At 45.7% G+C, this 144,179-nt stretch overlaps 1 protein-coding gene across 2 annotated transcripts; it reads right to left on the bottom strand.

The window, feature by feature from the left end:
• Positions 1-83,635: 83,635 nt before the first annotated feature.
• On the bottom strand, positions 83,636-143,787 carry LOC114641476 (ICOS ligand-like). Of its 2 annotated transcripts, XM_028790505.2 has the most exons (6): positions 143,415-143,787; positions 95,168-95,512; positions 92,105-92,398; positions 90,632-90,757; positions 86,983-87,039; positions 83,638-85,003 (listed from the first exon to the last, which is right to left on the bottom strand). In XM_028790505.2, exons 1-6 carry the CDS (start codon positions 143,497-143,499, stop codon positions 84,933-84,935), a joined length of 978 nt encoding a protein of 325 aa, XP_028646338.2. In that variant the 5' UTR covers positions 143,500-143,787; the 3' UTR covers positions 83,638-84,932. The 2 variants fall into 2 exon arrangements, with proteins under 2 accessions (XP_028646339.2, XP_028646338.2); XM_028790506.2 differs by lacking the exon at positions 86,983-87,039 and having other exon boundaries at positions 83,636-85,003.
• Positions 143,788-144,179: the final 392 nt, after the last annotated feature.

Genomic DNA, 144,179 nt, shown 5'->3' with positions numbered 1-144,179 from the left:
AGGATGAAAATCCTGATGGGGACACACAGACCTGGGAGAGAGAGAGATGCAAAGGGGTGGAGCCTGAAAGGTAGAGCGGCTGTCAAAGGGGGTGGAGACTAAGAAAGAGACACACACTTTATTAAGGAAAAGAACTTGATTGACACAGAGGAAGACAGAGAGAGAGAGATGGGTGACACTGTTAGGAGGGCCGGAGTCTGAGACAGACATACACTGTTCAAAGGGGCGGAGCCTCTGAGGGAGACACTGTAAAAAGGGGTGGAGCCTGAAGGAGTAAGAAAAAGAAAAAAGGGGTGGAATCTATTAAGATAGGGAGTGGCAAAGATGGAGAGACGAGAGATGCTGTCAGAATGGGCGGAGCCAGAGAAGGAAGAGAGGTGGGGCCATCCTGAGAAACTATACAGAGGGTCTGTATGTGATGAAGATGATGATGAACTCCTTTAAGAGCAGCACTTATGAGACCCGGTCCTCTGTTTAAATCCACTGACCCAGTCATGTGGTTACCAATGATCTCAAGATGTTGGTCTGTCCCCTAAGGGAGACCCCTGACTGCCCAGTGGGTGTGTGCACGAGTCACTTGGCAGGCTGGATGGGTGATGTTCTTCAGGGCCAGTTAAAAGGGAATTTGGCTCCTAATCCTTTTTTAACTGATAATGAAGCTCACTGGTGTTCCCATGTGTTGCTTTTTTAGGTGTTTTAATATAACTGGCTAAATGGTATCCAAAAGTGGATAAAATGCATTTCTTTGCACACATCAGAACCAAACATCTACTGCCAGGTGTAATTCATTGAAATGTGTTAAGGTGCAATTCAGCATTAGAATGAAACAGATTGTCAGTACACGCCAATTCATTTCATTTAAGCTCAGCTATTTCAGTGTACAGTATACCTCGTAATATATATATATATATATATATATATATATATATATATATATATATACACTTTGTGGAATAAGGCGCTATATAGGTGCCCGACCCGGCCCTGATTCACGCTGAGGCACGTGTACAAATAAAACTTTTTTATTTTTCTCTTCAGCCGTGGGGCACGTCTTCCCCATGTCCCACAGGCCCAACACAGTCCCAAAGCACCTCAATAACAACACACAATCCTCCACCTTGGCACCACCACTCCTCTCAGGCATCCTTGTCCTCTTCCTCCCTTGGTGACTGCTGGCCCTTTTTATAACTCACCTGTTGCTAATTGCACTTCCGGGCAGGACTGTAGAGGTGTCCAGGTGGGCTCCAGGATCCATGCAGCACCCCCTGGTGGCCATCCCAGATCCCTACATCTAACATGAGACCCTGCAGGAAACTGAGGCACCATCGTCAGCCAGGGAGGCTGCCACCAAGCGTCCTGGGGTAGGTAGTGAGACGCCTCATGGTTGCTCCCCTGGAACATATGTGGAAGGGGCGTCCCGGCCAGGCATGGGACCCGGCCACCCGCCACAACATATATTTGTGCTAAGATTAGTTTTTTTTTGTTCTGTCCCAGTTTTCCCATCAATTCCATGACTTCATATCATGGACATATCATCCGGTTTTGTGACTCCATCTTAAAAACACAACCAAACTACAATAAAAAACAATTAACAAATAAACACTTTAAAAAGAAGCAAAAACGGATTTTTCCCGTGGGGTGGTCCCTCATTTTTCCTTTTAGACTGTTGATTCACGTCCTTGTATCTTGTCCATGGCCATCTGTTAAACACTCTTTCTTTATATATAATGGCCTCCTTCCCCAAATTGCTTCTTTAATTGTAGTTGATTCTTACCTAATAATATGTCAGGAACTTGTGGACACAAGGGGACGCTGTAACACATGCGCATTGGAGGACATCTTCACAGACTCGGACGTGTTAGCCCACCACAGCAGCAGGGGGTGCTGCTGCTGACTTCCTCGTCTCCTTCTTTCCCTGAAGCCCACTGAGCGCACCTCACCACTCACCAGCACAACGGTGCCACCAACCAGGCTGAGGCTACCATCATGCAGACACCCGGGGGGACGTTTTATGCAAATGAAGACCCAAGTGGAAGGCTCAACAAAGTTCTTGATCTTCTTGGGGTCACGCAGTACTCCATCTTTTCCTCTTACTCCTCACGATGCGGTGTGAGAGACACACAAATGGACCGTTGAGTGCGCTTATGTCCATACACTTTGAACAACAGGGATGGGAATGAACGACATGACAAAGAGTTCAAGGTGCTGACTTGGCCTCCACTTTACCCAGATCTCAATCCCAATGAGCATCTGTGAGACGGGCTGGAAATGCAAATCCAATCCATGGAGGCCAAACCTGACAACTTTACAGGACTTGAAGGTTCTGCTGATATCACCTTGGTGCCTGCAGAGGCCTTGATGGAGTCCATGCCTCGACGGGTTGGCACGCCGTATTAGACAGGTGGTCTGAGTGTTGTCTGGAGTGCGTTCAAGAGCGACTCGAGTAACATCAACCTCTGGTGACACTGAACTAGAAATGTCGAATACAGGAAGGCGCTCAGGTAGCTCCATAGCACTTCTGATCACCTGAAGACTCCATCAACGAGGCCCAGACAAGTGTCTGGCATTTAACTAGAATGGCTTTGGGACCAGTAGAGGTACATTAATGACCTGATAGCGCGACACCTTTAACTTACGTTTAATTACGTGTTAAGAACGTATCAGGGAAGTGCATAAGGATCACTCCATTAATATTAATAAAGGGACTCTTTAACGTTATTTTTGTCTTTAATTGCCATAAACAGTAACTTTGGTGAAAATGAACAGATGGCATCACAGGCAGGATGAAGACACAGAGACCCCGCTCAGCCATTTAGTTGTTTTAGTGGGTTATCATCCTATGTGGAGCCCCCCAGTATGGCATGAGAAGAGCAAACGCTTAGCTGTTGTCAAGTCGTCTCTTTCAGTGATGTTGGTCCAATCTGTGTATTTGTGCGGTGGCCACAGTCCATCTTGATTGGGTGCAGCTTGTTGTTGGTGTTGTTGTGATGGCACCTGGCCTGGCAGTGCCCATGGCAGGTTTGTGTGAAGGAGCTCGTCGTCCATCATCAGCCTCACCCTTCTGTCTGGAACTGCCGAATAAAATAGTTACGGCATTTAGAGTGTCACCAAATAACAGATGATATTCGCAGATCGCCACCACATAAAACTGGAAAAAAGAACGGCAGAGACGGTCGGGCTTAGTATGGAGTGCAGTGCCTCGATGAAAAGGATAATTCAATGGATATACAGAATATCAGGGTCCCACTAAAATGAAGCTATGAGAGAGCCGTGTTAAAGTAATGAGTTTTCAGCAGTGATTTAAAGTGCTCCACCGTATCAGCCTGATGAATTTCTATCAGTAAACTCGTATTCCTGATCTGAGGTGCCTAACAGCAGAAGGCCTCACCACTTCTTTTAAGTTTAGCTCTTGGAATTCTAAGCAGACCCTCATTTGAAGATCTAAGGTTACGATTTGGAGTGTAAGTGTAGAAGATGGAGCAGATGATTGAAGGCTTTGTAAACCATCAGCAGTATTTGAAAGTCAATTCTAAGTGACACCGGTAACCAGTGCAGTGACGCTCAGACTGGGGTGATGTGCTCGGATTTTCTTTTCCTAGTTAAGATTCTGGCAGCTCCATTCTGCACTCGTTGTAACTGATTGATGTCTTTTTTGGGTGGTCCTGAGCGGAGTGTGTTACAGTAATCTAGCTGACTGAAAACAAAAGCAGGAACTCATTTCTCAGCGTCTTGCAAAGTTATAAGGGATCTAACTGCTGATAAATTTCTTAATTGAAAAAAATGGCACTACAAAATGTCAAAAATATACAAAATATTAATATAATATAATATCCTTCCAACCCGCTATATCCTAACTACAGGGTCACGGGGGTCCGCTGAAGCCAATCCCAGACAACACAGAGCGCAAGGCAGGAAACAAACTCCGGGCAGGGTGCCAACCCACCACAGATAATATAATATAATATAATATAATATAATATAATATAATATAATATAATATAATATAATATAATATAATATAATATAATATAATATAATATCTGTTGGCAAGGTGGAGTGTGGCCATCTTACATTGGACTCTCTGTGTGGATTTCCTCCCACAGTCCAAAGATGTGCAGGTTGGGTGGATTGGCCTGTGTGTGTGTCTGATTGTGTGTGCGTGTGTTTAATTATAATAATAATAATTCATTACATTTATATAGCGCTTTTCTCAGAACTCAAAGCGCTATCCACACAGGAAGCAAACCCACAATCTCCTTACTGCAAAGCAGCAGCACTACCACTGTGCCACCTGTGAGGACCCGTGTGAAAATGGCGCCCCCTCCAGGTGTTTTTCCTGCCTTGCGCCCAATGATTACTGGGATTGGCTCCAGATGGCCCATAACCCTGTTCAGGATTTGGTGCTCTCATAACATGGTACAGTATCATTTCATATAATATCATTTATGATTTTGCACAGTGGTGCAGTGGAGTGCTGCTGCCTCACAGGAAGGAAACCCTCGGGTTCACATCCCCACCTGAGTGTCCTCTCATTTCCTCCCACTGTCCAAAAACAGGCAGGTTTGGTGGGCCAGCAATACTAAATTGTCCTGTGTGTGTGTTTGTGTTCATCATGCAATGGACTGTCATCTTGGCCAAGTGTTGTTCTTGCCTTGTGGCCAGTGATTAATGGGATTTGCCACAGTTACATTGCCACCTTCCTCAGGATAAAACTGGTTTGGAAAATGGATGGATGGATGGATGGATGGATGGATGGATGGATGGATGGATGGATGGATGGATGGATAATATCAGATCTGTTGGCACAGTGGAGCACTGCAGCCTCACAGTAAGGAGACGGCCATTTGCGTCCTCCATGTGTGGACTTTACATGTTCTCCCTTTGTTGCTGAGGATTTCCTCCCACAGTCCAAAGAAAACGTTCAGGTTGGGTGGATTCGGGTTGTTAAACTACCTCATGTGTGTGTGACTGTGTTTGCCCCATGGCACCCTGTCCAGGTATTGTTCCTGCTTTGTGCCCAGTGATTGCTGGGATCGGCTCCAGCTGCCCCACAACCCTGTTCAGGATTTGGTGGATTGGTGTTTAATGTAATGTAATACGCGCCATCACAGTGGAGCACAGCGGCCTCACAGTAAGGAGCCTGGCATCTCTTGTGGTCCTTGTGTGGAGTTTGCTTGTCCCCCAGGGTCTGTTTGGGCTTCTTTGCACAATCCAAGGGCACGCAGGTTTGGTAAGCTGGCATAGCTAAATTAGCCCATGCGAAGGGCTGGCACCCTATGCACGTACTGTGTTCCTGCCTTGTGCCCTATGAGAGGGGCTCCAGCTACACCGCAACCTAAGCGCCAGAGTAAGACGGGCATGGAAATAAATAAAATAAAAATACGCTCAGGTCAGGGCGCCTCATGAATGCCATGAGACGATCGCAGCTCCCTTCATCTTTACACACAATCCTCTCAAGTAAGTCGCTTTGGCTTCTGGTCCTGCTCAGAAACACTGAAGGAGGAAGGCAGAGAAGACGTCTCAGAACATCCTGCCAGGTCTCTGACCGCCAGACAGGACAGCCTGCCACGTTGGGCGGTAGACGTCCTCTGGTGGTCCCTCTTCAGGTGCCAGCCGCTTTGTTCATCTTTCTTTCTTTCTTTCTTTCTTTCTTTCTTTCTTTCTTTCTTTCTTTCTTTCTTTCTTTCTTTCTTTCTTTCTTTCTCCCTTTTCTGCCCTGACTGACGGCTGTAAAGCAACAGGCTCCCTTATTAGTGATGTCGGTCAGCCCTGACATTTCACTTGGCGCGCTGTGCCCCCCCCCTGCCCGCTCGTTGGCTCTGACATCACATTGTTATAGAGGCGCGCTGTTCAGGCCCTGCCTGGCTCCTTCGTTAGCCCGTGTTTAATGAGCAGTTTAATTGAGCTGTCTGCCTGGCCACCTGTCACCCTCGGCCTTATTAACATACTAATGGGCTGACATTGTACTCAGTTGACAGGCAACAGGGAGGGGGCGGGCAGCATGTCTGGAATCAGCGATTGGAGCTTTTGAAGAACCAAAGGATAGGTGATGGGGGGGGGGGGGGGGGACGAGTTTGGTGTGCAGAATTAACCCTTGAGGCAGAAGGGCCGAGCGGATTAGGGCGATGTGTGACGGGACACACCTCAAGAAGGGAGCCACGAAGGCCGTGTGACGTCACCTCTGCTCTGTGCCATCTCGTCTGGCCTCCTCTGGGGCCCGGCACAGTCGAGTGGGACTTACAAACCGGGGCTGTGCTGGAATGAAACACGAAGAAGAGTGGAAAGTGGAAGGTTCAGCCCACCATCCATTATGCCACGTGGGAGACAGGAACTGAACCTGGGTGGAACAGCACTGGGCACAAGGGGAACCACCAAACTGGGATGAGATACCAGGCTGTGTTAGATTAGATTAGGTTAGATGTGCTGGCCCAGTCCAGGACAAATCATGGCTACTATGCAGGACCTTCATGACAATGAGACAAATTCATCAGGGTGGACCTGCAGTCGGCCATACTTACCACGTCACTTGTGCGAAACCCATGGACATGATTTGATGACGCTGAATTGAGTGTGCAGCATTGTGTCTGCCCATCTGTAACACTGCACTGTCATTACAGCCTGACAGACGGCTTGTCATCAAGGGCTCAAAATGTCCTGGACCAGGGGGCTGCAGGGTCTGCCGCTTGAAGACAGTGGCCAGCGACACTCTCGGGGCAGCATATTGATGGCATTCATGAAGGTGTGGCCATCTTTATGAGGGAATAAAGGCGTCACCCACTTAGCCTTACCCTCCATTACTGCACCAGGTTTGCAAATCTGCAATTCATGGCAGGTCCAATACTCAACCAGAGGGGGCGCTGTTTGTGCCCAAATCAAAAACACGGATGCAAAAATGTAAAAAAAGACTGTGGGGGTCCCCCTTGGACTGTTTCTCCATGTCAGAGCGGGCCAGGGTGGGGGCATTGGCAATTATTTCCATAATGCCCATAATGCCTGACATACCATTGGAGAACCACTCAACCTTGGCACTGATGTTGCAGGCGCACCTGGTGTTTGTTAAGAATTATATGGTAGGTAACACTTGAAAAATGGGAGGTGAGTTGGGGGGCTGCAATTTGAAAAACTCGGAGAAACTGACAAGTTTTGTAAAACCCAAAACAGACCCTAAAAACGGGGCATCTCCAGGGGCGTAGTTGAACCCTGTGTATCCTTACATTAGTTACCTGCTGCAGCTCTCACCTTTATTATCATTTTATTGCTGTTTTTCAATCATTAGTTAACATATTTTCCACTCCATTTCTATTTATGCCTTTATAGGTGTGGTACTGAGGTGTCACCCGCTGCATGGCCGCACTCAGGTCCTAATATGGCATCCTCAGTTGGTTTGTCATGTGGTGGGTGTGGCAATGCGCTCTGTCAGCATGTGCTCCTCCTTTAAAGGGGTGACTCCATTCTGTGCACTCTGTGGGCGGAGTGTCTGAGAGGCGGGCCGTTCTGATGTCACTGCTCGTGGCTCCGCCCTCAGCCTTTACCTGGAGCCCCAGTCAGTGGAGCAGCGCCAGTGGATTGTTTGAGTCAGGGTCAGCCATTAAATGTCTCTGTAAAGTTATTGTCTGTTTTCACCTGCATTATTATCACTCTTTAATTTAATATTGTTTTTTGTACCAGTATGCTGCTGCTGGAGTATGTGAATTTCCCCTTGGGATTAATAAAGTATCTATCTATCTATCTATCTATCTATCTATCTATCTATCTATCTATCTATCTATCTATCTATCTATCTATCTATCTATCTATCTATCTATCTATCTATCTATCTATCTATCTATCTATTATATAGTGCCTTTCTATCTATCTATCTATCTATCTATCTATCTATCTATCTATCTATCTATCTATCTATCTATCTATCTATTATATAGTGCCTTTCTATCTATCTATCTATCTATCTATCTATCTATCTATCTATCTATCTATCTATCTATCTATCTATCTATCTATCTATCTATCTATCTATCTATCTATCTATCTATCTATCTATCTATCTATCTATCTATCTATATAATTCACTAAGCAGCTGACCAGGGCAGCTGACCAGGGCAGGCAAAACAACCATAGGATACACACGATTATAGCCATGCCCGCCAACTCACAGAGCCATGCCCACCAACTCTAAGAGCATGGGACAAGAACGCCTGCCCGCCTGTTACCAGCATTCACCACAATGTACTGGAGTGTAAAACTATCGCAGCTGCTAAGCTTTCAGCCACGTGAGATTGAGCAATAACAGGTCTGTGATGCCCTTAGATGCCCGGGGCTGCACGCGCGCTACACTGAATGGATCAACATGTGTCTACCCGGCGCCGAGAAGCGTGGGTAAGCCGTTGGACCCCATTCGTGATGGAGACCGGGGCTTGCAATTGTTCCCCACAAATGAGGAATTCCCAGTAAGTGTGGGTCATAAGCTCGCACTGATTAAGTCCCTGCCCTTTGTACACACACCCCCCCCCCCTTGCTACTACCGATTGGATGGTTTAGTGAGGTCCTCGGATCGGTCCTGCCACAGTCGCTCGTGGCCTCTGGTGAAGCGCTGAGAAGACGATCGAACTTGACTATCTAGAGGAAGTAAAAGTCGTAATTCCATAGGTGAACCTGTGGAAGGATCATTACTGGTTGTGCTGACCCGTCATTGGACGGTTAGGACCCAAAACCTCTCGGGCCCGCTTCCCCACCCTCTCTCCGGAGAGGCGGAGGGGGCGGAAAGGGCATCCTCCCTAGGGCGTCCTTCCCCTCTCCCCCCGTTCCTCCCTCCGCGCCCGACCGCCGTCCTGGGAGGTGGGGGCGCAGTGGCGGTCCTCCAGTTTTCAGTCACAGACAATTGTATGTTTCTCTCTCCAGAGTTCCATCTTTTCATTCACTTACAGTCGTATCCTCAAACCCACCCCATTTGGACAACTGTGTCTTTCAGGAAGGTTCACCCACGTTCACCCATCAATACATAATTATGCAGCGTATGCTACGCCGTGGGTTAGCTAGTATATTGTAAAAGTCCAGCCCGGCTACAGACAGACACTGAGGCACCACGATGTCCAGAAGCACACACTTTGAATTACTTTCTGCAGAAAGCGCACAAACCCCACAAATGCTCAGTGTCCTTTTCCTCTCTTTTCTGACCTTTTCTTCTGCCGCCTCCATTCCTCTCTTCTTCCTCCCAACTCCGGCTCTCCTAATGGAGTGAGGTGGCCCCTTTTATAACAACCCGGATGTGCTCCAGGTGCTTCACAGTGATTTTCTGGTCAGTCCAGAGCTCCATAATCCTCTGGAGCCTCCAAGCTTCGATCTCGTGGGCCCCAATGCAGACCAGGGCGGCTGCCCTCTCATGGTCCAGGGGAGGTATTGTATTATACAGTGGAACTTCAGGTCACGAACGTCTCGGACCACGTACAAATTGGCTTACGACCAAGAAGTTCGCCAAACTTTTGCATCTGTTCATGAACACACACTCGGGTGGCGAACAAGCCAGTTTCCATTTCCGGTTCGCATGCGTCGATGATTTCTGCACGTGCTCAGTCTCTCCCTGTGCAGCAAGCGAGTGAGTGAGAGAGAGAGAGTGAGAGCGCGAGCGAGCGAGCGTATATATATTTACATTCAGCTCATACAGTCCAGAACGGATTAATTGTATTTACATACAATCCTATGGGGGAGATGACTTCGGGTCATGACCAAATCGGGTTGTGACCAGAGTTTTGGAACAAATTACAGTCATGACCTGAGGTTCCATTGTATATATTGTGGTGGACAGCTGGGAAGACCTGGAAGAGGAGAAGACCAGGAGAGCAGCCAGACCTCCCCCGGGACACGAGAGGGCGCCTGGACGATTCCGGAGCCCCGGACTGCAGCACTTCCACCACACCAGGAAGTGCTGCCAGAAGATCATCAGGGAGCACATAAGGGGTACGATATTAAAGGGGCCGCGTCACTTCATTGGGAGCGCTGGAGTCGGGAGGTGGAGGACAGAGCTTGTGAAGGGAGGAGTAGAGACGGCAGAAGAAGAGAGAAAGAAAATAGACAAGAAGAAAAGGACTGCGATATTGTGGTGATTGGAGTACGGAGTAAGGCGCTGTGCTAGGAAATTACAGATCAAGAGATAAAAAGTGTGCCTCTTGTGTCTGTCTGGGTCGGGTCGGGTCAGGAGGCTGGCACATTGTGATGGAATGGGGGCCGTCAGCAAACCCACTCTGCGTCACGGTTCAAATAGTGAACGGTTTTTAATACAAATACCTCCAAAAGTAACAAAAAGCACAGGCGCAGGTTTCCTTTCTCTCTCCACTAATTCAATCCCTCTCACCACCGCACTGCCCTCCTCCAGTCGAGTGTTGCCCCCCACGTCCTCCCAGCTCTGACTCTCCTGGACAAGTTAGCTACAGACCCTTTTATTAAGGACCCAGGAGAACTACCGGTGCCCAAAGGAAGCACTTCTGGGTCATATGGAAGGCCCACTTATAGCACCCCCTTGTGGCACCCCATCATCCCCAGCAGGGCTGTGTTGCCAGACTACATCTCCCAGCATTCCCTGGTGGTTCCCAAATATGCGCCGGTACAGAGGGCTGCTGCCGTCTCATGTCCTATGGGAATAACATCCTTTATTTCTGGTGGGCTGTCTGTCCATCCCCTCCAGTCTGGCTCCTTCCTCTCCTCTGGTTGGGATGACCATCCAAACCATGCAGCATTTACAATATATACTGTATATATAAATATATATCGTCATGGATGGCTGGGGCTTTTGCCTAGCTGGGACGCCTCTTCCTTAGGAGGATCAGGATGAACAAGTGTGGACAGAGCATTACTGTACCCCTAACCCCCCCACCCGGAACACTAGATGGCACCCCACTGGGTGGCGGCGGTGCCTCAGACTCCCACAGGGCTTCATGAGAGATGGAGTTAGACACAGCCCTGTTGGGATCTGGGGGCACCGCCAGAGGGCACTGCCAATGTTCCTGAGTCAGTGTGGGCAGTTCTTCCGCCACACCCAGAAGTGGGGCAACAGGCACCTAAAGCACTTATATAAGGGGCCAGTGGGCATTACTCAGTGAGCCAGAGTTGGGCGTAAGGTGGATGAAGCTTGCTGAGGAGGAGTGGGGGAGAAAAGAGAGAAAGAAAAGAGGAATATCATGATGGTGATTGTGCATTGGGACTGTGTTGTGGGAAGAGTGAAGAAAAATAAAAGCACTCGTGTTTTATAAGAGTGCCTCCTGTGTGTATCTGTGTCAGGATGGGTGGCTGGCACGCCCTCTACATTCGTCACTATATATACTGTATATATACAGTACTGTGCAAAAGTTTTAGGCAGGTGTGAAAAAATGCTGTAAACAAAGAATGCTTTCAGAAATATAAATAATGATCGTTTATTGTTATCAATTTACAAAATGCAGAGTGAGCAAACAAAAGACAAATCTAAATCAAATCAATATTTGGTGTTCCTACCTTTTGCCTTCACACCAGCATCAATTCTCATCGGTCCACTTGCACAAAGTCAGGGATTTTGTAGGATTCTAGTCAGGTGTTTGATCAACCAATTCTACCAAACAGGTGCTAATGATCATCAATGTCACACGGAGGTTGGAACACAGTCATTAACTGAAACAGAAACAGCTTCAAACTGGGTGAGGAACAGCCAAACTCTGCTACCAAGGTGAGGTTGTGAAGACAGTTTCATGTCATGGCAAGATGGAGCACAGCAACAACACACAAGGTAGGTCTACTGTATCAGCAAGGTCTCTCCCAGACAAAGATTTCAAAGCAGACTGGGGTTTCAAGATGTGCTGCTCAAGCTCTTTTGAAGAAGCACAAAGAAACGGGCAACGTTGAGGATCGTAGACGCAGTGGTTGGCCAAGGAAACTTAGTGCAGCAGATGAAAGACACATCAAGCTTATTACCCTTCGAAATCAGAAGATGTCCAGCAGTACCAGAACTGGCAGAAACCAGTGGGACCCAGGTACACCCATCTACTGTCCGGAGAAGTCTGGCCAGAAGTGGTCTTCATGGAAGAGTTGCAGCCAAAAAGCCATACCTCCGATGTGGAAACAAGGCCAAGCGACTCAAGTATGTACGAAAACATAGGAACTGGGGTGCAGAAAAATGGCAGCAGGTGCTCTGGACTGATGAGTCAAAATTTGAAATATTTGTCTGTAGCAGAAGGCAGTTTGTTCATCGAAGGGCTGGAGAGCAGTACAATAATGAGTGTCTGCAGACAACAGTGAAGCATGGTGGAGGTTCCTTGAACGTCTGGGGCTGCATTTCTGCAAATGGAGTTGGAGATTTGGTCAGGACTAATAGTGTTCTCAATGCTGAGAAATACAGGCAGATACTTATCCATCATGCAACACCATCAGGGAGGCGTATGATTGGCCCCAAATTTATTCTGCAGCAGGACTACGACCCCAAACATACAGCCAAAGTCATTAAGAACTATCTTCAGCGTAAAGAAGAACAAGAAGTCCTGGAAGTGATGGTATGGCCCCCACAGAGCCCTGATCTCAACATCATCGAGTGTGTCTGGGATTACATGAAGAGACAGAAGGATGTGAGGAAGCCTACATCCACAGAAGATCTGGGGTTAGTTCTCCAAGATGTTTGGAACAACCTACCAGTCGAGTTCCTTCAAAAACTGTGTGCAAGTGTACCTAGAAGAATTGATGGTGCTTTGAAGGAAAAGGGTGGTCACACCAAATAGATTTAGATTTCTCTTTTGTTCATTCACTGCATAAAATAAATGATTAACACGTCCATTTTTGAAAGCATTCTTTGTTTACAGCATTTTTTCACACCTGCCTAAAACTTTTGCACAGTACTGTATATGTGTATATATATATATATATATTTTGTGGCGGGTGGCTGGGGGCGATGCCCAGCCGGGATGCCTGGAATGACCAAGAGAGGGACTACGCCTCCTCTGGACCATGAGAGGGCAGCCGCCTTGGTTTGTATGGCAGCCACGTGAACGGAGCTTGGAAGCTCAACCCTAAAGGGGCCTGTGGTCACCTGTGATGCCCTGGACGTCAGCACTTCAGGAATACCAGGGACACCCTGAGTGCTTCCGGGTGCTCGTGCGGCACTTCCGCCACACCAGGAAGTGCACTCGTCGGAAGGCACCTGGAGCACATCTGGGTGGACTTAAAAGGGACCGCCTCCCTCCAGTCGTGAGGAAGAGGACAGAGCTCGGTGGAGAGGAGTGGAGGTGGTGACGAGGGTGATTAGTGCAGGGGCTCTGTGTGCTGTGAACTGTAATATGACTTTTATAGACGTCCCGGTGTCTGTCTGTCTGTCTGTGTCCGGGGCCGTGTTCCACAATATATACTTATATATACTGTGTGTGTGTGTGTGTGTATAAAATCTGATATCTGTCTGTCCCATAGAGCTATTTCATTTTTTTATGGGCGCCGCCATTTTGCGATTGTTTTTATTTTTGCTGTTGCTATGATGTTGCTAGGCTTGATGACCGGAAGTGTGTGACATGTGACACCACAAAGGCATAAAGGACAGCCTGTTACTTCACTTCACTTCCTGTAAGATTCGGCTTCACAGATGAGTAACGGTTAACGTCTTCCTTCTTGTTAGTTGTACGTCGTCCAGTCGAGACCACTCTGACTTTGCATTACGTCTCACTTGTCTTTTGGGTTCTGGTTACGTGGACCCTCTCTGTCTTATGACTTGCCACTCTGTTTTGTGACCACCCTTCTCGCTACGTGTCCCAGTCTTTGGTTATTGAAGTTTAGTCCTCTCAGTTACGGCCCCTGCGTCATTCCAGACCAAAGTCTGATTACATCTTCTCTCTCAAAGCTGCTGTTGCCCTGCGTATCCAACACTCTGTTAACAAAAGCCCACCTAAATGACCCAGCAGAGCAACAACAAACTGCTAACAATCACAAACAGATGACGTTGATAGTAAGTGTCACAGCACTTTGGGAAAACGACGTGAATGTCCAATGCAGGTCTGTGGTGGAAGGAGGATCCAAAGGAACAGACGAGCAACGGAAAAGAAATCCTGAAAAGAACCTCAGGGCAGCGGTGAGCGTGCAAGTCAAGAAGAGAGAAGGCAATGGAGTAGTGACATCCAAATGGGAAAAAACGGGAGTCCTGGGACAAGCCACAATGCGGAATCAGCGGAATCTTTACAGAGGCTCATGCAGAAATGCAGACGACGGAATACAACGGGAGTAAATGGAAAGAATTACACACAAAGCGTCCACGTGTGGAGACAGTCGAGGTTTAAAAAGATCTTACAGGTGATGCAGGACTGGCACAGACCTACGATTGGAATTAATAGGACATTAAAGAAACTCCACAGTGGGTTAATAAAGAGTTAAAAAAGAAGCTGCAAAGGAAAAAACAGAAGAATAAGACGTATGAGAATAATAACTGCAAAGTGAATTGTAGAGCGTATGAGAACACGAGGGCCACCATTAAGAAGGACATCAGGGAGACTGAAAGAGAGAGGAGTAGAGCAGATAAGGCGACAGACGACCCCAAGAGAGTCTTTAAATAGTAAGAGAACCGTCAAGGAGGAGGTGAAGTGCATCAGAAATAGTAAAGGGGACTAAAAGATATGGACAGTGAAATAGCAGACGCTCTAAAGTCACGTTTGTCTGAGGTCTTCACAACTGAGAAAGTGCATAACCTCAGAGCAGTAACAGGGACTACTAAGGAGGTACTGAAGGATTTGGAAATTGTAGAGAGAGAAGAGCTGTGATGATTAAATAAACTGAAATCACACAAATCACCAGGACCAGATCATATTCATCACAGAGTTCTTAAGGAGGCCAGCGAGTGCAGATAGAGACCCTTGACACATATTTAGGAAGTCACTGCACACTGGAGAGATTCTGAAGGACATTATATGTACGAGGGGAGTGTGACTGTGGTGAGGTCTGTGGTAGGAGTGATGGAGGTGGGATTACATCAGGGATCGGCTCTGAGCCCTTTCTTATTTGCAATGGTGATGGACAGACGAGATTAGACAGGAGTCCCTGTGGACTGTGATGTTTGCTGATGACATTGTGATCTGCAGGTTGAGGAGACCCTGGAGAGGTGGAGATCTCAGAGGAGAGGAATGAAGGTCAGTAGGACCACCAAGACAGAATACATTTGTGTGAATGAGAGGGAGGTCAGTGGAATGGTGAGGATGAAGGGAGTAGAGTTGGTGAAGGTGAGTGAGTTTAAATACTTGGGATCAACAGTACAGAGGAATGGGGAGTGTGGAAGAGAAGTGAAGAAGAGAGTGCTGGCAGAGTGGAGTGGGTGGAGAAGAGTGTCAGGAGTGATTTGTGACAGATGGGTATCAGCAAGAGTGAAAGGGAAGGTCTACAGGATGGTAGTGAGACCAGCTGTGTTATATGGGCTGGAGACGGTGGCACAGGTAACACAGCTGGAGGTGGCAGAGTTAAAGATGTTAAGATTTGCATTGAGTGTGACAAGGATGGACAGACAGATTAGAAATGCGGACATTAGAGGGTCAGCTCAAGTGGGACGGTTTGGAGACAAAGTCAGAGAGGCGAGATTGTGTTGGGTTGGACATGTGCAGAGAAGAGATACTGGGTATAATGAGAGAATGGTGCTAAGGATAGAGCTGCCAGGGAAGAGGAGAAGAGGAAGGTCTAAGAGAAGGTTTATGGATGTGGTGAGAGAGGACATGCAGGTGATGGGGGTGACAGAACAAGATGACGAGGACAGGAAGATATGGAAGAAGATGATCTGCTGTGGCAACCCCTAACGGGAGCAGCCGAAAGAAGAAGAAGAAGCTATAAAAAGGGTGACCAGGCAGATCCAAGCAACTACAGGCCAGTAAGCTTAACGTGCATCACAGGAAAATTAATGGAAGGAATTATTAAGGATAAGATTGAGCAACACCTGGCAAGGACCGGACAGTCAGTGTGGGGTCAGAAGAGGGGGTCCACTGAGCCTTTTCCTCCATTATGTGCTGCAGTATTTGCAGACTTCCCTCCCCCTGCCTAATTTTACTGGCTCCACTGAATCTTCCACGTTCCACCTGAGTTGTGTCCCCAGGAGAGGGCACTGCTGTACCTATGGTCACATCCTCAGGAGGAGACACAAAGACCTCACCACCTGAGAGCCCCCCAAAGCTCAAGAGGTGAACACAATCCTAACTCACTCGCCTCTTAGCTTGCTGTTGTGGCCCAGTCATCCCCACCTAGAAGTGGTCTTCTTGCCATCCAGTTAATGGGTGGTCTTCTTGTCTTGTTCCCCCCTCCCAGAGCTACATTGTCTCACCCCATCATAGCTGCTTTACCAGAGTCTCCATCTTAACAGCAATCTTCCTCTGTATGGACCGTGTGGGTGCCGTCCCTTAAAGGGGGGGGCCGTGTTACCTGACAGCCATGGCTTGTCTCCCACCCTGTGCTCATTTGACTCTTTTGTGTTTTCTTTGTTTCTTCTAACTTGTTTATAATAATAATAATTCTTTACATTTATTTAGCGCTTTCCTCACCACTCAAAGCGCCCTCCATGCAGAGAGGACCCCTGACGTGACCCCACGATCTCCATATTGCGAAGCAGCAGCATTTCCACCTTACTGGAGTTCTGAAGGTTTTGTTACCACTGATAGCTCCTCTGCATTTATCATCATGGTGGATCTTCTTATGTTCCTTGTGTTTTAAGAGCAGAGCCACCCAAGGGGCGTGGCCATGCTGACATCACGGCTGAAGGTCCGCCCTCTGCCTTTTTATTGTGACGCTGTCAGCGGGTCGTCATGGTTACTCGAGAGCTTTACAGGAACTCCGTACTGTCAGGTCATCTTCTTCTGGCTTTTGAAGTTTTGCTTCTTTCTTGGGTTTGCGTTTCCCGGATGTTGGGTTACACTTTGGCTGTTAGGAGTTGCCTTTTTCTTTCTGGTCTTTTGCCATTTTTGTTCTGATTTGATTATAATTAAATCGTTCCTTTATATTTATCTTTAATGAAGTTTCTCTGTGGATGTGTTCCTCAATGTTTTGGGACATTCCCAGGATTCTGAACTTAAAAAGCCTAATTCCTCAGGTTTTGGGCCTGGAGAGGCCGAAGCCTTGGCAGTAGGGAGTGCCAGCGGTTCATAAAGAAGTCATGGGGTCTCGGTTGGGGCACATCAGCATAGTTGTAATGAAAGTCCAGTGGCTGGTCACCCAGGGTGCTTCTCTCTGTCACTCTACAGGTGACAATTTGTAGGAATCTAATCCACAAAATAGCCGAGGGGTGAGGCCTCCAAAAAGTCATACACACACGTAGCACATACACACTCACACATGTGAGTGCTCACAAACACATCAGCATACAAGCACACACACAAAAATACACAAGTGTGCTACACACATATACATACTAGGACATAGAAACACACACACACACACGCCTCAGGTTCTTTTCACTCTGCCCGTATCAGTTGTTTATGTGGGGACCTGAGTGCCACACACAAGTTAAGCCTTTCTTTTCTTTTCTTTTCTTTTCTCCCATCAGCCATTTAGCATTTTTTTATGTCAAAGTCACCGTTGTGTTTGTTGCTGCTAATCGTCTCGTTTCCTGAGGACTCACAGGGCCGGCCAGCCACGGGCACCACACAGACGTCTAAATCCCTCTAATGAGTGAGCGGGCAGCAGGCAGGAGACGACGACACTTTAAACGGGCAAATCCCACCAGATGGCCGTGGCAGCCTCCATCCCGGGCTGTGAGCAGGCAGGCGGCCCTCCTTGGTTTGTTTGTTTTTTTTGTTGCTTTACTCACTCAAACATCTCAGAGGTTTTCTGCTGAACGCGCGTCTCCTTGTGCCCCTCAGGATTAGCGTCTCACTTCTGCAAGGCCCAGTGGCCGTTGGGCATCAGAGGGGTGACGTCATCTGAAATGGGATTTAAAAACTGGGACTGGGCAGGGGGAGTCACAGGTGACACTGGCAGGTGACATAAATAGAGCTAAAGGCTCTGCGCGCCTGTCTGTCTCTGACCCCTCTCTGTCCACCACTGTGTTTATTGTAGACTGCGGGGGGCTGCCCTCAGGTAGTCCCCACACCCTGAGTGACACCAAGGAAGTAAAGATTGGAGAAGAAAAGTAAAGAATAGTGGGGTCAGTGATGAGAGAAAAGGAGCCTTACAAAGAAAATGAATGAGAAAACATCCTGGGACACACGTTACACACAATCACCTGGCAGGAGAAGAGATGGCAGAGAGGTGGGGGACAGAAATGTCATCGTCAAGAGCAGCACTGAGGCCAAACGTAGATAGATAGATAGATAGATAGATAGATAGATAGATAGATAGATAGATAGATAGATAGATAGATAGATAGATAGATAGATAGATAGATAGATAGATAGATAGATAGATAGATAGATAGATAGATAGATAGATAGATAGATAGATAGATAGATGCCTCTTTCATTACCCCCCCCCTTTCCCTCTTCGTCTTTGCTCACACTCTCCCTCTCACACAGCTCTTCCTTTGCATTGACTGCTTGCTGTTCTCTTCACAATGTCACTCCATGTGGTGCTTTGTTATTTCCATGCTGCTCTCCCATGGAGGCTTTCATACTTTTGGCAGATGACCCCTTTCTTCAACTTATGACCTCTTGTCCGCAATTCATTGCAGTGTGCTAATGGAGAACTGGAACCTGGTGGGTCTTTAAACTTATGACATTGCTTAAAATTTGCATTTCTGTGGCATTCATTGTGTGTGTTTTTTTTTGTTTGTTTTTGTTGCCAGAATTCCAGAAATATACGTGTGTCTAAAAAAAAGGAAATTAAAATATCATCATAGAACCATCTCAGCCTATTAAATATCCTGTTGGAGTTGTTTCTCAAATCTAATGAGCCTTCTGATTAAATTCCAAATCTCTCTATCTATCATTATATTAGTGCCTTTCATCTATCTATCTATCTATCTATCTATCTATCTATCTATCTATCTATCTATCTATCTATCTATCTATCTATCTATCTATCTATCTATCTATCTATCTATCTATCTATCTATCTATTATATAGCGCCTTTCACTTCTATCTATCTATCTATCTATCTATCTATCTATCTATCTATCTATCTATCTATCTATCTATCTATCTATCTATCTATCTATCTATCTATCTATCTATCTATCTATCTATCTATCTATCTATCTATTGATGTGTTTCATTCTCTTCCATTTGTTTTTACCTGCAGGCCTCCTTGTTCTCTTCGCTCCTCCGTCTGTTCAGACCCCCTGTCTCCGTTTGGCTCTTGTGCACCCTTGTGGTGTTGGTCGATGACCAGCGGTCGGTCCTTCGCTGCCCAGGTTTCAGTGGTCACTTGCTGTCCACACCACATCAGGTCAGGTCAGGGCTCATCTGACAGAGTATGCAGCACAAGTCCCGGTCCAGGCTTTGGTTTTCTCACATCAGGACTGACTGGTGACACTCTGCTGGCAGGAGGACTGGCATGTGTGACTTAAGTCACTGCAGATGATTCAAAATGCTGCAGCAGGTGTGGTTTCACCCAGCTGAGGTGGGTACGGGTCACTCTTCTTTTCAGATCACTACCTTTGCTCCCTTTAAGTTCCAGTCCTGAATGCCCACCTCCAGAGTAGTCAGTGGGTCTGCACCTTCCTGTATGGAGTCACTTGTGAGGTCCTGTGCTCCTTCTCGACTGCTCAGCTTTGGAGATGCCACCTCTGTGTGGTATCAAGTCTCAGTGCGGCCTCTTTTTGTGTTTGGCTGAGCTGCCCACCTCCATCAGAGTCCCCCAGTGTGTTCCAGAGGTGTTTGAAGACCCCGTGTTTGGTGAATTTCTGTCTAAGTGACTTTAGCTGTTAGGTTTTTATTCCTGGGATTTGTAACTTGCTTGTATTTCACTCTGAGCTCCTCATTTGTGATGTCATTTCTTGTCACCTTGTCCTGTCACACTTGTTCCCAAACAGACGTCTTTGGTAAATCACTTTGGATAAAAGTGCCTGCTTAAGGAAATAAATGTAAATGTGAGCACTGAACCCCGAGACTGGCACTCACCCTGCTATGTTTCTGCCTTTCTGGGGTGGCTGAGTGGCACAGCGGGCATCATTTCCTTTTGTCCTCCTGTCCCCATGTCCTCCAGTTTCCTTCCACAGACCCCTGAAGTGCTGTTGGATTATTTAGTGACTGAGTGGCTGCACTGGACGTTTCAGGTTGTAGTCTTCACAGGTACGCCCCCCCTTATAAGTTGCCATTCTTTGTTTCTGTTTTATTTCAGTGCCCTCTTCATGCCACTCAAGTGCTCAGAAGTCGATCACAAGCTCAAGTGCCTCAGCAGAGGGGCTCGCCACTTGCTTTGCCACAGAGGACTTGAACAGCAGACCGCTGTCCCTTTGCTCTTAAGATCCTAATGGAGTGCACTATATACATTTCTTTGGGGTCGCGCCCTTTGACTTCAGGGGGTCTGCGGCCGAGTGGACTTGGGCCGGGACCTGTCAGCCCTTCTTCCGACAGCTAACGACAGCCCACCCTGACCTTCAGACTGGCCTGAGATCAAGACAGATGGTCATGGGTGACCGTGGGCAGACAGTCTTGAACTTTGTCCTTGCTGACCACTGGTTACACCCTGGGGGGGGATCTGAGTTCAGAGGTCCGCGGCCTCAGGCCATTAACACCGCATCATTGTCAAGAGGCCCCCACATGTCCCTCCTGGAGGACCTTCAGTAAGGCGGACATTTCGGAGGGGCCTTTCTGCTGCTTATTTAGAGTGGATTTGTGAATCCCATTCAAGCCGGGCCTTCATATTTGACTCCTTTTTGTGGAAATTTGGACATTTAAAGTGTGCGGCCTTCTTGGTTTTTATTGTAAAACTCGCATCTGTAGACACATTGTTATCATTTTAATGACCAGTAAGATCACAAGACTTCTTATTTCCAAAGTTGAATGAATGGGGTAAAGTCAGACAGGCGGGGGTGTGTGGCCACTTGAGTCATGTGACTGAGTGCCCCCATGTGTGTAGTGCTGGGGTGTCACACCACGTGTATGTGGACCTCCACGTATGCCAGTCACGCCAGTCAGTCTTTGTCAATGAGGATTTTTGTACCATTACTTCCTCATAATATAATACTAGGGGCTCCGCCCCCTGCCCGCTTTGCTCCGCCCACCCCGTGTTTGATTTACCGGATATACAATTTAAAGACTTTGTTATTTTCATGGGTATTGTTACACATTCATTATTTTCACTTTTCCTTTAAAACTTTAGTAAAAACAATGTTTGGAATTAACTTTTCTTAAAGATCACATTGAATTTTGATTCCATGACAACACAATGTATAACTGCCTGTGAGTGAATAGCATTTCTTTCTCTCTAAAAAAAAAAACAACTTTTTGTTTTAAATGCTTTATCGTTGACGTGTCATCTAGAACGTATAAAATTATTGTCCTGATAAAATTTATAAGAGCTGAGAGCACAGGAACTGTGTCTGCCAAAAGCATTCACACAACTGAGAGGTGAGAGGACCGCGGGTGGGATTGAAAATAGATGTCAGTAGGGCGCGACTTTTTAATAATCTCACATTAAAAGAGTCCGTCTCACAGGACTTTATACCACGCCAACGTTTTTGGAATCTTTTAATTCTAGCTGACCACACAAATTAGTCGCTGTACAAGTCTCTGACTTAAAGTTTACATCTGAACAACATATTTGATCTCTTTTCACTGTTCTGTTATTTCACCGAGTAGTAATTTCCATCTGTTTGTGCTAATGCTATCTTTACTATCATTTTTTGAGACTTTCGCATTTTCGTACTTCCATTATCTCTAACCTGCTCTGCATGTGTATCACGCCAACGTTTTTGAATTCTTTATGACATTCTACTTTGTCATCTACTCTTTGTCTTTTATTTCCAGCGCCGGAAAATACTGAGTGTGGACTCATCTCACGGGACGAATAAGTGTCTCTCCAAGAAAAATCACGTCTCGTTTCCTTCCTTCCAAGATTTTTTTTATAGTAGAGATATACCATAATATAATATAATATAATATAATATAATATAATATAATATAATATAATATAATATAATATAATATAATATACTGCGGTGGGTTGGCACCCTGCCCGGGATTGGTTCTTGCCTTGTGCCCTGTGTTGGCTGGGATTGGCTCCAGCAGACCCCCATGACCCTGTGTTCGGATTCAGTGGGTTGGAAAATGGACGGATGGATGGATAATGTAACAATTTGCTTGAATGTTCCGGTTGATTTTGGGACTTTTGTCATTGTGCTAAGAATCATAATTCACTTGCAGAAGTGATATATTCACACTAATCTGAGGGGAAGGGGAAGTGTGACGTCAGGAGTGGGGAGCTGGGTGGGGCTCTCCTCACTGTCCTGTTTCACTACTATATGGGCGGAGCCACGGGTACAGCTAGTAATATAATATAACTAGCAAAATACCCGCGCTTAGCAGCAAAGAAGTAGTGTGTTAAAGAGGTTATGTAAACATATATATAAATATATACACATATCTACATATATATACACATACATATACACACATACATAAACACACACATATACATATACACATACATACATAGTGCGTTGTAACACAGGCTGTAATTGTTACATGGGAGGGAGATGACAAATCACAGCTTCCCACTTTCTAATCAGGCCTGTGATTGGTGCTTTGACTGATGCCCAGATCCCAAAGTATGTCCCCTTAGGAGAGGCGTTAGGCAAGTGTAATTGAATAGCGGTGCTGCAAGTTTAGCTTTACACCTGTTTTTAAGGCTTATTGACTGAAAGGGGCTTTCATGAAAAAACTTAGGGCTTTGCTACAGGATACACCCTCCACAAGTTAAGGAAGTGAAAATAAAGGTATATATTTCTGTTTTATGTAAACCTTTTAAGTTTGTATGCATAGCCCCATTTGCCCATTTTCGTTTTTTTTTCATTCTTCAGTAATATTTCAGCAAACCCAGAGCTTGTCAGTTCAAATCCTGGTACTGACACCACTGTGTGACCCTGAGGAAGTCACTTCACCTGCCTGTGCTGCAAAAAACAAAAGTAATGTAACAAATTGTACCTCAGATGTTGCAAGTTGGTGGAATAAAGGCATAAGTAAAATAGATAAATATGTATTATACACATAGAAACTATTAATTTATTTTCAGTTAAGTCATCTGCAGCAAACCTTTATAAATGAGGGTTTCTCCTTTTTAGATAGTGCAAACTGTTTCTTCTTCATTGAGGTTTTCTCTTGGAGAGCTTTTTTCATTTCATTGAAAATTAAAGCAGCAGCTGCCAAAATATGTAGCTTTCTTATTAATTTTTCAACATTGTGTAAAATAACTTTATAAAGTAACATAAAAGGTTTAAATACTGGTTATCCTTTTACACTAACATATTACTAAAGAGATACAAAAAAAGTAAAATGCATATGTTGTTTTTCTTTAAGGAGATTAAATATTACTGAAGAAAGAAAAAAAAACCTAAAACAGCCAAATGGGGCTATGCATACGAACTTAAAAGGTTTAAATAAAACAGAAATATATACCTTTTATTTTTACATCCTTAACTTGTGGAGGGTGTATCTTGTAGCAAAGCCCTAAGTTTTTTCATGAAAGCCCGTTTCAGTCAATAAGTCTTAAAAACAGGTGTAAAGATATTGACAATAAGCTACGCAAACCCACCAAGACATGCAATCGTTTAAATCAAGGCGTGAGTCGAAAAACACCATCCGATACTATTAGTTAACGATTAACACATTTCTATATGTATTGTAAGCATACAATACAACGGATAATATGTTGCGCTTATTTATCTGGTGTACCGACATTTTTGCACGTTTAACGGCTGAAATCTAACGTGGTTTGTGCCCTTCAGAATGAAAACAGTTTGCATTTAACTTTTTAATAAAAAGCGAGCTTTTAAGTCTGAGAAATCACTCCGTAAATGCACACGTTTAATTCTTTATCACTTCAAACAACTGAACTATCCAGAACATTTCAGGCATACACCCAGCATTCAAACTATGTATAAAAAGCACAACTGTTAAAGGAATTCAGCATTTCTTAATTGAAAATGTTCCTTTAATCCTCAACATGTCTCAATGAGTCGTTCTGGTGGTTTTACTTGATGTTTTGATATTCTGGTTAATTGTGTTTGCAGTTGAGATGTTCTTTCCTGATTTATACTTGTATTCTCGTTAATATTTGTTTCGCTGGTGTTACTGTTCTGATTAGAGGTTATTGGTCCTTTGATGTCTTGACGGTTTCTTCTTAGAACAGCTCCTATTACGCAATTCCGTCACATACTGGTCTATTGTTTCTCCGCTTTTCTGGAAACATGTAAAAAAACTTGTGCCGCTCAAACGTCACATTGCGCTTTGGGTTGCAATACGTTTCGAATTTTTTAACTATTTTGTTCAATTTCATATTGTCTCCATCTTCTTCAAACTGAAAATTGTTATACACCTCTAGTGCCTCTTCGCCAATTACATGTAGAAGCATAGACGCTTTCATTTTTTCACTTTTCCTATCTGCTTCAATCGCAGCAAGATACAACTCGAATCTCTGTTTAAATCTTTTCCAATTTTCAGCTACATTTCCCTTTAACTGGAGATTTGGTGGGGGCTGTAATCCTAACATATTTTTTTTTCTCTTTTGCTAGAACGTCTTAGCGCTTTCTGATCACGTTTACGGGTTACTAACAGACACGCGACTCGTTCAAAAGCTGAACCTCTTCTTCACATTCCTCTTCCAATCCGCCACTTCTGACACCATGTAGTGATCTTGTTAGGTTCGTAGTTTAATCAATACACACGATTGAAAGATATAATAACTTTTTAATAGACAGACTTTAGAGACATTTACTGTACATGTTACTACTCATTCTTTAGTTCATACCCATTCTCCTACTTGCATCGGCATTCACAGGCATTACTAATCATTCTGTAAGTATCCCTTAATAGACCTTACTAATCAACTATCATTACAAAATCCAACGTGGTTTGTGCCCTTCAGAATGAAAACAGTTTGCATTTACTTTTTTAATAAAAGGCGAGCTTTTAAGCCTGAGAAATCACCCCGTAAATGCACACATTTAATTGTATGCTTACACAGTATTAAACCCACCAAGACATGGAATAGTTTAAATCAAGGCGCTGCGCTACCTTCTTCCAGATCGGCCCCAAGGCGTTTCACGTGATTACGTAGGAGGCGTGATGACGCGATACGCGACTCCGCCCCCGTCCATTACAGTATATGGACAAAAAAGAGGTTCCAGTTATGACCGTTACACTTTGAATTTCGAAATGAAACCTGCCTAACTTTTGTAAGTAAGCTGTAAGGAATGAGCCTGCCAAATTTCAGCCTTCCACCTACACGGGAAGTTGGAGAATTAGTGATGAGTGAGTGAGTCAGTCAGTCAGTCAGTCAGTGAGGGCTTTGCCTTTTATTAGTATAGATATAATAAGATTCCTAAATCCACTTATTCCAAATCACAGTCATGGAGTGCTAGATCACTGAGCCCAAAGCAAGCAACAGCCATTGACTTGGTGCCAGTCCATCACAGGGCCCACTCGTCAGCACTTCCACCCAAGCAGCATATCTGTGGTGATGTGGAAGGAAAGTCGATGGGGTCACGAGGTGAGGGTGCACACTTGACATGTACAATGAAGAGATTTGAACTCCGCTTGCTGGATTTTATGTTAATGATGTCTTTATGTTCTTAAACTCCCATTCTCTGTGTATTGAGCCTAAGGGGGTGGTGCCACCTGAAACTGTCACAGCTGGCTCCTCCCCCAGTACTATTTAAAGCCTGGCAGACAAGAAGACTGGATCTGTGAAGGAGCAGTGATGACCACTGTGCTACCTGAATATAATATAATATAATATATTGGAATAATTGGGTTTAAGAATATTATGTTGTCTAATGTTATAATATAATACAATATAATACTGTCATGTGTCATTAAATGACGGCATATGGTCCCAACAGTGCGTCGTTAGTCGATTTCGTTGTTTAGCACGTTAATAAGGGCAGAGTGGGGCAGGGTGGGCCTCTGTGTCTGATGTCATTTTTCGCAACACTGACGTTGGATAAAAGGGAGCCACATCTCTGTCACTCCGTTCTGTGTGCAGCACACCATGAGAGCCTAGTGACGTGTCAGCAGCACACTGGGACCTGCCAGGGTGTCATTTTTGCTGATGAGCATGAAGTTTACACCTGACCTGACATAACCTACCCTAAATTAACCTAACATTAACATAATACATACATCACCTAAATTAATCATGACTATTGAAGTACAGTAATAATCCATTAATGGCAATATTCATACCGTAATACGACTGCTTGCAACTACATTTTGATGGAATATGATTTAATTTATTGTATCTCTGTGGAAGCTCCGTTTTTAAAATGTGAAGTTGTTAGTTGGGATGTTGTTTTCCTGACCATAACTGTATACTATAATACAGTATAATAATTCTTCTTCTTCTTTTTCCACTTCTATGTGGGGTCGATGTGCTGATCAGCCTTCTTCAAACAGGTCAGTCCTGCACCTCCTCACCAGTCAAGCCCTTTACCCTCTGATCTTCTTTAACTAATTATATTATACTAGACATTAAGCCCGTTACAATAATGTGCGCTAGAACAGTAGTCCAGGCTATATTAAATGGCAAGGGACCTTTTACCTCATTAAATTTTTTCCGTAAAATGCCTGTAATTTTCTCTGACAGTAATACTGGCTTTGCTGTCCGTAATATGCGTTTAATTTTCTGTCACAACAGTGGGCAATCAGCAGATTCTCCCCAGCAACTGATGTAATGTGCGCGAAAATAAATCTACTTTTAAAAGTCATCGTATTGTAATATCATATCATATCAATGACTGACACTTTATACTTTACCGGGCTAAGCTTCTTAATCGCAAATCTGACATCCTCAGAGTGAACATTTGGACAACAATGGGGAAGCTGGTCTCCGTGTCTCAGCACCTGATTGGATTTTTAATGCCTCATGTTTTAGGTCTTACCTCATTTACCGAAATCTGATTGGATCGGCCGCGCGATATTTTATAGGTCCCACCCTCTCTGTGTTGTGTGACGCGTCAGGCGGCCTTTGAAGCAGTGCACCGTACCCCGCGCATGTGCACTTCACCAGAAGACACACACACACACGAACACTGGACACACACAGGGGTTTTATTAAAGAAGATTATATTATATTATATTATATTATATTATATTATATTATATTATATTATATTATATTATATTATATTATATTATATTATACTAGCCAACCCGCGGCGTAGCATGCGCCGCATAATTATGTATTGATGGGTGAACACTTGCTGAATGGCACAGTTATCCAAATGGGGTGGGTTTGTGGATACCACTGTGAGTGAATGAAAAGATGGACCTCTGGAGAGAGCAACATACAATTGTCCGTGACTGAAAGGGGGATCGTCTGTGACGATGGAGGCCACGCTGGTGAAAGTTACTTCGTCGGTAGGGATAAGTTTCAGCACTTGTTCATTAAGGTGTAGCGAGTCTTCGTTGTTGACACTTAATATAGCTTGTGTACTGAGTTGTTCCGGAGTCACAGTTGAGAAACACTTTTTTAATGTCTTTTAAGCACAGGGAAAAAAATTAACATGTGAAACATCCGTAATGTAATAAGCCACCAAGAAAAGTAACATTGCAACAATGCACGCTACGATCCGATCGCTGTAAACAGAAGTGAAAACAAAATCGAGGCCGGTGCATTCTTTAACTGCCTTGTAGCGCAATGGTAGTGCTGCTGTTTTGCAGTAAGGAGACTGTGGAAGATTTTGGGTTCGCCTCCCGGTTTCTCCCTGTGTGGATAGCGCTTTGAATACTGAAAACACCGCTATATCAATGTAATGAAGTATTATTATTCTTATGCGTCCAGCGCTCTCTCTCTCCTGAATGTGTGTGTGTGTATGCGTGTGTGTGTCGCTCTCTCTCTCTCGCTCGCTGCACGTGTTCCTGCAGGCATACCAGTAAGTGAATGAAAAGATGGAACTCTGGAGAGAGCAACATACAACTGTCCGTGACTGAAAATTGGTTTTGGCAGATACATGCACATCTTTTTGAAAGTTTGGCCCTGTGCCTTATTAATTGTCATCGCAAAGGCAAATCTAACAGGAAATTGTCTTCGTGTTAAAGTAAAAGGCAAATTATCCGTGACAAACAAACTGTTTTACACACTGCATACCAACCCGCTGCGTAGCATACGCCGCTTTTTTAATGTTTTTTAAGCAGAGGGAAAAAATGAACATTTGCAAAATCCGTAACACCACTTTCAGTAAGTACAATGCACACGCGTTTAATTTGTCAGCCACTTTTTGCTAGCCGTCTTTTCTGGTTTGGGCTGCTTTTGCAGTGTTACCACTTGTGCATATTAAATCTTGAAATCCTTCGAGTAACTAATTAACTAACTAACACCCACCCACCCAGCTTGTGAGAAAAAAAATCCGCCCGTTCTTTTATCATTCTGTTGCAGCCTATCAAAGACTTGCTGATCATGTTTTCTAGACTTAATATACAGTGGAACCTCGGTTCACGACCATAATTCATTCCAAACCTCTGGTCGTAAACCAATTTGGTCATGAACCGAAGCAATTTCCCCCATAGGATTGTATATAAATACAATTAATCCGTTCCAGACCGTACGAACTGTATGTAAATATATTTTTTTAAAGATTTTTTAAGCACAAATATAGTTAATTACACCATAGAATGCACAGTGTAATAGTAAAAACATTGAATAACACTGACACAAACACCCAGGCTCCCTGCTCAGCTGCATGCGCAGGCTCTCTCTGTCTCTCAGCAGCACCCACCCCAGCCCCCCATACCCCCCCCCCCCCCCTGTAACATTGCAGCAGTTGTATAAACACTTTTTTTTAAAATGAGTTTTAAGCACAGGGGGGAAAAAAAGGAACATTTGAACAAATACGAACTTTATTTAAAAGCCAACCAAGGTAGTAACATTGCAGGAGTTCACCATTTTTAATCAGGCGACTGACAGTAGTGGAGTCAGGCACAGAGAAGGTCAGCTGCTGAGAAAGCGTCTCGACTGTTGCAGGGCGGTGAAGCAGGTGAGACGCTAATGAAAAAGAGGCACAGGGCTTATTGGTTTTTAAAGACTGCTTCCTGCATTGTATTTTAACTTCAGTTTTAAAGGATTGCACGGCTCTCTTTCTCGCGCTGCCTGTGTGTGCCTCTGTCACTCTCTGGCGCTGCCTCTGTGTGAACCAAGGTTCCACTGAGGTTGACTAATGAAAAGTCAAAGTGGCTCAGAGCTGCATGTGGACTGAGGCGTCGCGTCCGAGTTGGTGGGTGTGGCTGTCCGAGTTTTTGTCGTATCCAATGGTCTTAGAGTTAGTGGGCGTGGCTCCGTCCTGCGTGCTTTCATAGGTGTCTTGCCCGCTCTGGCAGCAGCTTAGAGAATCTATATATGGCTCCTTCCTGCGTGCTTTCCATGGTTGTCTCGCCTTAGTGAATTATATATATAGATTATATTATATTATATTATATCTATACTAATAAAAGGCAAAGCCCTCACTGACTGACTGACTGACTGACTGACTGACTGACTGACTGACTGACTCACTCACTCACTCACTCACTCACTCACTCACTCACTCACTCACTCACTCACTCACTCACTCACTCACTCACTCACTCATCACTAATTCTCCAACTTCCCATGTAGGTGGAAGGCTGAAATTTGGCAGGCTCATTCCTTACAGCTTACTTACAAAAGTTAGACAGGTTTCATTTCGAAATTCTACACGTAACGGTCATAACTGGAACGTCTTTTTTGTCCATATACTGTAATGGAAGGCAGCAAGATGGCCGTAGGAGATCACATGAACTAACAGTGAACTCAGTACGTAGAAAAGAAGGAGGAGACCCAAAGAGCGCTGAAGAAAACATTCATTACACAATTAAAAAGGCAGCGAAACAATAAGAAGCGAGTGAGTGACGCATACAAGCATCTTGATAAGACATGAGGTTTAAATTAAGTTTAGAGAAACGCTCCCGCTGCCGTTTGCAATGCTATATTCGCGAGATACAAGTTTAATGAGAAGACACGAGGTATAAACGACAGTTTGGATCACTTTGTAACAGAGTTAAAATTGCTGGAGCGAGAAACCTTTAACTGCCGGGTCTTAGCTAACATTAAATAAACCCGTGGACATCGCAACATCACACAAGAGAGCAGCTCATGTGAAGTGACTGAACGCAGCAGGAGTGATCACTTCAATGAATCAAACCTGTTCAAAAAAGACATTACACAATTGATAAGGTAGGAAAAGAATATGAAACAAAGCATGGTATAAACCGTAACTTTAAATTAAGTTTATAGAAACGCTCCCGCTGCCGTTTGCAATACCATATTCACCCTTGCAAAGCGCGGGGATTTTGCTATATATATTAAACTATTTCAACCATTCTATGATCTGCTTCTCGCAACTGAAAGAGGGCACCGTGGCAGAAGTTAGCCGACTTGCTGACCAACCACAAGCGTTACCTGGTAGGTAACCACCCATACAATCAGATTGTGAATCAGACTATGAATGCCTGCAATGTAATTACCCCGATCTACATGCTGTCAAATGAATGAAACACACGCCGTGGCACAACGTTAGGGGCTTCGCCTCTAGCGCTGACATCCGAGGTTCGATTCCCGTAAGGGAGTGCAGTGAGTGTGTACGCCTGATGAGCCCACAATTATGGTGAAACATGTGTCGCGTACTATGCATCTTCAAAGCACGGTGTAAACCGTAAGTTTAAATTGAGTTTATAGAAACGCTGCCGCTGTCGTTTGCAATACCATATTCGCGAGATACAAGTTTAATGAGAAGACACGAGGTATAAACGACAGTTTGGATGACTTTGTAACAGAGTTAAAATTGCTGGAGTGAGAAAGTTTTAACTGCCGGGTCATGTTGCGTGTTCTCGGGTAGGTACACCAAAAAATGTATACATTTATGCATGTAATGGGCAAACAAAAAATGTAGTATACCCGAAAGCACTGCAGTAGTACTCAATGTATCTTTACTTCTTAAATGTTAATGTTTTACTGTTTAATAATTTATACGCTTCTTATATGTTGTTCAAATTCTTTTATCAAAATACCAGTAACAGCGCAATGCACGATAACATGGAGTGAATACACTTGACATAAGCATTCATGTCATTTATCCTCTTTCTCTGTACGTTTATCATTCGTTTGCTCAGAGGTTGATGTGCTTGCTGCTTAATGAGCAGCTCTTCACCCTAGCGTCCCGCTGCTTCTCTTCTTTCGTCGGCATCTTTCCCCGTTAAAACTGATTAAGTTAGTTTTTGTGTTGCGATAACTTAGTATGTTTTCTTTAATTTTTCAGTTAAGCTGGCACTTAAGTCTTCAATCTGCCTCAAGAATGATTAGCGAAGGTGGTAGGGAATGAAAACGGCACCCGTATCCATCCGCCACGGCCGCACTGGTGCGTGAAGCTGTGAGTTGATTCTACAATAAAATAAAATAAAGATAAAAAGAGTAATAAAATCATCACCCCGAAAGCGAATAGTAGACGTGACGTAGTATATGTGTACCAAATTTCAAGTCAATAGGTGAAACGGTTTGAGAGCTACAGGTGATTTAAAATCCTGGACAGACAAACGAATAGCCACGGTAGCGTATTATAGAAGAACATTTTACTGTTTAATAATTTATATTTATATGCAATGTGCTTCTTATATATTACTTCATATTCTCATATGATAATGATGTTAATGTTGTTTATATTGATTTCTATGTTATTGTAAGTGCTCTTTATTTGTGGAAAAATAAATTTGACAATTAACAAACTTATTTTATACATACTACATTTTATTTTTTTCTCTTGCACTCAGTGAGCGAATCCACTGGGTAATCAGCTACTATATATATATATATATATATATATATATATATATATATATATATGTAGATATGTATATATATGTGTATATGTATATATGTATATGTGTGTGTGTGTATGTATGTGTGTGTATATATATATATATATATATATATATATATATATATATATATATATATATATATAGATATGTATATATATGTTTATGTGTGTGTGTATTATATATATATAAGACAGCAACACTCATAACAATGACAACACAATTACATTGACAATCATGTTACGTTATTTTTAAAGTGTTTCCTGTTCTTTTTCATAACCTCTGTAACACACTACTTCTCCGCTGCGAAGCGCGGGTATTTTGCTATATATATATATATATATATATATATATATATATATATATATATATATATATATATATATATATATATATAGATAGATAGATAGATAGATAGATGTGTCTGTATGTGTATATATATATATATATATATATATGTATGTGTGTGTCTATGTATGTATATATATATATATATATATATATATATATATATATATATATATATATATATATATATGTATATATATATATGTGTATATGTAGATATGTATATATATGTATATATATGTATATATGTTTATATATATAAATGTTTACATAACCTCTTTAACACACTACTTCTCCGCTGCAAAGCGCGGGTATTTTGCTAGTTATATTATAATCTATGTTCCCCGTTACCCTTCTCCAGATAAAAGCGGGCCTAGAAAATTGATGGATACAATATAATACAATATAATATAATATAGGAATGATTGGGCTTGGGAATATTAGATAATTTAATAATAGAATCAAATATTGCAGAGAAGAGGAGAGAATGGTGGCACGGTGGCAGCTTTGTGGCAGGGTTGACATCCTGGGTGCTCACCCCGTGTGCCTGCAGGTTCCACCCACAGTCCGACATCACCCTGGTTAGGAGGACTGGTGCCACTAAATTGCCCTGTGTGTGTGTGTGTGTGTGTGTTTGTGTTCACCCTGCGATAGGCTGGTGCTGCCCAGGGACCCTTCCTACCCCGTGCCCGATTCTTGCTGGGAGAGGCTCCAGCTTCCCTCCAGACCCTCCTATAGATAAGCAGGTTTAGAAAATAGATGGCTCATCCAGTCTAATGTCTGTCAGTTTCCACGTGCTTTTCCTGCACTGAGCCAGACTGACCGTCCCAGCCCACCCATCTCCTTGTCAGATTCAGACCCCTCAGCATGTCCTGGAGCTGTTGCTGCTGTGTCTTTTCTCAGTTGTTATTTCTGCTGTGCCCTCTACGAGGGGCACACAGAGGCCTGTCGTAACACTCATCTCGATGTCGTGCAGCAGCGGCTCCACTCCTAAGGCCTCGCCCTTAGTCAGCGGTGTCCCAGCTGTGACCTCCTTTTCCTGTCACTACCCTGATCTCATGACATGAGATAAATGAAAAGCTTCCCTGGAGGTCTCAGCTCCCTCTCCACCTCTGCAGACTGGCACAGTGCCCTCACTCATGACTCTCTGTGCATGGCACATTGTGGGTGATAGCTGCCCCTCTCCTGCCATGACCTCACTCTGTGTCACATCCCAAACACGTTCACTGGCCTTCACAGCATGATGAGGCAGAGGATTCCCTCGGCTTTGTTCTCCACCCTGTAATCCGTTTTCTGTTCCTTGGCTGTTCCTTCCAGCTATCCATCAATCCATGATGTGGCCACCTGTTCCTTGATCAACACGTCATAAGAAAAGCAAAGAAAACTGGCCATTCATCCCGACTCGTCCATTCCTGCGCCCCTTATCTGAGTCTCCTGTGACAGAGTTGGGAGGTGATGGCCGCCGCAGTGCTGGACTCAGTCTGCTGCTACACGACTGCCAAATGCTTTTTACAACCACTGCACCACAGACTGCAACAGTATGACCAGTCCAGTGTGGGACATCAGCATTGCCAACAATGCATGTTTGCTGTGCTAATGCCCACCACCAGGGGGCCACACTGCCTATGAACACCTGATAGCCCGGCAGGGAGACAGCAGGTCAACTCTGAGATGCACACAACACAGAATTAATCTCCAGACCCCATGAGGCAGGGTTGGTCACCCTAACACTGTGTGGCACATGGTGACCGTATGACAGGCATGATGTCGGCAGGATGAGGCCCTTCACGGGTCCAGGGAGGACTAACAGCCCATGCGTCACCTACATCAGTGATGACATCATCTGCAGTGTAGAGGTCCAACTCCCACCACAGACCATATCAGGGGGCTCCAGTCCTTATAAAACACCATCTCATCTTTACTGCCAATACCACCGCCATTTTGATACTAAAGGCAAACCCCTCAAATGACACACCAGCCAAGATGCTATGGGGGTGCCATCGCCTGTGCTAGTCGGCCACGTCTGATGCTTGTTAGGGACAGTGTGGCCACGTGATGACATTTCAAGATGACCTTTGGTCACATGGCCTGTCTGCTGTCCTCCAATATGGAGTTTATGTTGCTCATGCCAAGTGTTACTCACAAGGGGTTTCCATTTTGTCCTCCTGTCCATCAAGAAGGGCACTCTCAGTCTGGTTTAATGTTTGCGACCACCAGGTGGCGTGTGTGAGCCCAAATGACATGAGTACAAAGCTGGCCATTGTGTTGGTTTGAATGGCCGCTGGTCAGTTTATTCATTAACTTATTTCATTTTTCAATTTCCCCTGTGACAGATTGGCACCCCATCCAATGCTGACCCCTGCTTTGTGCCCTACAGGCTCAATCGAATTGTGTGGGCTCAGAAATGGCTGCAGTCATTGGCACATTCAAGTAAGAATTCCACTCTACTCTCTATGTGACAATAAGGCTTGTAAAGCATAAGAAGTGGACGTGTCCCAAACTGGCACCAGAATTTTTCTGTTGTCTAGAAATGCTTGACAACCTACTGTAAAGTTTGGAGGGCTGCTATCCTTATCATATCAGACCCTTGTATTCTCCCAGTCCAGCTGACCAACCTCCTTTGCCAGCCTGTCATTTCCAAGGATGTCACAGTGTGGAGCGTCAGCTTCACCCATGTGGCTTTTTGTGACAGAGTGGGTGCAAATGCCTTCAGTTCCTTGGTGTGGGGGTCCTTAAGTCAACTCAGCACAGAAAGGGCACCAGTTAAGTTGACCACTAGCCTGGTGTGCCTCTTCTTGGCATACCCTGACATGGGAGGGCTGCTGCTGTATGCAGACCCTGTGCCCCGGCCCTGTGGTTGTCACCATTGTCCATGTAAGTGACGCTCAGTTTGAACATTGTCATCTTCTCAGGTCAAGATGGGGCAACACAATGGATCAAAGATTAGCAAAATTAAAATGAGGTGCTACATTTAGAGTGGCACGTTGGCATGTGAATTGACTCTTGGAAGCCCCCATGTGTGGTGGCACACTGTAGGGCCTGGCAGTGAGGGGACTCCTTCCATCATTGCTTGATGGATCATCTCAGAATGAAGGGCGCCGAAGTCTCTCGGTGGAGTTTTCATTTCACACGGTGCATGGCGGAGGTGGCACGGTGGTTAAAGCTGTTACAGCACCTCACAGCTCGGAGGGACGGTAACTGTCAGTGCGGACTTTGCCCATTCTGCCCATGTGACATTGCAGAATCCTTCAGGCTTAGATTGACTGGCAGCTCTAGGTGGACCCAAAGAAGCGAGTGTGCCCTGTGATGCCCTGGCATGCTCTCCTTCATGCCTGAGGTCAGCTTCAGCTCTCTGGCATCTTGAATTAGGGTCAAGCTCAGAGTGGCTTGGTACAGGATGAACAGTGAAGTGTGATGGGCACCTAAACCGCGTCAAAGCAGAAACAAAATCCAAAACGTCTGTGCAGAAGCAAACTGATCGATGGAAGATGGCAAAGCAGTAAAACACACGAGAGCCACACTGGCTCCAGAGGCTGGGACCACCATCAGGCTGACACAGTGCCCACCAGACAGCACACCACTCCTGAAGTGTTCCTTCCTCGCCCCCTGCTTACATGTCTTCCTGCCACATTCTACCAACTCAGTTGCCAACTCCAAGCCCAAACCGCATGCCATCCCCAGAATTGCACCCCATATCTGACAGGCAGCAGCAGATTTTTCGCCATCCTAAGTTCCCTGCTCTGTGCCACTGCCCGCTGCCCTCCATTATTTGCACTGAGAGCGCAGTGCTGCCACCTAAAGGTTGTGGTGGGTATCACTGGAGCCTCACCCACCTTGCCTTTGGATTAAGGGAGCTGTGGGCCTACAGTTTGATGTTGTTAGGACACGGCCAGGGGGTCTCCTCCCGTCCTGATTTGCCTTTCCTTTTAAGTTATCATTTTTAATTTAAACTCTCTTATATTTGTTGGGTTTTATGGTTTGTTAATTAGTTCAATGATAATGAAGTCCTTATGTGTTCTTGAATTTACACCGCTGTTCTCTCTATAGTGAGCCTAAGTGGGCGGTGCCACCTGACACGGTCCCTGCAGGCTCCTCCCCCCAGTGCTATTTAAAGCCTGGCAGGCAAGAAGACCTGAAGAACGTCCTTGAGGAAGAAGTGGTGGCAGCACCAGCAGCGTTGATGAAGAGCACGAAAGTAAAGATGGCACCAGGAGTGGACAATAAAACAGCAGAAATGCTGCAGGCTGGTGGTCAATATTCAAATGATGTCCACACTGTGTAATACAATCGATAAAGAAAAACAGTGCCCAGCAGACTGGGGTGACGCCATCGTTGACCCTTACCGTGAGATCACCTTCTTCTTCTTCTTCTTCATCAATCACCACATGTCCATGCCAGCCACCCGCACAAGTGCAGCTGCCCTTTGTAGCTGCTCCAGGTCACCTCAGGGTTGTCTGGTCAAGCCATGTGTGGTTGTCTGAGGCCATCTTGGAGGATGATCTGTGTGTCCATCTGGTAAACTTTCAGTCTGTTGAGCACATGGCGGGCACACATTCTGTTGTGTCCAGTTCTGAGTCTGTATGGCATCACCCGTGTCACACGTGCACATCTGAGGATCTCCTCGCCACTCACTCAAGGTATGTAATAACCCACTGAGGCGAGAGGGGGTGCTGTTGCTGACCTTTGCTTCTTCGAGAAACCGCTGAGTGAGGGCACTTAGCCCCGCCCCCTCCGGCCCACATGATATAAGAAGGAGGAGTCTTTTTACAAGTTGAGCAGACCGCCAGACGGAGGTCACATGAAGGACCCTATTTTGTGACGGCATGCCAGCCTATTGAGTTTCTTTTTGTTTTGCCCGGAGAAGGTTGTATAATTGCGCCAGAAAGGCAGAGCACCGTATTAAATGGGACGACCCGGCTGGTGTCCCAACTACTCTCTGTAATTGTGACCTGTCATTACAGCACCCGGCCACACATTTGTGCCACACTCTTGTCAAAGTTTGGGGGGCTGCTATCACCATTTATTTGATGCTGTTTTCCTTATCATATCAGACCCCTGTATTCTCCCAGTCCAGCTGACCAACCTCCTTTACCAGCCTGTCATTTCCAAGGATGTCACAGTGTGGAGCGTCAGCTTCACCCATGTGGCTTTTTGTGACAGAGTGGGTGCAAATGCCTTCAGTTCCTTGGTGTGGGGGTCCTTAAGTCAACTCAGCACAGAAAGGGCACCAGTTAAGTTGACCACTAGCCTGGTGTGCCTCTTCTCGGCGTACCCTGACATGGGAGGGCTGCTGCTATACGCGGACCCTGTGATTGTCACCATTGTCCATGTAAGTGACCCTCAGTTTGAACATTGTCATCTTCTCATGTCAAGATGGAGCAAAGTGTTAGAAACACAATGGACCAAAGATTAGCAAAATTAAAATGAGGTGCTACATTTAGAGTGGCACGTGAATTGACTCTTGGAAGCCCCCATGTGTCGTGGCACACTGTAGGGCCTGGCAGTGAGGAGTCTCGTGCTGGAGTGTTTGAAGTTCCCGTGTCCAATTCACTTGATGTACCCTCCATCTTTTGTTGTTTCAGTAGCTGACCCATCTGTAGAGGTGGGCACCCACCGCTCCTCAGCGTACTCCATGTGGTCAGTCAGTGGTTTCTGGTCAGGCTCAGTTTGTGTTCCTGTTTTTCCAATGCCTGGGATATCCAGATTGATGACTGGAAAGTCCAGTCTTTTCAAGAGGAAACACAGAAGCCATCATTGGTATTTTTAGAGGCATGTGCTCTACCCACCACAGCTGCCAGGGCTGCCCACTGTCACTGATTCTCTTTATGGCCAGAAATTCTTGATGCAGCCAAAGGAGTGGAGGGTTTCCATTGTGGTGACCTCAGGGTCTCACGTCTGCTTCTTGAGGAGGGTGCTGTGACCCTGCTGGCTCCATCGGGCTGCGACCTCAGACACGCACTGCAGCCAAGTGTGAAGTGGACGGGATGAGGAGCAGCAGCTCCCAGTGTGAGGTCATGGCTCTCAGCGCCCCCTCCTGACTGGGGATGAGCAGCTGCTTCACGTGGAGGAGTTTCAGTATTTTAGAGTCCTGTTCACGAGCGAGGGATGAAGAGAGAAGGAGACCGACAGGTGGGCCAGAGCGGCGTCCACAGTCATGAAGACATTGTACTGGTCAGTCACAGCGAGGAAAGAGCTGAGCAGAAAGACAAAGCCCTCGATTCAGCCGACGATTTACATTTCTAGCCGCACCAATGGGCATGAGCTGTGGAAATGACCAAAAGAGCTGGACCATGGAAACAAGTGGCAGACAGAAGGCAACATCACAGGGTGAAGGACTCAAACTCAAATATGCAGGAGGACCTCAAAGTACAGCTGCTGCTCCTCCGCATCTAGAGGATCCAGTTGAGGAGCTTCAAGCATCTGATTAGGGATCCTCCTGGATGTCACCCCTGGGGAACTGGGAGGAGACCTCTGGGCAGACTTAGCACATGCTGGACAGACTGGGAAAGCCTTGAGGAGCTGGAGGAGGTGGCACACAAGTGGCCTGCATCTGCATAACTGGCAAGAAATGGATTGGAGAGATGGGTGGATGCACTGATGGAGCTCAACAGCTCAGGGTCTCTGTTCTCACGAATCCCACTCTGATGAGTGAAGCTGTGTCTTTTGGGCATTCCTTTCATTCACTCATATTGTGTGGCACCTTCACAACCCTCTGCAGTGCCATGCAGCCCTGGACTGAGCAGGTGCCACACACTGCTGTCTGCCTCCTGGAGCCCCTCAGGACTACTAAAAGGGGGTCCAGTGGTGCCTGAGCCCTTCGCTCTTTCACTCCATGTTTTTACCTTTGTTACTTAGGAGGTGAGGCAGCTGTGCTCACTGGTGATGGCGCCAGAGAGTTTAGATGTGTGCGTGTTGATTGGCACAGGCAAGTAAGAATGGCACTGGAAACGGGATGACGATAAGTCTAATAATACTACAGTACTACTACTATTATACCACTACTACCAGGAATAGATGGGCAAAGAGGCAGTCAAGGCACTATATAAGTAATAGTAATAGAGAGATTGATATGAAAAGGCACTATATAACAGATAGATAGATAGATAGATAGATAGATAGATAGATAGATAGATAGATAGATAGATAGATAGATAGATAGATAGATAGATAGATAGATAGATAGATGTGAAAGGCACTATATAATTCTATATGATAGATAGATAGATAGATAGATAGATAGATAGATAGATAGATAGATAGATAGATAGATAGATAGATAGATAGATAGATAGATAGATGTGAAAGGCACTATATAACAGATAGATAGATAGATAGATAGATAGATAGATAGATAGATAGATAGATAGATAGATAGATAGATAGATAGATAGATAGATAGATAGATAGATAGATAGTGGAGTATCTGTGAAAGGCGCTATATAAATAACTTCAGATCCCACCAAAATGCCAAGGCTGCACTGGTAGAAATAAGGCAGTGGTAATCCCTTGCCTGAGAAGTTCTGCCATGAAAGGCACTATAGAGCATCTCAGTTGCCAATCCCAAGCAGCTACAGCCCTGTAAGGGATGCCAGTCCAGCACAGGGATGCTCCCCTATACTTAAGTCAATCCCTCAGTTAGACTATACATGGTGATTTGGAAGTCGCTTTGGACGTGTTGGTGAGTGTTGAGTGCAGACCCCTCGATTGTCTCTGCCTCAGAGGGCCGCCACAGGGCTCACACACAAATTCTGACTCATCTCCCTCTCATTCATCATTTTCTCCTTTTTGTTCAATCTGACCAGCTCTACCCACTTTCAATGAGCTCCTCGCCCGCCAGTAGGCAGAGGTGGCATTTCCTCCCCGACAGAGAGGTCTCCCGTGGGAGTTGTCACTCGAGTGAGAGGAGACTGAAAGAATTTATTCATGAAGAAAATGTGGAAGTCCACAGAATGGCTGACATTCGCTCCGGCAGCAAAGAATAGGAAGAAAGCGGCAGGGCCCGGGCCTCGGAGCGTTTAAGAATGGGTGCCGGCGAGGCCTGGCATGGTCAAGTGAATTCAGCTGCGACAGAATAACGGGAGCAGGCAAGCGTATGCTAATGAGCACCGCCATTTGCGTCGTAAATTCACAAGATCCATCCGACCTCCTTTTTCTTCTCCTCTCTTGTGGGCTAATTGCCGCTTTGGACGGCCTGGTGGTAAATGAGGCTGGCGCTTTGTCTCCTCGCCCGCCTGTTGCTTTCAGCCACCTTGCGCACATATTGGCCCTGATTTTGTGTCACTTGTCAAGCGTATGTATTGGCGCTCCGTGTTATCTAACCTCCCCCGCTTATTTGGGACAAAGCGCTCTCATGGAGCCCCCCGCCCGCCGCCGCGGTTATGGAAGCCTGGGATCCCCGCTGTGACTCAAAAGGCGTCCCGCTAAGGGGAGGCCGGTGGGGTCAATGCGGGCAGACCCAGGCATCTGCAGACACGACACGCTCCCTTGCCTTATTTTTCCACTCTTGCGGCCATTGTTCAACCTCTACTGACCAGCTGCCTCTGATCACTGGGCCGGAGCGGGCGGCGAGGGGGAGGGAAAAAAAACGAGGGGAACACGCAGATGCCATTCAGATGAAATTAAATGGCTAAAACAAACCCCGCCGTGAAACAATGGCTTCATAATACTTAGTAATGGGGGCTCCCTTTGAAGGACCCTCACAACAAAGATGGTTCCATATGGTCAGCACCCGTGTCGTTCCCAATTGTACTGTTTGGCCGCGGTGGACTACCCTGGTTAATATTGGTTCTCCTTGAGGAGGGGCTGGCGGGTATCGGATGTGCAGATTGGAAGTGTCACACGACCGCCATAGCGCCAGAGCTGGCCAAGTTATCACAGCGATGAATCGTAAACCTGAGGCTACGTCTACGCTGCTATGATTTTGTTTAAAAACGCAGACCTCAGTCCACACTAACCATGTACCCCCCCCCCCCCCCCACCCCAACCGCCAAAATGGAGACATTTGAAAATGCCCCCCAGAGACATTTACTTCATTACATTGCAATGCGGGTGGACGGAAAATGAAGCATGCAGACTTAAACTGTGCTCTGATTGGTTCATGCTTATCACATGGGTCATCCCTGATTGGATCCTACTCATTCTCTGATTGGTCGCACTTCATGGTAACAGACCGTATCACAACACGACAAGATGCTTGTGTCGCTCACCTGTTTTCATCTGAGTTGATCGTTTTGAACGTTGTGATTGCTGCAAATCATTTACCGGCCGCTACAGTTTGTCGATAAATCCCGTGGCCAGAGGTGTTGCCATCCCTTCAAGGAGTTTTCCACCGATGTTCTCACTCCCTGGCTGAGTCAGAGGTGTTTAAGTTTTAGTGTGGGAAGACCTGCGCCACCCGTCCATCACCATGAAAGGGCAGGCAGGGAATTGAAGTCCGCTGCGGTTCATTCTAGCTGCGAGTTTTGTATTTCCTTTGGTTTTTTTTTATGACTTCTTTTGCTCTGCTTCTTTGGATCATTCTTGTGGATTTCATATTCAGGCTTGTTTGCTTTGGGTGGCCTTGTAGACAACTCCTTTTGCCTCCTTTTATTGCCCTTTTGGAATATTTTGTTTCTTTCTTTTTCTCCATTCTTGTGAATCAGTCCTGTTGTGGTGGACGGCCAATGCCATCTTAATGGAAGGACCGGAAGAGCGACAACCTACTCTGGGCATCATCTCCCCCTGGATTACTATGGCAGTCCCCCTGGGTTGCTGCAGCACCCCAGACTCCCACAGGGCATGATGGCAATTGGAGTTTGGTGACTCGCCCTGCCTCATCGGTCTCCCACCTTACCTGGAAGTACTTCCGGACCAGGCCTATGGGACACCAGAAGTATATTTAAAAGGAGGAGAGGAGGTGGAGGACCCCACTTGCTGGAGGAGGAGAAGAGAGAGAGAGACAGAGGACGAGGACAAAGACAGAAGGAGAAAGAAGACAACGTGCTGGGGTCTCAGTTACTGTGCTTGTTTGTACTGAGCTTATAGGGAAGCGTTTCCCACAACAGAATAAAGCCTGTGTGTTGAGGTGCACTTGTGTCTGCATCTGCAGCGCCCCCTGCAGGCCACACTATATTTGTAAAGATTCTTTGTTTCTACAAAGGCAGAGCTTTACGGTCCTCCCTCTTGTGATGCAGATTTATTCTAACGTTGGGATTTGTGAGAATATTGTGAACTTTTGAAGCCAAAGCTCCATTTGGCCGGCTGTAGGCCCAAGCCAGCCTGTAGAGTGGGAGTTCAGGCTGCCATGGAGTGTTGCCTTTTCGGGGTCAGGCTGCTATCAGATCGATTTTGGCAGGTCTGACACCTCGTAACACTAGGGAGCTCCGTCATTGACTTCAGATGACAGCAAACCTGTTTGAGTTCACTGTGGCTCCTCGTAGAGAGTTACGCCGTCCCTGGGGATGTCACACCACATGACCGACGCTCAGAGGCTGCGTCACAACGGTTGGCACCTCAGGTCCTGTGGTGGGGAGGGTTGCATGGTATACTGGTGCTGGGGAAGGGTCCGGCATTTCAGGATTTCAAGTAGCAGAAGTAAGCGTCAGCTTTACTCTCAGTGCCTCACGTTCTCCACTTCCCTCGACACTCGCTATTGCAGTTGTGAAAATACGGCCATTTTGTAGACTCATGAAATGAAAACTACGCACTTCAACTCGAGTCGGGGACCAAATCCCCCTTTTGGTTCAACACGATCAGCACCTCGCGGTTATTAAGAGGGTAGCGGTGCCTAGTGTGGCATGTTGGCGCAGCACACCAGAGAGACAGGCAATTGTGTGTGGTGCGTCACCATTAGTCAAGGTGACAAGTGGCATCTAATAGCTGACAAATCTGGCTGTTTCTCTGTTAGTTTGACCAGATTTCTGCACAGCCTTGGACATAACATTGAGGAGACAGAATGAAGAATCTCTTAGGCCTTGGTGGTCGGAGTCCTGATTGGTTCAGATCATACTTGAAGGTAGGGGTACGTGGTATCCCGGTACTGGAACAGAGTTTTAATATGGTATGGAACCAGCATTTTGGGATATTCAGTAGTGGAAGGAAATGTCAGCTTTCCTCTCACCCTCCCAACTGTGTTTCACAGACAATCGTAACTTCACGAGGGATTAATAAGATGGTGTGGAGTTTGGAGCACCAGGGAGGCTGAGGTAAGACGGAGCTCTTGGAGTTTTCCCTGATTTGCTTCAGGACCATTTTGGTTGAGCACTGAGGTCCAAAAACTGGTATCAATACCGGAGTGAAACGTTTCGTACCAGTCCAACACAAGTTGTGTGACGCTGGCCCACCGAGTGTGTGGTGGTCTTCAGTGAAGAAGTTAGACGTGAAAGACCAGGAGAGGAAGGGCAAGCAAAAGGAAAAACCACCCAGAAAGGTCTGAACCAAAGAAACAACACAAAGATCTCTCCAGAAACACCCCAAAGCTAGCATGTGAGAATCTGCACGCCACCATCTTATATAGGGGTGGCAGGCAGTGATGTAATGTGCCACATGACTTCTGTGTCACATGACTTGCAACTGGTGCTGTGGTCGCACACAACATGGCTACAGCGCTGAAATGAAGAGGCACAAGTTGGTGGCAATTGTGACGGAAGGTGAAAATCAAATGGCGGTTATAAAGCTGCCTTGAAGTATTAACAACTGGAAAAAATAAGAAAGTCATAACCAAAAAAAGTGAAATCATGAATCTTAGCCTGAAAAAAAAAACACCAAAATGTGACAGTAACACACTGCATTGGTGACATGACTGGCAACGACCCTAACAACAGTAAACAATATGGCCACCACCAAGGATCAAAATACAAAATGGTGGTGACAGCTGACAAATCAAAACGAACATGCTGACGTAACAATGACATTAAAGTTCAGTAATCTGATTTGTCACAATGTAGAGTGACCATGCAGTGTAGCGTTAGAGCGGGTTTAAATCAGATTGTCCTCTACAGGCCATCAAGCACCTCACAAGATGGCCAGGAGACGCTTCCAGTAGATTTTGATCAGACCGGCAGTGGTGAGGGTGAGGATTAGGGTTGGCATCAGCTGTGAGCTTTAGATACTAACAAACCCTCCGACATCTGCTTCTGACCAGACATGATGGGCTCCCCCTTGGATGACCATGTACGAACATGGGGACGGACGGATGGATCGTGAGGTCAACACTGTGAAAAAACAAGCTCAAGACGTGACGCCGAAATCAAAACGTGAAGCCAACAAAAATCAAAATCCCTTGGGGCAGCCACAGCCAAAATGGAAGAAGAAAGTCAAAGGGCCAACAATCAGACTGAAGTAGAAATGAGAGCAAAGTGGGCACAAACTTGGGCATGTCAGGGAGGGCATACCCTAGTCCTGGTGATGTCACTTCCAGCTGGCATTCACTATCAGCTGCATGGCAACGAGACTAAGCAAAATGCACACAATGGCGGTGCCCATGTCACAAAGCATATTTACGTTTAAATAAAAAAATAAACAAATCCATTGTTGTGTTTCAGCCAGGTGTTCAAATTCCTGTTTAATGTCCTTTAGCTTCACTTCTGACTCTTTTGTTAATGTTAACGTTATTATTTATGTTCATTTGTTATGTGGGTTATTGAATGGCAGTGCCTCCTCCTGTTATGTCCATGAATTCTGTGAGTGGCTCCCCAAGAGGCGGGGCCACCTGTCCATCTTCGTCAATGGACCGCCTTCAACCCATTTGTCCTACAAAATGAAATATTCATATTTTGAAACTGCAAACTGCTTAGATTACATTTTTATTAAAATATTAGGTTCAACAGACCAGTCCACAGAGGGTGTCCCTCTGGGTCCCATTGTCACATAACTCACCCAGACTCCTGTTACACTCACTCTGTGCCTTCTGGGAGGGCCTGAGGTCACCCTGACCCATAACTGGCTGATTACTGAGAGTTTATGTTTGGCCCTGTGGAGACAGGTGTGGGTATGACGGCCATGCCAACTCAAAGAATGGCATGCTTCCTCCCATAGTAGTTTTAATGAGGCTGGACTTCATATGGCTTGTGCACGTCTCTGATCAACATGCAACACATCACCACACTCCAGCAGTATGATAGATAGATAGATAGATAGATAGATAGATAGATAGATAGATAGATAGATAGATAGATAGATAGATAGATAGATAGATAGATGTGAAAGGCACTATATAATAATAGATAGATAGATAGATAGATAGATAGATAGATAGATAGATAGATAGATAGATAGATAGATAGATAGATAGATAGATAGATAGATGTGAAAGGCACTATAGATAGATAGATAGATAGATAGATAGATAGATAGATAGATAGATAGATAGATAGATAGATAGATAGATAGATAGATAGATAGATAGATAGATAGATAGATAGATAGATGTGAAAGGCACTATATAATAATAGATAGATAGATAGATAGATAGATAGATAGATAGATAGATAGATAGATAGATAGATAGATAGATAGATAGATAGATAGATAGATAGATAGATAGATAGATAGGTGTGAAAGGCACTATATAATAATAGATAGATAGATAGATAGATAGATAGATAGATAGATAGATAGATAGATAGATAGATAGATAGATAGATATCAGCAGTTGTATCATCCTGTGCACATAGTACTTTGAAATTCCTAAATGTATGCCGATCACCCACAACATTCAGACCACCTACCTAATACTGTGTTGGTCCCCCTCGTGCCACCAAAACAGCTCTGGTCTGTATGGAGTAGACAAGACCTCTGAAGGTGGCCCGTGGTATCAGGTACTGAGATGTCAGTAGAAGATTCTTTAAGTCCTGAAAGTTGTAAAGTGGCTCCTTTGGACTGGCCTTGTTTTTCCATGGATGTTTGATCAAACTGAGATCTAGAGAATTTGGAGGCCAAGTCAACACCCTGAACTCTTTGTCTTGTTCCTCAGATGTTTGCAGTCTGGCCTGGCGCATTCTCCTGCTCATAGAAGCCAGTGCCTTCGTGATGAGGTATACGTGGTCTTCAAAATAATCTATAGGTAGGTGGTATGTGTCAAAGTAACATCCACATGAATGCCACAAGTCAAGGTTTGCCAGCAGAACATTGCCCAGAGCATCACACTGCCTCCGCCAGCTTGCCTTCCTCCCTTAGTACATCCTTCCCCAGGTAAGTGACACACGTTCACCCAGCGATCCACATGAGTCATCAGACCAGGCCACCTTCTTTTATTGCTTCTTGGTCCAGTTGTGATGCTCACAATCCCATTCTTGGTGCTTTCAGTGACACACAGGGGTCCTCAGGGTCTCCTGACAGGTCTGTGACGCATTTTGAGTTCTGATATTTTTCTCTCATGGCCAGCGTTACATTTTTCAGGAATTTGTGCAGCAGTGGCTCTTGTATGGGACTGGACCAGATGGGTGTCAATGAGCCTTGGCACCAGTTTACTGATAGTCCTTCCTTGGACCACTGACTGCTGCAAGAGACCTGCTGTATGGGAGATGTTCTGATGTTGAGATGTTGACTTGCTGTGATAATTTGGACCTTGTCAGAGTCACTCAGATCCTTACGCTTGCCCATTTCTCCTTCACTTGCTGCCCAATATATGCCACCCCTTGATGGGTGTCACTGTAACGAGAGAATCTGATGTTCTTCATGTCACCTGTCAGTGCTTTCTATGTGGGGTCTGAGTGGAGTGTATCTACCAAGCATGCTTCACATCGTCACTTTCTGGTGCCATGATGAACAACAACAGAATTTAATTTAGTATGATATAGTGCCTTTCACATCCATGGATTATATGGCGCCTTTCATATTTTCCCATTTTGAGGGTTTTCCTTGATTTCTGCCTGCCATGTAGTGCCTTTTACATCTAGTCATCGATCTCGTATTGTCCCGGGTTCAGAAGGTGGTGAAATTCTTCCTTGGCTGTCGAACCATGGTGTAACAGGTTGCCATGGTTAATAAGGATGCATCTGAACACATTCGCTGATAGCTATATAGCGCCTTCTTGTGTTTTACAAATAATAACTTCCCAGCATAAAACTGATACAATAAAACCAGATGGTGTTGAAGTGACAAAGGTGACATGAGTGACAAGTGAAACAATGCCAGCATAAGAAGGAGCCCGACAGGGTGCCCGCTTGATCAAATCCAAGTCGGCGAGAAGCGAGAAACGCAAAACCCTGGCGGTGATTAAAAGTCAGAAAAGGAGAAACTGTGTTGTGCGGCACGACAGGAGTAAACCAGATGGGCGCCGTTTGTGCAATTCATAAGATTTGGGCCCGAGTCTTGACAAGTGGGCTGGGAAATGCGAGCGCGCGCTGTCAACTGCTGGATTTGGGCTCGGCCCCCCGACAAGCTCTCCTTTCTAAGCAGACACTTGACCTAATGTCGTGGACGGGCCTAATCCGCTGATCAGCATGCCGGGGAGCCGCCCCAGAGGTAGGGGAGATTGTCTCAAGCACTTGGATTAATACGCGGAGGCCCTCGGCCATTGTCGTGCCAACTCCAAACTCAATGCAGCCGGCAAGAAAAACAAAATTTTACAGGGGCGGCAGATTAAGAGGCGAGCTCGAGTTTGACATATTGTGCGGCTAATGAAACCGGCTATTATCCGCCTGTGTGAAGGACGAGGACGAGAGCAAAACGCCCACGACGTCCAGCCCGGCCGGTGCGGACACAGGTTAAAGGCTTACACAGCCGGGCACACAATGGGCTGAATGGGCTGACTTTGCAATGAGGGGTCTTTTCACAACAGCTTGGCACACAAACAGTTAGCACTTGTGTGCGGACCGGGCCTCGAGAGCGCAGGTTACTCAAATCCACACATTTGTCAGGACAAATTGGCCGGCCGTCACGCTGTTTGCTGAAGGCTTGTGAGAGCGGGTCCTTCTGAAGGAGCCTGGACGGGATTTGGGGGGGGGCTCGATAGCTTCGCTGGCGCTTTTGTTGTGTAGGACTCCATGAAGGTGCCCATCACTAATTCTGAAGCTGCGTCTGCTTTAACAAATGTTGCTGGGCGCTCGGCTGGCACAGTGGACGGTGCTGCTGCCTCCACAGACGCCATGCCCTGAGTTTGGATTCCATCAGTAGTTTTGTCCACAGTCGACCCTTCAGCCCACCAAAGATCATCATTGCCAGCCACCCAACTTGGACTTTGCTTGTTCTCCTCATGTCTGCGGTGCCTCTCCTCCCACAGGCCCCAATTTGCGTGAGTTTAATGAAATGGGAGTCTAAAATGGCCATCGTGCCCTGTCTAGTGGTGGCTCCTGCCTTGTAGCTGATGCTGCCAGTACTGGCTCAGGCACCCCAGGCATGTAATTAGATTAAGAAGCTGCTGAGAACTTTACATTTTACCAAAAGTATGAATCACATTATGCCAGCTGGGTGGCATTGAGGAACAGTGGTTAATGATCCCGGGTCTTGGGTTTAAATTCTGTGCCAGTTATAGACCATGTGTGGTTTGGCACCTGTACATTGGCACCTGGCACACAGCCCTGACATGGTTCCTACTTTGTTCCCAGGACTGCTGGGACTGGGTCAGTCACCTTCAGGACCCTGAACTGGCTCTGTTGATGACATCCGTGATGTTATACCAGCTGTCTTGATGTTATACCCAAGAGTACCTTGAGTTCAGATTGCCCACATGTCTGAGACATCACATCCCCAGAGATGTGTGAGTTAAGTCAAGTGGGGAATCTAAACTGGTCCTGGCATGGATCAATGCCCACCTCTAGAGGTGGCTCCTGCCTTGCAGTTCAAGATGCCAGTACGGGTTCAGATCCAAGAATGTTGGTTGGCACAGTTACCCAGTAGTTAGTGATGCCACCTGATGGATCCTGGGTCTTGGGTTTAAAGCCTGTGCCAGTTATTGTCCATGTCTGTTTTGTCAACTCTATATTTGGTCAGATTGAATTTGGTCCTCTCACAGATTGGCACACTTTCCTGACTTGGTCCCTTCTTTGTTCCCATGACTTCTGGGGCAGGGTCTGCGACCCTCAAGACTCTAAACTGGATTAGTAGGCTCAGTTAATGACATCTGTGATGTTTTACCAGCTGGTTGGCACTGTGCTCAATGCTGCCACCTCACAGACCCACAGTCTTTAGTTCAAATTCCACCTGCAGTTGTTGACCACACGGAGTCCACATGCCAACTGGGAAATCTAAACCAGCCCTGGCATGGATCAGTGCCCCATCCAGCCGTGGCATCCTACCGCTGTGTGCTGTGAGTGCAGGCCCTGAATGGGATTAAGAGGCTCAGAGACTCTCACAGCTTCTTAAAAGGGTCTCGGGCGTAAACTCCTACATGCAGATGATATCCATATGGAGTTTTCATCTTTTACTACATGTCTGGTTCTTCTCCCAGAAGTGTGCGGGTTAAGTCAATTGGCATGGATCAGTGCTCCGTTCAGGGTTGGCTCCTGCCTTGTAGTTGATGCTGCCAATAGGGGCTCAGCCCCCGAGCCCTAATAAGATTAAACAGCCTCGAGAATGGGACCATCATACCAGCTAGATGGCGCTGTGGCCTGGTAGTTAGTGATGCTGCATAATGGATCCTGGGTCTTGGGTTCAAAGTCTGCTCCCGATGTTGCCCATATGTGGCTTCTATGTGTTGTTGTTGTCTCCCTCATCCACAAAGACATGCCAGTCTCCCATGGAGCGTATTTTTGATTCTCAAATCTTCTCCTTGTTATTCTTTTGTTCACAGTTTTCCTTTTGCTCCTTTACGGGTATCTGCAAAAGTGATTCACTCGGGAGTTTCTAATATGGTGAAAGTGGTGCTAGAGTTTCTAAAAGACCCACTCAAAGTAGGCCAGAACCTTCACTGGCCCGCCCAGAGGGGGCTCACCCCAATCCAGCCAGTCTGACAACTACCACCTGCTGGCTTCTGGCCCAGCAGGCCCCAAAATGGGGAAACTCGCCTTCAAAGTTCAAAATGATCAAAGTAGAGGAACCTTGAAAAGCTCCAGGTGGTGAGCAAAGGCAACCAAATATCTTATAAATGAAGAAGATATTAGTGAATAATTCGAAAAACAGCAAAATACTCCATGTGGCTGTCATGAACTCTGGAGTTCCAAAGCATGTAACATTTCAGAAGAGGGGGAAACACCCTCAAAATCCCCGGCCTCAAAAAGTCTTATGTAGTAAAAGATTTACTCTTCACAAAATGCTCTTCAATGCAATGACGCTCTGTGGAGTCCTTGAAGCAAAGAAACTGCCCCAAAAACATCAAAGCAATCCAACACACACAAAAATAAAGAATAAAATGGAGCAAGAAGGTTCAAATCCCAATAAACAGCAAAATATAGAAACACGAAAGAACTCGGCACAACTCCCAGAGTGCATTCACAATGAACCACCAGGAACTGTGGGAGACCGTCAGTGATTGGCTGTGATTGTCAGGTGGCCCCGCCTCTTGAGGGACCACCCACAAAAGACACGGACCATCTCCAAGGCGTAGTACACAAAGCACAGAAGACATGAAAGTCACATTAATATAAAACAATGACCCAAAACCTAAAAAACAACAACAACAACAAATAAAGCAAGAATATGAACTCCGGCCCCTGGAGGAGCCCTGGCCGAAATGTAAGAGTGATGGGTCACGTCACCAGATTTGATGGTTCCAATGATGACACCATTCACAGCTTTACCTTCTTTTTATTAATCATTGTTGTCGGGGGCTTAATTTGCAGATGAGGGAACGCCGGTGAGCTGGCAGGAGTGTGTCTGAGACATGCAGGGGGGTTCATGGAACTCTACAAGGTCTTCCTCGGGACAGCAGAAGATGGCAGCCTGCGGAGAGAGTGAAGGAGCTTTAGAGTGCTGGCCCAGAGAAGAGTCACAGGAGCTTTGAGGGGCTCAGGTAAATGAATTATCTTCGGGTCACTACACTGGCATCCTGAAGTGGCGCATACTATGTGAAGTTCACCTACAGAGCGGCCAATGGGTCAGCGTCCACACATATGGAGGACACTTGTGAGAACTTCTCGACCACTCAAGTCTGCCGATGAAAGGCTTCAGGTGATGCCCCCAGATCTCATCCCAGACCCTAGTCATGTGTAGCTTGTGTCTGGTAGAACAAGTTGCCCCCCCACCTTCTTTTGTAACTCTGAGCTCCTCAATGCGTTTGAGAAGCTTTTGAAGACTCTCTCTCTGACTTGATGAATTTCTGCTTTAGAACCTGGGAGTCGCACTTTGCTTGTGTTTTTCCTCTGAGCTTTTCATTTGTCATGATTGATTTTGTCCCCTTATCCTGTCACACTTGTTCCCAAAGAGTCCCCCAGACTGAGGTGTAATCCAAAACTCCAACAGTCAAGTGTAGTGGTTAAGGGATTTTGGACCTGGAACTTCAAACCCTGAGGTTGGGGGTTCAAGTCCTGCTACTGACACTGTGTGGTCATGAAAAAGCTGCCTCAGCGGCCCGTGTTCCAAATGGGAATACATAAATTAAATAAATAAATGTAACCAATTGGGTCCCAGAGGATTTAAGTCTCCTTTTATAAAATCAGTTTTGGTTTTTTGAACACACCAACATGGGGTGAAGCCCATCTGGATTTAGTATTTTGGAATAATCAGGATAGAACTGAGAGTGTAGAGGTGATTGGACCACTAGGGTCACGTGACCATGATGTCATACAATTCTCAGTATTTTGTAAGAGTGCAGATGCAAAGACTAAAATTGTTAAGTTGAACTTTGGTAGGGCTAATTTTGAGCAGATGTGGCAAAGTCTAAGTAGGATACACTGGGATAAGCTTTAAGTGTGGAGACAGTCGAGGAGCAGTGGAACAGGTTTGACAACGTGTTACATGTAATGCAGGACAGATACAGACCTGAATTTGGAATTAATAGGAAACTAAAAAAAACTCCACGGCGGATTAATAAGCATTTAAGCTGCAAAGGAAAAAACAGACAAATAAAATGTATAAGACTAATGACTGCAAAGTGAATCATAAGGAACATGAGGGCAACCATTAAGAGCCTAAAAGACAGTTGGAGAGGAATATAGCAGATAAGGAGAAAGACGACCCTAAGAGATTCTTAATAGTAAAAGAACAGTCAAGGAGGAGGTGAAGTGCATCAGGGAGAGCAATTAAAAGATACAGAAAGTGAAATAGCGGACGCTCTAAACTCACATCTGTCTGAGGTGTTCACAAGTGAGCCAGTGGATAACCCCAGAGTAGTAACAGGGACTACTAAGGAGGTACTGAGGGATTTGGAAATTGTGGAGAGAGAAGAGCTGCTGAGATTTTCTCTCTAAAATACTAGAAAAAGTAGTCGCCAGTCAGCTTCAGTCACATCTTCCATCCATCCATTATCCAACCCGCTGAATCCAAACACAGGGTCACAGCAGTCTGCTGGAGCCAATCCCAGCCAACACGGGGCACAAGGCAGGAACCAATCCCGGGCAGGGTGCCAACCCACCGCAGGACACACACAAACACACCCACACACCAAGCACACACTAGGGTCAAGTTAGAATCACCAACAGTCACATCTTACACATTACAATTTATTTGAGAAATTCCAGTCTTGATTCCGCACTGGTCATAGTACAGAAACGGCACTACGACATTCTGATATCCTCTGATGAAGAAAACTCCACTGTGATTATGCTGTTAGACTTCAGTGCAGCGTTTGACACCACTGACCATTTGATTGTACTGCACAGGCTAGAAGATGATGTTGGGCTCACAGGCGCTGTGCTCACCTGGTTTAGTTCTTATTTATCAAATCGATTCCAATATGTACAGAAATGTGCTGACAGGACTCCATCATTACACACAGAGGTTCAATATGGTGTCCTGCAGTGCTCAGGACTTGGACCTTCACTGTTTTCACTTTACAGGCGTCCACTGGGATCTCTCATTAGATGTTCATTTTCACTTGTATGCAGATGACACCCAGTTATACCTTTCATTTAAATCAAATGAAGATTCTCCAATGTTGTCTTTAATTAGTTGTGTTAGTGAATTAAAGGAGTGGATGGATGAGAACTACTTGTCTTTAAATACAGATAAAACAGAGATGTTAATTATTGGAGGGAATGATGCTGATCACAACAATATTTTGTCATCATTTAACTCAATGGGAATCCCAGTCAATTTTACTGAATCAGCCCGCAATCTCTGAGTTATCTTTGACTCTAGCATGTCATTTAAAGCGCATATTACAAAGTTGTCCAAAACATGTTTCTTCCATCTTAAAAATGTTAGGAAATTAAGGCGCTTTTTAAATAAACAGGATTCTGAGAAACTAATTGATGCATTTATCTCTAGTAGGATTGACTACTGCAATGCGGTGTTCACTGGATGTTCAAACTTCTTTATACAGCCTCCAGTTAATCCAAAATGCTGCTGCAAGAATTATTACAAGAACAAGAAAATACGAACACATAACTCCAGTTCTTAAATCCTTACACTGGCTCCCGGTTAAGTTTAGGGCAGATTTCAAAATCCTTCTTTTAACATATAAAGTCTTAAATGGTCGAGGTCCGGCTTACTTGTCTGAACTTATCATGACTTACAAACCAGAGCGCACATTAAGATCTCAAGATGCCGGTCTGCTTATGATTCCAAGGATTAATAAAATAACAGTGGGAGGTCGAGCTTTTAGTTACAGGACCCCTAAACTGTGGAGTGGTCTGCCTGCTACTATAAGAGATGCCCCTTCGGTCTCAGCTTTCAAGGCTCGCTACTTCAGTTTAGCACACCCTGCCTAGAGCTGCTGATTGACTGTACAGACTGCATCTCTGTTGTCAGTCATTAGCACTAAAACAGAAGTAACATGATAGTTGGAATTTGTATTGACCCCCTCTTTTTCTTTTTGACACCCACTGCACGCCCAATCTACCTGGAAAGGGGTCTCTCTTTGAACTGCCTTTCCTAGGGTTTCTTCCATTTTTCCCTACAAGGTTTTTTTGGGAGTTTTTCTTTGTCTTCTTACAGAGTTAAGGCTGGGGGGCTGTCAAGAGGCAGGGCTTGTTAAAGCCCATGGCAGCACTTCATGTGTGATTTTAGGCTATACAAAAATAAACTGTTGTAATATAAGTGTTATATAGCGCCCGACCCGGCACAAACTTACTCAGAGGCACGTGTAAAACAAACAGTTTCTTTATTTTTCTTCAACTTGAGGGCATGTCTTCCCCGTCATCCCTCCAGCCACAACACAGTCCCACAAGCACTTAATATATCAAACACAATACTTCTTCTCTCCACCTTGGCACCACCACTCCTCCCAGGCAACCTCTTCCTCTTCCTCCCGATTCTGGCTATCGAGTGGTGGATGCTGGGCCTTTTTATAGCCCACCCAGAAGTGCTCCAGGTGCTTGATCACCTGCAGCTAATTGCAGTTCTGGTTGGGCTGCAGAGATGTCCAGGTGGGTTCCTGGCTCCATGCAGCACCCCCTGGCGGCCACCCCAGCTCCCCACAGGGTTGTGGAGAACTCCATCTCCCAGGAACCCCTGCGGGAAACTGAAGCACCATCGACAGCCAGGGAGACTGCCACCAAGTGTCCCAGGGGAGGTGGTGAGATGTCCATATCTGCTCCCCCGGAACATATACAGAAGGGGCGTCCCGGCTGGGCATGGGGCCCAGCTGCCTGTCACACTGTATTGTATTGTATAAGTTGGGATCTCCCCAGAAATCTGGAAACCTGAAGCTGAGAATGGGAAAGTGTGGGCTGACCTGGCTTCACCAGGAGAAGCAGTTTCAGAAGATGAGATGAAGATGATGATGATGATGATGATGATGATGATGATGATGATGATGATGAGACGACATAAAGCTGTTATCACTGAGTATTGTCATCAAGCTTCTGTATGTTCTGAAGTTGGTTTGATAAATATGAACTAAACCGAGAATGGCACCTGAGAGCCCACTGGTGACAAACTGGAGTGGTCTGTGGTGTCAGAAGATGTCCCATCAGAAGAGGTCAGAATGTCTTTTACAACAAGGGGTGGTGCTGTTTCCATACTGTGACCGGGGTGAAGCCAATTTTTCAACCCAACTGTGACGTGTGGGGTGAGACTAACAGTAAAGCTGAGCAGCAGACACTTGTTCAGGTATTTTGTGGAGAGACGGCACATTTGAGATCAGGGTGTAATTGTTAAGCGCATCTTGGAAGCAGAAGCACAGGATGAATGACAGGGTGGAGTGTTTCGTAGTAGCAAACACGATTATTTGTTACCTTACCAGGAGCAAAAAAACTGATCCAAGGCAAGAGAACATAAATCAATAAATAAAAATGAAATTAAATTTGAATGAAAGGCTAAGACAGAATGCACAAGAAATGAGGTAAGCCAATCATCTAGCCGGTGGAAGAAGCCAACCCGCTCAACTCCCCGGCGAGAGCAGCACTTCTGAAGTTACCGGGAACACAAAGACAAAGCTGAGTTCGGAGCTTCGCTCTCCTATTTGTATGTCGAGTGTCTCCTGCAGTTTGGTCCCCATTAGGATTTTTTTTAGAGCTGCACTTGTCTGAAGTGTTTTGGCGGACCCCCAGAACAATCAGGCAAAGCAAATATTGGACCAGTTTGGTTTGTTCAGACAGTCGGACATTTGTGATTCGGCTCCAGTCTCTCCAGAATCCAATGTAGTCAGTCGGCAGCACCAATGGGCTGAGATTGGGTAACAGGGAGACGAGGGTTGGCACCCAGGTCACAAGTTGAGACCCTGACTCAACACTCGCCACCCAGCACCACATGTATGGGGGCCGAGAACAACACGGGGTTCAGACTCAGTGACTCCTTCATGCGGAGTGTTAGAATTCCAAACTGTGACAATCCAACAGTTAAAGTTACACGCCTTCTGGGCCTTAAGGGTACGTTGCCCCCCCCCCCAGGCAGACTTGGTTGCAAGTGCCCAGAAAGAGGCATCCATAATCGAGTGCCCCTTCTTGGTGTGTGTGGTCAGAGTCGCAACTGAACTCGTCTAAGGAGGAGGTCCACATTGGAGATCAGCGCCATCGCAGTTGCCTATTTTTTGGTGCCCCTTGGCTGGTGGCTACTCACCCTATGCCTGTTCCTGGGCAGTTTTTCCTAGTCAATGAGAACATTGTGCCAGCGTAGTCCCCTAAATCCTTTTCAGATGTCATAGCTCGGTGTCTCTCAGCTTGTTTTTATATTTGATGTTCCCTTTGCCCACGTGTGGCACTTTGCACTTTTCTACATTAAACTGCATTGTTCAAGCATTTGCCCAGGTCTGAACATGGGCACAGGGAGAGCATGCAACCTCCAGAGAGAGAGAGGGAGAGAGATGAGCAGGCCAGAATTTCAACCCTGGACCCACAGTACTAAGCACTGCACCACCCTGCTACCCTCAAAGTCCTACCATTTCATTATTCTTTTATATAGTGCCTTTCAAATGTCACAGCCTGGCTTACAAAACAAGAGCAGTAGAGTTCAAGCAAGTTCAAGCAAGTTATGCTGGTCCCTCCATGTTAGAGGTGCCCAGTCCAGGGTTGGCTCCTGGTTGCCCACAGGTGAGTAACAAAGCAGACAGATGTTAAAGGCCAGTCGAGATGTTCTCGTTGACCCCCACGTCTAAACAGCCCCTTTACAATGAGAGACTGACCATCCATGACATCCATGATGGAGAAGCAATCAAAAGATAAACTTTAAAGGCCCGCCATGCACAGTTGGGCCCACCTTGTATACGCCAGCTGGCGCCCGTGTCCACAGACGGGTGTCACTCGTTGGCATTTGTCCCACCCTTTGCTGATGAATTAAAACGTCCCCGGTGGGGTGGACACACTCACACGGCAGGACGTGGCCAGCGCCAGCACACGTCTTTACACAAATTGACCTCTGTGACCGTTGGTAGCGTTGCGTGGCACCATATGAAGGGCCGCATTCTGCCCGACACGATGGCTAATCCCATTTATCCTCCTTTGAGCTCCGAGGATGTTAAGAATGGGAGGTGCGCTTAAAGACAAGAGTTAATTTGCAGCCAGCTTGTCCCGGCAGGAGGGAGCCGAGTGATGCACCAGGCCGCCGGCCGCCGGGCTCAAATCATGTTAACTCGAGGTAAGCAGCTCTTAATGACTGTGCCCGGCGGGGGGCCATTTGAGCTGAAATGAACAACCAGGAGATGCGGGGCGAAGTCACACAGCATGGCCCCGATGAGCTTTCACCAGGCCTGCGTCTCAGCGGCTTCAGCAGGATTTCCGCTCTGTCGTTACACGCTACACGGCCGATTACAAAGTGCCAGCGGAGCGCTGGACCTGCGGGCAAATCAGGACACGTGTTTGTGTCTTTGGGGCGTCCTGTAAATCTGTTCTGCCATTAGAGCTGGAAAAGTGCTGGGCCAAGTCACGCTGACTGAGAGCTGCGGCCTTTCAATGGCCTGCCTTATATAGCGCCTTACAAGAGTGAACATGGTGAGCGAGGACTGATGGCAGAATCCTGCGTCTTTCAGTCCAATGCTTTATTGAATAGAGCGCCATACTAGACTGGAGGTGAATTGTGTTCTTTATCGTCCAATGCTTGACTCTATATAGCGCCTTTCTAGAGTAAAAATCTTCAATGCCATTCTCAGGCACATTCACATACAGAACGTATTGAGAACTGGAAAGTGGAAGCTCATGCCTTACAATGTGGTGCTTTAGCCTCTAGGGGGCAGCACTCTGTAAAGTGCAGGCTTTACAACTAACTGAATCTTAACCTTATATAGCGCCTTTCTGAGAAATAAAAAGCCTTTATAAATCGGGTGTCCATAGTGAAAACCAACTGAAAGCACATTGTGAGCTCATTCTCCAGTTTTTATTACACATTCATCCATTAGGGATGGCTCGGCACTGGGGCAGGTGTCACCGTAATGAGTGGCTGATATTCACCATTGCCTTAAAGATGTGGCCTTCTGATCACTTGTGCTGTCTCAAATGTTTTATTCTTTCAAGCTTTATAGAGCACCTTCCTATGTGGAAAATCAGGGTCGCCATTTTAAGGCACAGTCACATATAGAGTGACGAAAGAAGAACGAAGGTGGAACTTTGTGCCCTACAGTTCAGTGCTTTAGCCACTAGGTGGCAATACTGCACATCTTAGCGCCTAAATGACTAAATGAATCTTTAACTTCATTCGTCACACGTTCACAAAATGTACACCTTGGATTTCTGTAGTGCACCCACTCCAGTTCTTATTTGCATTTCCTGTCACATAGTCACCCATTATGGCACTGGTGCAGGTCATACTTTGGTGTCATTGTAATAAGAGGTTTAAGGGCACCATTGCCATGGAGATATTCTGCTACCCGTGGAGTCTGAAATGCTTTATTCTTACTATTAATACTTATTTTATATGTCATTCTCAGGTGAGGTCCCAAAAAACAAAGAAAACCAGTATTAAGGACTGAGGGTGACAGCTGCTGCCTTACAATTCAGAGCTTTGGCCACTAGGGGCCAGCAGTGTGCATGTAGCTGGCAATACCAAGAAAGTGCATCTAAACTTGGCATACAAACAAACTTCATATTTTGTATTTCCATAGTGAACATCTTCCCAAAGTGCTTAGCTCACTCATTCCAGTTATTATTTGCACTTCCTGTCACACAGTCACCCATTAAAGCTGGCACGGCACTGGTGCAGGCCACACTTTGGTGGAGGTTTAAGGGTACCACTGACATGGAGATATTCTGCTATCTGTGCTCTCTGACATGTTTTATTCTCTCAAATAAATAAGTAAACAAACTTTACTTTATGGGTGGCACGGTGGCACAGTGGATAGTGCTGCCGCCTCGCAATAAGGAGACCCATCAGGGTTCGCTTCCCGGGTCCTCCCTGCATGGAGTCTGCATGTTCTCCCCGTGTCTGCGTGGGTTTCCTCCCACAGTCCAAAGACATGCAGGTTATTTTAAATTGTCCCTGGTGTGTGTGCTTGGTGTGTGTGTGTGCCCTGCCCGGGGTTTGTTTCCTGCCCTGCGCCCTGTGTTGGCTGGGATTGGCTCCAGGTGACCCTGTAGTTAGGATAATGGATGGATGGACTTTACTTTATATAGTGTCTGTTCATTTTGAATAGCACCCCTAGGTGATGACACAGAAACAAACCAGAGGACACAGGCTGGAACCTTGTGCCTTACAATTTAGTGTTCTGTCCACTAGGGGGCAGCAGTGTGTACATTGCAGACAATGCAAAGAAACGTTACGTGAGTGGCATGGTGGCACAGTGTTGGCGGTGCTGCCACACAACAAGTGACCCAGATTCATGTCCTGGGTGTTCCTGCCAGATTACATGGACAGGTGACACTAAATTGTCCTGTGAATGTTCACCCTGAGATGGGCTGGCACCCTGTCCAGGTGTTGTTCCTGCCTTGAGCCCCCATGCTTGTCTTGATAGACTCCAAATGCCACACAGCCCTGCTCTTGGTAAGCGGGTAGGAAAATGGATGAAATGATAAACTTTATATAGCGCCCTCCATGGTGTATAAACCTCACTCCTGTAGTGAACACCATTCCAAAGCACAAAGTGCACCAATTCCAGTTATGCTTTGTGTTTCCTGTAAAGTGTTTGCCCATTAAAGCTGGCCTGGCACTGGTGCCTTGTTTCAAGTGGCACTGTTACCATGGAGACAACCTGTGCATTTCTGAAAGGCTTTGACCCTCCTAATGAGTGGGCCGACAAGCTCGACTTTATAGGCAGTGAATGCCACCCCAGCATTGAGACCTGAAACTGGAACTTGCGCATTACACGCCACTAGTGGGCAGCATTGGGCACATCATTGACTCGATAGCTCCATTACATAAGAAGGCATTTTCAAAGTCACTCCAGTTTAGGGTCACAGGCTGCAGGAGCCTATCCGGGCAGCAATGGGTGATTGGAAGGATGTAGAACTGGACAAGTCCATTACAGGACCACCTCAAACACCCTTAGGGTCAATTTTTAAAATATCAGGTTCCATTGGTCAGTGTGCTAATGTGGACGGGTTGCCAGAGCAGTTTTAGCAGTGTTACTTAAACGGACTACAAATCCCAGCAGCCCTGGAAGTACTTTGCTATCGGGCAGACTCAGGTGTTGCCGCAGGGGTTGCTGGGGGGAAATAAAGCATGGCATAAACTTTAAAGGTGAGCCAGAAGAAGTCGGGAGGAAGTCAACTCTCTGTCTTTTGTGCAGTTTCCTGAGGATGAGAGTTTTCTGGATTTGTGTTCACATCCCATGCCTGATTTTCATGGGGTCTGAGCTGATGGAGCGATTCAACACCTACACTCCATCACTCCATAGAGAAGGCTGTTCACTTGGGACCTCCGTTCAGTTATCACCTTCAAAGGCGACTCCAAAGTTCTTCTCATAAGGCGTACTTTGGATTTTCAGGCCTCCCATTGTGTATTCAAAGCTCACATTTTTACTTCTTTACATTTGCTGACCTTAAATCTCATCGTCCATAAATCTGCCCAAAAGCGTATCTGCTGTCCAAGTCCCACTGTGACGAATCAACGTATTCTCCATTATCTGCCAATCCACCCAGCTTGGTATCATCTGCAAAGCATAACTAGCTGAGATGAACAGCACTGTATGGAGTTCACCTTCTTGTCGGAGAGTAGCATGAAATGTCCCCACATAGGAAAGCTGACAAACGAGAGAGGAGGCCGTCCAGTCCATTTGTCTCCTGCTTGTTCAGCTGTCCAGTGTCTCCTCTTGGTCCTTCTTAGTGGGTGTTGAGGTTTCTTCTTCATCTCCACACCTTGGTAGTTTCTTCCTGGTTCCCACGAGTCTTTGTGTAAAGAAGTCCTTCCTGGCTTCAGCCCTTAATGCACACCCCCCTTAATGTCCACTACTGTCCCCCATTCTGTGGTTCTGCTGATCGTTTTCCACTTTCTGTAGGCATTTTCCTAAAGTCAGGTCATCTTTGTCATGTAATGACCGGCCAGAGCTTATTTGCACTTTGGTCTCCTCACTCCTTGATTACCGCAGTTCTGTCTGTCGGTCATCGGTGTCTGAATGCCAGCGTGTTAACTGGCACCAGAGGCAGGAGGGCATATCATACCTGTTTTGGCTTCCAGGCACTGGTTTCCAGTAGAGCATCAAGTGAATCTGAAGATTTTATTATTTTTGTTTGAACAGATCAGCTCCTTCCATCCATCCATCCATCCATCCATCCTTTCTCCAACCCACTATATCCTAACTATAGGGTCACGGGGGTCTGCTGGAGCCAATCCCAGCCAACACAGGGTGCAAGGCAGGAAACAAACCTCGGGCAGGGTGCCAGCCCACCGCAGCTGCTCCTTCATATACTGCAATTATATGGACGGGGTACCAGAGCAGTTTTAGGAAGTGCTACTTAAAAGGACTGCAAGTCCCAGCATCCCCTTAAGTGTTTTTCTATTGGAAAGCCTCAGGTGGTGCTGGAGGAGCAGCTGGGGGGGGTTGAGGTATGGCACAGACCTTAAAGGTGAGCAGGAGAAGCAGTCAGGAAGTCACTCGTCTGTCTTTTGGGTTTCAACGCTTCATCTCCATAATGGATTAAACGTGCAGTGTCCAGACGATGACAGTTTTCTCGATCTGTTACTTCATGTACTGCTAAGCTTCTTACTCCACATTTACCACCCAGGACTTTTGGATCAGTTATTATCATGGATTCCCCAGACACGTCAGAAGCTGATGGATGGCCGCGTTCTTGCAGCTGTGTCCTCGAGGTTTTTGGGATTCTGTGGAATACGAGATGCTGCTTTGATTAACAGTTTTTCATCACAAATAAAGAGCCGCGGCTCTGTGGCTAAGGATGTGTGCGGGGGTCCGGACAGTTGGCACTTCAAATCCTGTTACTGACAGAAAGGATTCTGCTCTGTTGGGCCCCTGAGTGTGGTCCTTAACTGGGAGGCGTACAATGGCCGACCCTGAGCCATCAAATAATGCAGCATACAGTAACACGAAATATCAGGACCACCACGATACATAATAAATAAATAAATAAATAAAAGACAACAGCAGTAACAAGTGTAACACACATACTGCATATACGTAAGCTGACAGGAGCAGATCTGAGGGCAGGGGGGCAGCACAGAGTTCAGAGTCCGGACCACTGAGGGGCACAAGCTCTTGTAGAACCTTCCAGAACCTTTCAGATGCTTCAGATGACACAGAGACTGTCTGAGGGGTGGTGGTGGTTCTCCACAATGCAGTAGGCTTTGTGGCTGCCGTTGTCTTTAATGGAGGGCACAGTGGAGGGTCCCACTGATCTTTCCTGCTGAGTGTTCCACCCGTTGCAGGACCTCATAGTCAGAGACCCTGCTGTTCCCAAACCAGACGGTCAGGACCCTCTTGATGGTGTCCCTGTAGAATGAGGTGAGAATGGAGGGAGGTGGGCTTGCCTCCTTCAGCTGCTGAGATCAGACAAACTAAACATATTCAATGCTGACCCCAAATGCAATTTGAGCAAAAAATGTCATTTCTGCCTAACCAGGTTATATTTACTTTCTACTATTGACTAAGGTGAAAGGTGCTAAGAGTACTTGGGGGTCCACGTCAATGATAGGTTGGACTGGACTCAGAATACAGAGGAACTAGAAAAGGGGAAATGCAGGCTCCTGTTCCTTTGGACACCAAGGTCCTTTAATATGGGAAGTGACATCCATCACGTCTTCTACATCTCTGTGATGGCCAGTGTGGTGTGCTGGGCTGGTGACATCAGTTTAAGAGAGGACCACCAAATCAACAAGCTCAGTAAAAGGGCAGCCTCACTCACAATCTGGACCCCCTTGAGGTAGTACAGGAGGAGAGAATGAAGAAAAAACCGAGTGCCATTATGAACAATGTTGCACATCCTCTCTGTGACACAAAAAACACCGAGGACTGTCAGACAACAAATCAGCAGAACATCAGGAGAATCAGGCCCACCAAAGCTCACCATTTTTCCTCTCCACTTAATTCTCGTAAAGTCACGTCAAGTCGAGGTTTGAAGGTCCGTAAAGTCCTCCTGCCTGCCTCACTACTTGGTTGCTTATTCCAAGTGTCTGTAGTTCTTTGTGTGAAGAAAAACTTCCTAATGTTTGTGTGAAATTTCCCCTTCACAAGTTTCCAGCTGTGTCCCCGTGTTCTTGATGAACTCATTTTAAAATAACCATCTCAATCCACTGGACTAATTCACTTCATCATTATAAACACTTCAGTCAGGTCTCCTCTTCATCACTGTAAAGGCTCAGCTCTTTTAATCTTTCCTCATAACTCATCCCCTGTAGCCCTGAATCAGCCTAGTCACTCTTCTCTGGACCTTCCCTAGTGCTGCTGTGTCTTTATGGAGACCCAAACTGCACCCAGGACTCCAGATGATGCCTCACCAGTGTGTTATAAAGCTTGAGCAGAACCTCCAGTGACTTGTACTCCACACATCAAGGCGCTATATAACCTGACATCCTGTTAGCCTTCTTAATGGCTTCTGAACACTGGAAGTCGATAGTCCACTATGACTCCTAAATCCTTCTCATAAGGTGGACTCTCAATTTTCAGACCATCCATTGTGTATTCAGACCTCACATTTTTACTTCCTATGTGTCATTCTTTACATTTACTGACATTAAATTTCATCTGTCCAAGCCTGTCTGCTATCCAAGTCCTTCTGTGATGATTCAATGGATTCTGACACTCCACCTATCTTGGTATCATCTGCAGACTTAACCAGCTTGTTGTTCAGATTCCTATCCAAATCATTTATAGATATATAGATATATAAATATATTAAAATGTCCTTCTTGTAGTTTGGAGACCTAAACACGCAAAGACTGACAACAGCACCTCTGTAAAGTGCAGGCAGTGAAGTGGATGGAAACACCCGGCTAAGAAAAGCCACAATGACTAACAGAAGCATGGCCACCATCATCATCATCATCATCATCATCATAATCATCACCAGAACTCAAACCTGGAGCCAAAGTGTTGAGGGTGACACTGAAAAAGATGCCAATGAGTGTCCAGAGTCACCTAAAAGAGAAGAAGAAGACTCCCTGAGTTGTGTGGTTACCAGGTGGGCAATCTGGACTAACAGCTCAGTCATTATGCACTGTGTCCATGCCCAGCCGGGACGCCCCTGCACACTTTATTCAGGGGGAGCAGCCCTGGACAGTTGCAATGCCTCCCTCTGGACGCTAGATGGCCGCCCCCCTGGGTTGGAGAGGTGCCTCGGTTTCCCACAGGGCTCCATGGGAATTGGAGTTGGGTGCAGACCTGTTGGGTCCCGCTGGCACTGTCAGGGCGTGCTGCATTTGAGACTCCTGAACCCATGTGGGCAGCATATTCATCACTCCTGGAAGTGCAGCTGGAACTTGGTGATGAAGCACCTGGAGCACGTCCGGGTGGACTATAAAAGGTGCCAGCGACCACAACCCAGTGGCCAGAGTTGGGTGGAGGTTGCCTGGGAGGAGTGATGGTAGGAGAGAAGAGCGCTTCGTGTTACTTGTGTGCTGCGATTGGGACCGTGTATTGCCTGTGGGGTTCACGGGGAAGATGTGCCCCACAGGTGAAGAAAAATAAATATCTGTTTTATTATATACGTGCCCCCCGTGTCAATGTGTGTCGGGTTGGACACAATATAGCGCCTTTCTTACAGCACACAGACACAGACATGTAAATCTGAATGTAAAAATGTGTCAGCAGCCCTTAGATCTGGCCACCCCTTATAAGTTTGTTGTTAGACAACAGGCCTCCAGTCTATAAATCTGATTTACTGCGTTTGGTGTACGGAGGTGACACAGGGAGACAGGCGGCTAGCAGGTCTCAGATCAGGGAACACATCAAAGACCCCACAGTGCCTGTGGCAGATCAGCTCACATCCCTTTGATGACAGACACACTGATCTGTGGGTTTGTGTGTTCATCCACAGGGCCTCAAAGACACTTTCTGAAGACAATCAGAAGAAGCTGAGCTCATCCTCAGTTTGGTTGCACACATGTCTGCAGGTCTCAGTGACTAACATTTCACTCTCTACTTTCATCTTCTCTAATGGCCGCCTTTTCTTACCTCCTTTCACCAGATCTGTTGTTCCCCCCTTTAAATTTCTCTTTCCTTTTCAGTTGCACGCCTGATGAAGGCCATAGAGCTGATATATAAAATACGTGTTGTGGACGCTGGAGGTGCTGTTGCCTCGCTAAACCCACCAGACAGACGCCCAGGACACACTTGTAAAAGCACCAAGAATATTAATAATAGTTTTCTTCCAATACAGTGCACAAAGCACCGCACACTCCATCTATCCATCCATTTTCCAACCCGCTGAATCTGAACACAGGGTCACGGGGGTCTGCTGGAGCCAATCCCAGCCAACACAGGGCACAAGGCAGGAACCAATCCCGGGCAGGGTGCCAACCCACCGCAGAATTCACAAATCAATAATCAATAATACAATAAACACACTCCCAGCAGCTTAGTCACCCAACCTCCCAACTCCGACTCCCTCTGCTGGGTCTTCACCAGTCCTTTAAATTGTCCGTGACCCAGAAGTGCATTTCCCGGGTTCAACGCCACATCATTCTCAAGTAGCCCGTCCTCGTGACTCCGAAGTACAATAGGAGTCCCCAGGTTCTTTGTGAGCTCCCCCTGGCGGCACCCACGGCACCCAACAGGGCTGAGGAAACGGACTCCACGTCCCAGGATGCCCTGAGTGAATCTGTGGAACTGTTGCCGTAGCGGGGAGCTGCCACCTAGCCGTCCAGTGCCCTGAAAAGGCTGCCTTCCTCCATTCTTCTTTTCCAGGGACGTCCCTCACAGTGTATTGTGAGTTTTAGCAGACTCGAGTCACGATTAGTACTGGGGTACCATTAGGCCCCCCATTTAATTCAAGGGTAGTGAGGCAAAAATCTGGCCAAAAATAAACAGCACACGGTGGTATACCAAAAAACAAGAAGAGACTGAAGGGCTTCTCAGTGATCCTTCTCTGTCGAGGATAGTCAACAAACTGACTGCCTCCTTCTGCTCCTGGTGGGTTTCTGGTTCCTGTAAGGGGCGGGTCCTAATGACGTGGACTCGGAAGTGACATCACTCGCCTTCTGAACGGCAAATGGAAGGAGAGATTGGAGAGAGACACAGCGCCCCCTCTCTGCTCGGGGTGGTAGTGCTTACCTGTGTAGAGCCTGACATTATTTTTGGTTTGGCATTTGATCCTGTGTGAGCAGTTGATTTTACTCTGTTTTAACTCTGGTTAGTTGTGTTTACTAAGTTTTAATTAGTTTCATTTATTGTATTTTATTTACTGATTTATTATTTTGTTTTTGTTTAAAATTTATTTTAGTCTATGTTCAGCACTTTGGTCAGCGGCTGTTGTATGTAAAGTGCTTTATAAATAAAGTTGACTTGACACGGGGTGGGTGTGTTGGGGGCTCAGAGTATGATCAGGTAGCAGGGATTGGAGCTGACAGGCAGCACCTGTGCTAACGGCTCCTCTTCTGCGACCCCCTGAGGAGCACTGACAACACCTCTGGAGACTTCCGGAAGAGCCGCCTCTTCTGTTGCTAGAAGTCAGCATTCAAGTTGGGACTCACAACTTCTGGAGCCCCCTGGGACCACAGCAGTGGCAAACACATACCACAAGTGTTTCTCTGCCTTGTTACCTTTAAGCCATGTTGCTAATAACCAGGGAGACCCCCAACACTTTGCAGTGTCTTGTCCCGTTCTCTCTGACTATGCTGTGTCCCCAAACCCCAGGCACAACTACGCAGACAAAAGTCCTGGGGTTCAATTTCAGCCATCATCCTTCCACATGTTTCTTCAGACAATACCTTTTCTTTTTTTTTCTTTTCTTCATTTTCTCCTGAAAATGGTGGGTGGGGGGGTCCCCCTTCTCTCTCGACTCCCATTCACCTGGCAGTCCTTGGGGTCCCAGAGCTCTGCACGCGGGACGCACTTCTGGCTCAGCCATGAAATCAGAGAGTCTCAGCAGGCAGATGGGTTATAAAACTGGCAAATGTAGTCAGTCAGTCAGTCATTGGCCAACCCGCCATATCCTAACTACAGGGTCACGGGGGTCTGCTGGAGCCAACGCCAGTTAGCACAGGGCGCAAGGCAGGAAACAAACCCGGGCAGGGCACACACACCAAGCACACACTAGGGCAGCGTTTCTCAAACTTTAAGTATTCGCGACCCGAGTTTTCATAACGGTTTTAATCGCGCCCCCCCTAACATTTTTTTGGAACCCTAATAAAATTTATTCAGAGATTTTTTGCTGCACCATTATAAGTTTAAAATAGCGAAATTACGCCACATATGCCAACATTCGCGCCCCCTTTTTTGTTACTTCTAGGTTGAGAACCGCTGCACTGGGGACAATTTCGGACCACCAATGCACCTAACCTGCATGTCTTTGGACTGTGGGAGGAAACCCACACAGGGAGGACCCGGGAAGCGAACCTCAGGGCAAAGACACCCATTCAGAATTAAATGTACAACCCAGTAAAGTGTGCAGAGCGTGACGGGGTCTCTGGACCTCCCCGAATGTGCTGCACACACGTCACACACGTCACAAATCAAGATGATAAGGTCAGATTGCTTTGCATAATCAGAAGCACCTTGATGGCCTGGCACTTTGTGTCACTCTGCTGAGCGGAATGAACAATAAGGGTACGTCTCCTTCATATAGCGCCTTTCCCACGCTCCGTAGTCACCCCATGAATAGGTGGGTGGTACTGAGGCAATGCGAGACCCTCCATGAAGCGATGTACGCTCTCTGTGACCAAAACAAGTCAGTCAGCCGCCCTCCAGAGCACGACGGGGACGGTGGGCCGCCGTGGGCCTCCCTACTTTGCCATATGCCTTCCTCCTTTCTGCCAGGAAATGCAAAGATGGCACCTTTTGAGTGTCGCCACTTGATTCCTTTCTCCATTACCTGCAGTTTTAATTAACCTCCCGAGGTCCCTTTGTGTGGTCTGAAGGCGATGCCAGCGGCGGACCTTCAATGGCTGGCGTGGTCCCCTCCCCCGGCGGTGGCTGTGCCTTTCATCTTGGCGTCGCGCGGCACAAGGCAGGTAACAATGGGCCGCTCTGATCTTCACTCCATTTGACACATTCAGCCCTCTCTCTGCGTTTTCAGACTTGGCTCATCAAGCGGCGGCTAATTTAATGTTTCACACCAGATTACTTTCTACAAGTGTCCTTCAGGTAACTCGGCGCACAATTGCAGGCGGGCAGGGAGAGCGCGGGGGGCCCGAGAGTTGGAATAAATAAGGGAAACAGATGGCAGCGGAGACTTTTGAATGCATAATGTACACCTTGGAAAAGTGAATTGATTCTACTAATTAAAAGGTCAATTAACTCGTTTGCGTCTATATAGTGTCTGACGGGTGGAGAAATGGAGAAGGCGTAATTAAATATTAATCGTGCCGCTTCACTTCCCATACGGTAACTGTTGGGACTGGCCACGACTCGGCTCAAAGAGACGAGCTCATCCGAAGATCAGCTCCCATAAACATTTGAAACACGTAGCGGTGGCTCAATCAAGCCGACTAATGAGGGCCGACGGTTCGCCAAGGTTACTCGCACCTCCTGCTCGGCTTCTTCTGTAACTTTAGTTTTGATTGCGGCCTCAGAGGACACTCGGAAACTTTTTAATTCGAATATCGAGCCAAGGATAATGGCGCAAAATGAACCAGAAAAAATGGAGAATACGCACCCATCCGCTGCTGCCGCATCCTGGCTGTTCAAATACCGGAACACAGAAAAAGGACAAAATGGGGGTGAAGGCCTGCAAATATCACAAGGCAGAAGCCAGACAAGTGCCAGAAGCAGGCCTCATCCGGGGAGCCATGGGGAGCAGGCACCAAAAACGCTTTCCAAAGCTGCCCACTGGAGGGGGAAAACACCACCAAAAACCCGGACTTGAAACCCAAAGTCAGTCAGTCAGTCATTCTCCAACCCGATATATCCTAACTGCAGGGTCACGGGGGTCTGCTGGAGCCAATCCCAGTCAACACAGGGCGCAAGGCAGGAAACAACCCATGGGCAGGGTGCCAGCCCACTGCAGTGAAACCCAAAGTGCCAAGAGTTAAAATAAAAGGTGGATTTTAACAAAAGGCTGTGCAAGCCCCAGAGATCCAAAGAGACTGCCTGAAAGGTAAGTTAATACACAGCAACACAACGTCCCGATACGAAATCCAGTAACAAAGTCAAAAACAGAGCAGAGGTTAAAAAAAAATCAATAATCGCAGTCCCAAAACGAAATCCAAAGACGGAGCAGAGTCGAAAAATCCAGGAAATCCACAAATGACACCGTGAACACAAGGAAGTCTCCACTCGTTAGCGCATTCGAAATGTGGGAGGCCCGCCCTTAATATGGCAGTGATTGACAGGTGGCCCTGCCTCTTGGAGAACCACCCACAAAACACAAGGGATATAACCCACCTTGAGCATGGGAAAGGCGCTATATAAATACAGTTTATTACTATTATTATTATCACAAAGAAAAATGTACATTAAACACCAAATGAACATAAATGGCATAAAATAACGCGAAACACACAAGACACACCCCTTTGAACCCCAGCCAGGAGAGACATGCGGGCTGAAACATGGCACTGTGGTGCAGAAGGTGAAGGCCCCCAAAAACTTCCCCTGGCAGTCTGATCCCAAACGCCACCGGTTGGCTACTGCCTGCTCAGGCCTATAGGGGGCTCTAGCAAGCACAAGGACAAATCAAATTCAATTATTTATTTATATAAAAACAAAAGAAAAGACAAAAAGGGTAAAACTGTCAACCCAGAGCAAGCAAGATCCAAAAGACAATCCAATCATCAAAATCCAAGAACAAGTGAAACTAAATATAATAAACCGTAAAATGCACTACTGACAATAAACGCCTTCAACAGAACTTCAATGGCTCACTGAAGGGTCCGCTCTCAGCTTCGGAATTTAAAGATAGGGGGCGGTTCTTCAGCCTGGACTCCACCCACAAAGTGCGTGTAAACACAATAATTCAATAATTACAAAAAGCCTAATCAAAAATAATACATCATCAAGAAAAGAAATCAATACAAGAAAGATAATCAATAAGGCAGATAATATTTGAAAAATAACAGAAAGAATAAATTGTCATGATCTCAAGTTTCCTGCAGAGCCAATTATGGTGAGGCCTTCAGAAAGAGGGTAGGAGCCAAAGGGGAGCCCAGCAGAGGCCCACCTCAATCCAGTCACTCCTCACTACAACAGCAGGCTTTGGCCTAGCAGGCCTTTAACAGGGAGAGATGGCAAAAATAAGATTAATATTACAAATTCATGTCACAAGTGGAAGGGTGGTCGTGAGCCACAGGCTCAAATAAGCAGAAAAACCAAAGTCCCAGTCAAAAGTCAAAAAACAGAACAGAGAAGGTCGAAATCCAGCAATTCAAAAAAACAAAAATGGAAAAGCAAGAACACAGGGAGCCCCCACCAGCACCCCACTTTAACAAGGTCCCCCCCCCCCCCCTTGAACTGCTGGTTTTCACAGCCTTTAGAGGGCTGGGGGGGGCTTCCAAGGTGGAGATGGACAGGTGGCCCCGCCACTTGGGGAACCACTCACAAAACACAGGGAACATAACAGAACACGGACCTCCACGTAGGAACATCATTACACAAAACGGAACAATTATGAACGTCAAATAAATAACTGTTATATAACGCAAAAAAAGGCGCTTTAAATTAAAGAGAAAAGAAAGATGACAGGAACTGGTAAACACAAAACAAAACTTGATTCAGGGTCTACAACTCTGGCTAAGCCCTAATACACCCCAGGCAGCCTGGCCCCAAACTCGAGAGGCAGGCCTTCCAGCTGGCGCAGACTCAAAATGAGGTTTAGGCTGATTAAGTACAAAAAAAGAATAATAATAGTAATAATAATAATAATACAGTCATGTCTCACTTAATGACAGAATATGGGTATGACCAGTGCGTCATTGTTAGCTGATTATGTCATTAAGTGCGTTGATGTATATTAAGGGGTCAGGGTGGGCTTCATTTCCACTGCACAGATTTTGGGGTACGAGGCGCCGCGTCTGCATCTCTGCATTCTGTGTGAAAACCTGCCAGGGTGCCAGCGGCATGCAGGGAGGCGTCTTTGTGTTATTATCACCATGATGACGATCTGATGAGGCCTACTCTGAGTTAGCCTCACCTCAAGTAACTTAACCTAACATTAGCGTGATACAAACATCAGATAAATGAATGATAATTATTGAAATATTAATAACAATATTACTATAATAATGTAATAGATCCACTTACAGTTTGATTTCATCCATCCATTCAGCATCCAACCCACTATATCCTAACACAGGGTCACAGGGGTCTGCTGGAGCCAATCCCAGCCAACACAGGGCACAAGGCAGGAACAAATCCCGGGCAGGACGCCAGCCCACCGCAGGGCACACACCTACACACCAGGGACAATTTTAGGATCGCCGATGCACCTAACCTGCATGTCTTTGGACTGTGGGAGGAAACCCATGTAGACACAGGGAGAACATGCAAACTCCACGCAAGGAGGACCTGGGAAGCGAACCCAGATGGGTCCCCATAACTGCGAGGCAGCAGCGCTATCACTGCGCCACCGTGCTGCCCACAGTTTGATTTCATTTATTGTATTTCTGTGGAAGCTCGGTCATTAAAGCGCAACATTCTTAGTCAGCATGTTGTTAAACAAGTCATGACTGTACATTTATGTATCATTTAAGGGAGAGGATAACCATAAACCTCTGGCCTCTCAGACTAAAAACTGACCCAATGTTTCTTAATTTCACTGAATTGTCTTTTATAAAAATAAAAGGAGATAAAAAAACAGGCAAAGCAGGGAAAAAGAAAGCACCAAGGAACCCCAAAAGGAATTCTCTAAACAAGCAATCCAGATCCAACACATCCAATTAGAACTGTAAAATCAGCTCATGCTGTGCAATCTGGGCACACAAGATGAAGAGAATCTGTTCTTCAGGACGCTAACATTCCACACAGGACATGCAGATCCTGCCGCACGGATCAAGAAACAATCCAAGACCCCCTTATCGGGCCGTAGACTAATGACACTGACAGATGGCATGACAGCAAGATGGCACACGTCAAGAACTGGCACTACAACACAAACGAGTGGACACATTCAAACCAGATTAGGAGGACGAGAAAAGGGCAGATGTCAACTAGACTGGGACAGACCAGACTGCCCACCTCAACAGAACTGCGGGTCGACCATCACAATAAAACGAGATATGCTTGACTTGACTGAACCAAAGACAAACACAAATGAACTACAAGAAGCACACAGAACTGACTTGTGGACAGTGGCCAAGGTGGTCATTGTGCCCACTGCTGTCATCCCACATAGACGACACAAAAGCCCAGAGACATGACGGAGTCACTAAGGATACAGAAAGCAGCCATTTTGAATGCATGTCACATAGTGAGGTGACTCCTTAACACAAACACAACCCCTAAAACATTTACTCGTAGACATCAGTGCCGGGGGTCTCGGCCCTGACCCGATTCAGGCAGCGGCGATGGGACTATCCCAGAAGCCACCTGGAGTACTAAGATCAACATCTGACGTCACTTTGCACAAAGGCGACGAGCTTTACTGACGACGAGCTGCTTCGTGTTATGGACGAACTCGGACCCCCTTGAGTGACAGACCAAAGTACCTCAGGGAAGAGAAAGCTCACCAGTTAGAAGAGACTTCCTCAATATCTCAGGTCGAATCTGCAACTTCAACTCCATGCCACGCCACTTGTGCCCTGAGTCGAGTCAGCTTTACCCCCCACCCCCTTCCAGTGGGGACAATGACTAGGATGACATTTTTGACAAGACAAGCCCAGGCCACCTCTGCTTTCTCACAGTCATCACTACCTTCTCTGTTGGCCCCACTTTGCCTGCAGATTCAGGTGATGTTGTTGTTATTGGGGACCTGTGTGTGTGCCACCTCATCTTTCAGTCTCCAGAACTGTCACAACCTTTGTCCCCTGTTCTCCCAGTGCACAGGTTTAAGATGCTGAAAGAAGAGCCTCAACAGTTTCTGAGAAGTACAAGGGGACAACTATTGGGACAGTAGTGCTACATGTCAAACCCCACCACTATCCCTCCCCCCACCAGACTCTACAGTTGGCACTGTGCATTCTCCTGGCACTCACCAAGCCCAGACTGGTCCATCAGACTGCCAGATGGTGAAGTGTGAGTCGTCACTCCATGTATGGCATTGTGTACAGTGATCAAGGGCTTAGCCATGGAGACCCATGTCACGAAGCTCCTGTGTGCTGACGTTGATTCCAGAGGCAGTTGGCCACTCAGTTGTCAGCGATGCCACAAAGTGTAGACCACCTTTATGCATCTCAGCTCTCGGCTGCCCCGCTCTGTGGGTCTGTGTGGCCCACCACTTTGTGGCTCCTCGACGCTCACAGCTGACTGGGGCAGATCCAGCAGTGTAGAAATTTCACATACTGACTTGTGGCAAAGGTGGCATCTTGTGACAGTGTCATGTGTTTAAAGTCACTGAGCTCTTCAGTCTGACCCAGTGTTTGGCAATGGAGACTTCATGCCTTCGTGACCCTGCTAAAATTGAGACACCTAGAGGGGTGCCCGAGTACATTTGGCCACAGAGTGTGGGGACCAGGCCAACTACTTCTATTATTTCATGGACCCTTGTCAGTCTGTGATTGGGTGACAGTCCTGCAGTAACTATAAATGACATCTGTTCATAGTTAATATTGTCACACACATCACACAATCTGAAGGCTCGTCTCGCTGCTGTTCCACCCCAAGATGAGGGATGGCACTGTTACCTAACGCTTCTCCTTCTTTTGTTCCTACAGATTGGACAACTGCCGTCACTTCTGGGACGCTCTCTCCTGGACCAACCTCTTCTGGTCTGGCTTCCTCTTAAGGGGCACTGCCGCCATCTTTGTCTCAGTCCAAGATTTTTTGCCCATCAAATATACGAGGTGTGCCCTTGAGGTGCCCCAACTCTTTGTAACTGCCCATCGTTTTGATTGCAACATCTTAAACCCAAATGAGGGCAGAAGGTGTTGTGACAGGTTGGGGAGCTTAAAAGGACTTAGAGCTGACAGGCTCCATTTTAGAAGTCCACCTGCTTTGGTGGGTCTTTCTTGCACAGCCTAGCCCAGGAATTAAAAGCAAGGCCGAGACTTGATCCCCCAGGAGCTAAGAGGTATGAATATTCCAAAAGAACAATTCAACACAAATAATAAAGAAATAGATGCATCCTTAAAAATAAAGGAAGTTCCAGAAGATCGTTGATCTAGAAAATTAAAAAAGCTAAAAACAGAAGAATTTCAGAGACCACCACGTGAGATGAAAAAGAAGCATCCAGAAGATCAAAAGAGAAAAATAAAAAAGGACAAGTGACATGAAAACAAAACGGCAAGCGACTTGTAGAGTCCAGTAAAGACGATGAAAGGGGAAGTTAAGAAGAAAACCTGCACAATGAGAAGGGAAGAGCAAAAGAACTAAATACGCATTTGTAACGCAAGACACAAATGAAATGAGTCCAAACAAACTCCAGGCTCATAGATTTGAAATTTGAAGAGTCGGCTGTGCTTCAGGGGCGGCACGGTGGCACAGTGGTAGCGCTGCACTGTTAGGAGACCCATCTGGGTTTACTTCCCGGGTCCTCCCTGCATGGGTTTCCTCCCACAGTCCAAAGACTGTGCAGGTTAGGTGCATTGGAGATCCTAGATTGTCCCTGGTGTGTGCTTGGTGTGTGTGTGTGTGCCCTGTGGTGGGCTGGCCCCCTGCCCAGGGTTTCTTTCCTGCCTTGTGCCCTGTGTAGGCTGGGATTGGCTCCAGCAGACCCCCCGTGACCCTGTAGTTAGGATATAGCAGGTTGAATGATGGATGGATGAATGGAGGTGTGCTTCAGGCCCTTAAAACTTTGAGGAACAATGCGACAGGATGGGATTTTAAAGAAATGAAAGACGTCGTCTCTAAAGCCTCATTAGGCGCATCACTTGAGAAGTGAGAAACACCTGAGGGCTGGAAAGCTGCAAACGGGACTCGAGTCTTCAAGAAGGGAGACCAAATGCAAACGAACTGAACGTTTGTGATAGTAAAGGAGGAAACAAAGGGAGAAATTAAAAAACACACTCCGAGGTTACGGATTTAAAAATAAAAGTGTTGATTGTGCTTCGGACCCTCGATACCTGGAACACTAATGAAACCCCCAGACCTGATGGGACTTTATTGGACATATAGAAAGAAATAAAAGTTGTCCGTCAACTATAAAAGCCTAATAGGCGTATCACTTGAGAAGGGAGAAACACCTGATGGCTGGAAAGCTGCAAACGGGACTCAAGTCTTCAAGAAGGGAGACAAATGCAAACGAACTGAATGTTTGTGATAGTAAAGGATGAAACATCCATTCATCCAGTTTCCAACCCGCTGAATCCGAACACAGGGTCACAGGGGTCTGCTGGAGCCAATCCCAGCCAACACAGGGCACAAGGCAGGAACCAATCCTGGGCAGGGTGCCAACCCATCGCAGAAGGAGGAAACAAAGGGAGAAATTAAAAAACACACTCCGAGGTTACGGATTTACATAATAAAAGTGTTGATTGTGCTTCGGACCTTCGATACGTGGAACACTATTGAAACCCCAGACGTGATGGGACTTTATTGGACATACAGAAAGAAATTAAAGTCGTCCGTCAACTATAAAAGCCTATTAGGCGTATCACTTGAGAAGGGAGAAACACCTGAGGACTGGAAAGACGGAGACGAGACCCCAAGAAGGGAAACCAAACAGACCAATAAGTCTTACTGCGGTGCCAAGCAGAAAGTAATATAAGAAACTAGCAAAATACCCGCGCTTCGCAGCGGAGAAGTAGTGTGTTAAAGAGGTTATGAAAAAAAAAGGAAACATTTTAAAAATAACGTAACATGATTGTCAATGTAATTGTGTTGTCATTGTTATAACTGTTGCTGTCTTTTATATATATATATATATATATATATATATATATATATATATATATATATAATATACACACACACATAAACATTTATATACATATACATATATATACATATCTACATATACACATCTACATATATATACACACACATACATAAACACACACATAAGACTTACTGAGTGAAATGGGCTTTCATTGACAATCATGTTACGTTATTTTTAAAATGTTTCCTTTTTTTTTCATAACCTCTTTAACACACTACTTCTCTGCTGCGAAGCGCGGGTATTTTGCTAGTATATATATATATATATATACATATACACACATACATGCAGTTTTAATAACACAGAAATCAATATAAACATTAACATCATTATCATATGAGAATATGAAGTAATATATAAGAAGCACATTTCATATAAATATAAATTATTAAACAGTAAAATCTTCTTCTGTAATTTGCTACCGTGGCAATTTGTGTGTCTGTCCAGGATTTTAAATGACCTGTAGCTCGCAAACCGTTTCACCTATTGACTTGAAATCTGGTACATATATAGTACGTCACGTCTACTATCCGCTTTATGGGTGATGATTGTATTACTCTTTTTATCTTTATTTTATTTTATTGTAGAATCAACTCCTATCTGCGCACAGCAGGGCAGCCGTGGGCGGATGCGTATGGTGTATTTACTCCATGTTATCGTGCATTGCGCTGTCAGTGGTATTTTGATAAAAGAATTTGAACAACATATAAGAAGCGTATAAATAATTAAACAGTAAAACATTAACATTTAAGAAGTAAAGTTACATTAAGTACTACTGCAGTGCCTTCGGGTATACCTCATTTTTTCTTTGCCCATTACATGCTTAAATGTATACATTTTTTGGTGCACCTACCCTAGAACACGCGACATATAACAGAGCGTGGGAGAAGCATGGATTTTAAACACGCGTTGAGTTCATCTGCTGGTCTCCCTCGTGGAATAACTGGTAATGTTTGACTAAAATCTACAGCGAGTAAAACGACTTTACCTCCTATTTTTTTTTTTACGATCTCTGAGATGTTGCTTTTTTCGGTTCAAGGCTTCATAAGCTCTTTTATGTTGTATGGTGTACTTATCCCAAACCATCATCTTTGAATGTTGCAAGACTTTCGCCTTGTATGTAGATCGGGGTAATTACATTCATTGCATTCCTAGTCTGAATCACAATCTGATTGTATGGGTGGTTACCTGGCACTGTAGGGTTGCCACCCGTCCTTTAAAATACGGAATCGTGCCGCGTTTGAGAATGAAATTGCGCGTCCCGTTTTGAATCAATACTGGACGGGATTTATCCCGTATTTTTTTTATCATTTTTTTTTTAAAGCAGCGTCTCATGCAAATCATCCCACACGCATTTTATGAAGATGCCTCCTTTCCTACTTTGGATTGGGTAATACTTGATGTCATCGTTAGTTTGATTGGTGTTTTTAACTGTCCAGTGAGGAGGGCGTGTCTTTTAAGTACAGTCTGCAAAGTGTTGGCACTGAGATGTGGCGTCAGCGCCATAGTTGAAGCCCCTAACGTTGCGGTCAGCAAGTCGGCTAACATCCGCCATGTGCCGTCTTTCAGTTGCGAGAAGCAGATCATAGAATGGTTGAAACTGTTGCCCCTAATGTTGCGCCACGGCGTGTGGTTCGTTTATACCTCGTGTCTTCTCATTAAACTTTTATCTCGCGAATATGTTATTGCAATCCGCAGCGGGAGCGTTTCTATAAACTTAATTTAAAGTTACGTTTTACACCGTGCTTTGTTTCCCTTATGAACATGCTTGTATGCTTAACTCGCTCCGTTCTCAATTGTTTAATTAATTTTTTGCTCTTCGCTGTTTGCGGCTGTTCCTTCATTTCCCCCTACTTCGTTCTTTTATCTCGCGAATATGTTATTGCAATCCTTAACGGGAGCGTTTCAATAAACTGATTGAAAATAGTTTTGCATTTACCTTTTTAGTAAAAGGCGAGCTTTTAAGCCTGAGAAATCACCCCGTAAATGCACACGTTTAATTGGACATGTGTTAATATGTATGGTTACACAGTATTAAAAGACAGTGAACAACGTCAGTTACCTTTCTTCCCGCGTTTGATAAAAGGTGAGCTTTTAAGCCTGAGAAATCACCCCGTAAATGCACATGTTTAATTGCACATGTGTTAATATGTATGCTTACACAGTATTAAAAGACAGTCAAAAATTAAAGTCATTTACCTTCGTTCCCGCGTGTGACTCGTGCTGTAAATCTCTTCCTTGTTTTTAGTTCACGTGATTACGTAGGAGGCGTGATGACGCGATACGTGACTCCGCCTCCTCCATTACAGTGTATGGACAAAAAATATGTTCCAGTTATGACCATTACGCTTTGAATTTCGAAATGAAACCTGCCTAACTTTTGTAAGTAAGCTGTAAGGAATGAGCCTGCCAAATTTCAGCCTTCCACCTACACGGGAAGTTGGAGAATTAGTGATGAGTGAGTCAGTGAGTCAGTCAGTCAGTCAGTGAGGGCTTTGCCTTTTATTATTATAGATAAACAAGGAAAGGACCTCCATGAAAATCATCTACTAAACTAGGGGGGCTCTCGCTTCGCTCGCCAACCCCCTACACGCTCAACATCTCCCGAATCTGCCGCTTGTGACGAATCGCGCTGTGCTTTTGGTATAAACTCGAATATCAGCTCAGTCTTTGATATCTCCGTCTTTCGAAACTCTTATCGCTGACAATTCGTCACATGTTGGTTTATTATAAATGTGACTCTGATCTTTCAGATTTATATAGAAACCCAAGAAAACTTCGTTGTCCGTGTTTTTCAGATACATTTTGTGTAAAGTGTGATCCATTATTAGCTTTAGAACTTCTAATACGTCCGATCGTTTAACTCTTTCGATTTTATGTTGATCATAAATATACATCTGACGCAGTTGTGGTTTCTTCCTAATTAAACTTATCGTAGCTTTAATTGTTACGGGACCACAGACTCTCATAGCGTGTGCTCCTGAATCGTGTAAATCTACGTCTTGAGTATTGAATGATGTGAACGTGAACAGATTATTGGAGACTCGGATATTTTGCCTGTAGTGTTTGTGGATTTCACTTTCACCAAATAACAAATCTTTTAATTCTCGTGGATGTGTCTCTTCATTGGGTGGCAACGCTACTTTTCCCTGATGGCAACACGAATTCGACGATCTACGAGTCTCTGACTTTAACTTTAAAGCCGAACAAGATCTCCATACTTCTGTCATATCCCATACATCCATATATTTCATCTCTTTTCACTTTTACCTTTTCGTCTGTCGCATTGACTTTTCAATTCTGTGTTTGGAATGACATCGTGACTACGCACTGTCTATCTGCCCGTGTCTGAATCTCGCTTCTTTCTCTACTACACAAACCATGTCTGACAGTAGCATTCACACAAATGAGAGATGACTGAACTGTGGGCGTGGTTGGAAATGTTTTAGATGTGGGCGGAGCTTTTCCAAATCAATTTGCATAAAGTCTTCTCTCGTGGGATTTCACTTTCACCAAACATCAAATCTTTTAATTCTCGCCGATACGCCTCTTCATTGGGAAGAAACACACTATTGATGACAACACGAATTAGACGATCTTAAAGCTTAAAGCCTTACAAGATCTCCATACTTCTGTCATATCACCTGTGTCCATATATTCGATCTCTTTACGCTCTTCCGTTATTTCATCGAGTAATAATTTCCGTTTGTTAGCGCTCATGCGATCTCTACTATCAGTTTTTTGAGATTTTTGAATTTTAGTACTTTCATTATCTCTAACTTGTTCTCCCATGTGTATCACGCCAACATTTTTAAACCTCTTTACGACGTTCTACTTTGTCTTCTACTCTTTGTCTTTTATTTCCAGCCCCAGACCTGCTTAAATCTCTTGGCACAAAGTCTCATCTCATGGGACTTGAAATTTTCTCTCTGAAAAAGTCACATCTCATCCCAGGATTTTTTTTTTTTATAATAGAGAGATAAGAGCCAGCCTGGGATTATGAGAAGAAAACCCTGCCAAACCAATCTCTGTGATCTCTTTGAATGGTAGACAAATGGTTGATAGGACTGGCCAGCTTTGTTGGGCTGAATGGCCTGTTCTCGTCCAGAGTGTTCTAATGTTCTAAAAAAGCAAAGGACACAAAAGAATTGACTTCAACTTTCAAACCCTTTGACTCGGTCATCGCACACTGAAGATGAATTGTGAAACCCGAGGCTGTGGGCATCAGAGGTGACGGCAAAACCAGGAGCTCCAGTGGGTCAACCAGCAGGAGTCAAAGAGGACAGAGAAGAGGAGTGAGGCCATTGGTGGAATCCCTCAAGGGTCTGTCCTCGGACCCTCCTTACTTTTTACATTGATGACGTTGATATCAGTGTAGTTACTAAACTTGGGACATTTGCAGATGACGCTAAAATTGGAGCAATGGCAGACATTGAGGAGAAAACAAAAAGAATTCAAAACAACGTGGACGAGCTTCAAAAACAGGTGAACACCTTGAAATAGGGGTTTGAGATAGAAAAGTGCAACACGTGGGCAAATACAAGATGGGGGACACGGACATACAGGATGAGACCTCTGAGAAGGATTTAGAGGTTTATGTTGACACAATGAACTCATTATCTAAGCAATGTGGAGAAGAAATTAAATAGGCAAACAAAACGTTAGGTTAGGTTGTGAAACCAAGGGATGTTATGCTCAGACTGTAGGTGTCACTAGTGAGCTCACAGAGTGTTGTGTGCAGTTCTGATTGCTGCGATACAGGAAAGACAAAGGAGAGCCACCAGGTGCATTATGGGACTTGGGGACATGTCCTACTGTGACAGACTCAGAGAGTTAAACCTGAGCAGAGGAGACTCCATGGCAACCTCATCCAGATCTTCAAAATCCACAAAGGCATCCATAAAGGAGGTCCAGCAGAATTCCTTCAGCTTAACATTGAATCAGGTAACCGAGGACATTTAGGACTAAAGCCAGGAAGAACACGTTTAACTAAAGAGATGTGATACTCAGGAACAAACCGCTGAGTCATGGAGCTGAAGAAGGACTCTTAGCAACCTTTAGAGAAGGATCTGGAGGAGACATTCAGACAGCTTAACTATGAGCTAAACAAACAAAGTGACAAATGGAATGGATGGTCTCTTGTCTGTCTAATTTCCTACATTCTAAGGACACATCAAATCACTCAGGAAGATACTTATTTTCCTAGACCCCCAGTATGAGGAGCCCCTTCAGTAAAAAAACGGAGACAACAGAGCTGCTCCAAGAAGAACCAAAAATGAGGTCATTTCTACCGTCAGCCGTCAGGCCATACAAGGTGTCACCTCTTGGCCAAGGTGGGCTTCTCTCTGAGTGCTGATGGTACTGAGCTACTCCAGGAGACATCTAAACATCTATCTATTATATAGTGCCTTTCATCTATCTATCTATCTATCTATTATATAGTGCCTTTCATCTATCTATCTATCTATCTATCTATCTATCTATCTATCTATTATATAACAAGAGATGAGTGAGGGTGGCACGGCAGGTGACAATATCCCTAAGGGAGGTGCACATGAGCCACATGGTCTGTGTGTGTGTATAGCCGTGTGTGTATTCCCACCTGAGCTAGGTGGAGTGGTGGCACTGAGGCTAGGGATCTGCACTGGTAATTGGAAGGTTGCAGGTTCGAATCCCAGAAATGCCAATAGGGACTCTGCTCTGTTGAGCCCTTGAGCAAAGCCATTAACCTGCAATTGCTGAGTGCTTTGAGTAATGAGAAAAGCGCTATATAAATGCAAAGAATTATTATTGAGTTCCCATTTCAGTCAAATAAAAGCCAAAAGTGGTGCCCGCTGACTGCCCTGCCCGGCTCACCTTCTTGTGGGAGAAAAGCAAACGGCGGGCAGGCTGCCAAAGTCACTTAAGTAGGACCGTGGCGCTCTGCTGCCCCCTGCTGTTTCGTTACAGAACTGCAGGTGTGTCTCTCTTTTCGCTTTAATTTTAGTACTAGGGTGTTGTACCTTGTTAGCCATTATGAATGTATTGAAAAGCCAAGCAAAATGACACCTTTTATTAGCTAACTAAAAACATTACAATATGCAATTTTTCCTTGTGGATAAACATAACAGCTTGTCGTTTTTCAGATGTTTTTTGTACGTGAGATTCATTCATTCAGTCAGCTGATTTACTCCTTCATCATGTATTTGATCTATGCACTCTCATTCATCCATTCACTCACTCATTCATGTCCTCATGCTCACATGCAAGTCCCAGAGCCAGTGTTACCTTTGCCAACAAACACCATCGCTGGGCCCCCTTACTGACACACACACAGACACACACGTCCTCCCCTGGTCACTCACCAGTCACCCCAATGCACCTGTTTGTGGACTGAAAGATGAGACAGGAGCACCCGGACAAACCCCTCAGACACTCAGCTCTCGCTGCATCAGGCTTTTCTTTTCTTTTCTATTCGGCCTTTGCATTGTCACAAGGTGCCATACACTTCATGAAACTCAATACACTCCCACCCAAGGAGGGCCACTCATGTCACATTATGGTTACCACTCATCCACATTCCATAACCAGTCTGAACGCAGTGCTCCTCCAAAACTGCAGCCCCCTTAACTTCACCTTCACTGAAGACTTCCAGTGTCATCAAGTCAATCCTCGCTTTGCTGAAGCCTTCCTCCAACCTGAGACTTGAAGACAGCTGGCCACTCACTGGCACAGTGGAGCAGGCATATGGCCAGGCTGGCACAGGGGGCACAAACATACTAAGGTGGCTCAGAGAATGTGGTCTCGGGTTCATCCTGGTGGTCAGGAGATGAAACAACAAGGCTTTACATTGAAGATGACGGACCTCCTTGGTAGGGACCTGACATACGAGTGACAGCTCGTCACCTGAAACAAGAAAATAAAGGAAGGGAAAAACTCTGAGCCTCGGGGACAGGAAGAGGCCATCAGAATGAGAGAAAACTCCGGAAACCAATTTAGAGGGGAGTGGGAACAGGTGGGGAGTTCATCAAGGCACCGTATGACAGATAGTCAAATGGAAATAGTAATCTATAATAAAAAGACAGATGGAAAAGGCACTATATGATAGATAGATAGATAGATAGATAGATAGATAGATAGATAGATAGATAGATGTGAAAGGCACTATATGATAGATAGATAGATAGATAGATAGATAGATAGATAGATAGATAGATAGATAGATAGATGTGAAAGACACTATATAGTAGACAGATAGACTTTATGAGAGGCGCAGTGTCATGCATAGATACAGTAGATAGGTGGGAAAGTCATTATATATCAAAGAATTAAAGGTGCTATATAATAGATTAATGGAAAAGATGTTATATTAAAAATTGATTAATTAGCAAATCGCGATATGTATGAAATATGAAAGGCAGTATTTATCAAAGATAAATACAGTAGGTAGACAGATGTGAAAGGCACTATATGATATACATAGATTCAACAAATAGATGAAAAATGCAGGATATCATACCCATGAAAGGCACTATAGAATACATTAATAAAAAGACGCGATATCAAAGACAGATTAATGAGCAAAGCACTCTTTATTATAGACACACATGAATGACGCTATCAGTATAAAAAGACGCTATAAAAGAGTATCGGAGCACTTTTTAGCACAAATGACGGCGACTCATATTAGGTCGTGTCTTTTCATTACAGTGTAATTTTTTTCACACACATCCATCTATTATGTTCTCTCACACACACACACACGCACAGAGTCCAATGTTCTCTTTTACATTTTACGAAATGTCCTTTTCAGCAGGCTGTGTTCTGCTTGTGTCCCCGATGGCAGGTCCATTCCTGAGCTGATGTCCACAAGTTTCTGAGGTAGATGTCCATAGATGTTCTTTAAGCCAACGCAGGACACGATTCACGCCCCCCACCCTCAAACAATGATAACAATAAAAAATTGCATACTGAATAAGTTAAAGTGCAAATAATTTAACATCAATGACAATTTTGCAGCAAATTTTAATACTTGTGTTCGTGTCCCCTTGTTAACTTTGACTTGTGCTGGGCTGGCCGAAGGGGGTCCTCCGTTAATTGCATCTCTTTTAGTCTTGAAAACCCTCCAATACACCCACCCTGCCCAAACCCCCCCAAAAAGCTCCTCTCCCAATGCATCCCAACAGCTCAGAGTCACTAACTGCCATCGCCAAGTCAGTTTTTCCTGATCCCAATATTTTTGTTTCCTTAAATGAAAAGTTCAACATGAGGGGGAAGCGCAAGTCGTGTCCGCCGGCTGCGTCACTCCACCCGAAAGGCTGCTGCAGCAGCGCCATCTGCTGGTGAAATGTGAGACCTCGCTCGCCAAGCATTAATCAAATAAATTGTTCTTCACTGAAAGCCGAGTGAATTCCAAAATGCAGGGTGAAGTTAAGTCTGAAGGAAGTCCAGAGCTGTAACAGTGAGCTCAGAGGAACGTCAGAGCGGATGGTTAAATAACGAGTCTGTTAGGAATTGCCCAGTGTTGGTCTTCTCCTGTCCTCCAACAGCAATGCAGGCTTTCACAAGCGAGAAAAGAACGGAGGAGCAGACAGCAAAAGGACGGTGCGTGAGCTGATCAGGCCCACCTGGGCTTTCAGGTGTGGATCCAAACGAGGACGGCGCGCTTCGAAAACTGCCGGCTTCAGTCCGCGGCCACGCGCGGGGCTCCTCGCAGTAATTCATTGTGCATGAGAGCAGCGCCACCTGCAGGCGGCGGGACCCTCGCGCTTATGTCTCCATCTCTTTGTTTAACATGACGACAGTCTCCTGGGTTTGGGGGTGACCTCCAGTGCCGTTCTCTGAAAAGAATTAATAAATTAATTAATTATTAGATAGATAGATAGATAGATAGATAGATAGATAGATAGATAGATAGATAGATAGATAGATAGATAGATATGAAAGGCACTATATAATAGACAGAGGCTCCAAATGTGCTTATGCAGCTTTCCACACAAAAGTCGCAATTTATAATAGCAAACTGGGACATGGCGACACCTTTGGTCAAGTACAGAAATGCACCCAAATCAGCCGACCGACGAGTCACATGTACTGTATATCAATTCATTTTTCCAGTTCATTATTATAATGTGTGTTGAGGTGACAAACGTGTTACTCTTCAAAAGTGACGTTTGTGATGTTCAGACTCCGTGTTGCTTCTCTTTAAAGATGGCCAATGCTGAGTTTTTATTTTTGTTGTTCTGTTTAAATGAATCAGGATGACCTGAATTCAGAGCCCTTTAATTACGCCATTGTAAGCATCCTTTTTCTTGCATTCTCCCTGTGTTGTACCAGTAAGTTATTACTTTAGTGCCTCTGTGTTAAGTGGCTTACAACTTAAAGGCGGAGAGAAAAGAAGTCCAGTGTACGCCACGCAGAGCCACGCAGTCCCCTTCAGTTATTTTATAACCTGGGACTTGACGTTAGAAAATTAGTCTACAGCTTGAGAAAGGAAGAAGTGCGGAGGAACTTAAAAGATCAAACCGTCCAATCAGAGTCATTCGTCATCAAGACGAGACAGCCAATCAGCTGTGTGCAATGTCACATGACCCAAAACCCCACGTGTTCATTTTAACATATTGTAAATGTGACTTGTCTGAGTGACCAATAGAGATGACGACAGAATGGCAGCAGAGGAAGTGACGTCAGAGATGGAGAGACGTGAGCTCATCTCATCCTGACATCGGAGAATGTAATTTATAAATAACGCCAATCGCTAAACTAAAAGCTCCTCAGGACAACATCCACCTCTGATGTTTCTGATTTTCCGTCAGCTTTTCTAAGACTGTTCATACCCCGACTTTGCTGTCTCTTTTATTTTCTGTTTTATTTTCTTCTGTTTGGTCGTGTTATACATTAGTAAATTCCTCATTGCTTTCATATTTCTATACCTTGTCATTTATGTGGAGTGACTGGCATAATAAGATGGCACTTAATGTGGGGAGGATTGCTGCTTTCTTGCCCTCTGGCTTTATCAGGGCTGTGGCTTCACTCCTCCATAATTCGAACAACTGCGTTAGAAGTGAGACGTTGTTTGGTTGGTAAGTGGCACAAAGCCAAAGTCACAAGGCTTGTGACACACCCACATGTTTGTGACAGCGAGTTCCTCTGTAGCGAATCTTATGTGAGTGACAATTGGCACCACTCGAGACTTTCTCTGGACAGGATCGCTGTGTGTGTGTGTGTGTGTGTCTGTCTGTGTGTTAATCATCAATGGTGTGAGTCGACCAAACTAAATAACAAACCTGGTAAGTCTCCCAAATTCCACGATAATACAGATGTGTAGCAGCACGTCGTGAACTGCTGGTGTGCCCCCCCCCCCCCCCCCCCCAACAGGCAAACTAAAGAGAAACTCCAAACCAAAACGAGACGAGCTGCGATTAGACCACCTGGACCCTCATCTTGCTCTGCTCTTCACTGTTCCTCTTACCACCGGACTGTGCCATCTTCTCCTGATGCTGGCACTATCTCAGGTGTGCTGACACTGCCCCCTTGTGGCCACTGTTATATTTTTGTACATTTCCAGTAGTTTTGCCAGCTCCCCATTTTGGGCCACACTGGCTGAAGTCAGCAGGTAGTATTAAGGGGGCCTGGCTGAGTCTAAAGGGGGGGGGGGGGTCTCCCTCCCTTGTTTTTGCCTTGACGAGGACTCCACCTCATTAACGAATGTGGACATCCGACTGCGATGTGACAACAGTCCAAACACGGCAAATGAGACGCGCTCTAAATGTATTCATTTGTGATCAAATATGTCGTAATATTTTGGGGATCCACTCACCCTGAGGACATGTCATGTGGTCCAACAGCAGCTCCGCTGGGGGGTCCCTCCGGCATTCTAAGAAATATTAAAGCACAGGAACAAGTTTAGCAGGACGCCCCTCGTTTCAAACGCGTCAATCCGTCATCATCAGACCTGCTTATCCAGCTCAGGGTCTCTCTCCCAGCAGCACTTGGGAACAAGGTGGTCAGCGGCCCAGTGCCAGTCCACCAACCAGAGGTGTGCACGGGCTGACCTGGGCTACAGGGGCCATGAAAAACTATTCAGCGGTGGTCCGCCATTAGTCACATGCACACCGTCCTCAGTGAGTGAACAGCAGGTGGTCCCGCTATCGGGACAGCCTGTGTAATTGTAATGAAGTGAAAGCAGAAGGAGGCAGAGAGGGTTCTGCTCCAGGAAAGCGGGAAGCCTCTTCAAGGTCAGTAACATGTGGAGCCGATCCTGGCAGTGTCAAGTCGGATGGTCACAGACGACTTCAGCACGTTTACGGGCGCGGCGGGTGGTCTGGCCTTGAACTCTTTTACAGGCTGCATCTGACCACATCTGACCTCAGCGCTGGACTTACAGGTTTGACCATTAGGGACACCAAACTGAGTTCAGTGAACAGAACAGTAAATTCCTGCTATCCAGGGACTCCATTCCTGTGGATTCGCTTATCGGCTTCTGTAAAAGTGTAAGCCATTTTAGTGTCAGGCACAGGAGACAACAATCGAGCAGCAGCACAAACATAAACTGAAGGGTCCTTAGATATCCGAGACCACCACACACTATGGACCAGTGTGCGTCTACCTGGCGCCGTGAGGTGTGGCTAAGCTGTTGAACGCCATTAATGATGAAGACTGCGGCCTGCAATTGTTTCCAGCGAACAAGAAATTCTCCCTAAACTCGCACTAATGATGGTGGTGATGGGCGACTTGGGGACGAGTCTTTCTCTTCGAGCGACTCTTCGGTGAGCCATGCGTGTCCTGCGTGATTTTGCTGGCACTGGCAGATGTTTAAAATTCATGAGCAAGAACTGCCCAAAACTCGAGTCTCGACTGATTTCACTTCTGACTCTTTGAGTATCGATATCATGCCACCGATGATCATCTCCTTCATCATACAACGCATTTCTATTAGAACAAACTGTGCTACCCATCTAAGAAATCTAAGTAATCAACGTTGTGGCGGGCGACTGGAGTTCTTACCCTGCTGGGACACCCTGAGTGTGGAAGGCCCGGGGCAGAGCGTATTTTCAGGACAGTTTCTCCCCCGGGCCAACAGAGGGCAGAACCCCTTGGTTTCCAGTGGGGCCATGGGAGCTGAAACCTGTTGGAACCTGTGGCCACCACCAGGGGGCGCCTGGAAGTGTGCCCGGAAGTAGCTCGTTGGTCACCTGGTGTCCTACTGGGTGCCCTATCAAAAGGGGCCGGTCTCCACCAGTCATCGGCTAGAGTCGGGAGGAGGAGAAGGATGAAGCCTGAGGAGGACTGGAGGGAGAAGGACTGGCGGCAAGAAGGGAATGGGCGTTGGTGTTTTGCCCCGTGTATTGTGCTGTGGAGAGCAATTGTGAAAGGCTCCCCATTTGTAAATAAACTGTGTTGTGTGTGGCAAATTGGTTTCCTGCCTGTCTGTGTCCGGGTTGGCTTCATAACCTCATTAATGTTTGCAGCGCACCATCTGTTGAAATGTATTTGTAGTAATTAAATTCATTTTATTTGTCATTCCAACAGATGGCGCGTCACAATCATTTTTAGTAAAAAATGCATTCCAACAAATGTTTCTGATGCACCATTTGTTGGAATAACAAATGCACTGCATATGTCTCTGTTATATGCCATGTGGTATGGGATTCATAAAAGCAGTGTTAATGTTTGACGTGCACCACCTGTTGGAATGACAGAGGTATAGTAACCTGACGGACAGACAGATACACAGACACTTACCCTTTTATTAAGGTGAATGTATTGATTGTTTCGTACAATTCACTAGCGGTGTTGTTTTAAACTGAATATATGTTGTGGCGGTCGGCTGGGGGTTGACGCCTGGAAGGACCTGGAGAGGGACTATGCCTACCCCGGACCATGAGAGGGCGGCCTTCCTGGTTTGCATGGGGGCCACGGGAGCTCTGAGCATGGAAGCTCAACCCTGTAGGGGCCCGTGGCCACCGCCCGGGGGCGCTCGGAGGAGTGAGGAGCCCTGGATGTCAGCACTTCCGCCACATCACGAAGGAATACCAGGGACACCCAGGGTGCTTCTGGGTGATCATGCGGCTCTTCCGCCACACCAGGAAGTGCTGCAGGAAGATCGTCAGAGGGCACCTGGAGCACATCCGGGTGGATATAAAAGAGGCCGCCTTTCTCCAGGCAGTAGCCGGAGTCGGAAGGAAGAGGACAAAGCTCAGGAAAGAGGAAGAGAGGCGATGAAGAAAGGAAGGTCTATTGGAAGGCCCGGACTTTAAGGGTGTTTGGTGCAGGGGCATTGTGTGCTGTGCGGGACTTTATTGAGGACAAGACTGTAAATAAATACGTGTGTGTTGGAACTATCGGTGTTTGCCTGTTTGTGTCCGGGCTGAATCTCCACAATGTATAAGCAAAATGAAAACTAAAAGGTTTACATTCCTTTGTATGTTCATCCAATCAGTCACACCAAACCTTATAAAAATGTTATTCTAACTTCTAATAATTATTGGATTTCTCCTTTAGCTAGCACACTCTGTTCCTTGGCCTGTTCCTTGACTGCTCCGGCATGAGTCCTTCTCTAATTCCTTTGTGGTTGAGCACAATCATTACCCGAGAACGAGTCGCGTAATTCTCACTCACTTGTGATTATTTTAATGGTGTCTCTGAAGTGTCTTGTAACTGAAACAGGACACTGTCATATGATTTATCAGCGTGTTAAATATGTAATTAATTATACATACACATTTATATACAATAATTTATGAATTACGTCATGCATGTGCTCTTCAGGCTCATCAGAGGTAAGCACTACCACCTCACAACACCGGGGGGCGCTGTCACTGAGAATTTGCCCCTCCATTCTGGTCTTTCTCAGGACTTAAATTCAGTGCCATTGGTAAGCCATCTTAGCCCCCTCAGTGAATCCCCTCAGCCTTCCAGCTCCAAGGGGGGCCTTCCCTGTCTTTCCATCTGTCTCACCACTCGCTACGATTACACACAGTGGACCACAAGCAGCTTAAGGTAGCTTACGTATGGAGGAGTCTGACCCAGCAGACCTGTCCCTTCTCCATTCAGTCACACTGCCTAACAAGGACGTTCTTCAGTCTCATATCCATCCATCCATTTACCAACCCGCTGAATCCAAACACAGGGTTACGGGGGTCTGCTGGAGCCAATCCCAGCCAACACAGGGCACAAGGCAGGAACCAATCCCAGGCAGGGTGCCAACCCACCACAGGACACACACACCAAGCACACATTAGGGACAATTTAGAATCGCCAATCCACCTAACCTGCATGTCTTTGGACTGTGGGAGGAAACCCACACAGACACGGGGAGAACATGCAAACTCCACGCACGGAAGACCCGGGAAGCGAACCCAGACGGGTCTCCTAACTGTGAAGCAACAGCGCTGCCCACTGCGCCACCGTGCCGCCCTCAGTCTCATATTCTGCTCGAAATATAAAAAGGTCTGCCGAGTACTTACCTTTCTTGGGAAGGCACTTGCACTTCACCACCAATCCCAGAATTGTCAGTAGGACAACTGCCCCAAAAAGGGAGGCCACCAGCACCTTGAGGAAGGGGCCTGGCTGTGGACCAGAGGGGCGCAAACCTGAAATGAAGAAGAAATGTGAGTTGGAGTCCCGGTTTGGTTGGACAGTAAAACTGTAACCTGCTCCATTAAGTTCAGGACATGGCGGCCATGCCAGTATTACCAGGTGAAAGGCAGGCATCAGTCTTGTATCGGGTGCCAGTCCGCACACACTAACAAACCGCTATCCTGACATCCCATGTTCTTGGGAACAGCTGGAGGAAAACACACTGGCATTAGGAGAAAATGCCACCTCCACACAAGGACCAGGCACGGGATTCCAACCCAGGGTGGTGACTCCATGACACAGCAGCACTAACCGCTGTGCCACCCAGTCACCCTATCAAAACTGATTGTGTTTTAACCAGAATTTAACAAACCGCCTCCTTGTGACCCAGTTACATAAAACTGAATCCCCCCTGAAGCCCCTGCTCAGTCACTAAACTCCCATTCGTAGGTCACAGAATGCCAAGGTCTTCAGGCTGCAGTCAGCTCTGTGGTGCCCCCTCTGCAGCTCCAGAGTCTCGGGTTCTAATCCCAGCCCAGTCACTGTCTGTGTGTTGCTTGCATGTTCTCTCTGTGTCTGGGTGGGGTTTAAAATTCAATTAAATTTGCTTTGTTTCCCCCCTAAAAAATGCCAATTAAATAGCCACCCTAATCATCACCAGTATGAGTGACTGTGCCCACTGATTGACTGGGATTCCTTTCAGGTTTGGGTTGTGCCCTGTCTATGAGGTCCACAACACTGAATTAGACAGGAGTTGGATGGACTGCAATCACAGTGAAGCAGAATAGAAGTGCAGCCCCAAAGTCCCGGGTTCAAATCCCATGCTGGCCACAGTCTGTGTGCTGTTGGCAAGTTCTCTTTGTGCCCACGTGGTGCTCCACATTTCCTGTCAAATCTCAAAGATGCCCACATTAACTGGAGTCTCTAAAGTGGCACACTTTGAATGAGTGAGTGTGCCCTGAGACAGGCTGGCATCTCATCCAGCATTTGTTCCTGCTGTCCCTCTGACACTGTCAGACGAGGCTGCAGCTCACGTTGATTCTACTGTGCATTAGAATAAGAAATGGATGAATAATAACAACAGGGGAATCTCACAAGAAGGTGTTCCTCTTAAAAGCCCAACCAGCTGACCAGACCCATCCAGCCCACCGTTTTCTGTTCCCGTATTCTGTTGGCACCAGAGTGCCCGAGCTTACCAATGAATGGGAGGCAGAAAGCTGAAGAGTGCAATACCTCGGTCAGCCACAAGAGGCCAGCAGAGGTTTAATAACTGTGTGGACTGAAGGAGGAAGCCCACATGAACACGGAGAGCATGAGGGGGGTCCGGGACTCAGCCCGGTGTTATGTTACAGTTGACTTACTCCACTCGGGGGACGTCAGGTTTTCTCCAAGAAGGGGATTTTCGACGGTGCAGCTGATGCTCTCATCGGTGTCATTCAAAGTGATGTAACTGGTGACGTTGTACAGTCTGGTGTCGGGGTCTTGTGTGATCACCGTGCCAGTTGCCTCTGGATGCTCCACTGTGCTCCCATTCCTCACATTCCAATACACGTTTGGTTTTGGGTAGCCACTGTGAGACTTGCAGCTTGCATTCCTGGAGGCCTGGTTATTGACCCACAGTTCATCAACCGAAATCACGGGATCAATGAAACTTGCTGAAGAAGAAAAATAAAAGGATGAATCAATCAATCAATCAATCAATCAATGGGAAGATACCATCACTAAACAATCTGCATGGGAATACATGCTGGGATCTGTGGAGGCCTTTGTGCCAGTCCTCTAAACCCAGGAGGCAATCCCTAACTGAACAAAAGTGAGCACATGGAGGGAGGATCACAGGGAGAACCACAAAGCACAAAGCAAAGGGAGCATAACAAAGCCCCGTCTATCTGGTGCCCACCTATTAACCAATATCATGTGCTATCCTCTCATGCCCTTCTCTTCCTCCTGCCACTCTCTTTCCAACTCTGCACTTATAATGCCAACTGAGGGTCACTTCCAGCCAAGACACAGAGTCACCTCTGGGCTCAGCAGCTTCCACCAGACTAGAACTCCCTCTACTGGCCCCTGGTGTCCCTGCACCCCTCGGCCTCCTGATGCCCTTAAAATGGCTGTCCCAGACATCCCCTCTAACAAATGCCAACATGTCCTCCTGTGGTGAGACAAGTTTGGGCAGGGGGTGTTTTGTTAACTGATTTGAATGTTTTTTTAACACAACCCGCCGGCTTAACTCACACTGGGGTGAGATGCGCACGTGAATGCAATGTGGTAATTAACGGGCACCAGCAGTTGAGGGGTTCTGAGATAAAAGGGGTCAAGTCAGCGCAGGTCGGTCTTGTGATACAAGAAGTACGAAGTTTAGGTTTGAGAGAAGTGACTGCATGACATAGAGGCACTCGAGAGAGATGAGGACGGGATGGGTGGCACCGGCCATCCTGAGTTGTTAAACTCAGCAGGACCAGGGGTTGTTGTGGAGGTTCTCTGGCATGACGGGCTGTGGAGCAGACAAGATGGGCAGAGGCCAGAGGGTCATGACGTGGCTTCATTCATGGGAAGGGCAAGGATCCCCCGGGAGCTGTGGAGAGCGACTGAGGTGGCAGCTGTGGGGGCTGCAGGTACAGGATGAGGGGGCAGTTTGGGTCTGCGTGGTGGACCGGGATGCAGCAGGCCATGAAGTTGTCATTCCCAATGTCCTGATGTGGAAGGTAAAACAGAGAAAACTCTCAGCCTCTCAACCTGCCTGATTTTTAAACATGTATTTAATGGAATTTATTTATTTATTTGCACCTGAGGACCCCAAGGACTTTATTGAATTGATTGAATGCTCTGTTTATTGCACTCCGATTCTCGTTGTTTTAATAAGCTGTGCACTTTCTGAACTAAAAGTCTTGCTTGTTTATTCACTTGCCCAGGCCCGTCTCCGTCGTGAGTCTCCATGTCCCGGGACTGAAGGTTGTGCCCATGGCAGGAATTCTCACATCTTAGTCTTCCTTCTCTCTTCATCCAAAGGGGGCTTTGGGGTCTCAGGGACAGTCATGCATTTTCCACCCTAGGCATACATTTTAGCACCCTGGCCTGTGACAGAGGGCATAGTGCCCTGAAATAGCAATTGTGTTACTACACTAGTATGCCATATGAGCCTCTTTATCTGCTACCCTGTACCATCCTGTTGCTTCTCTCACCCCTGGAAACCCTGCCAGCTGTGTTGCCTCTCACAATAGACAGCACATGTCTGTGAGAAGGGCTGAATGGCCAGGGCGGGTACAGCGGGCATCACAGAATGCCACAAAGGAGAAAATGAGTCCAAACTGAGGAGCGATTTTGCCAGAAATGTCCTTTATGTTCTCCAGGACACTTTGGGTTTGGGGTGTTAGGACCCTTAATGTATTTATGCAGGCGCCCCGGAGCCATGATTTCACCCTTCAGTTTGTGGGACACCAGATGCCACTAGGTGGAGCTCTAGTCTGGTTCTAAAGGAGACAAACCCTCATCCCAGAAGTAATTGTGAGGGGACTGAGGTGCTATGGGTGGGCAGCCCTTCTAGTCAAGAGCTGAGTCAGAAGGAGTGCCAGGCCTAATGGGTGTCGCAGAGAGGCTAAATGGAGGACCTTTGTGGAGAGAAAGTGCATTTCAGGATCAAGAGCTCTTTAGGTAGGTCCAGACAGGCAATGAGTGTCAGACCCAACTTTTTTCTTTTCATGGTTGTGAGACATCAGACCACCCGGTAGCACTTGTCACAGGGCAGGAGCTGAGACCCCATGAGATGCCAGTTCATCTCAGGGCACCATCAAACACTCACACGCAGCTTACACCAACATGGAAGTGATGAGCTGATACTTGAACCTAAGTCACTGCACAGCGCCAACCACCATGTCACTCCAAACAATACAATAAAGAGAGCAGATTATCGGTCAATGGCGTATAGAGATTTGTGAAGATCACAGATGACTAATCAGACCACTTTACGTCACCACTAGGAGGCAGGGCTGAGCAGTAACAGAGGAGAAGCACATGTTCTCAGAGAGCCCAGCCCAGCTCCATCCAAAAATGGAAAGGGGGCACCTGAAATACCAGGATGGTGTACAGCATGGCAGAGTCACAAACATCCAACAATTAACTCAATAACATGGATAGGGGGCTCAGCCCAGATTATGACCCCCTCCCCTCTCCCGGAGTCAAGCCTGGTTAAGATCTCCTAGACAATGAGTAAGCCAATGTCAGGATGGACCTCAGGATGAACCTGGACATGTTTAAGTCACTCCAGAGTCTCTCACCCAGTCCTGTCCAAATTACAAAGAGGTTGCCATCAGGTTTGCCAATTCAAAGCCACCTTTATGTTCTCCCTGCCTTCTGGCTTCTAATGGGGTGGTCAGGCTTGGCACCCTCACTCTGAGCACAGAAAGTGAAGCTTTGCCAGTTCTTACCAACAGGCCGGAGCGTCACTTTGGAGAGCTCCAAATGCTCTTTGCCCGCGATGCACATGTACTCCGCGCTGTCCGCCAGCGTGATGTTAGTTATCTGAAGAGAGTAGTTGCCCTTCTCGAGCTGGTCTACAAACAGCATGGTGCGGCCCTTGTACGTCTCGTTTTGGTAGTTTATGTCATCCACGCCCCTGTTGTACATGTGCACCGTGATATCGTAGTTTATCTGCCAGTAGATGCGCATGTCCCTTAGGTTCAGATGATCTCCATCATCCACGCAAGGCAGGACTGCCAGCTCTCCGATTTTCCCAATGATGGTGTGGATCTTCGTAGGAGAAGATGAACGGCCTGAGAGAAAGACAGAAGCAAAGACATTTGGAATTAGGATTGTTTATAGCTCCTTACACCATCTCTAGATCCAGTTTTGTGCAGTTCTGGTGTTCAACTTCAATTGAGTTTCAGTCCATTGTGGGTCCCATGCAAACCCATCTCTTCACACCAAAGCAGATGTGAAGTTTGATGTCACACCTCCAAGGCTTGAACCTCAGTCCATAGACAGTAGGCCGTCTATGCTAATCACTACATTAGCATGTTCCTGGTAAGCAGAACAATGGTATCAATGTGCCAAAGCACCATTTTCCAAATTTGACTACGCTGATGCCATTGCATTATGGTAACCCTCCAGGGGTCTCTCGACCAGCTCAAATCAGAGCTGTCCTGCCTTGTCCTTCCAAACTGCAGGCCAGAGAGGCTGAAAAGGGCCGGAGAAACATTTGCATCTGGAACCAGGACTCTGGGGCTGTCACCAAGTTTACTGATCTGGGAGCTCCAACGGTAGGTGACCCCCTGATGCCATGCATGGAACTGGTCTGGCCTTGAGATCCAAGTCTGCCCAAAGGTCAGTGCCCACAACACCTGACTTCTGCCCATACTGCTGTACCACCTTTTAAACTTGTGACAAACAAAGACTTCACTGTTTTCACGTCAAATTCTGCACATCTGCTGGCCTGATCTAATTCAGAATTCACTGTCCATATAGGGTCAGAGACCACTGTGGCCACTATCGACCACTACTGACTTGCATCATTTGGTCACGTTGCTTGGCTGGACAGTTCCATTCAAGCCATGGAGCTGTTGTGTGATGGACAGAGAGATGAGTACTGAAGGGCAGGGAAAGACCTCAAGACCACCAACAATGCACACGGACCTAACAAACTGTCACGATTACTCCTTCTGTTATAGTGAAGAAATGGAACCTGCCATTGATTACAGCCATAAGAGACTGGCACAATGGGCCATCGATACGCATGTGTTTGGATTGATTGATTGATTGATTGATTTGTAAATCTGTGTTATCACCCTGAGCTCATCATCGGTGAAGAGCACTATCAGACAATAATGTCATGTATGTCATTTTCTACTTTTTGTTACCAGGGTGTCACAGAAGTTAGATCCAATGAATCCTGCATCCAGTCCCTGTCTGCCTGGAGTTTTCTTTGAAGACGCGGGGTAGTAGTTAACAAAATGGTTAGGCTGAAGACCCTGCAGCCAAAGCGGCCCCCCTCTAGCATCTGAACGCAACTCCAATTAGAAAGACGACGATAAAAGAGAATGTAAGGGACACCAAAGAAGAAGTCACAGAAAATGAGAAGGAAACAGCAAATGAACCAAACGCATATTTCCACCAAGTCTTAGTAAAGGAAGAAACAAAGGGAGAAGTAAAAACACACTCCAAGTTTAGAGATTATAAAAAGGATCGATTGGTTGTCCTTCAAGTCCTCGATATGCCAAAGACTAATAAAAACCCCCAGACCTGAATGGATTTTATTGGATGTACTAAAAGAAATGAAAGACATGTCTATAAAAACTTATAGGGCACAATTTGAAACAGCCATTTGAAAAGGGAGAAGCAGCTGAGGACTGGAAAGTTGCAAATGTGACCCCGATCTTCAAGAAGGCTAAATGGCTCCTGCTCGTTACAGACTAAGAAGTCTTAGGGCTCGTTTATACTTCACGCTCAGAACGAGTATGCGCCCGCATTATGGCTGCCACGCGTTCCCAAGCGTTCATTTGATGCGTTTTCTGAGCAGGTCCTCAGAAATTAGCGCGACTCGTGCACGAGTTGTGATACCAGCAAAAAGTCGGTGGGGTGCAGTGTGATAAAAGTTGGAATGTGACGTCAGAATCTCGGTTTACTATCTACATGTGACAGAAAGCCGCTTTGAGGATCGATGTGCGCGCTTCGATGTTTGATGAATGGTGAGATGTGGTGAAGCAAAATGCCGACATACATTCGCATGCTGATATGCATTCGTGGAGCTTTTATATTTAAGTGTCGCATATTCCCCATCATAATGGCATGAAACATTTTAAAAGTCTCACATACCATCTTTTGTGCCGTCTTTTTTGCAACTTCACAACAGCAACATAATGTACAGCACTGGATTTGAGCCACAGAGGAAAAAACTTAAGGACGCAGTGAAAAGGTGTATTTTGTGATTAAAGTGGAAATTTTGGCTTTAATCTCGAAATGTCCACTCTAACCTCGTAGTTTACTTCATCATTAAAGCAGACTGTCATAAACGTCATCCCAGTTTTTAATCACTACGAGCTTTTTTTTTTTTTTTTCTTTATTTCCATCCATCCATCCATCATCCAACCCGTTATATCCTAACTACAGGGTCACGGGGGTCTGCCGGAGCCAATCCCAGCCAACACAGGGCACAAGGCAGGAAACAAACCCCGGGCAGGGCACCAGCCCACCACAGCAAAACAAAACAATACAATACAATACAATACATCCATTATCCATCCATCCATTATCCAACCTACTATATCCTAACACAGGGTCATGGGGTCTGCTGGAGCCAATCCCAGCCAACACTGGGCGCAAGGCAGGAACAAACCCAAGGCAGGGCACCAGGTTCTTTATTTCGCCTCATACAATTTCTTGTATTAGGAATTTGTTCCTTTTTGCATACCCCTTGGGGTCAGAGCGCAGGGTCAGCCATTGTAGAGCGCCCCTGGAGCAATTGAAGGTTAAGGGTCTTGCTCAAGGACCCTGCAGAGTAGGATCTCTTTTGGCAGTGACTGGGATTCGAACCAGCAACCTTCGGGATACTTAGCCTCAGAGCCACCACTCCGCCTTCTGGGACTTCCTCCTGACCTGACAGCAAGCAGCAATAGATCATCACACTGAGCACATTAAATGTCTGATATTCCAACTCTCTGCAAATTTAGAATCTTTAGATTTATACTTTAATGCATTTCATCATGAAAGTGATATCAAGTATGTACGTTACATTTTACAGATAAATTGTTAATTTCGTTTAAATAATGAATACTGTTAATAATGACACACATGGGGGTGACATGGTGGCAGAGCGGTTGCACTGCGGTCTCACAGGGAGTCACGTCGCTGGTATTCCCTGCCTGGAGTTTCCATGTTTTCCTGGTGGGTTTCCACAGTGGGCTTCAGTTTCCTTCCAAACATATGCAGATTTGGTGACACTACAATGACGCGAGTGTTTGTGTGTGCTTATTTTCACCTTGTGATGAGCTGATGCCATGTCTAGGGATTGTTTCTGCTTCATGCCCAATGCCAGCTGGAATGGGCACATCCCTGGATTTAATCATTAAACATCCTTGTCAGAGATATTGCGGTAAGGTGTCCTCAGAAATTTAATGGCTGTTCCAGGCAATTCACAACACAGAGAAGCCGAACCTGTTCTCACCGTGATGATATCTCACACTGCCACCTGGCGGATTCCTCCAGATTTACGTAAAGTACGCGCGCAAGTATAAACACTTCAACGCTTGTGTAGCAGGAGCATCCGCTGCAGTATGCATCACGTTGCGTGAAGTATAAACCCGGCCTTCCTTCTGTGCCATCTAAAATGATGGAAACTACAATATGAAGGACATTACAATACTATCTCTAAGAAAACTCATGGGTTTAGGAGAGGAAGATCCCACCAAACTAATTGGTTGAAAAAAGCAAAGCATGGGACAGAATTGACTTTGACTTCCAAAAGTGGTCCCACATTGAAGATGAATTCCAAAACTCAAAGCCGTAGGCATCAGAGGTGACCTACAAACCTGACAGGAGACACGGAGTTCAGAGAAGAGGAGGATGGAGTGAGGCCATCAGTGGAGCTCCTCAGGGGTCACTCCTTGAGCTTATAGTTTTTTCTGATTTACATTAACCCTTCATTATTCTGGACCTGCCGGTGGGAACAAACTAAAAATCCAAAATGAAAAAGTGCAAAACCGAATTCATTTCCTCATTGCTATAATTAAAGTAGGGTGCTTTGCCATTAATGATGTTGACTTCAGCGTAGTTTGTAAACTAAAATTAGAGAAATGGCAGACACTGAGGAACAATTGAGAAAGACCTGGACAAGCTTCAGAACTGGGTGGACACTTGAAAAATGAAATTTAATGTCGAAAAGTGCAAAGTGCAACAGGTGGGCAAAGGGAACATCTCCTTATATATATAAAATCCAACGCCTGTCTGTCTGTCTGTCCGATTTTCACGAGAGAACTACTTCATGGATTTAGATCGAGTTTTTTTCTATAATTTGCTTGAACATTCTGGTTGATTTTGCGACTTCTGTAATCGTGCTAAATATTATAATTCACTCGTGGTACTGATTTATTTGCGCGAATCAGAGAGAGACACAGCGGGCTGAGGGAAGGGGGGGCGGGGCCTCTGGGCATATCTTACATCCACTTAGCTAGCGAACGAGAGGACTACTTCACGGATTTCGATCCGTTTTTTATTTTCTAGAATATTCTTGAACATTCTAGTTGATTTTGTGACTTCTGTCATCGCGCTAAGAATCAGGAGCGATATATTCGCACTAATCTGAGAGAGAGGCCGCGGGTTGAGGGGAGGGGGAAGCGTGACATCAGCAGTGGGGGGCCGGGCTGGGCCCTCCTCCCTGTCCTGTTTCACTACTATGTGGGCGGAGCCGTGTTGGATGGCTAGTCAGTTATAAATACAAGATGGGGGGGACACTGGCATACAGAGATGAACCTCTGCAAAGGGTTTAGCAGTTCATGTTGACACCACATTGTCATCATCTAAGTAAAGTGCAGAAGTGACTAAAAAAGCAAATTAAATATTAGGGTTACCATAACAACTGTTGAATCTGAACAGAGGGATGTTATACTCAGACTGTAGGTGGCACTAATGAGACCACAGCTGGAGTGTTGTGTGCAGACAGAGCAGCACTTGAGCTGTGCAGAGGAGAGCAGCCAGGTGCATCATGGGACTGAAGGGCACATCCTACTGTGAGAGACTCAGGGTCCCGCGTGGGGACCTCATCCAGGTCTTCAAAATGCTCAAAGGTATCCATTAAGGAGGTGCAGCTGAATTCTTTCAACTTAAAGGTGAATCACGTAGTCAGGGACGTCGGTGGAGATTAAGGGGAAGTGCGTTTAGGGGTGAAGCTCGAATGCACTTCTGTACACAAAGAGTTGAGGGAAATCTGAACAAACTACCGTCACATGGAGCTGAAGCAGAAACCTTGAGAACCTTCAAGAAGGATCTGGATGAGATGTTGGGACAACTAAGCTATTAGAGAATTAAATGAGTGACAAATGGACTGAATGGTCTCCTCTCGCCTTGTCCAATTTCTTAAGTTCTTGTCAGCCATGTTCTATAGTCTGGGTGGCTGTCAGCGGGGGGCCACGTCGTCCCTGCACTGTTCCAACACGCAGCACAGCGCTGTTCCCCAGGCTGAATGTCGAATGAGTAACGTCAGGGCGAATTTCATTTTCAGTTTTAAAGGTCCAGAATATCACAGATGATCTCAGCAGCCTTTGGAGTTGAGTGAATCATTCAAAGAGGAAATTTTGTTGCAGTGAAGCTTTTTTTGTCTTTGGCGCGTACCGCAGAATTTCCTCACATTTACACAGCGTGTTCCACAGACTTGGCACGGCTTCCATTATTATTATTATTATTATTATTATATTGATCCATAAGAGGTTATCACCTGACTGTGACCCCCAGGGGCATAACAACATGTAGACAAAGGCCTGTAAGAGGTCAGCTAGAAAACATGGATGTTCTTTTTTTCTGTTATTTTATTCTCCCCAGACAAGTTTCACTTCACAGTAAGCCGAGCCACTTCCAGTTTTCACAGAAATTCCACTCAAGGCAGCAATTCAGCTCGTCGTTTGGTGACGCAGGGACGCCTCCAGTTTAGTCCGCTCCTCCGGGGTCTCAGCCTTGCAATGTATGAGAAGAGGTGCCGCGTGTGAGTTTCTGCTTACTTTCAGTTACGGATGTTCAGACGTAGTCTTCAAAGGTTCATTTTCATCGTAAGCATTTTGTACCAAGTGGCTGGTCCTCTAGCAGGTCCTCAATAGAAGAAGGAAAGATACAGAAAGGTGATGAGACATGTCGGGGAAAAAATAAAACTTGTCTTCTGTTCTGTGTATCGTGTTGTACTGACCCCCTTTTCTTTGACACCCAACCTACCCGGAAAGGGGTCTCTCTTTGAACGGCCTTTCCCAAAGTTTCTTCCATTTTTGTTTTTAGGGAGTTTTTCCTTTTCTTTCTTAGAGAGTCAAGGCTGGGGGGCTGCCAAAAGGCAGGGCCTGTGTGTGGCACTCCTTGTGTGATTTTGGGCTCTACCAAAATAATTTGTATTGTATTGTATTGTATTGCTGTGGTGGGCTGGCGTCCTGCCCAAGGTTTGTTCCTGCCTTGTACCCTGTGCTGGCTGGGATTGGCTCCAGCAGACCCCCAAGACCCTGTGTTAGGATATAACAGGTTGGATAATGAATGTATTGTATTGTATTGTATTGTATTATTTTGCTGTGGTGGGCTGGTGTCCTGCCCAGGGTTTATCTCCTGCCTTGTGCCATGTGTTGGCTGGGATTGGCTCCAGCAGGCCCCCGTGACCCTGTAGTTAGGATATAATGGGTTGGATAATGGATGGAGGGGCGGCACGGTGGCGCAGTGGGTAGCGCGGCTGCCTCGCAGTTGGGAGATCTGGGGACCTGGGTTCGCTTCCCGGGTCCGCCCTGCGTGGAGTTTGCATGTTCTCCCCGTGTCTGCGTGGGTTTCCTCCGGGCGCTCCGGTTTCCTCCCACAGTCCAAAGACATGCAGGTTAGGTGGATTGGCGATTCTAAATTGGCCCTAGTGTGTGCTTGGTGTGTGGGTGTGTTTGTGTGTGTCCTGCGGTGGGTTGGCACCCTGCCCAGGATTGGTTCCCTGCCGTGTGCCCTGTGTTGGCTGGGATTGGCTCCAGCAGACCCCCGTGACCCTGTGTTCGGATTCAGCGGGTTGGAAAATGGATGGATGGATGGATAATAGATGGATATATTGTATTGTATTGTATTGTATTGTATTTCTGTGGTGGGCTGGCGTCCTGCCTGGAATGTATCTCCTGCCTCATGCCCCGTGCTGGCTGGTATTGGCTCCAGCACACCCCCATGACCCTGTGTTAGGATATATCAGGTTGGAAAATGGAAGGATGTATTGTAATGTATTTTATTGTATTGTATTGTATTGTTTTGTATTGTATTGCATTGTATTGCTGGGGTGGGCTGGTGCCCTGCCCGGGGTTTGTTCCTGCCTTGTGCCCTGTGTTGGCTGGGATTGGCTCCAGCAGGTCCCCATGACCCTATGTTAGGATATAGCAGGTTGGAAAATGGATGGATGGATGGATTGTATTGTATTTTATTGTATTGTTTTGCTGTGGTGGGCTGGTGTCCTGCCCAGGGTTTATCTCCTGTCTCATGCCCTGTGCTTGCTGGGATTGGCTCCAGCAGACCCCTATGACCCTGTGTTAGGATATAGTGGGTTGGATAATGGATGGATGGATAATGGATGTATTGTTTTGTATAGTATTGCATTGTATTGTATTGTATTTTCTAGCTCATAGAACTCATTGTTGTTATTTTATTTCCAATTTGAAGGGGTTCAAATTATCGGGGATGCCATGGATTTTTTACGGTGGATACTGTGGTGCCAGGCTGGCATGGCTGGAGGTGCCCTTCCTAGTCGACCAAGATTATGGACAGAATACAAATTCTTTATAGAGTGCTTTTTGTTCCTTAATTTCCTGGCCAGGTCCGATTTCTCTAAATTTCTTTACTGTTTTGGCTTGACTCTTGGTTACAAACTTTGGCCTTTTATTAACTTTTTTTTTGATTTCTGGCTGTTCTTCTATGACAGAGGAGGGCCGCAGGGGCTGCAAGTTTTCATTCAATCCATTTTCCTCATTACGTAACAGTCCTTGCTGATAAGGAAACTCGTTATTTCACTCTACTTCTGCTTTTTAGTGCTGTCATTCATTCAGGACAAATTTTAATTAAATTGTACAATTTCCTTTCCCGAGAACGTTATCCATGTGCTTTGTGGAGCAGAACAGATTTGCACTTCACCGTCCTCCCCTTTCTTTTCTCATTTATTCCTCAGCACGGATACTTCAAGACGCACGTTCAGCCTTGTAAACGTAACCAAGTTAGCTGGAGAGCTGTTGGCGTCTTTGTGATTTGCATTTCGTTTTTAACCGCGCCAAGTTAAGAAAACAGGAAACAACTAAAAGCAAAACGTGGCTACATAACACTAAAACAGGCAATTAAATAACAAGCGAGGTAACTAAACCGTAAGCCCAAACAACAAATTGCTTTAGCACCAAATAAATAAATAAGAAATTGAACCTGCAGCCACTGCGGCCTTCCTGGACCTTAAGTGAGGACCTCAATGGAATTCACATTTGTTTGGAATGAATGAAAGCACAAAGAGGCAATGCGGTTAAAAAACGAGTTTCATTATCAGCAAGGACCACCTTCTAATGAGGAAACTGATGGGAATAAAAACCTGCAGCCACTGCGGCCCACCTGAACCATGAGGGAAGATCAGTCATTGTCCAACCCTCTATATCCTTGGGAGCCAATCTCAGCCAACACAGGGCACAAGGCAGGAAACAAACCCCGGGCAGAACGCCAGCCCTCCACAGCAATACAATAAAATACAATACAATGCAATACAACCATCCATTATCCAACCTATTATATCCTAACACAGGGTCACGGAGGTCTGCTGGAGCCAATCCCAGCCAACATAGGGCACAAGGCAGGAAACAAACCCCGGGCAGGGCGCCAGCCCACCACAGATGAGGGAAGATCCCCGGTCTTAACCAAGACACAAAACAAAACTGGCATCAACAAGTCAACAGAAAGAGTCTGAATGTGTGCTGTCCGGGAGAGACAACAAGCATCTGGTAAGGATAAAGGAACCAGAAGGTGACACGTATGTCTCAGAACCCCTCCATGTTTGGAGCCAACACGTCAAGCCCAAAATCAGTAACCAGAAACTCAAAGCCATAAAGTCTTTATGTGGAAATCCAAATTAAAAACGCACACACGGAAAAGATTGTATCATGGAGAAGTTAAACCCAACTCTAAAACGAAAGGCCTGATAATAACAGACTTTCAAAACCCCGACACGAAGGTAGAAGGAACAAAAAACAACCTGCAGAAATAAAATTGAAAGTGGTCCCCCCTGGACCTTCTCATCTACTCAGATATGGGGATGGATATTTGAGGAGTAAACCGCAAGACAAGGATTCTGTCAAAATGATATTAACATTTGAATGGCAGAAACAATTTATTCACAAAACATACTTCACATGTGCAAGATGATTGACAGGAGTGTCTCAACCTGTTTGCCATCACGTTCAACACACGGACCAAAGGTGGCACATAGATTGTCCACAAAAAAAGTCTATACATCACAGTGCCATTAGTGTTAACATCATTTTGACTCACCCTGCATTTTATATTCTGTACATTCAAGAACCATCCATCCATCCATTATCCAACCCGCTATATCCTAACTACAGGGTCACGGGGGTCTGCTGGAGCCAACACAGGGCACAACGCAGGAAACAAACCCTGGGCAGGGCGCCAGCCCACCGCACACAAACCGCATCAACAACAAATCAAATCAAATAAATAATATATTGAACAATTATTAGAAAAGGCGGCACGGTGGTGCAGTGGGTAGCGCTGCTGCTTCGCAGTTGGGAGATCTGGGGACCTGAGTTCACTTCCCGGGTCCTCCCTACGTGGAGTTTGCATGTTCTCCCCGTGTCTGCGTGGGTTTCCTCCGGGCGCTCCGGTTTCCTCCCACAGTCCAAAGACATGCAGGTTAGGTGGATTGGCGATTCTAAATTGGCCCTAGTGTGTGCTTGGTGTGTTTGTGTGTGTCCTGCGGTGGGTTGGCACCCTGCCCGGGGTTTGTTTCCTCCCTTGTGCCCTGTGTTGGCTGGGATTGGCTCCAGCAGACCCCCGTGACCCTGTGCTCGGATTCAGCGGGTTGGAAAATGGAAGGATGGACAGTTATCAGAAAAGTAAAGTTGAATAAATCAAACTCTGCACCTGCACAAATAAAAGATGAAGTACCACTCCCGGCTAATGTAAATATCCCAAAAGTTGAAAGAAATCTACGTTTTGTACCTAATACTTGTATTCAAAATTTTGCTGACCTAAGTGAAAGCATACTCAAGTTATCATGTTAACACACACACAGGCACACACACACACACACACACACACACACACACACACACACACACACACACACACAGACAAGTCAAGTGAAGTCGGGGAGCCTGCACTGGTACAGACCATCACCACACCCACCACACAATGAAACACCTCGGGATCCCAGTTGGCAAGCCCCCAGGCAGACGCACAGTCCAGTCCCACCCTCTATTGGTGTTATGTGGGTGACACCTTGGCCTGATCCAGCCACTTGGGTCCCCAACAATGAGTCGGATCTCCCTCGGGTAATCGTGCCACATGGCTGTAGTGCCGTAACTGACGATCCATCACAATGCAGGTCATGTGCCTCATTCGGGAATCCATGAGCAACACAAAGTCAAACCAACGGTACCCAAGGATTTTCTGGAGAGACACACAAGAAGGAGTCCAGTCTTCATCTCAGGTCACTGGATAGCATCCATGTCTTGTAGCCATATAACAATCAGGAAGCACCTGGGGCCTCATGTATAAACGGTGCGTACTCACAGAAATGTTGCGTACTCCCGTTTCCACGCTCAAATCGCGATGTATAAAACCTAAACTTGGCGTAAAGCCACTCACTTTTCCACGGTAACTCATACCTTGGCATACGCAATTTCTCCGCTCTTTGTCTTTGCAGACTGGCGGCACCCAGCGTCAAAGCAGTGCTACTGTTCCTGTGTGATCACATTTCTTTCTTAGCTCCACATTCCTGACGCAGCTTTATAAATACACTGAAACTAACTGCATATTGTTTATTAGTGTAATGCATCTGATTGTAATTAACTTGCAGCAATATAATGGTCCAGGGAATAGCCATAGTATTCCAAATACCAGAACTGCTTTAGCGTTGTTACTCTCACTGCATCTTCTTCTTCTTTCAGCTGCTCCCGTTAAGGGTTGCCACAGCAGATCATCTTTTTCCATATTACTCTCACTGCACCACTCGGAGTATTTATATCACTGTATCTGAGTGAGGAATCACAGCAGCAGCTGATCAGAAAGAGAATTATCAGTATACAGTTTCAAGTACAGTGCCTCAACCACAGCAAAAAGCCTTTCCTGTACGGACCTTGCATTTCAGAAACAGTTTCATCCCAAGAACTCTAAATGCACTAAATCAGTCCATCAAGTGCTCCTTGTAGAACTGTTTACTTATAAGTACAATCACCTCACTGTAAACTTGCACTACAGTTATAATATTGCATAACCTGCGCCACTTTATAAAGCGCGTATTTACATGTGATGACGGTATTCATTTTTAAGATGAAATGCAGCAAAATATGTTGATTATATTATACAGATAAAACTTTAACTTCATTTAAATAATCTGTATTGTTAACAATTAAACATGTGAGGACACGGTGCTGCAGCGCTAGCTAGTTCAGGGATTGTTCCTGCATTGCGCTGTGTTATTGCTGGTGCTGACACGACACTGGAAGGACAAACGGATATAATAATTAAGCATGTACTACAAAGATATTTCAATGTTCCTTAAAAGTTTTGAAGAATCGGCGTTCTAAGCTTACAGATGGCTTCATGTCTATTACAGAGCTGATTGTGTGGCGATTGGGTTTTTAGAGAAAGAAAAGTAAGGACAGGAATTGGAGGTTAGTACGTTTGAAATTGACAGTACTTCTGTAATAAATTATTTCATCAAAGGTCGTACATGGCGCAGCAAGCCTCTTGCGTGAGACATGAACAAGCACTGCGCCACCGTGTTCCCATGTTTAATAACATGCTTTAACTCCTATCATCATGAAAAAGATATCACGTATACATCTCAGTATTTTAATTATTCAGAGAGCTGTAATATCACGAATGTAATGGATTACGTGTCCTGTCGGAGAAAGAGAAAGCCCGTTTAAGAAGCAGGTAGTGATTCACACACAGAGCACAAAGAAGATCAAATACAGAACAAAGCATTTAATCTGCCACTTTAGTGACAATGGGATTTGAGAAACTAGTAAATTAAACAATTTTAAGATGAAGTTTATGATGTTCTACTTTAATGGCAAAATAAACTACGTGATTAAAGTGGATATTTCGAGATTGAAGTTGACATTTCGTGCTTTTTTCCCCACTGTGTGCCTATTTTTTTTCTCTGTATCCTAATAAGCTTTCATATGACACTCAGACGGTGGGCTACGACTCGCCTTTTCACGCCGACTTTAATATGTGATTTCTTTTTTATTTCGGGCACTGTGCGACTTTGTGAATTTGAGCTTTCAAGTTTTTCTGACACTCTGTCACTCGATCAACTTCCTTTTGTTGATTATACCACTGTTTAAACCAACAAATAGTACGTTTTTCCTTTGCCTCCACTTGGTATTCGCTGAAATTCTTATATTTTCCCCTGTGCTTTTCCCATTGTCTTTTCTCAGAAGGCTATTTATATTGATTTGCATATTCAAAGAGGCGTAATTCTGGGAGGAGTTGGGGCGGGACAGAAGGCGCGTGCACGTGCGTTACTTTTCACGCTGATCGGGATTTATGTAGTGGAAGAACGTGAAAGTTTGCGTACGTACAGATTCCAGCATCTGGATTTTTCTGTGCGTACGCACATTCCCGCTTTTGTGCTTATGCCACGTTATAGTGTGAGTTATACGCACGGCGTTATACATGAGGCCCCTGGTGAACACCAACACTTGGGTCCTTCTCAACAGTTTTGGCCACCACTGTAAGTTATGAACTGCATTGTAAATATTTTTAGCCTGTATGAGCATTACAGGGCATTATGGGATACCTGGCCTATGCTCTGTGAAGCATTAAACATTTTGAATGACACCATTGAAGTACAAAGTGCAGCTTCCTCATAGAGGCAGCCATGTTGTGTGAGGCTCTCAGAGGAGCAAAAAAATGGAGCAGAAGAATCTGTGACTTAGGGTTTGGGGCAGATTAGAGAGAGCAAAACCAAGACATGTGCAGAAATGTCCCTGGGGTGTCACAGTGAAGAAGGGGGCTCTGGGATGCCAGGGCGTGACTGATAGATAGATAGATAGATAGATAGATAGATAGATAGATAGATAGATAGATAGATAGATAGATAGATAGATAGATAGATAGATAGATAGATAGATAGATAGTTTATTAATCCCAAGGGGAAATTCACAAATTCACATGATGCATTCTTATTTAATGTGCCTGCAGTTGGACTTTGCTTGGCAGTAGTGGGATATGGAGGTCAGTTTTGGGCCTCTGATTTTCTCTCGTGTGCCAGCACTTTATTTTTGTGCCCTGCTGTTTCAGTCCTGACAGCTCACCGGGTGACCATCCGTCTCCAGCATGCGTATGTGACCCGCCATCAGGTCCGGCACTCCTATTACACTCCTGGAATGTTGTTGTCCCACTGATTTTGAACGAATGACAAGCAGTTGAGAAGTTTCAAAGGCTTTTAATGACAATGACATGAAGTTTATGCACAGAGTCCATATTTGCAGTGTTGGCTCTTCTTTTAAGACCTCTGCCATTCGCCCTGGCAGGCTGTTAATGAACTTCTGGGCCCAATCCTGACTGATGGCCGCTGCCCATTCTTGCAGAATTCTTGCAGTTGATTTCTGTTCTGTTCAGTTTGCACTGTTGGAGAAGTTCAATCAAACTGACTTTTTGTTTCAGCAAACAAAGGCAAAAGAAAAGCAGGGGTCCAAAATGTGGGCAGTTGAACAATCATTCATCATCTCAAGGAATCAAAAGCCAAAATCAAACAAGACTCTTAAACATGAAGGCAATCCCTTGACAGATTCCTTTCAGAATTTCACACTTCAGGCAGTTTCTTTACTGATTATACAGTCAGCTGCTGACTTGGGGCTCCACCATTGGGCCGTAGGTCGGCCTGCAGCTGGGGCTCTGAGGCTCACCGTTGCACACACTTTAACTGCCAGTACACAAACCGATCTCCGCATCTCGGGGTCCGCACTCCAGGTCTGTGTAAGGCAGTGTTTCTCAGCCACTGGGCTGTTGTGGGTGGACGTCGTTGGTTCTTGAGTGGGTTGCCTAAGCCGAGGCTTTTCAATCACAGTGGGTTGCTGCCAGCCGGTCATAGTGGGTCACCTAAGTGATCATTAGCAAAGCACGATACGCTTTCTATTATTCTAAATGAGCTTGTTTCACCAGTGGAGACCCCCTATCGCACTCGGTTCATCAAGGGGGCAGTTTACAAATTGCTGCTAGTGAGTTGTCAGTGAATTTAAAAAGGAAAAACTGGGCTGCAGGACCATAAAGGCTGAGAAATACCCGCAAAAAATGTGCCACGTGTATTAGTGCCAATCAAACAAATACCTTAAAAGGGACCTCCAAAACATATGAGATCCTGTAAAGTAATAATAATAATAATAATAGCTGGTTTTGTCAGTTTCCAGAACATTATTATCACTCTACAGTATTCCTAGGGCCCTCGGCCGTATATTTGAGTCGCCTCAACTCAGATGGTCATAAATCAGCAGATGATTGTTTATCAGTTATAGACTTTTCTTATTCTTGTTGTTTTAGGATTATTATTTCTCATGTAGTTTTTGGCGCCCTGCCCAGGATTTGTTTCCTGACTTGTGCTCCGCGTTGGCTCCAGCAGACCCCCGTGACCCTGTAGTTAGGATATAGCGGGTTGGATAATGACTGACTGACTGACTGACTGACTGACATTTATCAGGTTGTATGGTTGCCAGTATTCACTTGTACTTTGCTTATTGTTGTTATTTAAGAATATCATAAATTGTCCCTAGTGTTGGCCCTAGTCCCTAATTGTCCCTTAATATTGTTTTTTTTTTGTATCAGTATGCTGCTGCTGGAGTATGTGAATTTCCCCTTGGGATTAATAAAGTATCTATCTATCTATCTATTATATAGTGCCTTTCACATTTATCTATCTATCTATCGTGTGCTTGGTGTGTGTTTGGTGTGTGCCCTGCGGTGGGCTGGCACCCTTCCCGGGGATTTGTTCCTGCCTTGTGCCCTGCGTTGGCTCCAGCAGACCCCCATGACCCTTTAGTTAGGATATAGCAAGTTGGATAGATGGATTGATGGATGGAGTTTTTGTTAATATCGTTATGTTCATTTTTAGTTTGGTTTGTTGCGTGTTTTCTGTGGGTGCAACCTTAGAAGGCGGAGCTAATCGTGATGTCACTTGTCAAAGGACCGCCCCCAGTCTTTATTTGTCAGGCTTGGTAGTGAGTCCTTCAGAGCTTCAGTTCACTGATTGTCACAATCAGTGCTTTTTGTGCTGTGAGTGTTATTTGGATTGAATTTTGCTTTTCTTTTCTGGATTTAATCATTGCTTAGACATCAGGGCAAATCCTTTTGTCTTATTTTACCTTTTTGACCATTTTTGTGCTTCTTTTACTTATGTGAGTAAAGTCTTCATTTATACAGACTCTTGGCTCATCTTTGTCATATCAAGCCAGAGGTTTACGGTCATCCTCTCCCTTGTGTGTATTTTTGAACATTTAGTCTGCTTTTGGGCCTTTAAAGCCACTGCCCTGTTTTTTGAAAGGCTGCCACTTGACTTTTGTGGCCTGGCTGCCGAGGGTGAGGCCTCATTTGGGGTAAAGTCCTCGCCTGGCTGGAGATATTTGGAGGCCTGCTCACCCTTTATCGTCATTTGGAGTTGCTGAATCAATACAACTATATGAATAGACCTTGGCAGAATAAAACAGAAAAACAAGAAGAGGGTGAATAGAACAAAATAAAAATGTATTTAAAGGGGCAGAGCTAATGTCGAGAAAGAATACACCAAGTAAAATATAAATCAGAATCCAGACATCAACGTCAGAGAAACACACACAAGTCTTAGCCCTGAAAACATTTTGGGAAACTCATAAGAACTACAAAATTTTTTATGTTTTCGTCCAAATGGAAATCCACAATCTTGGATGCCCACACAGCCCTCTGCTGGCTTAGTGCCAGTGACGTCAAAGGGCACAACTTTCAGGTGACACACAAATGGCAAACCCACAGCAAAATTAAACAATTTCATCCATCCATCCATTTTCCAACCCACTGAATCCGAACACAGGGTCACGGGGGTCTGCTGGAGCCAATCCCAGCCAACACAGGGAAGGCAGGGAACCAATCCCGGGCTGGGCGCCAACCCACAACAGGACACACACACTCACACACCAAGCACACACTAGGGACAATTTAGAATCGCCAATGCACCTAACCTGCATGTCTTTGGATTGTGGGAGGAAACCCACGCAGACACGGGGAGAACATGCAAACTCCATGCAGGGGGGACCCGGGAAGCGAACTGCGAGGCAGCAAAAACAAAATGACATGTGCCAATGTGTGCGACGCTCGTTAAATCCAAAATCAGATTAAGTAATCGGTGTGTACAGAATCCATAATTAGAAAAAAGAATAAAGAAAAAACACAACACAGAGCCGTCCAAAACGCAAAAAGTGCCCAGAATCACGACAGCCGTAAAGAGGGGGCACTTTGCTGTGTACGCCACCTTGCAATTGTCCTAACGTCACGTGCCCGCCAATGCCACACATCCTCAGAACCAAAATGGTGGCAGCCATCCGAAAATGATTGAAAAAATAAGAATAATAAAAATGAGCAAAAATGAACTAGTCAAACATTCAGAACTAATGCACACTACAGAAAATGGCTGACGGACTTCACCACAAGCGACCCTGGAAGTCCCCTCTGATTTGAAGGTCCACAAATTTCCTTCAATGGATTTTTCCACATTTCCAGTCAATTCTGGTTTGCCATCATTTCACTGTTACTACGAGGGCAGACATTACGACTCTTTTTCTTAGAAAGGTGTTTCATTCAAAAGTAGCCGGGAACTGAAATGTCATCGGTGTCATTTAAAAGATTTTATAAAATTCTCTGCAACATGTAAACGGTGAAAGAAATTTCTAAACTGGACACGTCTCCTCACCTCAGAGGTACCGCGAGCAGGACAGGCCTTCACTCTACATTGACGTCCCAGTCAGAGCCGTTCAGACCCCATCCTGCTCAGGCTGAGCCCCTGTTGGGTCACATCAGGCATGTGTGACAGGATGGCCTCTGGCGATGTTGAATACATGGAGGACATCAAACTAAAAACATCAGATTGAATGGTCAGCCTGCAGTGATGCTGAGAATGTGGACATTGAATACGATGTGAGGGTCTGACATGTGAAATGAGATGGAGTCAGAAGGTTATATAGCGCCCTGATGTGTGGAGCAGGTTACGCAGGCTTCAGTTATACAGCACACTGATGAGGCCTCCTCAATCGAAGTCCCCATTCTAGCCCACTGTATTTGCCGCCTGTGTTCCCCCAGGTTAGCTGGCCTGGCTGGTACAGTCCTGTAATAATTATTTTATCAAAATAAAAATCTCCACGTTAGAATTATTATCACAGCACTCTGGGTGTGAGGCATGAAGCACACGTACCTGCACATCACTCCTTGCACAGCCAAGTAGAAGAGTGCGCTGCGTGTAACCCGCTAACAGAAACTCTTTAATAAAATGTCCGCTCAGCTTTCATCCTGGTATTTGCTATGGATCTGCTCTAACAGTGTGACCGTGTGACACAGTGGGTGACATTCAGAAGCTCAGGTCAAGGACATGAAGGTCCATACGTGTCTCTGAAACACCAGACCTGACCACCAGACCTTCACGCTTGTTTTCAGGTTGGCGATGGGCGACGCTGACGACGTTCAACTCCATTTTAATTTTTTTTGCTCAGTTTAATGCCATCGGAGCGTTTTGATCTCCAGGAGTGGACTCCCACATGTAAGATTACGTTTCTGCCCTAACCGGGTTACTCACCTTGGCATGGCATCTAAACGCGGTGATTGAGTTGGAGAAGGCAGCCACGGCGTTCCAGTTAGTGTTCTAACACGAGAGATCAGATGAGACAGACGAGAGCGAGACACTCCAGCTAGCAACGTGAACGGAGAGTCCTTTGTACCCAATGAAATGTCCTGAGGGGTAAACGAGGCCGGCGGGTGATGTTCCAATTGTACTGGCGAGGCGGGCACCACACACACGCCATGACTTGTGTTGTTGTGTAGGTGTCAGCTAATTACCCAGAATTCCCCTGGCTGGGAGACGTGGCCCTCACTCGTCGTGCCACCCCACTGGTCTCCACTGGTGGCACATTTCTCGACACCATCTCTGGCTTTTAGTTTCGGGATTAACCAAACACTTCATCCTGGGCACAAACTGTGTTGGCCTTTTCCCCTAATGGCCTTTGAAATGGCATCTGAATGAATAAAATCTGCCAAAGCTTTTGTAAAAAAATAAACGTCCAACCCAAACAACCGGGCAATGGAGCCAAACGAAGCTGTGGCGATGGTAATACTGAAATAAGAAAGGAGTGGCACACAAAGTTTGTAAGTGCGTCACATTAAATAAATGAAAGTGTAAAATGAAAGGGAGATCCGAAGGAGGAATCAGTCGCTCCATAATAAAATGTTTACAGCAAGCTGAGAAACTCCGGAGGTGGAATTGTGGAAAAATGGCGGCTTCTTCTAGAAACTTCCAGTGGTGGTGCGATTACTTCTGACTGCCGACTAGTACTGAAGTGGTGACTTTGGTTTCAATGCCAGCTTTCGGACCTCAGTACTGGATAACTGCAAATCCCCCCCTTGGTCTTAGTGCAGCCTTCCAGATGTGAGGCACCATCGCACCATGACACGCACCCCTTAAAACACCGAAGTCCCAATGACGTCGAAGCGTGTGGCTTTGTTTCGTTTTTGTCACCAAATGGATGTTTTTTCCGCAACTGCAAATGTGAGTATTGAGGGAAGAGGGGAAAGGAAATGGAAACGTGACACTGGGGGTTGAATGGAATGCCGACGTTTACTTCCGGTGCTGCGAATCCCAAAATGCTGGCGCCGTACCGTTTTCAAATATTTGGTGTGCCGTGCAGCTCGACTACTGACTGACGGTTAAAGTAAAGGCATTTGACAGTGACACGGGTGCAACACTATGGCTGTGCCACCCCAAATGCTCAGGCCTGGCCAGCGGATTCAGCTCTAATGTCACCTCGGTGTGCCCAGTGAGCTGACGGTAGGTGGGCTTGGCTTATGAAAGGAGCTATATAAAGACATCTGACGATGACACGCCAAGGTGTGGGCCTGGCCAGCTGATTCTGCTCTGCCATCACCTCCATGTGTGCAGTGAGCTGACAGTTGAAGTACTTTGGACGGTGCGAGCTGTGAAAGGCGCTATATCAGGTTAAGATTCTTCATAAGGGTCTCTTCAAATTTCACCCAAATGTATTTTTAGATCTGCTCAACAACCCATCATTTTCAGTTCTGGGACTTTCATTTTTGTTTTTCTCAAAGGTCAGGGATATTCCAAATGACTTCAGAAGTTAAAAAGAAAACTCGGATGACAAATTGAACAGCAGCTCCTCTGTTTAAACAAAAGTCGAACTTCAGCCCAGGGCCGAGTCCACTCAGAGATGGCCGCATCGTTGAAATTCCACAGGAATGAAACCATCTTGCAGCTTCACTCTCCACTACTCATAATACAAATGCTCAAACACTCAGTCCACTTCGGGATCAGGGTGCGCCGGAGCCTATCCTCGTGGCATCGGGAGCAAGGCAGGAACCAAATAAAGAACCTAAGCAGGACACTGGAGGCCACCATGCCACCTTACATACACACTGTGCCCAACATATCTGACATGCAGCTTGTGAGCAAAAAGGTGGGAATGCCAACAGGCTGGGCCTCCAGAGCAGTTTGTGAGAGCCAAGAGGTGAAGGCATCCGGAATTCTGCAAGTGGCTCCACTCTTCCACAATCAACTCCTTCTTAGTTGATGCTGGTCATGTCATTTTTCAGATTTCCTATCAATGGACTCAGGTGTAATAACTGAGAAGGTCCTGGTATTAGGAGAAGTCCATTGTCACTTTCTTCAAGCGAAAATGGGTGACTGGTCACACATGATCAGAGAGGGATTCAGAGAGAAGTCACCGCACTTCTCTGAATCCTCAAAGTCATTACCTTTAGAGGAAAACGCAGCCCACCCAAGCAATATAAAAGATGAAGTTGGGGCCACTCATTAGGAAAGCACAGCGAGCGGTGGGGGCATCTGAACAAGTCAGTGGCATCACTGGTTCAGGTACCAACCCTGGAAGGGACACAGTGCATTGCCCAGTCCACTTTAAAGTCACCTCTCCACATGTCATGCCCATCTTTAAGATCAGAGTACTTCTGGAAACACCTAAGATCAGAGGAATGGATTCCTGTTCTCCATAACTGTGAGACTAACCACTGAGCCACCATGCTGTCCACTGTGATATTTTCAAATTAAACTGCCTCGCAGTTAGGAGACCCAGGTTCGCTTCCCAGATCCTCCCTGCGTGGAGTTTGCATGTTCTCCCCGTGTCTGCGTGGGTTTCCTCCGGGTGCTCCGGTTTCCTCCCACAGTCCAAAGACATGCAGGTTAGGTGGATTGGTGATTCTCAATTAGCCCTAGTGTGTTTGTGTGTCCCCTGCGGTGGGTTGGCACCCTGCCCAGGATTGGTTCCTGCCTTGTGCCCTGTGTTGGCTGGGATTGGCTCCAGCAGACCCCCGTAACCCTGTGTTCGGATTCAGCGGGTTGGAAAATGGATGGATGGACTACATTAGCCACACACCCCATCTTGCACACCATCTCCATTTTTATTAACTCTGCTGCGTATTCTGTAGTCCTGCTACAATACAGCCCAGTGTGGAGGATTCTGGGTAATGTACTCTAGCACCATAATTGTACACTGCATTTAATTATTTCACATCATGAAATAAACGCTTCAGTTTACACCTCACTCCAAACTTTAGTTATTCAGAACAGCTGAGCATGCTGGGAAGTGTAGTGCTTTAGACATTCATGTGTGTAGCCTGTCCATGTTTAATAGCTGCACAATTTGGTAATGCTACTGTACATTCCATAGTCCTGCTACACAACAGCCCAACATAGAGGGCTTTGGGTAATGTAGTCCTAACCCATAACTGAATACTGCTATTTATTTCACATCATGGTCTTGATAACCAACAATTCAGTTAGACTGGCCAGCTGAGCATGCTGGGAAGTGTAGTACTTTAGACATTCATGTGTGTAGCCTGTCCATGTTTAATAGCTGCACAATTTGTTAATGCTACTGTACATTCCATAGTCCTGCTACACAACAGCCCAACATAGAGGATTTTGGGTAATGTAGTCCTAACCCATAACTGAATGCTGCTATTTATTTCACACCATGGCCTTCATAACCAACAGTTCAGTTAAACTAGCCAGCTGAGCATGCTGGGAAGTGTAGTGCTTAATAGGCTTTATTCCACTACCAGCACAGCCTGTCCATTTTAAGTGCTACATGTGTCTAAAAATGACAACTGAGCTCAAAAGTCTCAAAAGAAGTGAGAGCAAGTGTGAAAACAAGACGACTTGCGGGGGGACACCAAAGTGGTTCCAGTAAAACATGTTTGGTAATATAAATGATAATAATAGCAGTAGATCTCCACTTGTAGAGCAGCACCTTGGACGAGTGTCCGACGAGTATGATGAGGGTCCATTGTGACCTTCAGAATGGCTAATGTGGGGAAGTGTGTATCATGTCGGAGCAGGCAGGTGTCATAAACTCTTCTGGGGTCTTCTCCTTCACCCCTGCCTGTCTACTGAGTGATTTAGAATGAATGAACACAAATGCCTTTAGACGAGGACTACTGAAGGCACAAATCAGGAAAGTCAACAACAAAAAGTTGGCAAGAAGAAGACATGAATGGAGAACAGTGACAAGCCAGTGGCGCAGAAACAGCAAAAAGGGAAGAGGAGAAACACGGGCCGGCAAAACCACTGAAATGAAGAAAAACTCACTCAGGCTGTGTTTGTTAGTCTGTCAATCCAGAACCTTCGACCTCAGGTCATGTGAGCTGTCATGATGATGTCACCCACAGCAGAGAGTCACATGCTTAGAAACAGACATAGCAACCATAAACAACATGGCTGTGCCCTTGAGGACATATCTGAAAATAGTGGCTGAGCTCAAAAGTCTTAAGACAAATGTGAGAACCAAGAAGAGCTGTAGGGGGCGCTCTTAAGACTCCCCCAATGCCTAAAGGCTCTCACCTAAGGGCTTCAAGTGAAAAATATGTCATTATGGTCACTCAAGGGGGGCCAAGCGAGCTCAAAAGTTGTGAAATCACTGGGCAGCCACTGCCCCTTATCCTCATTGTGCATCATATCCAATAAAGTTTAAAATGAAATAAAATGCATCTTTAAACAGAGGCCATTGTCTGCCTGCACATTCAGATCCTCTTGTGGCTTCAGACTCTCAACATACAAAATGACCAACAGCACCAAACGACACAGGGTGACGGCTGGGAAATTCACACTGTGAGAAACAAACAAAGGCTCATCTATTCTTTCACAGGATGAGGTGCTTTAAATATCAAGTCCAACAATATCCAGAAAAAAAAAGAACAAAAATACTCTACTTTCATTTTGACTGATCTGTGCTTCACTGTCACACGCCAGGAGCTGAAGTGTCACTCAGTGCAAATTAGGAAATGCCATTTATAGAAAGTAGAATAGGACAGGCCAGGGGCTGAATGTCAGTGTAGTCTTCTGTCTGATCAGTCCACTGTCAGGTCATGTGTGTGAGTGTGTGTGTGTATGTGTGTGTGTGTGTGTGTGAGTGTGTGTGTGTATGTGTGTGTGTGTGTGTGTGTGTGTGTGTGTGAGTGTGTGCTCTTCAAACAAACATATACATGTGGATAGATAGATAGATAGATAGATAGATAGATAGATATGAAAGGCACTATATAAGAACGATAGATAGATAGATAGATAGATAGATAGATAGATAGATAGATAGATAGATAGATAGATAGATAGATAGATAGATAGATTACTGACATGTATGCTGAGCACTATGTACTGTGCTACATAGGAACTTGTGAAAGGCACTATATAATAAACAGATATAAAGACAGAAAAACGCTGTATAAGATATAAATAGAAAGATGTGCAGAAGGTAGATGGAAAAGGCGCTATACAACAGATACAACAGAGAGGCACCATAAGATAGACAAACAGATACAGCAGAGAGGAAATGCACTAAGTGATACAGTAAATATGAAAAAGTACTATAAACTAGATAGGAACTTGGGAAAGGCACTATATAATAGAGAATGCTATATAGATAGAAAAGATACAGTTTTAGAGATAAATAGAAATATACGCAAGACACTAAGCAATAATATCTAACTCGCTAGACAGAAGGGAATGCCACTTTGTAACAAATGATAGAGCACATAATAGATAGAAAAATATGAAAGGCACTATATAATGGATAGAGAGCACTGTGCGATAGCGGAATAGAAGTGAAAGGCACTATATAATGCACAGTGATTAGAGCTTTTCGCCTCACAGACCGAGTTTCAGCCCCCGCTCCCTCATCATTTTCGGTGTCGTTTTTTCTCCCACATTTTGCAGCTCACGTATCAGGTGACTCTAAACGTGTCCGGTGTGCGTGTTCGCGTGTTTGTGTGCGCGCTCAACCTGCTTTACCCTCAGTTCTGTCAGGTCAGGCCCTCTTCCCTGTGCCACTGGATCAATAACAGATAAACAAATAGTCCTGAAAGGCGCTATATGATCAATAAATTTAATTAATCCATGAACCGCTGAGACCCTCCCGATGTGATTTAGGAGGCTCACAAGATTCCACCGCTATTTGAAATGGGAGAAGTGAAGAGGATGACGGACGGGCAGCTGAGGGTACATTAGGGGGCGTCTAGCGGCCCGGTTCGGTTACGCTCTAAAACTCCAAAGCTGTGAGTTGAAGGGCGGGGAGGTTCAGAGACAAAGTCAGCGCGTCTAAGACAATGGGCTCAACAGATCGCGCACACTTAAGCGTATAGCCGACTGCAAACTGAACCGACAGGCCGGCGTGATGGAGACGACAGAAACTTTACAAGTCAACGTCATTTTATAGCGCCTTTCCTACTGAGTAGCGCTCCAGAACTGCCGGGTCTTACGTCATCAAGCACGTGAACGGCACGCCCACTTGGCAGGCTCTCCTCTTTTCTTCCCACGTCCAGCGCCCGGCAGGCTGCGCGCGGCTCTTTGAAATTTTCCATTGGAACTCCCAGAAGTTGCCGATTTTCTTCAGATTTTTACAAGAAAAGGGAAATGAAAATGGACACGGACTTGGAATCGGGGCTACCTGGATTTTCCTACTAAAATTGGCCTATTTGGTGACTTTTTTGTTTTGATTACCTTTAACCTACTGACGGCTTTAATGGAGTAAGAAAGTCCGGCGCTCGTTTACTTTTCTGTCACTTCTGAGCTCCAAGGTGAGACTCGCGCGCATCAGGCTCAGGCCAAGGATCACACCCTGGGTGTCACAAGCCAAAGCCTGTTATGATTCTGAAAAACAGAAGTCCTTTTTCTGCAGCTGCTTTTGGAGCAGAAGTGACGTAATGGTGTGAACAGGCGCCTAGGGGGCGCTACACTGAAACAAACAAACCGTGAGGCTGTGGGTTCAAATGCTGCTATTTGCACAATGTGACCCTGAGCAAGTCACTTCACCTGCTGGGGCTCCAATTGGGAAAATAAAAGAAATGGAAACAAATTGTATCTTAAAGGGTGCAAGTGTTCTCACATAAAGGCTTCTAATAATAATAAAAGTAATGCCCACTACCACACGGGGGGAGTGTTAAACTGGGGTCAAAAACTACAATAACACCAAACACAAAAAACATTTGTGTCAATTACTGGATCAGCAAATCCAAATCAGTCAGGACAACCTGGTAAGACAAGGGTGGCAGCGAGAAGAAAGGCGATGAAGCTTCAGACTCAGTATTTCTCAGTAATAAAAGAAACATTTACACTCTAACTGGAAGAAAATGAACTGCATACAGCCAAGGGTTCAAGACACAAACACTCAAAAGTGTACTTGAAGAAATCAGAGGGCACATGGTGGGCTTTCACTGAAGTTCTTTAACAAGCTGGCTGTCATGAGGGTGGCTTCTCGTCCTTAGCTCTTTTAATCTCTTTTATTATTATTATTATTATTATTATTATTATCACTTTCGTTTTTAGCATTCGCCCTGCTGAGTCACCTCTCCTTTTAAGACATAACGGAAGTGTCCGTCTTCTTTGCTCCTCTTGCGGTACTCGCCAGCAGATCTGAGGTTTGGCTCATCCTGAAAGATGAGGAACTGCCTGCTGTCGGACGGCACATAAGTGACGCCTGATTGTTGCCGAAGTCGTCACTACACCATCTCAAGGTTTTAGAGCTAACGTTCTGAGCCAGCAATCAAAAAGCTGGTCATTCCAAGCACCCAATCCTCAGAAAGGACGAGGAGTCCAGCAATGGACCTCCAGAGCTCCACGATTCAGGGGCCCTGCTAGACAACCAATTGGACTGGACATTTATGTCACTTGGTTCACTCAACAGCTGTCATTATTTGAGTCAGATAAGCCTCACACAACCCCAATGGTAACCATAGTGTAGCTGGGCGTATCACCTAACATCACTGATGTGACATTTAATACAAAGTGACAGCGAGCTCTGGGGGTCTGCAGCTGGGCTTTACTGTGCAAAAGGAGGAGCTGTCGGCCATCTTGATCTCCAAGTCACAGGCCCATCAGGCTCCTCTGGTAGACCAAGGCCTCGTGTAGGGTCTCCACTTTAGGACATCTAATCAAATGTGACTAAACGCCAGCCTTCCCCTAGCAAAACTTATACCCTCCTTCCTGCCTCCAACTTCTACAGAGCAATATGTAGAAAGAAAGAAAGAAAGAAAGAAAGAAAGAAAGAAAGAAAGAAAGAAAGAAAGAAAGAAAGAAAGGTGACAATAGACTAATAAAACAACAATTATGCATGACAAGAATTAATTAAATGTCTCATGAAATTATGTTCCTTTTTTGGTTATTTCTTTACATTTTTAATGTGTTTACTTATTTGGCTGATGTCTTTATCCCTTGTGTGAGGTTTACTGGATGTTGTCTCCTTCCTCGGCCACCCTCCACGGCTGTTACTGCTGCTCCAAATTTCTAAGATAAACTCCATGTGCTTCTCACCTGCTTCTTTCACTGCCTGTACATACATGCCAATGGTACCACTTTGCACTGCTCATTTGGGGTCAGAGAAAACCCCATCAGCACTCACCTTTGTTAATTCTATTAGCTGATGCAAGCCGAGACCACCAGTGATCATATACACAAACAAATGGATTTTAACCAGAGGAGCGGGTCTCGAAATGTGCGTCACTATCTCTTACACACCCACCCTCTGCATGTCTTATCAGGGTCTCTCTCTCCCCCCCCTCTATATCTCTCATGCTCCGCCCCCTCTGACAGTCTCTCTCTCTATATATATATACAGTTCATCCAGAAAGTATTCCCAGCGCTTCATCACTTTCTCCACATTTTGTTATGTTACAGCCTTATTCCATAATGGATTAAATTCATTTTTTTCCTCAGAATTCTGCACACAACACCCCATAATGACAACGTGAAAAAAGTTTACTTGAGGTTTTTGCAAATTTATTAAAAATAAAGAAACTGAGAAATCCCATGTCCATAAGTATTCACAGCCTTTGCTCAATACTTTGTCGATGCCCCTTTGGCAGCAATTCCAGCCTCAAGTCTTGTTGAATATGATGCCACAAGCTTGGCACACCTATCCTTGGCCAGTTTGGCCCATTCCTCTTTGCAGCACCTCTCAAGCTCCATCAGGTTGGATGGGAAGTGTCGGTGCACAGCCATTTTAAGATCTCTCCAGAGATGTTCAATCAGATTCAAGTCTGGGCTCTGGCTGGGCCACTCAAGGACATTCACAGAGTTGTCCTGAGGCCACTCCTTTGATATCTTGGCTGTGTGCTTAGGGTCGTTGTCCTGCTGAAAGATGAACCGTCGCCCCAGTCTGAGGTCAAGAGCGCTCTGGAGCAGGTTTTCATCCAGGAGGTCTCTGTACATTGCTGCAGTCATCTTTCCCTTTATCCTGACTAGTCTCCCAGTCCCTGCCACTGAAAAACATCCCCACAGCATGATGCTGCCACCACCATGCTTCACTGTAGGGATGGTATTGGCCTGGTGATGAGCGGTGCCTGGTTTCGTCCAAACGTGACGCCTGGCATTCACACCAAAGAGTTCAATCTTTGTCTCATCAGACCAGAGAGTTTTCTTTCTCATGGTCTGAGAGTCCTTCAGGTGCCTTTTGTCAAACTCCAGGTGGGCTGCCATGTGCCTTTTACTAAGGAGTGGCTTCCGTCTGGCCACTCTACCATACAGGCCTGATTGGTGGATTGCTGCAGAGATGGTTGTCCTTCTGGAAGGTTCTCCTCTCTCCACAGAGGACCTCTGGAGCTCAAACAGAGTGACCATCGGGTTCTTGGTCACCTCCCTGACTAAGGCCCTTCTCCCCCGATCACTCAGTTTAGATGGCCGACCAGCTCTAGGAAGAGTCCTGGTGGTTTCTAACTTCTTCCACTTACGGATGATGGAGGCCACTGTGCTCATTGGGACCTTCAAAGCAGCAGAAATTTTTCTGTAACCTTCCCCAGATTTGTGCCTTGAGACAATCCTGTCTCGGAGGTCTACAGACAATTCCTTTGACTTCATGCTTGGTTTGTGCTCTGACATGAACTGTCAACTGTGGGTCCTTATATAGACAGGTGTGTGCCTTTCCAAATCATGTCCACTCAACTGAATTTACCACAGGTGGACTCCAATGAAGCTGCAGAAACATCTCAAGGATGATCAGGGGAACAGGAGGCACCTGAGCTCAATTTGGAGCTGTGGAGGCTGTGAATATTTATGTACATGTGCTTTCTCAATGTTTTTATTTTTAATAAATTTGCAAAAACCTCAAGTAAACTTTTTTCACGTTGTCATTATGGGGTGTTGTGTGTAGAATTCTGAGGAAAAAAATGAATTTAATCCATTTTGGAATAAGGCTGTAACATAACAAAATGTGGAAAAAGTGATGCGCTGGGAATACTTTCTGGATGCACTGTAAATATAAAATATCTCTCATGCTCTGACTGTCTCTCTCCCTCTATATCTATCATGCCCCGCCCCTTCTGACAGTCTCTCTCCCTCTATATCTCTTGTGCTCCATCTTATAGTTACCTAGAGAGGGCTGCGTGGTCTCGTGGCCTCGGACCCCCTGTAGATTTTATTTTTTTTTCCAGCCGTCTGGAGTTTTTTTTTTTCTGTCCTGTTAGTGTTCCCAAATTCCATTTTCGTATTTATTTTGTCTTTTTTCTCTTTCTTCATTATGTAAAGCACTTTGAGATCATCGTTTCTATGAAAACGTGTGACAGAAATAAATGGTGTTGCTGTTGTTGTCTCTCTCTCTCTCTCTCTCAGACCCACTTGGCACCACCAGATCTGTGTACCCAGAGCGCCATCTCCATTCCTGGTTAGTTGTGTATTTCCCACTAAATCAGCAAAGGCAGATTCAGTTCCAGCCCATGACTCCCTGTGCCATAAATGCTACCAGTCCCACCCATTCCAGTCTTTCTTCTTGGGTGGAAGGATTCCCAGGATGTGAAGGTCCCACTTCTTTGGTACGTGGAGCTCTGTGACGCGCCCTGCCTGCAGCCCATGAACCCCATCCATTTATCAGTGCGTCTAGTAGTTCATAATCAAGGCTGGAGTAAGGCAAGTGAGTATTTATTATTTGATGGTAATGTGTGTGTATTACAAACAGAAGTAACAAAGTGTCATGTGCAGCTACAAATAAACTTCCTCAATAAATCAATCCTTAAAAAACGGGACTGTGGAGAAGATGCAATAAAGAATGAAAACATTTAAAAGCACAGTCAGCCGTAGCTTCCTTTGCCAGTGAACGTCTTGTCCCCTCTGTTTTTGGGACTACGCCTCCCTTTATCTTACTCCCATCACTCAGATCTCTTAGGCTGCAATACCAAACACCTGGAGCTGTCAATGATGGATGGCCGCGCTGACCTCTCAATCCCAAGTGTGTCTTAAATAGCCAACTCCTCCATGAACCGCCATGTCAGCTCATCCGCCAGTCCTTGCCACACCTAAACTTCTGACCCGGGTTTCGACAGTCACTGCACTTGCTGTTTCTGCACAGCCCCGTGACGCACACACGGTGTCCCCGACTCACACAGACTAACCGTGTGAAACCAGTTACAAGAAGATTGATGCAAAGCCTTCCATCTGCCAGCCTGTCACTGTCACCTGTATTCCCCCAGGCTAGCTGACCATTGATTGCTGTCTCTGCTACTGTGATTTCTCGACCTTGTGGCAGACAGCTGGGTCCCATGCCCTTTGGCACTGGATCCAGGGGAGCAGCACTGGGATGCACACTACGACCCCCGGAACACTTGGTGGCAGCCCTTCTGGGTTGCATTGGGGCCAAAATGGTGGAACACCGGAGATCATCCTTGTTGGGCACTGTGGGCACCGCCAGGAGGAGCTACATGGCTTAACGACACACCCGGAAGTGCAGCCTGATGTAGGACAATGAGCACTTCTGGGGGTGCTATAAGAGGAGCCTGCAAACATTACTCAGGGTGCCAGAGTCGCCAAGGTTGCCAGAGAGGTGTGGAGGAAGAGTGATTTGGGGTTTTCTGTTGGTGTGTTTTGGGACTGTCACTGCTGTGGTGTGCTGTAGCTGTGGGACATGGAGAAGATGTGATTCCCCAAAAAATAAAAAATCTTTTTGTTGATTTTCACCTGTGTCTCCGGTGTCAGTCTCTGTCGGGTCGACGCCTATATAACACCTTTGCCACCACATGAAGACTAACGGTGCCCTCAGCTGCCCTCAGCTGCCTGCTCACTACTCAGATTAAGTTTGGAGGAGAATACATGACGGTCTTTGTAGACGGAATATGAACATTCGTATTGTGATCACACGGACACCCTCATCCTCTCCTCTTCTGATTTCAATGACTGCTCTTTGGGAGTGCAGTTTGGTGTTTAAATGTCCTCTCCTGCCCGTCGTGAGCTCAGCCTTGGCTGTGACTGAGAGTGAGGGGTTTGCAGGTTCTTGCATCAAGTGATTGAATTTCAGAGGACCCCCCCCAACTGACCGCTGCCAGTCAGTAGTGAGGGGGATTGCATAAGTACGAGGGCTGACTGAAAAGTCCCGAGACGCTTTCATGGAGGCCTGATGTGGGAATGCTGTGCAGGTGTTTGTGAACCCGCAGCTGGTCCACCGTAGTCCGGAGTTCTCTGTCCCTGTGAGTGTTAGTGTCATCACGGGGGTGAAGAAGACGTTCCTGTGAGAGTACAGCAGAGGCGATAAGCTTAGGAGGAGCACTGATGACATTCCTGAAATGTGACGGCAAGAATGATGGAACGATTAGCCGTGCTGCTGTATTTCGGTGGTGGAAGCTCCTGATGTTCATCTGCATGCGAGGGAATGAAAAAACGAGTTTGGGGAGGCCATCCACTGTGGTTATGGATGCCATCATTGACAAGGCTAACAAACTGCTGAAAGATGACAGAAGACTCAGATGTCACAATCGAGGTTAGGAAATCAGGAATCATCTCCGGAATTTGAGCACTTGGTTGGCTTATGTATAATGAGATGGTTATTATGTCTGCTCTGTATTAGATCTCGCCCTGCAGTGGGCTGGCACCCTGCCCAGGGTTTGTTCCTGCCTTGCGCCCTGTGTTGGCTGGGATTCGCTCCAGCAGAGCCCCGTGACCCTGTGTTAGGCAGGTTGGATAATGGATGGATGGATGGATGTATTAGATCTCTCTGCTCTGTACGCTGACAAGGTGTCATTTTACCATCTGTTCATTTCTTCTGAACAATACAACACAACACCATTTATTTTTGTATAGTAGCCCAAAATCACACAAGGAGGGCCACAATGGGCTTTAACAGGCCCTGCCTTTTGATGGCCCCCCAACCTCGACTCTCTAAGAAGACAAGAAAAAAACTCCCAAAAAAATGGAAGAAACCTCCGGAATAGCAGTTCAAAGAGAGACCCCTTTACCAGGTAGGTTGGGCGTGCGGTGGGTGTCAAAAAGAAAGGGGGGGGCCATACAATACAATACACAGAACACAAGTCATCCTCAACACAATATAATAGTGAAATAGAAATATTACAAGTACAGAGCAGAATTCAACAGTAGGTGATATCACATAATAGGATTCTGATTGGTTCAGAGTCCTGGAGACCTCAGCCATCAAGCCGCCTCCTCGTATTGGCCATTCCACAGCTGAGTCAGCCAATCTGATGAAAGGACCCCTCTACCCCATGACTCCTGCAATCCTCCATCAGAGATGACTTTACCTTAGGCAGGCAGAACAACTTGGCCGCAGTGGCATAGCTGGGGTTGGGGTGTGCAAGGGGAGACATCTGTCCCCGGGCGCAGCATCCAGGGGGTGCCAAATTTCCCTTCCCCATTGCATTTTGGCAAACAGGAGGGGGCGCAAAATCTTCAGTTGTCCCCGGGCACTGAAAACCCTAGCTACGCCTCTGCTTGGCAGGTGGGCTGTGGGCACCAAGTGGCACATTTGAGTACCGAGAAGAGAAACAGAATGGATTCTTAGTTTTTGTGGTTCATACCATAACTGTTAGGGCGGCACGGTGGCGCAGTGGGTAGCGCTGCTGCCTCGCAGTAAGGAGCCCTGGGTTTACTTTCGGGGTCCTCCCTGCGTGGAGTTTGCATGTTCTCCCCGTGTCTGTGTGGGTTTCCTCCCGCAGTCCAAAGACATGCAGGTTAGGTGGATTGGCGATTCTAAATTGGCCCTAGTGTGTGCTTGGTGTGTGTGTCCTGTGGTGGGTTGGCACCCTGCCTGGGATTGGTTCCTGCCTTGTGCCCTGTGTTGGCTGGGATTGGCTCCAGCAGACCCCGTGACCCTGTGTTAGGATATAGCGGGTTGGACAATGACTGACTGACTGACCATTACTGTTACCTGCAGCTATGTATTAATAACAAAAATGTACAAAGAGCACACCATGAAAATTGATTTAAATTGGCTCTGCACATAGCGACATGTCTAACAATTATAACAAAACACATTTTGTGAAAATCGGTTGAGAAATAAGAAAGTTACACCCACACATTAACATCAGAGACCCTCTCCATACACGAGTTTACAGGTGGAATTGGACCCCTCCAATATGTAGACGTATCACCAGTGAGCGGAACAGCAGTCAATGCAGCTTCTTTAAGGTTTGCACACCCTGGCATTGGTAGACCCGCCACCTGTAGACCCCCCAACACACACCTGACATGCAGGAGCACCACATCATGTGAGCTGCTCAGCCCAGGGAGCTTTCAATGGTGGCCCTCCATAACCCCACCCTTGAGACATCTGCACAGGATAATACCAAGAGCACCGAGAGCTTCATCGGGGGTCTCCAGGTAGGAGCAGACGACCAGACTTCTTTAATTAATACAAGTGAAGCAGAAAATAACAATTTGTATTCTGATTGGTGTTTGTTGTCATTGTGATCTGAGTGACTGTTCAAACTGACCACAGACCCCCAGAGGTTTCTTTTGTGCATTAATTCTGCTGACTGCAGTTTGTGTTCTCATCTCCTCCATTCTGTAACTCCCTGCCAGGCATGGCCTGTCACTGCCAGCGTCGGCTCAGTCCCCTACACTACAGGACACTATATAACACAAAGATAGATAGATAGATAGATAGATAGATAGATAGATAGATAGATAGATAGATAGATAGATAGATAGATAGATAGATAGATAGATAGATAGATAGATAGATAGATAGATATAGTGCCTTTCACATCTATCTATCTATCTCAGGGTTTCTTTGACTTTCTTTTCGTTATCTTTGAGACCCATTCCTTGTTGGATGCCCAAATGATTGCCAGTGTAGCAGATGGTTTGGAGAGTCATGGATGATTGTTGCAGGTTAGGGGGTTAATGAGACCCTCTTCCCCACCCATCCATGGTAATTCTTCCTCTTTTTCTTTTCCCTGTCCTATGTGGGGTGATCTTTTGTAGGTTTTAATGACTCAGCAATGACAAGCCATGACCCACATTTTAAGAGACCCTCATCTATCTCTCTAGCTGTGTTAAAGGGCGGCTGTTCAATTGTTATGCAGTACCTTTCACATTTATCTACGTATTTCTCTTTCTGTTTATTTTACAGTGTCTTTCATGTCTGTCTCTTTCATTGTGCCTGTCAAATCTGTCTCCCTATTTTATAGTGCCTTTCACATTTATCTCTTATGCTCTTCCTTTCACGCTAATCTCAGATGTGAACACACACACACTGATCCACTCTTTTGCCAGTCACCAGCGTGGCTTCTCGCTCTTTTTCTACTCCAGGGCTTTGTCGGCTTTGCCTTGGGGATTCCCAGTGGTTTTTTCAAAACTCATTCCAAGTAATTTCTAAATCTGTGCCCAAAATTCCTGCCCTTTTTATATTATTGTCCGCTGCTTGATTATCCTCTGAGTCTGTGTTTTAGTTTTCGTGGCCTAATGGCTCAGATGTGGGCCGAGTGCCTCTAAGGATGAAAGTTCAAAACTGGAGTGTCGCTTGTCCTGCTGGTGCTTTCATTTGACAACACAACGTGGTGCTGAGCCTCGCCACTCGCTGGTGCCTCACTGTGTGACCCTGAGTGACTCATTAATGTTTGGTCGCTCCAATCATACTGTAAATCACAGCCGCCCACAGTGAGGTGCTCTTTACAATCACTCAGTAGGTTTGCTTTGTTTCCAAGAATCTGAAAAGAGGAACCCTGCATTAATGACTTGGTTTGGATTACGCTGCACTTGATATGGAGGATGTGTTTCTTTATGTGATTTTCACAAACATCACCCCAGCATACGTAAAAAGGTGGAGTGACAAAATGTCAGGCAATACGAGAGAAAAGTAAACCCATGAGAAGGAAATCGATGACTGGCACAGAGCACATGAAGCCAGTGTGACTCTTACTCTTACTCTATGTTAATTAATGTTGTCTTATTTTAATTTCTTAGTTTGTCTTTTCTTTTTTTATTTCTTCATTATGTAAAGCATTTTGAGCTACATAATTTGTATGAAAATGTGTTATAGAAATAAATGTTGTTGTTGTTGTTGTCATCTGAGGACAGAGACCTTCATGACGGGACTCGCTGCCCACACATAAATTAAGAACTAAAATCACATGCCATGGTGGTCAGCACAGCACGAGAAAGACCACCTGGAAGACTGCAGCTTGAATTGAGTAAGGCAAGAAGTGAGATGGGGGTCCTAAAAAACTACAGCAGTACACCTTTATAGTGCCTCACAGGGACCGGGCTGCTCACAATAGACACAGTGTCACCTTCTGCTCAGCCATTCGGGTGTGCGTTTGACAGGCTTGTTGTTATTTGTTATAATATTAATTTATTTATTGAATGTCTGTAGATAGATAGATAGATAGATAGATAGATAGATAGATAGATAGATAGATAGATAGATAGATAGATAGATAGATAGATAGATAGATAGATAGATAGATAGATAGATAGATAGATAGATCTCACTTGGCAAGGAGTCAGTGGCAAAGGTCAAGCCTATCTATCTATCTAAGTGTCACTCAAGCTAAAGCATCAGAGGACAGGTGACTGTGTCACTTCTTCCCAACATGAATGCCATCCCCTGATCCAAAGCACCCCTAGACATTAAGAGCAGTAAATAAACCCTGAAGACCATCTGCCCTTAGATGAACGTTAATTGTACTTTTTCTCTGTGCTGTCACTGATGGTGACCTTCTCGTTGTCCCTTTCTCTGTTTAACGGTGTGCCATCCTACGATTTCTGTAAAATGGCCAGAGTGGTTTTCTCAGGGTTTGACTTTTTCATGTGGCGCCTTTCTATAGTGGTCAACATGCTGAACCCTCTTTACAGGTACAGGTCACTTGTTTCAGTGCCTGTCACTTGGTGCCCGCTGGCAGGTGATGCGACTTATTTGGGGTCTTAGCTGTAGCTGGTGGGACTTTCTCCTTAAAAGCAGATTTTATGACAATTTGTATCGATTTCTTGCAGGTGTAATTGTGATTCATGTCCTTTCTCGCCAACACCCACCAAAATGCAAATGTAATGAATTCCTCGATATTGCCCACCCACTTACACCCCCCCCCCTTCCTACTCTGGGTGACACAACACAAGAAACTGAAGCAGCATCATTGTGGGTGTCAACCCCACCAACAGACAGACAGATTCATTGAGCAGGTGATATAATAAGGGGGCCACAGTCGTCACCAGAAAGCTGTGGTCTGAAAGGGTGGGATGCCACATGTGACAGTGGTGAAAGAAATCAGACACTGATATAGAAAATGAAAATGTGACACGGCACACAAGGGGGGGGCCAATCAGTGTGACCTTGAGCTGGATTGCTGAGTAGAATGAATAGATGGGGGATTTCTGATATGAGGTAAGATAACATGTGCAGTGCAAGAAGTGACAGATGACAAAGTATAACAAATGAGAATGAATGAATGAAGACCTCCAGTAACTGATGGATGGTACGGTACAGTGACATATGATAAGGTGAAGACTTAAGGGGAGAGATGATAAAGTACAGCAAATCACAATGAATGAGACTCCAGTGGGTCCACCACGTGCAGGGGGTCCACAAGGGTCCAGTGCAATGTGACCTGGGTGGCAGTTGATGGCAGATCCCCTGGCAGACCGATTTCCTGGCTACTGAAACTTTAAGAAGGGGGAGCGGAGGGTGTGTTCCAACTTTAGGGGGTGCCCACTCCTCAGCCTCCCCCGGAAGGCCTATGCTGGGATGCTGGAATGGAAGATTCAGTTGTTGGTCGAGCCTCTGATTCAGGATGTGGATTTTGTCCTTAGTATGGAGCACCAGACCAGTTTTTACCTTCATAAGGATTCTGGGAGCTTCACGGGTGTGTGACCAACCAGTCTACCAGTCAGTACGCAGCATCCCTCAGGGTGTCTTGTGGACCAGCTGTTGTTGGCTAATCGGTTTCAGCACCACCAGAGTCAGCAGTTCACATTGCCAGCAGTAAGTCAGACTCACTTTGGGTGGGTTTGGGACTCCACCAGGGGTGGCTTTTGTCACCAGGTCTGTTCATAATTTTTATGGGCAGAATTTCTAGACACAGCCAAGGGGTGGAAGGTTGTCCATTTTGGTGACCTCCTTTCTACTTTTTGTGGATGATGTGGTGCTGCTGGCTTCATCGTGCAGTGACCTTAGACATGCACTGGGGCAGTTTGCAGTCAAGAGTGAAGTGGCTAAGATAAGAACCAGCACCTCCAAGTCCGAGGTCATAATTGTCAGGCTGGAGAAGGAGGGAGTGCCCCCTCCAGTTGGGGATGAGGTGACTCAGGGTCTTGTTCACGAGTGGGGGGCAAAGGGAGTGAGAGAGTGACAGGCAGATCCGAGTCGAGTGAAGACTACACTGGTCAGTCGAGGTGAAGAGGGAACTGAGACGAAAGGCGAAACACTTACCAGATGGTTTACATTCCTGCCTCACCTATGGTCACGAGATGTGGGTAGTGACTGAAAGAAGTGAATCACAGATACGAGTGGCAGGAATAATAGTAATAATAGTAATAATAATACATTTTATGTATATAGTGCCTTTCCCATGCTCAAGGCGCTTTGAACTTCCTTCACAGGGTGTCTGGGCTCAGCCTTAGACGTTCAAAGTCGAGCCACTGGTCCTCCACATCAAAAGGAGCCTATTCAGGTGGTTTGGGCATCCTACCTGGATGCTTACCTGGGTAACTCTGAGAAGACCTCAGGACAGACTGCATCTACTGGCTGGTCTGGGAATCTCTCAGTGTCCCCCAGAGAAGATGAAGGAGGTGGCAGGGAAAAGGGACATCAGAGCATCATTTCGTAGTCTGCTGCTCCCCCACCACTCCATGACCCCAAACTGGAGGAGCCTCAGAAAATGGATACAAGGATGGATGGATGGATGGATGGATGGATGGATGGATGGATGGATAAGTGAAGATTTGAAGTAGCAGGTGATAAGGTCCGGCAAAAGAGACTATGAATGAATGAATGAAGTCCTAAGTGATGGATGATAAGCAGCAGTGACAAATGATAAGGTGCAGATGTGAAGTGACAGAAGATAAAGTACAGCAGGTCAGAATGAATGAATGGCACCCAATTATGGAAAGTCATCTCCTTTTCATATAAACCTGAATTAGGAATCCTTCAGTAAATGTAACTGTGCCAGGGGCTGAATGGCCCACCACCTTAGACTGGTAAGATGTTGAAGCTCGTTCTGGAACATGAAGTCATTTTGTTTATTTGCATACACATTCTGCCAGTCCTGAGCGTGTTTATGTTGGCACTCGCCCAGTGTCTCCTATTTTAGACACAAAGGAGTCTCTCTATTATTATGGGGGGGGTCATAAAATGTGTGAAAAAGAGGAAGTGCCAACAAACGAGAAGGAAGGAGGACTACAAGCGCTGAGAGGTCATCTTCTTTTAATTCTCAATTCTCACTGCCCTTTCTGTCCTCACCACATTTACAGTAAATGGCAGCGTCTCTGGTGCCAGGGTGCAGGTGGTGCGTTTAACCCTTTGGTTCCTTGTAGAGGTTTGAAGTAAACTGAAGGATTTTGCAGATTTCCTTCCCGACTGCTTGATCACATTAACAGGACCTTCTCACAGAGCTCTAAAGTAAAAGGCTTGTGTGTGTAGCGGTTGTGCGCTGTCAGGCATTACAGAATTTATTTAACTAAATGAAGCTGTGATTTATCACCCTTCTGACGGTCTCTTATGTCCTCGTGAGATTTAAACAGGTTGGGTGACTTCTAAGCAGAGTTATTGGCACGCCAGACAGCGCCGTGCTGATTTCCTACAAGTATTAATGTCTCACTTGAGTTCTGCAATTTCCAGACAATACAAGTGATTGTGCCAAAGGTGACTCATTGCTACTGATGTGGGTGGTGCTGCCCCTTTACACACCCAGCATCCTCAGCTAATGGAGATGGCAGAATAGCATTAGTGCTCTGCTAACACTGGTGGTAGTTGGCACTTAAAATGACTGGAAGTGCCAACATGGCCAAACCCATCTGCTCATAAATGCCACCCAGATGAGGTCAGTGGCAGCACCATTGGCCACACTTCTGTGAGTCGATACAACTAGAAAGGTGCTGATGAGAACAGACCACTCAGTCCAATGTGGTCATCCATCCACGTCACCAAAATAACATGAGGTCGAGGTCTGAAGGTCCCTAACGTCCTGCTCTCCTCCGCACTGTTGGATTATTTATATGTCTCTGGTGCTTTCTGTGAGGAAAAACTTGTGCAAAATCGGCCCTTAACAAACCCCAGCCATGTCCCCGTGTTCTTATTGAACTCATTTTAAAGTCACCGTCTCAATCCACTCGACGAATTCTCTTCATAATCCAGCGGTTTTCAAACTCTGGGACGCGCCCAAAAAAAGTGGGCACGAATGTTTGCCATATGTGGCGTAATTTCGCTATTCGTAGGGAAACTTTAAACTTGTAGCGGTGTATCGGCAGCAAAAAATATAGGAATACATTTTATTAGGGTTTCAAAAAAACATTAGGGGGGGCGCGATTAAAACTGTTATGAAAACTCGGGTCGCAAATACTTAAACGTTGAGAAACGCTGTCATAATCTTAAACACTTGAATCAAGTCACCTCCTAATCTTCATTTTCTTCAACTCCTTCAGTCTCTCCACATCTGAATCAGCCTAGTCGCTCTTCTCTGGACCTTCTCTAGTGCTGCTATGTCTTTATGGAGACCCAAACTGCACCCAGTACTCCAGATGAGGCCTCACCAGTGTGTTATAAAGACTTGAGCAGATCCTCCTGGGACTTGTACTCCACACATCAAGGCGCTATTTAACCTGTTAGCCTTCTTAATGGCTTCTGAACATAGGCTGGAAGTCAATAGCTTAGAGTCCACTATGACTCCTAAATCCTTCTCACAAGGTGTACTCTTGATTTTCAGACCTCCCATTCTGTATTCAGACCTCGCATGACCTATACTTAATGCAAGTATTAATCTCAGCTCTTTAAATCTTTCCTCATAAGTCATCCCCTGTATCCCTGAATCAGCCGAGTTATTCTTCTCTGGACTTTCTCCAGTGCTGTTATGTCCTTTTTGTAAACCAAAACTGCACCCAAGGACTCCAGATGAGGTCTCACCAGTGTGTTATAAAGCTTCAGCAGAACCTCCTGAGACTTGTACTGCACACGTCAAGGCACTATATAACCTGTTAGCCTTCTTAATGGCTTCTGAACACTGTCGAGAAGTTGATAGTCCACTATGACTCCTAAATCCTTTTCACGAGGAGGTCTTTTCATTTTCTGACCACCCATTGTGTATTCAGACCTCACATTTTTACTTTCTCCATGTAATTCTTTACATTTACTGACATTACATTTCATTGTCCACAAATCTGCCCAAGTCTGTGTGCTGTCCAAGACCATCTGGAATATCATCTACAGTACATCACCTAGTTTTTATATCATCTGCAGACTAACCCGGTGTGTTATTTCCATTCTTTTCAGGTCATTTATATTAAAAAGAGCAGCAGCTCCAGTACTGACCCCTGCTGGACACCACTTTTAACATCACCTCATTCTGATAAGATTTTTTTAATTAATTTTTTTGCATTTATATAGCGCTTTTCTCACTACTCGAAGCGCTCAGCAATTGCAGGGTAAGGGCCTTCCTTGCTCAAGGGCCCAGCAGAGCAGAGTCCCTTTTGGCATTTACGGGATTTGAACCGACAACCTTCTGAGTGGCAGTGCAGATCCCTAACCTCAGAGCCACCACTCCACCTCACCATAGCCCTGTGTTTGAGCCAGTTTTGTACCCACCTAGAGACAGCACCTTGAATTCCCATCCTCTCATGTGGGACCTTATCAAGAGCCTTGTGGGACCCAAGATAAGTACGATATCTCTGATCATCTGCTTTTGTTGCTTTCTCAAGGAATTCCATCATATTTGTGAAACTTGACCTTTCTTGTCTGAACTTGTGTTGAGTATTTGCTAACACTCCGGTTCTAGACATGTGTAGCTCCATCTTCTCTTTAAATATTCCTTCTATTAATTAATCATATTAATAAAATAATATTATACATTAAATGTCCTTTAGGCACGGTGGCGCAGTGGGTAGCGTTGGTGCCTCGCAGTTACGAGACCCGTTTGGGTTCGCTTCCCGGGTCTGTCCTGCATGGAGTTTGCATGTTCTCCCCGTGTCTGCTCCGGTTTCCTCCCACAGTGCAAAGACATATAGGTTAGGTGCATTGGCAGATCCTAAATTGTCCCTAGTGTGTATTTGGTGTGTAGGTGTGTGGGCTGCCCAGGATTTGTTCCTGCCTTGCGCTCTGTGTTGGCTGGGATTGGCTCCAGCAGACCCCTGTGTTAGGATATAACGGGTTGAACAATGACTGACTGTTCTTTAGGCTTATTGACCTGAATTTACTTGGATCAGCCTAATCCCCCCCTCGTTATACAATGTGATAATATTTCATAACTACCTGCCCTTAGGAATTTCTTTAGTGTTCTGCAATTTTTCATAAAATATGTGCCAAGGGTTAATATGTGCACCCTCTCACCTCCTTTAAGGAGTCTTTAATGCCTGCTTTCTTGGATCTCAGCCTGTTTAATCCATGCAGCTCTTCTCCCTCTACAATTCCTAAATGAATCCTTAGTAGCCTGTGTTACTGCTGCTGTTTAAATGTACAAGCGTCAAAGAAATTCACTGTCTGTATTTGTTAATTCCCCTTTATGCTCTTCACCTCCTTCTGGGCTGTTCTTTTACTACTGAAATATTGAAAGGGCCTCTTTGGGTCTTCGTTTGCCTTTTCTACAATGCTCCTCTTCTTTATCATCCTTCCAAATGCCCCTTCTAACCATACGCCCTGCAGTTAGCACCAGGGCCGTCTTAGCAGCATCATAGCCCCCCTGGGCAGAGTAGACTGCTGGGGGCCCCCGGTTTTGACAGCAAAACAGAAACAAACATACATAGGCATCAGATCAGAAAAAACTTGGGCCCCTATGCTCCTGGGGCCCTCAGGCAGCTGCCCAGCGTGCCCGTGAGTTAGCACTATGCCTTATACATCATATTCATTTATTTTTCTTTTTCTCTGTAACTTCCTTTATAGTTTCTTATTTATCCACCTCAGAGTTTTCTTTAAATTCTTACTGCTTCTAATTGTTGGAATGAACTTATGCCATATGTTTAAAATCTGCACCACATCTCCTCAACTGTCCCCATACTTAAAAGCTTATCCTAATTTAACTTTCTGATCCGTTGCCACATCTGCTCAAAATGTGTCCAATTAAAGTTAAAAGTAACTGTTTTAGTTTTCTGAATACACGCTCTGTGACATCGACTAGTTTAGAGTCACTTGACCCCATTGGTTTAATCTCCCTTTACCCCTCCAATGCTAATTCAGAGTACTCAATCAAGAGAGGGCCCTGTTGATGACCCAGGACTTCAGGTGTGCTCTCCTGTACAATGCGATACAATACAACGGACGTCTTGTATAGCGCCCTTCACTGAGTGCTGTCAGCACTCCTCAGATTACGGTCTCAGTGACACTAATCACTAACTACATGACTCCAGTAAGTCTCACAGAAGTGCTCGTCCTGCGCACCCCTTTCTACGCGCTCACCCTTTCTGATAGTCTGCATGAGTTCCTTTCACATCTGGGCCAAGAACATTTACGTTAATCAGGCTGGAATGGCTTTGTATTGCTGTACGTTTAAATGAATCTCTTGATGTGCATCTGTTATGTACTTTCTACAGTTTGTAACTGTAATTCACCTGTGCAGTTCTTACAATGCTCTGAACTTGGGCACTGTAGAAAGATAAACTGACAGCTGTGCCCAACTGTGCCCACATGGATTCTGCTAGCTCGCCTGTGTTCTTTTCCACATTCCAAAGACAGAAGAGAACTAGCAATTTCAAATGGGTGTGTGTGCCTGATTGGCTCCTGCAGTGGACCCCGTGCCATGTCCAGGGCTGTCTGTTGGCTGCCAGGTTACGACCCCCTGTAACAGTGAATTGCGGTTTTGCGAATGTGGTTTTACTTCGCTATTTCTTCACCACAAAGTGTTAAAATAGTTACACTGTACCAGTGTGGAAAAATCTAAGTATTTCAGAAGTTTTGATTTTACTTTTTGGAGTGTGCGATTTAACACCAACGGGGGCGGATTAATAAATAGGCTAACCTATAGGCTGCAGGTTAGGGGTCCAATTGGGAAAAAATACGAATTTCCTACAGTTGTCACATACGGGTGGGTGCACCGCACGCACATCACCTGCAGGGAAGGTCTGCCCATTGGGACTAACGGGACAAACTCCGCGGTGCGCCACACGCCGTAAAGAGAGAGCGCATGAGCGAGCGAGACAGCGAGAGAGAGAGAGAGAGAGAGAGGCGTGACGTGATTGGTCCGTCCTCCGAGCACCTGTCCAATCACACGGACTCTCAGCCAATCCGCGCCGACTAAAAATAAAGAAAAATGCGCAACAGGAGAGACGGAAAAATGAAACGAATTGGCGATTTATGCGCAAAGGGGTGCGGCGGGGTCAGCGTGTGCAAGTGGGCGACTCGTTCTTGCACGTCACCTCAAAGCGGCTGACAGAAATACAAAACTACAAGTTGTAAGCATGTTGTATTTATCTAGCAAATAATACGTTAACGCAGCGACCGCAGTGGCGATGAGCGAGTTGAAAGACAGGAGGTGCACGTTTATAAGACAATGTCATAATCAGAAAATGGCTGGGATTTTTGTTATTTTCTTTACGCGTTATTTTACACGGACGTCAGCTTTCAGACACTTGCAGCGTGAACAGATGTTTAGTTCGGACCAAAACCTCACTTTCTCCATGATGGACCCCGGCACATTCATGTTGGTTTATTTCTTTTTGTTCAAGGCTCAGTGAGTCACCCGCAATGAAGAACAGCAGAGGGAATAAGGAGGACCAAGGAGCTGCAGGAGGATCTTTTTTCTTTATTTTAGCATTTAGTATTTTAGCTAATTGTGCTCATCTTTTTACCGAATGAAGCAAGAGTGTGTGTTAGACGGGTACAAATTATTATTATTTTATTTTATACAGTTGTCTTCAATTGCTGACGCGATTTTTTCAATAGTGACGTCACTCTTCAGACACAGCCTTACCATATAGATAATTAGACCTTCCGAAATGCTCTAAGACCACCAAAACAGCTCATCTATGTCTCAAAATCGATTCATGCCACTGAAACACCACCACGCTTCCATTTCACTGCCACTCTGTCACACACGCCACGAATTGCCGTCAGATGACAGCAAAACCCCGGGGCGGGCAATCAGCTGGCATGGGGACAGCTGAGTTTGGTCTGTTTTTTATTTTTTTTTTTAACTTTGCTCAATTTCCGCTATGTTTCGATGCAAAATATGACTGTGAGTCTGACTGTGTTCTTTCTTCTTTGCACAGTGGTTGGCACAGCTGGCACACCGCTGGAATGACCTTTTTGGCCACATTTATATCGGTCAAGAACAGTTGGCAGACGTTTCCCCATTCCCCCAGGGGCACTTTAAAGACGACTGCACCATTAGAATCCAGTCCAATCTAGTTCAGTTAGTCCTTACCCAATGACTTTAATGCAGTTTGCCAAGTTCATCAAATATCGCAAACATTTCCGTGATTTCGGGGAACTCACAGCGAAGCGAACTCGACAATGTTCGCTCATCTCTAGTCATTACCTGAGTGAAGTTTGCATGTTTCTCCATTTTCGCCTTTGTATAGCCTGCCGGCTCGTTTCTGATTAGCTAGATTCCACATCACAAAGACATCCAAATTAGTCCAATTGATCATTCTAAATTGGTCAGATGTGAACATGGCCTACAGTGGAATGGTGCGCCTCTCTTTGTTGGCCCTTATGCCTGAGGCTGGCAGAACAGGCTTCATTTCACTAGGACTTGTGTCCATTTGTCTGCCTATTTATTTTCTAATAATTCTTTGAATTTATATAGCACTTTTCTCACTACTCAAAGAGCTCAGCAATTGCAGATCAAGGGCCTTGCCCAAGGGCTCAACAGAGCAGAGTCCCTTTCTGGCATTTATGGGATTCGAACTGGCAACCAGTGCAGATCCCTAACCTCAGAGCCACCACCTGATGATCAAGTTCATGGCGACGAGAGGCTTGTGCCCATTGTGGCAGCCTGGGGAGCTAAATGAGAGTCAACCTGACGGTTGGCACCAGGCCGTTGAATGTTACCCTGGCTCAACGCTGTATTTTATAAAGAAAAATAAAATGGGGTTACGTTACTTGTGTTTCTGCTTTGCTTGATGGTGATATTGAAACCTTCAACAACAAAATACGGCTCTGTTAAAACTGTAAGGTACAAATAGAGAGGGATGGAGTCGAAACAAAATACAAATTAGCAAAGCAAACATTGCTGAAGGCAAAATCAGTCACGGGGATTGTATAACCCAAGGCACAGCTCTGTCTCTGTCAATGTGCTTCTCTGGCCTTACTACAAATACTTCTGCGCCAGTTAATCTTTTGGGGTTTCACTCCCCAGTAATTTCCATTGCTACTTTCAGGTCCAGAACAGGTTCACAAAATCTTTGTGTCATCCTTGTAAACACTTGGTTTTCTTTTATAGCTATTTAACCAAACAAGCCCTAAAACTGTTGTTTGCCATGTTTGCTTTGGTAATCCTTAATGACAGAGAGTGTGACATGCGTGCATCACTGAGGAATATTTCATTTAAACGTATGCAGTTCTGCATATTATGAGATGAAAACAGGCAGCGTTTAAGGCTTTGGACGTCAAACCCTGAAGTTGTGGCTTCAGTTCCTGACATGACCAGCCTGTGCTCCAACTAGATAGATAGATAGATAGATAGATAGATAGATAGATAGATAGATAGATAGATAGATAGATAGATAGATAGATAGATAGATAGATAGATAGAGTGAAAGGCACTATATAAAAGATAGATAGATAGATAGATAGATAGATAGATAGATAGATAGATAGATAGATAGAGTGAAAGGCACTATATAAAAGATAGATAGATAGATCTGAAAGGCACTATATGATAGACAGACAGACACACACACACACTTTATTAATCCCAAGGGGAAATTCACATACTCCAGCAGCAGCATACTGATAAAAAAAACAATATTAAATTAAAGATTGATAACTAGAAAACCATAAGAATTTAACCAACTGTATATGTTGTACGTCAAAGGCGTCAGCTAAAAAAGTAAATGTAAAATGTAACAAACTGCACTAATTCGGCTCTGAATGTGTTGTTAATGGGGTTGAAAATAAAAGAGTGTAATTCTGTGCAAAATGCCCTCAAAATACTTGGTTATGGTGGTGGAGGAGGATTTTTAAGTGAGAAAAGAAACGTGCGGCCATTGAGCACTGAGCGCTGATCCACAGCTGATAGCCCACACAGACTTCTACTGCGTGGAGAGTTTTGAAAAAGTGACTTCAGCATTGAAAAATAAATGATATTAGCAATTCAAAAAAGTAACATTTGGTTCCTTTGAATGTTCTGATTATGCCGGATTTTGTAATAAGGCACACATGAAATGGCCGCCGCCCTTTTCCATAGGTGGGTTTCTGTGCGCCTCAACCCTCATTCCAGTTAGAAAAACTAGTCTGTTGGTCCCTGAGAAACCCAATTAACACACGTAGATGTGTCCCCAATTACGAATTTTGTATTCTGCGCATGTCCGTTGCACTCTACCAGCCAGCGCGTTCATTCGCTTTGTACGCATTGCAGCAGCCTCCGGCTTACTCGAGCACAACATCAATTTTCCAGAAGCCAATCGCATTATTCCTTCCCATGCATGGCTGAAATAATCTGTCTTAATATTTCAGAAAGAACTTAATTGATGTCAATGATCTGAATGAATAGCGCTAAACTCGGCAGCACAATCCCAATAGGTCAGCGTTTCTCTTGGCACTAGTAAAGTACCTATCTATCTATCATATAGTGCCTTTCACGTCTATCTATTAATAAAATGATCACAGACATCAGGCTTATTTTTAGAATCGCGGTGGGCGATGGGGTGCTGAAGCCCATCCCAGCCAGTATAGGACGCAAGGCAGGAGCAAACCCTGGACAAAGGCGCCAGTCCATAGCAGGCTGAGCCCACTAAAAGGTAAAGATGATTTATTGTGAAACAAAACGCTGCGGCACTGGGGAGGTGTTTGCAGGACTGGAGCCACGTGCACCGCTCGACTGTACAAATACCTCAATAGGGCTCGAGATGTGCGCGTGCATTGAAGGTTGTGGTGTCCGGCCAAACGGACAGTGTCAGTCCATCACTAATGCCAATGAGGAGCGCTCGTTATGAACGGTCTGTGGAGGGATCAACGGGAAAGACTCGACGGTCTTACATGGAAGACCCTTAAAAGCGATGCCCTCCACCAGCTGAATTTCACGGGAATCGGAAAGGATTTTGCTGCAGGGACGATAATTGTAGGCATAGGGACTTTGCGTTGTTGTGCATTCACCGGAGGTTTTGTGGCTGACTGGGCAGACAGCTGTGGCCACTGTGTGGACTTCTGGAAGTCACTTTGTTGCTCCGAAATGATTCTCGTTCTACACGTCAGGTTGGTGTTTTATCATATTACGCATTTCTATGGCCAAAAAATTATTTTTACATTGGTATGGTCAAATCAATGCTGAATGCATCATGTGCCACACTTTGATTTGCATTTCCCGCTTGCTTCGGGCCACTACCTGAAGGTAAGGTACGTAGAGGTGGGCATCTCTATTAACGAGAAGGTCATGGGGGCCACCAAGTTAGTTAATCCGCCCCTCCATGCAGTGCTCAATAATGCATGGATTTGCTGCGCGCTTAACGCGTTTGTTTGCACCTCTAACTCAGGGGTGGGCAGATTCAGTCCTGGAGGGCCGCAGTGGCTGCAGGTTTTTGCTCCAACCCAATTGCTTAATAAGAAGCCCTTATTGCTCAAGTAAAACTTCAGCTTCACTTTAGTTGTCTCGCTCATTAAGATTTTGAACCCTTATTGCTTATTTTAGTCTTAAACAGCTGTAGTCTTGGTTTTTAATTGCTCCTAATTAGCAATAACATGCAAATGACAAAAGAGACCAGCATTTCTCCATTTTGCTTGTTTTCATTTACACCTGTGTGTATTTATCATGCACTATTGGGGTTAATTAAATACTTGGAAGGAAAGTGAAGAGAAAAAAGTGAAGCACTGAGAATTACTCATCTGTTTTAGACTTCAAATCATTTGGATGATATCCTTAGAAAGGAAAATAAATCTAGGATATGAGAATGACCTGACATGGCAGAGTTAAAGCACAAGCAAGCCATGCAATTAAATAATTGACAAGGATTGGTTTTTAATTAAGCAACTGTTGGAACAAAAACCTGCAACCACTGCGACCCTCCAGGACTGAATCTGCCCACCCCTGCTCTAACTCACTGTTAGGAATTCGGATTGTTCGTTCGTCTCTAAGTGCGCACGCGTCGCTCGCTCCCCGTTATTTAATCCCATGTTAAAGACCTTCAGCTGGTTGGCCGTTCACAGGTAACCGGCGATTTGCCCAGCGGCTGCAGACCCCTAAACAACACCAGGGCAGGAGATTGCAGTCCAAACACACGAGGTGGCAGCACCTGTCTATCAATTGCCTTCACAAGCCCCAGGCAAGGTACACCTTTGCGCACACCCAAGTCAAAGAATGTTCGCGAACACGAACTAGCACACAACCCAGCCGTGAGAAAAGAAGCAGGACGCAGCGCTGAATGATCCCGATTTGAACCCAAACAAGTGACACCCCGCCCCCCTCCACATCAGCGACGGGACATTAAGTGACAGACACTCTTACCTTGATGAACCAGCAGGTAAAGAATCACAAAGAAAAGGTTGCCAAAGAGAGCCGCGCCGTGGTTTGCTAGCCGAACAGCCATCATGATTTGTTGTCGGTGGGTCCTCCAAATCCACGGGCACACGGCAGTTAGGGAAGTGGCGCTTCGATCTGGAAGGCTAAAGCAGAAGGACGTTGAACGGCAACGCCCGCCTATAACGCAAAGTCACTTCACTGGCGGCTTCATCTGTCGCTCTGGAGATTCTTTCTTTACGCGTTACAACTCTTGTTTCGAATTCGTGACTGAAGTTTCTGCCTTCCCAGTAAGAAAAACTTTTGCGCGGTCGCGTTTCTCGCTTCACGCCCACTCGAACTCTGCCGGAATCCCCGACGGTGTGACGTCACCTGGCAGCCGCGGGGGTTTCCGACGCATTTTTGGTTTCGAGGCATGACGTGTAATATATGCTAATTATCACTAATTGAAATTCGTTAGCTTTCTCGGGGGTGAGAGGTAGACTGGGAGTGCACGGTAACACTGCTTTCGATGTTTTCGTGAAATAGGAAACGCTGACGTCCAGCGCAACATTCAGTTTCAATTCGATTCCGTTTATTTTATATAGCGCCCTTCACGGAGTGCAGCTGCAGGTCTCAGGGGAAATGCACGTATAAACTTGACAAATCGCTAAACACGTAAAGACATAGATCTGTTAAAAGCACAGGAAGATAAAGCAGTTTGAAGAGACCATCTGTTCATTAATTAATTGGTGAACTAAGCACTACAAGGCA

This window comes from Erpetoichthys calabaricus, chromosome 4 (genome assembly GCF_900747795.2).
Source record: "Erpetoichthys calabaricus chromosome 4, fErpCal1.3, whole genome shotgun sequence".
NCBI lineage: Eukaryota > Metazoa > Chordata > Cladistia > Polypteriformes > Polypteridae > Erpetoichthys > Erpetoichthys calabaricus.
This window is presented reverse-complemented; position numbering and strand designations above follow the sequence as displayed.

Excerpts from the sequence above, each read along its gene's own strand:
- LOC114641476 (XM_028790505.2), bottom strand. The coding sequence starts at position 143,499 with ATGATGGCTGTTCGGCTAGCAAACCACGGCGCGGCTCTCTTTGGCAAC. Across the intron at positions 95,513-143,414 it reads TTACCTGCTGGTTCATCAAG|GCCGTTCATCTTCTCCTACG; the intron begins GTAAGAGTGTCT and ends TCTTTCTCTCAG. Across the intron at positions 87,040-90,631 it reads CAAGTGCCTTCCCAAGAAAG|AATGCCGGAGGGACCCCCCA; the intron begins GTAAGTACTCGG and ends AATATTTCTTAG.